The following is a 121,896-nucleotide window of genomic DNA, read 5'->3' as shown; positions in this document are numbered from 1 at the left end:
TAATGTATACAACTTTTGTAAACAACTAGAAAGTTCAGGCTATTTATACAAGAAAAATACAGGGATATTAGAGTTGTAGCTTTGAAATTAACTGCCCCAGAACATACCTAGTAATGAATAACTTGGGAAAAAGAAAGATGACTTAACTTTGTAAATATGCAACTAAATTTTATGACAGTAAATTTTAAAGAATTGAACAAAAATAAGATGTTTTAAAATATTTTTTCAATAGTCTCATTAATAGTGTAGATGAATCATGTGATATTGTTATTCTTTTTTAAAATATTTTATTTATTTATTCAACAGACAAGAGATCACAAGCAGGCAGAGAGGCAGGCAGAGAAAGAGAAAGGGAAGCAGGCTCCCCGCTGAGCAGAGAGCCTGACACACGGGGCTCAATCCCAGGACCCCGGGACCATGACACCAGCCAAAGGCAAAGGCCTCAACCCATTGAGCCACCCAGGTGCCCCAATATTGCTATTCTTTAGAGTTGGATATAACTATTGTGTTTGCAGTTTTCAATAACAGTTCACTTCATATTTCTACACACATAAAAGTGTGTGACAAAGATAACTTTACTTATTGTAAGTCAGTCAATACACAAGGATGTACAAAAAGCAAGTATTCTCTCTCACTGGATTCAGTATCACCACGTCAGTAATCTTGGCATATGGTGGGTGCTGACCAACTCATATATGCTGCACTTCTTTTTTTTTTTTCTCAAAAGTGAAAAAGTACACTTTATAATTGTTTTTACTTAGTTAATATTATAGATACCTCTTCTGATCCATACTTTTATATCACTTGAATAGCTTTGTAATAGATGTGTCCCGATTTTTTTCCCCTCTTGCTGGACATTCATAGTATTTGCATTTGTTACTATTATAATATTAAAATGAACTTCCTTTTCATATATCTTTACATATTGGCTATTTGTTCAATAGGATATATTCATAAAAGTGGAATTTCCTAGATCAAAAAGAATTCCTTCAATTATTATTATTATTGAATCGGTACATGAGCAATGTAAGAAAAAATTCAGAGAGGAAAAACGAACATAAAAATAGTATCTTCCATTACACATTGATTCATATGATGCTTAAAAAGAAAAGTTTGGAGAATCTGTCATCTAATATACATACCAGCTGAAGGGACTGGATTATGATAATCATTAATTAATATGTGGTTAGGTACACCTTTGAGTATCAATACCAGTATTCAATGGAGCTTTTGATTTCCCACACATACTGCATTAAAATGTGTGGCAGTTTTGTATTTTACAGGTATTTAAATTGGTCAATTCCATTGCTTAATAGATTTTATTCTGAAAATATGTATTACATATTTTCAATTGTATGGATTGCAAAAACTACCAGATTTTCAAAGGCTGTACAGACCATTTAGTCCACAAATTTTCAATTTTTACTGCTCTTCTTGTACAAAATAAGACTTTGAGAATCAAAACAAACCAGTGATAACGGTTTGGCTAACTAGTCTTATGACAAATGCTTAATGGAGCTGCTTAGAAAACAGAACAATATGTCCCCCTCCACCTCATCACAGTGTTAATGACAATGAATTATGAGACTGTATTATCACTAGAATGTATGCTCCTTGAAGGCATAAGTTTATTTTCTCTGATGTGTCACCAGTAGTGAGGGTAGAATTAGGTATAGGATAGGGAGGGACTCAATAAATACTAGCTGATCGCATATTATGCAAATTTAACTAAGAACTTAAGGACATGGGCTTTTAAATGATCTGATTCCAACATTTAAACATAGAGGTAAGAGACATTCACTGTACAGAGTATGCATATAAAACAATTGAAATCAAGTAACAGATTGAGAAGTAGTCAGATGGAAATCATGCCCCGCATTATCAAATTCATCAGATCACAAGTAGTCCTTTTCTACCACCTAGTTTTAGCTTTCATAGGGCTAGGTTGATTACTCTGATTCCAGGAGCATCTTTGCATGACATACTGTATTACAGGTACATAATACAACTCAACTTACACATAGACAGAAAAAAATAGGAACTGTTAAGAGACCCAGAGGAACATATATTCAATTTGTTTACATTTAATAAAAGTTTTGATGAGACTCTTTAGGAAAAGTAAAGATAGACCTTTGATGGTTTCTTTATTAAACTGTAAGCAGAAGTACTGACTGATTTTTTAAGGTCCTTTCTACCATTTTGATCCCAGGAATTATAGTTGAATATAAATTCATTAATTTTTTGTCAGACAGAAGTGAATAGGAGAAATATGTGCCCTCAAAACTATGTAAAACTACTTAAAGGCAAGACAATTGTCAACTTCTTTGCATTTTTTTCACCCCCAGTAGTGAATAATATAGCAAATCTTTGAAAAACCCAATAAAACATACTAAGTACAAATTAGGCCCTGGTCTTTCATAAATATTTCTAGAAGTAGAAAATTAAAATGTTTCCAAATAAAAGCACTTACTAGGTCAATATATCACGTATGTAGTTTTTAAGGAAAAGAGCTATTTGTAGCCATAATGTGTATCTGATTTGACAAAATACATGCTTTTACATTGGCCGTAAGGGCTAACAATCCTATAGAGGTATAAGTAGTAGAAAAATGAAAATTAGTGAAATTCTATTGATATTTTGGAATTACAAAACATGTTACTTTAAAAAATAAAATATAGATGTTTGGCTGGCTCAGTTGGTAGAGCATGTGACTCTTTATCTTGGGGTCATGAGTTTGAGCCCCACGTTGGGTGCAGAGATTACGTAATTAAAAAAATACAAATGTTACTGACTCACAAAATGTACTTTCAAAAACTTTAAACAATTTCTTTTTGAAATTTATTTCTGAAAGTCACAGAGACAAAACTTTAAAAGTGACACATTTATACTCAGGATACATGCGTGAGCAAAAAAAAAATAGGTAAGCACGGGAATACAAAAATAAACATAGTAAAATTTTAATGAATACAGTATTCTGGATACAAGTAGAATACCACTAGGTAAGAGTTCTATTTATCTTCGAAGTCTAGGATAGTATGGATTGAGATAAATGGTTTAGGGCAGCTACTTCGCTATTCACAAGTTAATTAGTGCTGACCAGGAACTAAAGCAATTTAAGATTTTCAATGAAATTATAGGATGGATCTTCTATTTAATGAATATGTTTTAAGGTGATCGGTACTCATTTAAAGGCAGTTGGGGCAAGTCAAACCACAGAGAGCCCTCACAAAGACTAAGCACCAAATGACGAAATGTTTGTGGCTTTCACTTTTGGGCCACTTTAAATTTTATTTTGTTTAAATGTGTTTTCCATTAACATTCACATACAAATTCTTTCAGGCAAAAGTTTTAACATGGAACTTTCTGCTTGGAGATCTTGCCAACTGTTACAATAGTTTTAAGCAAAGAATACTTCAGAACAATCCCAAGCCGATACTTCATTGGTTACAATTGTAAGATGCAGAGCTTTTTCTTTAAAGTTTTCTGGTCCCCCAAAATTCAGTAGGGCCAAATGCATTAACTGGAAGTAGCATTTGTTTAAAAAAAAAAAAAAAAGTCTTAAAGATGATAATGTATAAAATAACTATTTAGGCTCTCATACACAATCTTTCTAAATTTTCACCCTGTAAGAAATGATTACAATGTTCTTCAGGCTTGCTATATGCCCCACATTATTAAACAAAACAAACAAAACAAGGAATTTAACATTTCAACAAGCTAGTTAACTATTTACTGTAAGCATATAGTGAAATTCTGGAAGACATACTACCATACTTCAAGAAAACACTATTAACAGGTAAGCATGTGTTGAAGGCAGTTTATAAATGAAACATTACAAACCTTATGTTTATGCATACAACTTATAAAATAGAAAAAAACTGCTATTTTTCCAATAGTATAGCATCACACTAACACTATATAGTTAAGATCGAAAAGTTTCTGTACACACGTCCACTACAACTCCACAGCAGCATACGCCTTAGACAATTTCATTTGTTATCCAACATATGCCAACCATGGTTTCACGGATTTGTACCAGTTTGAGCAGGCTAAAACAATAATTCTGCCTTATCTATTTAACTATGAGACAAAGTTAACCAGTTTCAGGGAACAAAAAGTTTCATAATCAGTAAACAAACGTATTAAACCTCCACAACAGGATGGAAATGCTTCTAAGGACATGATATAATCCTAACAGGAGGATGGATTATGCCCCTAGATAAAGTGTATGTGGGAATAGTTAGGAGCCTGGAGAAATACATTAAGACATATGGAACCTAAATGATCATCAAATCAGTAATAACTACTAGAAACTCTATGTGTATTATTGGCTTTTCTTGTGCAACATCATCCAGTTTACTGGTTAGGACTACTCAAAACTGTTCTGCCACTACGTGTTTGTTGTTAGTGCAAATTAATATTGAAATAGGGAGCAGTCTGAATCACATGGAATTTTGAAAAATTAGAATGATTGTATATCTAACCTTACTTTCGTATTCTGAAAAATGCTATAAAACTCAATTATTTTCCTAGCTTCTTAGATCTTCTACCATCTTAGATAATTCAAATTAAACATGGTTGCCTGCAAATTCTTTACTAGGGGAAGTAAAAGCAAAGTACATTTCGGTTATATTTTGCTGCTGGTCTCATATATGTGCTTTAGCAATGACAGCACTACTCCAGGCATTTATTGTGCTACTTTACATGAGGGAAAACTCGTAGTTCAAATTTTGACAAGCAATTTTTTTTTTTTTTTGGGTGGCAGGCTTATTTTAAAATAAAAACAACAAAACCCACATAAAAATCTAAAAATCAGATGGGCATTTTAACAACCTGAACTAGGAACTTAAAAGTCTGTAAAAGAAACAGACATGGGAAACTGTTTCTAAAAAATATGACCTTTTCTTACTCACTTTGGCTTTTTTTTTTTTTTAAATGAAGATTTGTGGTAAAATGACCTCAAAGAAAATTCCAAGTCACATAGGGCATTCATGTCACTGCTTTGTAATAGAAATATATTTTATAAGTATTTTAAACTTGAATGTTTTCAAGGAATTTAAGATTCTTTTTTAAAGCTCTAGTCCAAATCTTCAGCTGTTTTGTTTTTAAAAATAGAATTTGGGTCTCCAATGGAGAGGACATAACTGGGCTAAGCTACTTTGATGACCTTACAGGACAGTGAGGTTCACACAGAGATCATTTCCTGAACATGGTTGACCTTTAACAGAACTGATTATTTCCTCACCCAAACAGTTATGCAGGATACTGCCAGATCTCCACTACAAAAATCTTGCCAGTCTTTCTAGACAATTGTTTACCATCCATGTTTCAAAACCTTGTACCACCAGAGGCAAAGCACATAAAAGTGAAAATAAGTAAACTTATTTCTAGTCTATTTACCTAAAGTCTTATAAATCATATGAAAAAATTAAATGCATAGAAAGTAATTTCCTTGTTATCTGATCTGTCAGCCAAAAAATAATTACTAGTTTTCTGTAAAAACAGGAAACTCAATCATAAAAAGTGTTTAAATTAAAATGCCAATCTTGAAATCTTTTAACATCAAGACATTTAAAAAAAAAAAAAAGCTTGCAAATTCAAGAGGATGCTTGAAAAAAGCTATGGTTCAAAATTTGTTTATATTAAGAGACTAAAATCATGTCACTGCAAAATTCCCCAGGGCTTTCGGCACTGACACTGAAAGAAAGATTTTAGTCTTTTGGTCACTTGAAGCTGCTACTAAATACAATAACCCTTAAAAAAGGTGAAAAAGACAGTGAGGAACTGAAGGATAGATAGGTAACTACATCATATACACGCATAGTTTGAAATAAAGACAGTCATTTCTTCAAGGGATCTGAAGATATAAGAACAGTTTCCCACCATCCCTTCCTTTTTGAAGAGGATCCTCTAATCAGAAATAATTCCTTTAAGTTACTGTGAGTGGTGTTGCCTGGCAGCAGCTTCAATTTCCTAGGCTAGTGTTCAATCCAAGTAATTAAGTAATCTCACAAGGAATAATCATATATGGCAACAGGGTAAAAAAGCAGGGCAGTTCTTCCATGCACAAACATTTCAGGAGAAAAACCATCAATTTTAAAGATAACCATCAGGTTTCAGGTATCCTAGCACACTCTAAACCCTAAGTTTTGCTTTACACCATTGGTGACTAAAATTAACAAGTTTTGCAGTGAGGTTTTTTTTTTCTTTTTTTTTTGTTTTTTGTTTTTTTTTGTTTGTTTGTTTTTTTTTGCCTGCAACTATATACACATTGCAAAACTATTCTGCATCACATGATTTTAAATGAAATAAATATAAAAATGAACCACACAATCAACACATAACTTTAATACTCCACATTTATCTTGATCACAATGGTGGTAACCTCCTTGTCAACAATCTTGTGAGTTGAGGAGTTGATTCTCATTCTCATATCCATCAGGCAGATATGCTCTCCTCAGCTGGTCTGACTTAGGTATGGAGCCTCCATTCTTTACGTGGCGAGACAGGAAAGCACGGACTGCTGGGTGGTCAGCCTTCTCAAGTGGGATATTGGCTTCCAGGCACATTTTCACAAAGTCCTGGATAACACTGACTTTCTCTGTTTGCGCAGTACTGTTGCACTGAAGGGATGCAGTTAGGGGCCTCTGCTTCTTTCTTACATTCTGCTCTTCAAATTCTGCCTTCCTCTTGGTGTGAGTCTTTGACTTAAGGTGGTCACTAATGGCAGACTTGCGAACATGATTCAGAACCACATTGCAAGAAGTGCAGAAGAGTTTGCCTCCATCTTCGTGCAGCTCACCTCCAAACTCAGTGACTCGATCCAGGGGAGTCACATACAAAGCAGTCTTAGAACGGTTTCGGGCAGGTGGTGCTGTCACTACAAATCTTTCCATTCTGACTCTGAATAAGGTTCTTTCAAGACAAGAGAAACAAAGTAAGTGCTACATCAACAGTTCATTTGGGAAGTGATTAAAAAAAAACCAAACAGGTATAAACATTTCAAGACTTAAAGACATCAGAAAACTTAATTCAAATTTTGTGTGTCCATTAAGTCTTAACTTACCTGAAATATGTAAGGTACTAGTTATTAGTACCAGCAACTACTTACTAGTAACAACTAGGTCCATTCCTTGAATTTGATGAAATTCAAATATATTATAACTATGAAAAATGAATTTCAACTAACTCCAATGTCACTATCTTTTAGGAAAACCTAATCTGATGTCAATATTTAGGGTATTAATTATATTATTCTCATCAACTTGGATGTGTATTGAAATTTAAAAGAGATTTTACCTTCACAGTTCTAGGGCAACTGATTTTAGGAACACAATTATAGGCAATTGTGTACAAAGTTAGTTCAAACAGGTGGGCCACTAAACTGGCCTAATTCTATATGAAGATTTGTTCTGAGAAGAAAAAAAGCAAAAACTGAAAAAGAACACAGACCAACTGCAATTAACAGCAGCAACAATGACATTAAATGTTAAAGCCAAGGTATAGAGTTCAAACTCATTTTTTAATGTATATATGCCTCCACTAAGTTTTCTTAAAGCATGATAATCAACATATGCAAAGTGCTTTTTCTAACTTTTCCCCTTTTTTCCAAAGACTAATACACTTGTTAATTATTTACTTCATTTATTAACTAGTAAATTAGAACAAATCTAAGAAGTTAACACAGTGCCTAGTATATATAATAGGTGCACAATCACAATTTGTTGATGGAATAAGTAAATGATTATGTTTACTATTTTCCCAAGTATTTAACTCAGAAGCAGCTTAATAATTTCTCAATTTACCCTAATAACAAATTTCTATGATCTCTGCCAAAATCATGATGTTACATTATGGACACTGAAAACTTGAGATACTCAACAAATGTTGTCAGTGACAACCATTTGTTCTCTGGAGGTGTGCCTTTGGGCTAAGCTCTCACATTAGCCTGTATATATGAAATTAAAATGAATTTGATACAATTCAAGATGGAATGCCGTTCTCTACAAATATGTTAGAGAAAAATTCCTAAGTACTTTCTCAACAACAATGCTTTAAAAGTGTCATCAGCCATAACGGTGTATACTCTCAACCCAAACTAGAGAATTCATAATTGGGTTACAGGAAATCTCTCTCAAAAGAACTCTAAATTGCCAATGTGTTAAGACACCTGTGGACGTAAATTCAGAGACAGACTTAATGTTTCACAGAAATTCTGCAAAGTATGATAAAGTTTGGTTTTAATACATTTCAATTGTATTTTCTTTTCATTAACAAATTGTTCAGTGCTTGACTCTCATGTGCCAAATACTGTATTAGGCTATAGGTTTTCCTCCTGTTGTTTTTTGTTTTTTTTTTAAGATTTTATTTGAGAGAGAGAGAGAGATCACAAGTAGGCAGAGAGGTAGGCAGAGAGAGTAAGAAGAGGAAGCAGGTTCCCTGCCAAGCAGAGCGCCCAATGCGGGACTCTATCCCAGGACCCTGAGATCATGACCTGAGCTGAAGGCAGAGGCTTAACCCACTGAGCCAACCAGACTATAGGTTTTCAACAGCAGACAACAGATATGATTCCTGCCCCACAAATCGTCAGCAATGAATTAACACTACCCATGCTTGTACTTTCAGTCAATGGTACGAATTTTTTACTCCTATACAAAATCAGTCAAAATTATGATTACTTTGTTCTAAGCTAGTTATGAGAAACATTAAATATCTGTACCCAGTAATACCTAAATCTTTCGATGTGAAAGTTGTCTCTCTTTAAATATTTAGATTTCAAACTTTAAAACAATAAACATGTTCATTATTCTCTGAAGCATAAAATGCTCAATCATTTGTGCTAATGTGAAAGGCCTATACATTCCAATGTCCTGCAGCTTTCAAAAATCTGTATTACTGCAGAGGCAAATATCCACCCAGTAGAGGATGCTCGACTTTACGGAGACACGAGTAACAAAAGTGTTTTCAACAGAAGGTAAAAATATTTTAAACGAGGAAGTTAAAAAGTTAAGAGCAGGAACTAGCCACCAAAAACGAAGCAGCAAATTATTTACTAGATCGAAATAAAATTCAGAAGTTTTCAAGTTTAAGTGTTTACCCGATCAGTTTCCAGTTTTCTTCGTCTTGATACTCAGTAGTGAAGCGTCTCCAGCGCAAAACCAAAGACGCTTGAAATCCTGGCACTTTCGTTTGTTCAAACCCGGAGATGCCTTCAAATCAGTTTTTCAACAAGTGGTGATGGGGAAATAGTTTCTGGGCTTGCACCCTATTTTCCCTGCGGTGCCGGGAAGTCATGCCTTTACTGGAAAACATGAAAAACAAATGGAAAGAAAAAATGGGGGAGGGGGAGGGAACGAAGGGTAGATAAAAAGACGAATAAGAACAACACAGCCACCACGGAGGTGTCTTTAAAACCGCTCCCTTTAGGTTAACTCCACACAACAAATCCGGATTCCGACGTTTACCTCAACACTCAACCCAGTCCTTTCTCAGTTGTCCGCCCCGCTTTGCACCTCTCGCGCGCCCCAGGCCCCAGGGTTCGGGAGAGGAAGGGAAAGGCGGGGCGCGGGACGTTCCCGGCGTCTAGACTCCCTCCTCCCGCGCCAAGCTCAGCACGCTGGCGCCCCACAACCTCTGCCCCGCTAGCTGGGCAGGGCCGAGACCCAGCTGCCGGCCGTGGGCCTGAGAACTCGACAGCAGAGTTAGCGGCAGTCTCAGGGGAGGAGGCGGCAGGCGCCTGGCGGAGGCGTCCGCTGTCAGGCTTCCCGTCTCCTCCCTCTTCCTCCCGCCGACAACGGCGCCCCGGCCCCGCCCCCGGCTCCCGCTTCAGGACGGAAGGCCCCGGGCCCAAAGCCCGCACCAACGGCCGGGCCCACCCTCGGCCTTCCTAGCTCCTCGGTACCGTAGGATCGGGGCCGCCGTTAGGGGAAGTGGACGAGACCCGGCCGGAAAGGAAAGGAGGAGGAAGAAAAAAAGGAGCAAGGGGGTGAGGGAGGAGGAAGACCCGTCGCCGCCGCCGCCGCCGCCGTCGTCGCCGTTGCCCGATCGAGCCCCGCGGCGGCCGCCGTGTCCCCCGCCGCGCCCCGTCCTCTTGCGCCGCCTACGGCAAAGCTCGTAGGCGGTCCCCAGCAACCGCCGAGCAGCATTGACCAACAGACCGCGAGTCTATCAAACAGACGGCTGATTTGGCCAATGGGAGTGGAAGGGTGGGCATGTGTATGATTGGCGGCTAGACTTCTCCAATGAAAACTGGGGGCGTGGGTGGGCGGAGCCGGAAGTAGGGCCAGCCGAGAGGCCCCTGTCCGGCTGGGGCGGAGGGAAGGGGGAGGGAACTAGAGGAGGAGGAGGTTAGCCGAGGCAGCTACAGCGGCGGCGGCGTAGGGGCTGGTACGCGCTGGGCGGCGAGAGCCTCATGGCGGAGGAAGAGAGCGATCAAGAGGCCGAACGCCTCGGAGAAGAGCTCGTGGCCATTGTGGAGTCCCCGCCAGGCCCTGTTGGGTTTAGAGCTGCGGGCGACGGCAGAGGTGGCGCTGGCGGCAGCAGCTGCGGTGTCGGCGGCTTTGGGATCAGCAGTCGGGATTACTGCCGACGCTTCTGTCAGGTGAGGCTCCCGTCGGCCGCCCGGACTTGTCACCCGGGTCCTGGGCCTCCCTGCGTCTCCTGCCCTTCTCGTTCTCGAATCAGGGCTGTGTCCGGTGTTCGCTCCCCCAGCCCAGCAAGGAGAGAGAGTGAAGCTCTCTTCTCCACCTATCCGGCTTGGGGTGGGGGGCAGGGAGCGGGACTGGGATGACCCGCGGGTTTAGGGTTGCTGAGAAAGTGAGAGTTTGTCAGGGGTGGAGGGACTAGAGGGAAGGAGGGTCAGCTGGCAGGAAGGCTGTGTACTGACATGCCTCCTCTGCTCCAGACAGACCCCAGTCTGCCCGAGGGTCCCGCCTTCTAGGGTTTCCTACCCTGTTCCTTCTCACCTCATTTGGAATCTCTGGCAACATTTCCTGCCTTCCCTTCTCCGCCCCCTGCCCCCCGTATTCTCCCCTTTTTCGGAGATGGGTGGCATGCCATCTCTCTACCGCCCCCTCTCCTGTCATCGCCACCCTTCCCCCTCTGCTAGGGTCTTCTGTCATCCCCTCACGAGATCCCAGTGGGCCAGTTCTCCAGTTGGTTTAGGTGCTGACCCACTGTTACTTTCTTGGGAGGTGGGGTTAAAGCTGTGTGGTTGTCATCTTACCTTGTCTTAACCCTGGTTCCCCGACACACGTACTCCCTTTTCTAATAAACAGCTGATAGAGAAAGTAGTTTTCCTTAAACTATTGCTCGGGTTACCTCACCACCCCCTTCCATGTTTTAAATTACAATGTATTTTATGTAGTCTGTAAAATACAGTGTCCGAACGGTGACGGTAAATTATTTACTTGGTCATCCGCCACTACGATTTGATATAGTTCGAAGTGTTTGACCATAATCAAATATTAGAGCAACAAAGTACTTGTCTAGGGGTAAAATTTGTGTAATTTACATTCACATCTACATGTATTTATAGTTTAAAAATTTCGTTCTCATTCACAACACTCTTGTTTTGCAAACTGTTTTGTAATTCTTTTTTAACACTCCTTTAATACTCCATTCCTTTTTAAATTTATTTGTTATCTTGGATGTATAGGGTTCAAATCATGGCTCCACCACTTCCTAGTTTTGTTACCCTGTAACCTAAGTAACCTGCAAGTTACTTAATCATTTTGTGCCTTAGTTTCCTCTTCTGCCAAAAAGGGAGAGTAATTAAATGAATGAATATGTAAGGGATTTGAATCTTTTACATATTAATTGAATTTAGCTTCATTTCATTGTGGTAACAAGTAGGAATAAAGTTAACAAGAAGTGGGCATTGTGTTTGCCGAAATTTGATTTTATGCCTTTACAAGCATTGAAAGAAAAAGGACGGAGTTGACATTTTCAGGTAAGTGTTTAACATTTTAGCTTAAATAAATTTTTTTTTTTTGGACTCCCTCCTCCCACATCCATAGATAAGTTGGTTTGAAGGTGGAAGTTGCCTTAGTATAAAGTGTGTCGATTTTCTTTGTTCTCTATTTAGTGCCTTTCTTGAAAAAAAATTTTTTTTTTTTGGTATTGACTTTCACTGGATTTAGAGATTCAGTGTCTTTACAGTACTTATTGTCTAACTGTAGAAACCATGTTACAGGTAGACTTTGTATCTATGGTATTTAAAATTCTGAAAATTAGGTTACATTTGATTTTTTTAATATATTCAATGGCAAAAAGTCTTCATTTTTTTCTGTTTTTCTTTTATATCATTAATGAGCAACTTGGTTTTGGTTACATTTAGCTTTGTTAATTTACTTGGTCCGATAACTGTTAATTTCTATAGAATTTGAAATTTTGAGGGCCAGACATTTTTGTAAAACTTTGAACTACTCTTCTATATCTTGAAATCAGTTTTAAGAACAAATTAGTAAATTTAGCCTGTGAAATATAGCATCTGAACAATGACAGTAAATTATTTTAAGAACAAATGAAGTTGATGGTTCTATAAAACTCCACTACCTCCTAAATATCCAAGAAGATAAACTGAATAGGAAATACTTAACAAACTTTTATTTTATATTGCTAAGTTACGAGTTAAGTTATATTGACATACTTTCATGTTACCAACTTTTACCTGAAACCTCATTACATATTTTATAGTACTCCAGATTACCAGTAGATCTGTTCTTAGGGTTCCTGCCCTAGTTTCACCTTGCAGGTGAGCTTTGTGAAATTCTTTTTTGTATTAAAACATTAAGATGGAATAAAGGATTATCTGTGTTAAGTTGAATTTTATCTGTTGATTAATATGATTCTAGTGTAGTAGTTCTGTTTTATTTGCCAGTAAGAGAAGCAGTGGATCATATAACTAATTCCCAAAGATCATTTCTTTTTAAGCATTTGGTTTCCTAATGTTTACTAAGAATAATATTAAGTAACATATATTCATTAGTAAATTACTTAATCATGGGTAATCTATGAAAGGATAATATACACTTGGGTGGGTGACAGTTAACTAAATACATGAATTATACCCAGAGCCTTGTGGTGTTGAGAAGAGAGGCTCCAATTTATCTTCCTTTCTGAGAGAAGTATGAATCAAAATGTCTTGGCAGTTAGTTGTGTGGGTAAAGGGAGAGAGGAAGGAACACTTAAAAAGAGAGCATCTTGTGTCTTTTACCACAAGGAGAAGTAAAACAGAAGACAGTAGGTAATGTATGTGATAAATTATGCCTATACTCAGTACTTTAATGATATACTTTTCTATTTGAAAAGCAATACCAGTAATTATAAAATCTTAAACTAAGGGAATAGCCCCGAGATTTCAGCTAATTTTGAGATGATGAATTTGAGATATTGAAAGTGCTGGTTGCCAAATAGTTACATGGTCTAATGCTGGACTGTTTCTGTCACATCTCCCTGGGCTCTTATCAGTAGACTCTGAAAAATGCTTAAATAGAATTGGCCCTTAACTGATACTTCATTTGCTTTAAGGAGGGAAGGAGGGGGAAATATAATTTTCATCAAGGACCCACTAACTATTAAAGCCTTCATATTGGTCTTATTATGCAAGTTACATAACAGAAATTGAGGCCTAAACAAGTTAACTTGTCTTCAGTTCCAGTAAGTGGTTAAGCTGGGATTTGAACCCAGCCTTCAATTTCTACTGAAGTGCAAACTGAAATTACAAATAAATCCTCAGGGGACGCCTGGGTGGCTCAGTATGTTGTGTCTGCCTTCGGTTCAGGTCATGATCCCAGGGTACTGGGATTGAGCCCCACATGGGGGTCCCTGCTCAGCTTCTCCCTTTCCCACTGCTGCTCCCCTTGCGGCTCCCCCTGCTTCTACTCTCTTTCTGTCAAGTAAGTAAATCTTTTAAAAAATCTTCAAATAATTATAAAATGAATTTTTTTGGGCAAGTTGTGTAAAGGGGAAAAGTAGTTACTGAAAGTATTCAGGGAATCATGGATGAAAAATTTTAAAAGTAGTCTTTCATTATGCCACAGTATAAAAAATATTTGAAGAAATAGGTAATTATTATTTCTCTGACTTCTTTGGTACTGTGAACTATTTCTCTAATATATGAAGGTTGTAATAATTCAACTTACCTTGTTGTAGGTATATTGAAATGTTTTCCTCCTAAATTTATATACTAGCAAGTTAAGGTACTTTGTTCTTAGTTTAGTGCCAGAAAGAATATAGTGAGTGATAAAGAAATATTTCTGGAAATACTTTGATATGTTGATTAAAATAGATTTAAAATTTTTTTTTACTACAATAGGGTTACTAGCCATCCCGTGAGGATGTCATGAGTAGAAAAGGAGAGAATGAACCTGAAGTGCTCAGTACTCTATGTAGCACGTAGATAAGATTAAATAGATAGAAGCTATTAATATTTCTGCAGTGCAAAATCCTCTGACGGTTTAAGAGGGACAGTAGAGATAATCTAATCTGTAGATCACTTATAGTTTGTATCCTACAATAAAATTTAGAGAAAATTTAGGAATGTTACATTTCTAAAATTCTGTTATTTAACTAGAAGACCCTGATGAAATACTAAATGATGTGCAAAAACAACTACATTTTCTCAGATTTTGTTTCCTTCAGGGGACCTTCTTTAAGTCTGGAGATATTTTTGATTGTCTTCATTGGGGGTTGCTATTGGCATAATGTGGGTAGGGGCCAGGGAGGCTGTTGAACATGCACAGGGCAGCCCCAACAATGAAGAATTATCCGACCCAAAATACCAATAGTGTCAATGTTGAGAAACCCCACTATAACCTTAATTTGAAACTCAGTGGATACTTCATGTCTGTAATACTGATACAAATGGCAAAAATATATTTTTAAAAATACATGCTAATGTCTCTTTAGAGAAATTAAAATTTAAGCTTTTTTTTTAAAAGTTTTATTTATTTAAGTAATCTCTGCACACAATGTGGGGCTTAAACTCATGACCCTGAGATCAAGGGTTATGTGCTCTTCCAACGGAACCAGCCAGGCACCCCTAGAGAAATTAAAATTTAATTGTTTTTGGAAAATATGGTCTTTATTTTTTAATCTTAACATAGAATTTACATAGTATTTATAGTTGAGTAGTTTCTTAGGGTATAAGAATACATTATTAACAATTCTTGCTATTAATTGGGGTTATTTTTTATTTTGAATTTTTATAAATGTTTTATATGTATTTATTTTAAAAGGTCCTGGTAGGACTTAAATATCAGGAATTGAATTTTGCTTCTAATAGAAACCTGACTTAAAGAGCTTAAACAGTTGTATACATTTATTTTTAATGTGAAAAGTCTTGAATCCATAGTATGGAAATAATTGGTGGTTTGATCATCATCGTGCCATCACTTGCTTTTTCTTATCAGTCATCGTTGTCTTATCTCAAGTTTGCCTCGTGACTCCAGATAATTGCTGGAGTTCCAGCCATCACCTCTGAGTTCTAAGTAGTAGGAACAGGGTGTGTTTGGGTAAGACATACATTTCCTAAATCCTACCCAGTGACTTCAGTTTCCACCTTGTTAGCTATCCCCATCTGAAAAAAAAAATTAGGACATTTTAATACTTTTTGTATTATTTTTCCTGATAAACACATGTCTATGATTCTGCTAGTAAGGGAGAAGAAAACAAGGATATTTGGATATTAGGCTACCAGTCGTGCCTCCCCCCCCCCATCATAAAAAGCTGCAGTTATACTCTGTCCCATTCTTAACCCACATATTCCCTGGAGGCAATCACTTAACAATTATTTTAGCTCTTAGGATTTTTACCTCCATGTTTATAATTTTTTTCCTCGTTAGGGATATGATCAGTTAGCCTAGTTGATGGAGGAGATAGGGAGTACCTTACGGACTCACTCTTCAGTTGTACACTTTGATTTTACCACCCCTCCCAACTTTCCTCTATATTGCTTCCCGTCCTTCTAACTCCTTCCTCCTCTGCCCATTTTCCGAGCCTCTTATAGTTCAGCCTCTTCAGAGAATCCTGAGTTTCCATTAATCTGGTAGGGGAAGGGATCTAGGGGAGACTTTGAACATACTGTTTTTCACTCTCAACTCCACTTTTGACGATACATGGTGTTTCAAATTCCTGAGATTTTCTGGTGTTCTTCAGTACAAATTAACTTGTTCCTGAATTCCCTCCCTCCTTTCTAAATAATAGCTATCTGAATGTTGTCATTTTTCTCTTTTCATTGTTTTCCTCCTTGTGGGTTTAGGTCTTTTGAAACAAAAGTATTTTTACTGTTATTTCAGTGGATTTTTCAAGTGGGAGCAGAAATAAATGTGTGTTCAATCTGCCATATTTAACTAGAAGTCTCAAATTCATTTTTCAGCTCAATAAAGAATAATAGAAATGAAAGATGATGAAAAGGAAAAGAACTGAAACTAATTCAAAGTGATTAACTTACTTTTGAAAAGGAGTATTCTACTTCCTGATGTACTTTGTAGTGAATATTCAGAGCTAGAAATAGTTTGATCACACAGATTTACTTTGTGCGTTCTTTTTGGCAAAATAATTTATATTACTAAATTGCAAATGAAAATTTTAGCTTTTTAAAAATGGTTTTCAAAATTTGACACATTTGGGACATTTCCAGTGTTCATAAAAGGTGAATTCCATGGAAACATATTAATTTATTATAATTAGGAAAAACAAAGCAAAGTGAACCCTAAATCTTGATGGCTATATTTGGGGAGCTAAATGCTTTGTTGCTGTTTTTGTTTAATGTGTTTTAAATTGACTTTCAGAATTGAATGGTACTTATTGTTCCTTATGACATTATTTATGATAGCAAATCCTTGACAATAACTATAATGACCAAAGTTAGGGGAATTGTTACATGTAGTAGAATCCTGTGTTCTCCTGAGAGACATATTTTTAAATGTTTATTCAAATGGGAAACTGTTCATGCTATAATATCTACTGAAAAGGCATAGGAACGGGTAATTCCATTTTTGTAAATACAAAAGACTGAAAAGAAATATATGAAATTGTTAATAAATGTATAACTTCTTCATGATAAATTTATAACTGAATTTGATTATTTTATTTACACTTATTAATTTTTTTATATTTTCTTGATTAAACCAACTATCTTTATAATCAGAGGAAAAAGTATAAAAAACGCTTTATTTTTTACTCTTCCTACCTTCCTGTCTTATTTTCTGTGAATAAATGCTATGAATGCCAGATTACTTGAGTATGATAAAATGTGAACTCCTTGTTTACTAAGAGTATGTAACTTTAAAAAAAATGAATTGGTTATGTGAACTTATAAAGATCATTTTAGATTAACCAGTGAAACTGTAAATTTAAATAACTTCGTTATACACAAGCTTATGTTAAAAATATGTCCATATTGTTTTTTAATTTTTTTTTTAAGATTTTATTTATTTATTTGACAGGCAGAGATCACAAGTAGGCAGAGAGGCAGGCAGAGAGAGGGGGAAGCAGGCTCCCTGCCAAGCAGAGAGCCAGATGCAGGGCTCGATCCCAGGTCCCTGAGATCATGACCTGAGCGGAAGGCAGAGGCTTAACCCGCTGAGCCACCCAGGTGCTCCTGTCCATATTGCTTTTTAATAACCACCCATCATACTGGCTTAAAAAAAGTCAATCTCAGTTTTAACTTTGTAGATGAAATGGTAGGAGAAAATATTTTTAAATGAAGTTCATTGCTTTTAAGTATTTTAATGATACCATCATTTGCAGTTCTGCCAAACAGAAGTGAGGCACCAGTTGTACTATTATTGTTGGCACTGAATCTTGATTTTTCTGCCAAAAAGTACTAAACTATACCTTAGTGATCACAAACAAAAAGAGAACTTTAAATTAAATTTAAGAAAGCTGTGGTAAAATCAGTGTCTGGTAAGTTATTTGAAAACATAAATAAGATCAGTAAACTATGGTTAATTGGTATACCATTTTAAGTGCATTAATATGCAGCGGTAAGAATAGTAGAACATTTAAAATCTAAACTAGTTTACTTAACTAAATATTAATTCTGGTTACATTGTAGTTATTTATAGTAGTACCTCGTCTAAATTAGAGAGTATTTTTAAGTTTTGTAATTTCCAGTAAATCTAATACTAGATAGGTAACCTTTAGCCTTCATATAATATATGTCACATTAATTTCTTAGCTCCCTATTTCTCTGACAGGTGAGCTCATTATTTCAGCAGTATACTCTATTCACCATGGGTCTGTTCCTAGTATGAGACCCAATCAGTGTCACCTGGTTAGAGCCGTGGTGGAATACCGCTGACAAACTCAACGTGAGAGGAGTTCTGTCCGTATAAGTTGTTACATACGATCCTAAAGTCTAGTACACTGCATTCTGTACTAAACACTGGGTACACTTGACTCTTCCAAGCAGAAGTGAGTATGAAAATAGCTGTAAGGCTTTCCATGTAGGCAGTAGGAATAAAAGTCATTGATATAGTTGAAGCTTGTCAGTTATATAAGGCACTGGGTCTGTAGAAGTAAGCAAACAGGCATCGTCTTTGTTTTTGTGTACAATTATAACTTTGATAAGTTCTTCGAAGAATAGGTATGTAATACAATAAAATAGGGCTTAATAAGATGCTTGCGTATTTTTGGATTCTTGGACAAGTTGAGGTCTGCTGGGAGTTTTTGGTTTAGTTTGAACATGTTGAATTTAAGATGCCTTTCCTCAGCCAAGAAGGGATCTTAAAGATAGCTGAATTTATAGAATCCAGAGTGCTGAAATGAGATCTGGTCATTCTAGCTATGTGGATGGCTGGTAGTTGAAGCCATGTGGATGAATGAGCTAATACGGGGAGACAATATGGAATGGGAAAAGGAGGACTTAGAAATGAACCTTCCTCAACTCCACAGTTAAATTTCCTGTTAGAAAAGATTGAGTCTTCAAATGAAATCTGAGAAGGATTAGTTAAAGAGGTTGGAGAATACCAAGTAACTATGGTGTCAGAGAAGTCAATGGAAGAGAATGTTTCAGGATGGAATGAATGGTACTTGACATTGAAAGCTCTTGAGATCCAGCCATTGAATTAACATGGAAAGGTCTTTGGTGATTTTAAGCAGAGCTGTTTTGATATAGTAATAAGAGCAGAAGTCAGGGTGGAGCAGTTTGAGGATGAGGTAAATCTACAAAAGAAAGAAGGGATAATCTATAAAATTTAAGATTCCAAAAAGGGAAGGAAGATTAAGATTCAGAGTACAAATGGAGGAGTTGCTTTATGTAGGAACTTTGGGGTAGCATGAAAAGTGTATCTGTTGAGTGTACGGGATGCTGGTTGGAGGTTTAAGGCAAATGGAGGTCTAAGATGGTAGCTTCTTAGAGAGGTAGGTTGAATTGACCTACAGAACCATTTGAATTTGCTGATAATTAATGTAGAGCATCACTAGTCTACACTTTTGTTCAGCAGTGCTTATCTGCATAGGTGAAGGCATGACTAGTTACATGATTAGTTATATTCATTTGGGGTTGAGTGTTGTAATTGATCAACTAATCAACTTGGAGAAAGAAGGGCACAAGCTCATTTTCTGGCTTCATTTGGGGGTAAAAAATGGTACAGAGAAGTGAAATGAGGAAAGAGAGAAGGTAGAGAAGCAGTTATGTCAGTATAGTAGCCGCTTTATCCATGGTTTCATTTTCTGTGTTTTCAGTTACCTGAGGTCAGCTGTGGTCCAGAAGCAGATGATCCTCCTTTTCACATATTGTCAAAAGGTCAGAGGTAGCCTAACAGTATGTCACATTGCCTTTGTCATTCATCTCACGTCATTTCATGACTTAGGCATTTTATTACCTCGCATCATCATAAGAATCCTTTCATGTATCTTATCACTTAATCCATTACCCTACAGGTTATGTGTCTCTGTTCCCATTTTACAGATCAGGAAACTTAAGACCAAGAGAGTTAATGGCTTGACTAAGGCACTATAGATAGTATGTGATTGTCTGGCCAGCCTGACTGTCCAGAGCCTGTATATTCTTAGCCATTTCAGTATACACTTACATTATACTGTACCTAGGAATATGCATTTGGTATCGTAACATCTGTGTATGTGTATTTGATAAAGCAGTTGTGGACTGAGTAGTAATAGTGATTAAAAAAGAGTCAAGGCAGCAGAAACTAAAGATGTTCATGAATGTAAAAGAGAAAAAAAAAATCAAACTTAAGCTATCAGAAGTTCACTTTAAGAAGTGATTCTCAACCCTTTTATTTCTTTTGTTTCTCTCAACCCACCTAAATGGGATATACTTCTCTCAGAAGCAGTGGCTCGCTATAGTATTTATTTTTAAAATGCAAGAGTTCTGATGCTTACATACCAGTAGAAGTTATTTTATGTTATTATGTTTTGTTGTTGTTGTTGTTTTTCTATTTGGATAATAGGGCATTTTATTTGTATAACAACTAATACATTTTTTAATTAACATATAATGTATTATTAGCCCCAGGGATACAGGTCTGTGAATTGTCAGGCTTACACAGTTCACAGCACTCACCATAGTACATAACCTCCCCAATGTCCATAACTCAACCACCCTCTCTTTACCCCCCCACCCCTCAGTTTGTTTTGTGAGATTGGGTCTCTTACAGTTTGTCTCCCTCCCAATCCCATCTTGTTTCATTTTTTTCCTTCCCTACCCCCCAAGCCCCCACTGTTGCCTCTTAAACTCCTCATATCAGGGAGATCATATAATAATTGTCTTTCTCTGATTGACTTACTTTGCTTGGCATAATGCCCTCTACTTCCATCCATGTCATTGCAAATTATGTTACTGTGTTTTGAAGGCAGGAGAGTATGGAATGTGTTTTAGATACTTATCTTCAATGATTAAAGTCTTTACATATTACTTAGCTATAACCTTGTGTAGATGTGGAATTCTTACTCATCTAGGATACAGTGGATATGCATTTTAGAACTTAATTATCTTTCCTTTTACCATGTTTTGAAGACTCTTGCCTAAAGGTCTCTCAGGTAAAAAGTTAAGTCTAAAATTTATATTCCATGCTTATGAGGGTTTAGTGAAATGGACAGCTCATTTTCAGCTGTGGGAGTAAATATCACCACAACCTTTCTGGGCCACTATTCATCAAAATATATTACAAACATTAAAAATAATTTTTACCTGTTGGCTTAGTATTTTTCCTTAAGCATTAACTTTTGAGGAAATATAAATTTGGATATAAGACTATTCATCATAACATTAATTGTAATTAATGAAAGGAATAAGTTGAAAATGCAAAAGCAGCCAGAACATCTAAAATAGCTGAAAACTTTTCAGCCCCCATAAACTATTATTTAGCATTAAAAAATGATGTTTCGATGACTATATAATGCCCGAGGAAAATACAATAATACAAAAAAAATTTAGGTAGAAAATTTGTAACAGGATTATATAGTTTGAACGTAGGCTGGTGCAGTCTCACTGTGCTCATATGTGGATTTTAGAGAAGGCAAGTGTGGTGAAGATAAATGAGCCACTTCATTAGAAATAGGATTTTTTTAAAAGATTTTATTTGACAGAGATAGATCACAAGTAGGCAGAGCAGCAGGCAGAGAGAGAGAGGAAAGCAGGCTCCCTGCTGAGCAGAGAGCCAGATGTGGGCCTCCATCCCAGGACCCTGAGATCATGACCTGAGCCAAAGCAGAGGCTTAACCCACTGAGTCACCCAGGCGCCCCTAGAAATAGGATTTTTTGATGATATAATATAGGAGCCATTCATATACTTCAGAAGGTCTGTGAACTCTCTGAAATTGTTTGCAAAAAGCTGTATTTGCCATTTCCTTGTTGAATAAGACTGAAGATATTTTTGGTCTGTTTTTTGTTTTTGTCAGATTCTCGTTAAGAATTTCCAAACTTGCTAAAAAAATACAACACATCCCAACAACAATCCCAAAACACCAAAAAGTTATGAGCTTTTGCTGTAAGCCATTGTGACATAAGCAGTATTGCACATTCATTTTTACATTTCCAATGACTGCTTTCATGATACAACAGCAGGGTTGAGTAGTTGCGATAGAGGATGTATGGTCCATAAGCTGCTTTTTGGTTCTTTAAGAAAAAGTGGGGCGCCTGGGTGGCTCAGTGGGTTAAGCCGCTGCCTTCGGCTCAGGTCATGATCTCAGGGTCCTGGGATCGAGTCCCACATCGGGCTCTCTCTCTCTCTGCCTGCCTCTCTATCTACTTGTGATCTCTCTCTATCAAATAAATAAATAAAATCTTTAAAAAAAAAAAAAAAAAAAAAAAAAAAAAAGAAAAAGTATGTCAGCCCATGTCCTAGATTCTCATTTATTCTTTGCAACAACCCTGTGAGATAGATACTATTTTTAATCTTCATTTTATGAATAGTGCAGGTGAGACCAGAGAGATTAAGCAACTAACCCCAAGTCACACAGCTTGAAAAGGGAAATATACCATGATGTAGTGGTTTTATGTGGATAGTACAATGATGGGTGATTTTGTTTTCATATATAATCCAAATTCCTCTAGAGAGGAGAAAGTTGTAAAAAAGTAGGTAGAACTAAGATATGAGGATCTTAAAATTCATTTATCCTTTTATTATTTTGATTTCCTGTGTCATCCTGTGCTTATATACTTAGAGTGGATATGCAATTTTTGCTTCTTGGCACTTAGCTCTAACTATGCTGCTCCTTAACTTTTCTTGATTTTATGAAAAAAAAAATTACTATATTTATAGTTTCTTAATTTTCTATATTAGCAGAAGTCGTTTTGTTCTTAAACTCTTTTTTTTTTTTTTTTTTTTTTAAATTTTATTTTATTTGACAGATAGAGATCACAAGTAGGGAGAGAGGCAGGCAGAGAGAGAGAGAAGAGGAAGCAGGCTCCCTGCCAAGCAGAGAGCCCGATGCGGGGCTCGATTCCAGGACCCCGGGACCACGACCTGAGCAAAAGGCAGAGGCTTTAACCCACTGAGCCACCCAGGCGCCCCCCTGTTCTTAAACTCTTGAGATTCTTTTTTTTCTCTTTTATTACTCCCACAAAGTCCCTATACTTTGTTTACAACTGATCTGCAGTTTCACTGTAGGTCACTGATCTGTTTTCTGTTTTTCTAAATTTGTCTTTTCTGGACATTTCATACGAATGGGGTTATCAGATATGTGGTCTTTTGGTCTGTCTTGTTTGACTTAGAATTTTTTTTTAAAGATTTATTTATTTTTATTTTTATTTATTTGACAGACAGAGATCACAAGTAGGCACATAGAGAGGCAGGCAGAGAGAGAGGGGGGAAACAGGCTCCCTGCTTAGCAGAGAGCCCGATGTGGGGCTTGATCCCAAGACCTTGGGATCATGATCTGAGCCAAAGGCAGAGGCTTTAACCCACTGAGCCACCCAAGCGCCCCATGTTTTCTCTTTTATACTTTGAATTTACCTTCAAGTATTAAGTACTCATAACTTAATAGTTGCTTTTAAAATGCTGCATGTAACTTACTTTTTCTTAATACCAGTAGAATTATCCTTAATTATTTTAGGCATAGATCTAGATGAATAAAGTACCGTTGAAGTGTTATAGAAAGTATTCCTAAAAGAAAAAAATTGTCTATAAACTATGTGAAAAGCTTCATTTTAATGGTTATAGGGGATTTAAGAAGGAAAAAAGTCACAACCTCTGCCTTTAAGGAACTGAAACATCTGATAAGGGAGAAAAGACATATCTGACATGCACTGTTATGACCTTGATCCAAACCACAGTTATCTTTTCTCTGGATTATTTTATCTCCTGCTTCCAGTTTTTTTTTTTGTTTATTTTCCCTACAACCAAAGTGATCCCTTTAAAGATACGGGAGATCTCTTCTAAACCTTCCATGCTTTTCTGTCTCAGAAAGCCAAAATTCTTATAGTGGACTATTGTGCTTCATGATCAGGCTCTTGTCTGTCTCTTTGACTAGTCTCATAATACTCTTTGCCTCCACTAATTACCTTCAACTACACTAGCATTTTTGCCCTTCCTTTAACTTGAATAAGGATGCCCCTGCCCTTGGCCTTCTTACTTGTTTTTTCTGTCAGAAACAATTTTCGTTTGGGTTTCTATATGTTTTGCTCTAGGACCCTGCTCAAATACCCTTTTATAAGAGATGGAAGCCTTCCTTGAACACCCCACATAAAGTATAAGGTAGCATCCTATCTCTAGCATTCTCTTTTCCGTTTACGTAGAGTTTTGTTTTCCAAGGTGCTTAACACCAAGTAATATATATTTGTGTACCAGTTTTCCTTCTGTTAAAAATGAAAGCATGAGAGTACTTGGTACACAGTAAGTACTCAATAAGTTTAGAATAAATGAATGAGTAAATATAAATAAACCTAAAACAGCGAAATGGTGGCTAGTCCCACTAACACAATGTATATTAAGTCCTTTTCAAGTTCAGCTGGAGAGACTATTTCTAATAGTCATAGTTTGGGAAAGTTTTGGTGGACGAGATAACATTTGAATTGAGTCTTAAAAAATTGTTAGTATTAAAATGTAGACATGAAAAAGGAAGTGGTATGAGTAGCAGGAAAGTATAAGTAGAGGAGATAATTTGTTAAAAAGTAGATGACAATGATATATTTATGAATGGGGGTAGTTAATTGTGTAGGGCTGTGGTTTTTGAAAGTGTGATTCCCTAGACCTGCAATACAGTGTGAAGACTATTAGCAACGCAAATTCTTGGCCCCACCCCAGACTTAACAGAATCTTGAAACTTGGGCTAGGGCCCAGCAGTCTGTTTTTTTCAGGAGCCTCCCCATAATTCTGATGCATACTAAAGTTTGAGAACCACTGGACTAAAACACATGTTCAGAAAAGTATTGGTACATATTAAGATTAAAGAAAAAATGGGTTGGTCTAGATCTTGGCTTAGGAATTTGAATTTTAGGTTTAAGGGCACAATGTTACCATTATTACTCATAAAATGTTGTTTTAAAACAAACTTGATGAAGTAATGAATGAAAGCCTAGACAAAAGGAAGCTTTTGGAGTATTTCAGAAAAGGAGTGATTGAGGGCCTGATGTGGCAGTGAAAATGGAGAGACAATTTCAGGAAATATGGAAACAGTTTCAGGAAATATGGAAATGAAGTATTTAGCATCTGGTTAAATGTGGAGACAGGAACAAAAAATTTTATGAACTTGCATTGGGTTTCTAGTTGAAGTGTCTAGGAATATGGTGGTAATATTAATAGTAAATGGTAGAAGGACCAATTAAGGATCTAAATGATCCTTTAATTTTACAGTTTGACTACTCTGAAGAGTTAGTGCATTCTTAAAAGAAAAAAAAAAAAGGAACAGAATTGTTAGTCACTAGCCAAAACAGACTTTTTTTTTTTTTTTTTTAAGATTTTATTTATTTGACAGAGAGAGATCACAAGTAGATAGAGAGGCAGGCAGAGAGAGAGAGAGAGAGGGAAGCAGGCCCCTGCCGAGCAGAGAGCCCGATGCGGGACTCGATCCCAGGAGCCCGAGATCATGACCCGAGCCGAAGGCAGCGGCTTAACCCACTGAGCCACCCAGGTGCCCCCAGACATTTTTTTTTTTAATGTTGAGGATACGCATTCCCATTTAAGAACAAGGTATTTTCAGGTAACCGATGATGAAGTTTATGGAAATACAGAACTCATAATTTCTTTTCTTTTTTTTAGTAATACTTTAGTATTTGGAGTAAAGGCTTTTTAGTAGAGGAGCCTTCTGTGTTTGAGAGTTAACTTACTTGTAGTCGTTTTTAAGTTTAAAATTTCTTTCCAGGTTTTAATTTGGGGATAGGGGACCAAATGTTAACTGATAATGTATCAAATTTGATAAAATGAATTGTCTCCCATTATCCGGTTTACAAAGAATCCGAAAAGGGTAAGATCCCAAATTTGTTCCTTTGAAAATATTGCTTAATCAGAGTCAGTGGTCTTTCATGTGCCCCTACAGTTAGAAGTGGGGATTTTTCAAGAACTGTAGCTTGGGTGGTTTTTCTCTGATTGGGAGTAGCTTTTTTGACTTCTCTAAAAGAGGCTAATTTAATTCCCGATTTCTTTTGTGTCTTAATTTTTTAAAGATTCCAGAAGGTCAGTAGGGCAAAATGTATTACTCTACTCAGTCCAGTACTCATTAAATTTAAAACAGTAATTCCTTCAACTTAGTTCATAGTCCAGTTGACATGCATTACTTTTTTTTTTTTTTTTTTAAGATTTTGTTTTTTTATTTGACAGAGATCACAAGTAGGCAGAGAGGCAGGTGGGGATGGCTGGGAAGCAGGCTCCCTGCTGAGCGGAGAGCCCAGTGCCAGGATTCTGAGATCATGACCTGAGCCAAAGGCAGAGGTTTAACCCACTGAGCCACGCAGGCACTCCGACATGCATTACTTTGCCAGTAGACTTCAGTGATATCACAGGAACAGAAAACAGGATATCAAATCAATTTTGGTTTCAGCCTTACTAGGGTGCCAGTCAGTTATGCCAGCTACTGGGGCCTAGAACTTATACCTAAATTTTACTGGGAAAATTCATCATTTGAATGTGTTTGAATGTGCCATTTTATGTTTATCATATTTGGGGGGGGGCATGGGAACACTTTAATCTGAACATTTCTACTTCTGTGAAAGTATTTGAATTTCTGCCTTGCAAAGTTTGCAAGTTTCTGTGGAAGGCAGCCTAGAGTATGTTTGTTGTTTCTGGAGTATGTTTGATGTTTCCTCCTTTAAATTTTTTTCATATTAAAAGCTTTTAATTTCCATTTCTTTTGTGTAGTCCTGGTATTCCTGTGCTGTAGTAAGTGTGCATTCTGTTTAGTGGCACAGCTTCTATACTATCTTTTGTAAATAGTGTATAACTTACTTTAGTGTGTAAAGTTCAAGGCACAATCTCCACAGGACTCCAGCCCTGCAATTTCCAAAGCCCAAGTGTTCTGTCCTTATCTCTGGATTTCTTTGTTCCCAGGCTTGTGCCAAGACATTTTTAGTCCTGGACTACCTTGGCTATTGCCATCTTCCCTGAAATTCTCAGACCTATTGAGTTAGAACCTTTATGAATCTCTCCTGATGTGCCCCACATTTTTATTAATTGGGTAATAACCATAAACAGGTACCAGAAATGAAGCTGCTTTTGATGTTTCTGATATCTGTGCTTGAAAGAGCCAGGTGAAAACAATCTCTTTTGCCATTTGCTCCTCCAGACCTTTTCTTTACCCTGCTTTTAACTGTTCTGGGCCTTGCATCATTTGTTCTGTTTCATTGACAGTATAAACATTCCTTTTTGTCACATTTCCTTTCAGCAATAGTACGTTACACTTTTTCAGATAAACATACCTGGTTTTTGTTTTTGTTTACATTTTAGCCTGTTCTTCAGTTGGCTTCTCTTGTCTACCTTTTCCTTTCTCTTTGCATTTGGGCTCAGGTTTGAATGTTCTACAATGACCTCTTTCAAGATCTCCCATAACATCATAGATGAAAGTCAAGGAATTCTGAGTTCATTAAAAAATTGAACAAATTTTGCCCACTCTCATCTCCCTCACTTAAAGAAAATTTTATCAGCGCAACCTCAGACCTAGGACTGACTTCCTGTTTTTCTTCAGTGTTGCTTTTCCTTATTCACTCTCTTGATACCTAACTTTGAGTTCCTTGGGCCCTTTCCATTGTGGCACCATGCCATACCATATATTACCCTCCATAATAACTAGTAATTTGAAATGTCCATGAAATGTTTCTGATATTTTAAGGTAATTTTCCAGGTTGGTTGGTTGGTTGTTTTGTTTTGTTTTACCTTCAGATCTGTGCAGATTTTATGTTAACCTTATAAATGGCCTTCAGGGTGTGGTTTTTCACTTGCTCTTATTATGGACTTTCTATTTCTTTAAAAGAACGTCTTTCCATAGTTGAAGTTCTAGTCTGGTTCACTTAGATTTCCATCCAGAGTTACTTTCCATTCCTCTGTTACATACCTTTGGAACTAGTCACCCTTCCTTTCTAATGAGGAACAACTAAAATATCCTTTTCCGTTTAATTCCACTTTTAAGAGCACATAGTTCTGGTATATACGTATTTTCTTTTCCTTTTTTCCTGTCTATCTAGTCATCTTTTTTTTTTTTTTTTTTAAGATTTATTTATTTGAGAAAGAGAGAGGGAGCAAGGGAATGGGCAGAGGGACAAGGGGAGGGAGAGAATTTCAAGCAGACTCTCCGTTGCAGGGCTTCATCTCATGACTTTGAGATCATGACCTGAGCAGAAATCAAGAGTCAGACTGCTTAACTGACTGAACCATGCAGGTGCCCTGTCTAGCCTTAATTCTTTTTATTTTATTTATTTATTTATTTTTAAAAATATTTTATTTATTTGACAGAGAGAAATCACAACTAGGCAGAGAGAGAGAGAGAGGAGGAAGCAGGCTCCCTGCGGAGCAGAGAGTGGGACGCGGGGCTCCTTCCCAGGACCCTGGGATCATGACCTGAGCGGAAGGCAGAGGCTTTAACCCACTGAGCCACCCAGGTGCCCCCTAGCCTTAATTCTAAGTGTGAACTTATTCTTAAGGTAGTACCTCTCTTTCATCTTTATCAACACGACCTACCTCCTTTTATTGTTTTAACTCTACCACTGTTGTTTTAATTGTATTATTTTAAGCATATTTAGTTCTTGAGAGTAAGCAAACCTGGTACCTAAAGTTACTGTTTGATGCATTTACCTTTTTTGTTTGTTTGTTTATTTTCAGCGTAACAGTGTTCTTTGTTTTTTTTTTTTTTTTTTTTTTTTAAAGATTTTATTTTATTTATTTGACAGTGAGAGAGAGAGATCACAAGCAGGCAGAGAGGCAGGCAGAGAAAGAGGAGGAAGCAGGCTCCCTGCAGAGCAGAGAGCCCGACGTGGGGCTCGATCCCAGGACCCCGAGACCACGACCCGAGCGGAAGGCAGCGGCCCAATCCACTGAGCCACCCAGGCGCCCGTGTTCTTTGTTTTTGCACCACACCCAGTGCTCCATGCAGTACGTGCCCTCCCTATTACCCACCACCTGGTTCCTCAACCCCACCTCCCCCCAAAACCCTCTGGTTGTTTTTCAGAGTCCATTGTCTCTTAAGTTTCTCTTTTGGCCTTTGAATTTATAATAATTCCATTGAATTTTTCTTCTGTCCCAGTCTAAGAAAGTGATTTATGCCCTATGTAATAAGGAATCTGACTCTTCTTCATCTGTTCACTTGATAAAATGTATTGGCCGTCTTTGTTGAACTCAGATAAAATCTTCATATCTGTATCCTTGATTAGATTTATCTACTTATCAATTCCAGAAGCTACTTGAGACCATATTGTGACACTGAGTTTAGAAGCCTTTGGACAAGTTACATGAATCTAAGAGCTGCTCTTCGAGAACAAAATTAAGAAGGAAAGGGACAGAGTTATTAGTTCAGCTGATCTAGGACCATTTATTTTTCAGGTTTTATCAAATTAAGAAAATTTTTTTTTAACATACCATGTTATATTAGTTCCGGATGTACAATATATGTGATTTGACAGTTCTATAACTTACCTCGTGCTCATCACAGCAAGGGCATGCTTTAATTTCCATTACCTGTTTACCTTATCCTTCCAACCCTCTCCTTTTTGGTAACCATCATTTTGCTCTTTATAATTAAGAGTCTCTTTCTTGATTTTTTTTTCTTTCTCTTTTTTCCCTTTGTGCATCTTTTTTGTTTCTTAATTCCACATATGAGTGAAATCATACAGTTTTTGTCTTTCTCTGACTGACTTATTTTGCTTGGCTTATTACTCTAGCTCCATCCACCTCATTGCAAATAGCAAGATTTCATTCTTTTTTCTGGATCAGTAATATTCTACAGGCGAAAAATTTAAATTTACACACTAGTGTTTTAAGATGTGTATGGAATTTAACCAGCTTCTCAGTTTAATCCTCTGGCTTGTAGTTGTTTGAGAAACCAGACAGAAAGAACAAAAAATTTTCCACCTATTAATGTCTAAAACCCCTGTATAACTAAAGGGCATTTTTAAAAAATGCAATAATAAAATCACTGCCTCAGCCATACCTGCTAGGGCATGCTGAATTGAAATCAGATGTAGAGCTCTGCTTAGCCCAAGACAGTTAAGTCATTATTATGTGCAAACATAATCTGTGTATACCACTGGCATCCTACATTCTGATTTGATGTTCATATGCATTTGCTTATGCATATATTTTGGGGTTCACTTGTTTATTTGCCAGTTTTAATGTTTACGAAGGAAGCATTTAATATATTATTCATCCTAGTGAGTTTGGAAGCAAATGAAAAATTGACAGGGATCAAAGTTTGTCTAAAATATTTAAAATGAGGGACACCTGAGTGGTTCATTCAGTTAAATGTCTGCCTTTAGCTTGGGTCATGATTCCAGGGTCCTGGGACTGAGTCCCACATCAGATTCCTTGCTCAGCAAGGAGCCTGTTTCTCCCTCTGCCTGCCATTCATCCTCCCTGCTTGCTTGCTTTCTCTGACAAATAAATAAAATCTTAAAAAAAAAAAACAAAACAGTGGTGTAATAATCACTAAATTACAGACCTTATTAGAAATTTAAGTTTTTCCACTGATGATTTTTCTGTTCCAGGATGTTATTTCTGGATCTCATATTGTGTTTATTTAGTTGTTAGTTACCCTTAGTCTCTTGGAGTGTGTAACAGTTCTTCGATTTTTTATCTTTCATGACCTTGACACAGAAGAATACTGATTAGTTTTTTTGTAAAACATCTCTCAGTTTGGGTTTGTCTGACGGTTTTTCATGATTGGGATGAGGTTAGGCATTTTTGGCAAAAGTACCACAAAAATGCCATTGTTTCTTTCTTGGTATGCCATCTGAAGAGATTGATGATAATGATATGTTATGTTACTTACTGGTGATATTTATTTTGATGATTTGGTTAAGTTTGTGTCTGGGGGGGTTCTGTGCTCTCATAAGTTAGTGTCTTTTTATTTTTAGTTGATGAATGTCTTGGGGGAGATAACTTGAGACTGCAAATCCTGCATTGCCTCAAACTTTTTTTTTCCCTAAGATTTTATTTATTTATCTGAGAGAGAGAGTGAGCAAGAATGAGAGAGAACACATGAGCCTGGGGGAGGAAGGAGCAGAGGGAGAGAAAGCCGACTCCCTGCTGAGCAGGGAGCCCAACCTGGGGCTCCATCCCAGGACTCTGGGATCATAAACTGAGCCAAAGGCAGCTGCTTAACCAACTGAGCCACCCAGATGGCCTTGCCTGAAACTACCCACAAATACTAGCATTGCTCTGTGGCTCTTGTCTGCAGCATTCATTACTGTGTATTTGCCTAATGCTGATTCTCTATATCTCTTTTCTTCTCTGTTTATTAATTGGGACTTTTCTGTGAGGAAGTGCTGTCTCATCTCTAACATTTACTTAACTGATTTATTTTTATCACTGTGGACTCCTGGATATTTATCTTGTTCTATGGGTTTAAGTCCAATACTGTCCTTTATTTTGTTGCTTAAATTGTTCCAGCTATAGCACTTAGGAGCTCCTTCAGGTTGACTCCTGTGTTTTTATACTCCATCATTTTTCAGAATTTCATTACTTCGGCACCACAAAACGTTCTAGTCTTATCTTGTGTTTTCCCTGCTTCAGGCCTCCTGGTGGAGACTTTGAGGAGTCCAAGTTTCTTTTATGGAGAATGGCGTTCAGAAACCAAGATTTGGGGCGCCTGGTTGGCTCAGTGGGTTAAGCCTCTGCCTATAGCTCAGGTCATGATCTCAGGGTCCTGGGATCCAGCCCCGAGTTGGACTCTCTGCTCAGCAGGGAGCCTGATTCCTCCCTTTCTCTCTCTGCCTGCCTCTCTGCCTACTTATGATCTCTCTGTCAAATAAATAAATAAAATCTTAAAAAAAAAAAAAAAAACCAAGATTTGGTCCCTAAGTGTATATATTGCTACTGGGGTGTTACTGCTCTTATGCCCTCTCAGTAGAAAGAGTTAGGGGATTATTTACATATATAGTAGCTATATTACAAATGAATAACATAATCATAATGAAGGGATGGGGGAAAAGACAATGTCTATTGCAGTGTTTACGTCAGGTATTTTGAAAGTTAGCAAATTCATTCAATGCATAGATTGCATATGAATTTAAGGGGGATGCTTTTCAGTCCATAGTGATTTGGATGATGTATTTTAATGTTCTTAAATAATGAATGTAATTTTAATTGAATGGGTTTACACTAAGTCTGTCTTTTCGCAATTTTGCTGAAGAATGAATCTGTTCATTCTCACAATAATTTGCCTTTGTAAATTAAGATATTGCAGTGTATAGTATATACTGTATCCCTCTTAGGTCAGGATATATGCTTCTTTACATACATTTTACAGGTAAAGGGGAGGGGATATAGAGAAACTATTTTCCTGCTGCTAGAACAGAAACGAAGGGAAAAGCCTATGACAAATCATCCATCCAGTACTCTTGTCTTAAATTCTTTACATACATTTTACAGGTAAAGGGGAGGGGATATAGAGAAACTATTTTCCTGCTGCTAGAACAGAAACGAAGGGAAAAGCCTATGACAAATCATCCATAGGATATATGCTTCTGTAAATGAGAGTGCTGAGAAAGTGCTGTAGGATCGTAGCACTATTCCAGCATCTTTCTTTGGCAGTAGCTGTGCCCTTTTCTTCAACTCCCCTTGTACCACGGCATGCTTTTGGCCTTAGCTGTAACTTCTTTCAGCAGTATTTATATAGTTTCTATAAATTATAGTAAATTGCATTGCAGTATGTTTGTTATGCCCTTCAAAATAAAAAAAAGGGGGGGGGGCGCCTGGGTGGCTCAGTGGGTTAAAGCCTCTGCCTATGGCTCAGGTCATGATCTCAGGGTCCTCGGATCCAGTGCCGAGTTGGGCTCTCTGCTCAGCAGGGAGCCTGATTCCTCCCTTTCTCTCTCTGCCTGCCTCTCTGCCTACTTATGATTTCTCTGTCAAATAAATAAATAAAATCTTTAAAAAAATAATAAAAAAGTTTTTACGAATCTCTAATGGACAGTTGATCTTGATCCTGTTTCTTAGACCACTTTCTTGAAGAATTTAGAACTGTTGCAGTGGTTGATTTTAAAGATCCAGGTAAATACTTTCCCTTTGTTTGCAGCAACTTGAACATTATTCTGGTCATTATGTTAAGACTATTACTTACTAGAATGCAAAAGAAAAAGGAAAATGGAAGATGTGGTGTTTGCTGTACTTTGGCATATCAGATTATGATATCATGGTATGCACTCTCATTAGCTGGTGCTTATGATAGCACAGGAGAAAAACTTCAAATTAAAGGGCAATGTAATTTGCAATGTCACATGTTTTAAGGAAAATATTTAGAAGAGAAATAATGTTATAGTGAGTCTTAAAGTGTTAGGTTCATGTTACAGTGTATTAGCAGTGTCTGGTATGATGTTGAATAGTATAAGAAGATATGTAAGTTTCAGTAATTTTGTTTCTGTCCCATCATAGGTATTCTAACAAACCTATTGGAGATGTCCCCCACAAGGACTTTTATTGTGTTAGGTTTGTTAGGTGTGTTTGTTAGGTGTGTTAGGTTTATTTGTTAGGTTTTATTGTGTTAGGTCAGCTAGATCAGGCAGAATATTAGTAGCAGAATCTTGTTGAATGAGGGAGGCTATAAGAAGAACAGAAGCTGAGAAAATAGTTTCTCTTCTAAGGAGAGAAACTCATCCCATAAATAGGAAGTGAATAAGGTTATAAGTAGATAGGGATTAGGGCAGACTGTTTGGGATGGAGGACAGGAAAGTGGGAGACTGTCAGGTGCCTATATTTTAGGTGTCATCAGAATGGTGTTATGGTGGCCAAAAAGAGATTAGTAAAGCTGATCAAGCACTCTAGTAAAGAGAAAATTTAAAGGCAGGTAACCACAGTTTATCCAACCTTTTTTTTTTTTTTTCTTTTTGCCTTTGGTAGTTTAGAAAAGTGTGTCCTATTTGGGGTCATCATAGCAGTAATTTTTACTTCCCAGTTAACTTTCTGGTAATGCAATTTGGAATTATAAGAGAACCGTGAAAGGTGTAAGATTTTATCTAAGTTAGCCTGCCACAGTTTCATAGATACTAGCAGAAAACATGAAACTCCTGGGTCAGAAATAATGACCTTTATTACTCATGGCACAACAAGCATCATGACCTTCATGCTCATGGTGGATCCCTTTGCCCCTGAAGACGTAAGTGGCATAGGTGGATCCTGCACTCACAGTGAGTTTTCATCATAGCCGAGGAACCCCAAGCTTAGGGAACCCTAATCTTTTATAACGGTCTACAAGTGTAGATGTCTGCCTGTAATTTCTTACAGAGGGAGATGACATTGTGATTATGCTAAACAGTAAACAGGTTCACTGCTGTAGAGGGAGACATCATCTCTACTTTTCAAGGCTTTTGCCTATGAATATCTTTGAAAAGATGAAGGTAGTCAGGCCTTTTTTTTTTTTTTTTTTTAAAAACTGTAGAAGTACAAGAGACCCATGCAAAATTGTCTCCTAAGAGGAAGTGATGAGCATGAAAAGTCCTTGAGCTCTGAGTGTTCTTGGCTTTTGTACTCTGTTCTATTTTTTTCCAGCTTTTAAAACAGAGTTGGCAAACTTTCTCTGTAGTGGGGCCGATATTAAATATTTTAGGCTTTGTGAGCCATATGATTTCTGTCATAACTGTGTAACTGGTTGTTATAGCAGGAAAGCAGCCATAGATAGTAAGTAAATGGATGAATCTGGTTATGTTCCAGTAAAGCTCTATGGACATTGAAATTTGAATTTCATATGATTTTTAGGCATCACAAAATACTTTTTTTCAACCATTTAAAAATGTAACATACATTCTTAGCTTGTGGGCTATACAGAAACAGGTGTCAGGCCAGATTTGGCCTGCAGGCCATAGTTTGTCAACCTGTATAATATGAGGTATTTTAGAAATATAATACATTGTTTTATTATAGCAGTCTTGTATATGAGAAATCATAAGTAACATTTTATAGCAATTGATGGTTCTAAAATGCTTACTCCTAAATTATTCTAATTCAGCTTCACAGTAAACCTGGAAGATAAGCATTATTATCTCTATTTATAGTGAGGAAACTAATGCATAGAGAAGGAAGATGACCTGTCCAAATTCATAAAGCTAGTAAAGTGTCAGAGCAAAGACGAATTATATTCTGGACTCTTTAGTCCATCATATTGTGCAGTTTAAACTTTTATAATCGGAGCATCATGCCACTATATCTTTTTTTTTTTTTAAGATTTTATTTTATTTATTTGACAGATAGAGATCACAAGTAAGGAGAGAGGCAGGCAGAGAGAGAGAGAGGAGGAAGCAGGCTGCCTGCCAAGCAGAGAGCCCGATGCGGGGCTCGATCCCAGGACCCTGGGATCATGACCTGAGCGAAAGGCAGAGGCTTTAACCCACTGAGCCACCCAGGCGCCCCGCCACTATATCTTTTTAATACCCATTGGTGCCAGAATGCTTAGAATTTATTCTATAATAAATAGTAGTGATAATAATCATGTTCATTTCTAATTTTCTTTATTACTGTATTCTACTGCTTAGCTATTTTAATCTTTGATAATTGATGTTTTGACAAAGGCTGGATAGGGGAGGTGAAGGACATTTGTTACAGTTTATTAAAGATTTGGACAGTTGGACAGTATAATTATTCATATCCTATATTTTTCTCTACATTTTCAAAGGTAATAGTTAATTTTATTTTCAGATGTACACTAGGAAAATAAACAATAAGGTTTTTTCCCCTAAATCATTTGTATTCACACTAAACTAACGCTTTATTTAGTAGTGTCATCATAATTTTTAAACTCAAGATGTTGAGAACATTTTCTGTAATAATGTACTTCTTGGATTATTTCCTTACCAGGTGGTGGAAGATTATGCTGGAAGATGGCAGGTCCCTTTGCCACAGCTTCAGGTTCTTCAGACTGCACTCTGCTGTTTTACATCAGCCAGTGCGTCATTCCCAGATGAATGTGAGCACGTACAGTATGTTTTGAGTAGCCTTGCTTTGTAAGTACTCTTTACTTTTTATGAGAATTGGGTTTTGATTATTTTCTCTGTGAAAGGAGCCTTTCCTAAAGTCTTCCCTCAGAAAGAAGAAAAAAAAAGAGAAGCGAAAAAAGAAATTTCCATTTTTTCATTTAAGTATTTAGGTTTAACTTTGAACATATAGCCATAATTTACTTTTAATTTTAGAGTTAATTGGCATTTTTGCATAGATTCTTATGGTCACTACCATCACTTTCCTTTTTTAATTCCCTAGCTCTAATGGTAAGTCCCAAAATACAGCAATTCAGGCCATCAGAGTTAGCAGAGGGATCTTAAATCAGGCCAGAAAGAGCTTAGGAAACTCCTGGTTTTTTAAAATACTTTAGAAGAATTCAAAAACCAGGAGTTTCCAGGTTTTTTTTTCCCTGAGCACTTGTTTTTTTTTTTTTTTTTTTTGCTCTGGCAGAGCCTACTAAAGTTATAGTAAAGACATAAAAGAGAGGAATACAGTGAAAATAAAGTAGAGAAGAGCCACCAGTGAATGAAAGATTTCAAAAATTTTGTAGGGCACAGAACACAGAAGAGTGAGTGGTCACAAACATGACAGAACAAGTCACAACTTCACTTTTTGTTTTGTGCATGTGCGCATGCCTCAGATCACACATCACAATAACATGTAAAAACATTTATCGGCATTAGAAAATACAATAGAAAATATCAGAGAATGTCTTACAGGATCAGTATTATTTAGTGAACTTCTTGTTTTATGTGTTTGTTTTTATGTTTGTATGTATGCTTGATTATTTGTAAAACATTTAAAAAACCTGTAGCAGTTAAAACAGAGTTATCCTCTTCCTTATACAATAGAAGGTCTAGTTTGTCCTACCCCCCCCCCCCATCCTAGAGAGGTGTAGAATTTGAATGTGCAAGGCATGAAATAGAGAGCAGGGAATTAGATACTTTGGGATAATGGAGATAAAGGAGTTAATTACAGTTTTTTCCATTCAGGCCAATCACCAAACCCTAGGGCCAAGTTGGGGTAGGGAACCAGAGTTGCTCCCCCCACCCCCCCATAAAGAATTAAATGACTTTGGAGCAATGACCTTTGCATTCTGGCAGTTAAAATTTCCTCTTTGAGACAGCTAGTTAATCACTTAACTACTCTAAAGAAAAACTTGTCATTCACCAAAGTCTAGACATGCTACTAGACCTCCCAATTAATTTGTTTATGACCTTATTCGTACATATTAGTGGGGATTCGGGAATTCCTGAGACAGTTGAGGAATGCCTTCAACATGAAAAAAAGTACAGTGAAAAATTTGGAAGAATATAAAAGAATAAAAGAAAATTAAAAAATTAAAAATATAAAATCTATAACATATAGTTTCAGGGAGAGTTAAGATGATATGTGTAACATTAAAACACCAATATACCATACTGTGTGAATGGAATAATGAGATACCAAATATGAGTTTGTGTAAATTAAAGAAATCTGATGATGGTTAAAATTTAAAGTTCTGTAGGAGGAAATTTGGAGGGTAAAGTTGGAGAAATAATCCAGGATGTAAAACAGAACCAAAGAGAAGGAATGTGTCAGAGAAAAAAAAGTGATTTGGTGACTTTATGTAGGAGGTTCATTATCTCACTAGTTGGAGTTCCAGAAAAAGAACTTAAAATATATTGGTGGAAAATTTAAAGAAAAAAATGAAAGAATTTTCTAGAACTGAAAGTCATGAACTTCCAGACTGAAAGAGCTCAAGAAGTGCTTAAGACAGTAAATATAAAAGTTTTTCAGCTAAATACATCATTTTGTGATTTCAAAATACCAAGAATGAAAAAAACAGATACGAACACCTTATAGCAAGGAAAAACTAGGTTACCTACAAGGGAACAAACATCAAATTGGTATCAGTCTTCATATAACTCATACAACTAACTGTGGGTGGTAGAATATAATGAATCAGTGTCTTGAAAGATTGGAGGAGAAATTATTTTCAATGTAGGATTTTATACTTACCCAAATTGTAAGTGAAGTGTGAGAGTTAGAAAGAACATTTCCAGGTATGTAAGGATATAGAATATTGACTTGTTGACATACCCTTTCTTTTAGGAAGTTATTAGAGAATGTGGATCTAGAAAATAGTGGCTTTTTTACATGAGGTAGAGGGAAGAGAAGACCTAGGATCACTGTTAAGTAGTAGGTCTTACCTGATATATCACTTTGAAGAGGGAAATATTCAGTAAAATGGAGATTTGAGAGTAACCTTGAGAATTTAGAACCATTTAAGGTAGGGATAAAAGGCAAAGAAAATAAAATGGAAATTAAATACTCCAGGAAAATTAAAAATAATATGAACAGGAAAGAACACAGAATTAATAAGCAAACTACTTTAATATGAAATGAGTGTTGTTTACATAGTTTTCTTAATGTAAATGATGTTTACTGGCTTTAAACTTTTAGTAGAGTACAAAAATAATTACAGTTACAGAACAGAAAAATTATTAACCATTCAATATAAGATTATTTGATGGAAGTTACAAGTTGAAAGTAAAGAATAAGGTCACTAAAAAATATCCTTTGATTCTTATTTTACAAAATGGAGTATCAGTAGTACATGAAACCATAAATAAATGTGTAAGTAAAGTTACAAAGATCAATAATAGAGGAAATAATAACTAATGTGAATGTGGAATTGGTTGTGTGAGGAGTTAAATTCTCTTCTCCCACAGTAGGAAGTTAAGAGGTAATATTTAAAACTGGTAAATAAGGAAGTACTGACAAAGCTTATTATCAACAGCTATTAAAAATTTTGAAAGCTGTTAATTCTAGGGCGTTGGACTAGTGAGAGAGAAGACTGAATTCTTTCTGTACAATTAGCATTTTTAAATCTTGAAGATGTATTAATTTCATATATATGAACTAATTTAAAAGAGTGCATGTACATTGTGTTTTTTTACACACTGTGTTTTTTTAAGTATTTGTAGATACTTAAAATTGTAGGTGAGAACTGTGTGAGGTGATGGATATGTTAACTAGTTTGATTATAGTGATAATTTCACTGTTACTTGTATATCAAAACATGAAGTTAATATATACAATTTCTGTTTGTCAGTTACACCCCAATGAAGCTGAAAAAAAAAATTGGAGGAGGAAGGAGAGTTTAGAATATAACCTTATAGAATAGATTTGTAAGAGCAATGCAGTATAAAGAAAACTGTATTATTTGAAAATATATATTTCTTTTATTTTTTTATGATACCCAAGTGAATATGGGAGATGTATTTGTCAATTTTAATCAAAAAGCCCTAATACATAAAATTGACAAACTTAGTCAAGCTAGGTTAAGCAAAAAAAGAAGGGTATGGGGGATTTATTAGATGACTACACCATGGAACAGCAAGGACTAGAACTAGTTTCAGGATTTTCTGAATCCAGAGAATAAAATATCACCTAGAACCATTCTCCCCCTTTCTTATCCTCATTCACTCAGGGCTCCTGACAGTTCTACAGTTAAGCTTAGTTAAAACCAAGAGGTTTGTCCCTACCCAATTTGTAAGCCTCAAAATATTTTTGGGAACCTGAGCCCAGCCAACGTTATGTGCCTCCTGCTTTGACTAATAGCTGTGTTAAGGAGAGTATAGTAAGATTTTTGGCTCAGTCTGATGATCAGCTCACCCCACGGCTGGGGGGAATAAGGATACTAAATCGACAGCCCAATGAGAACCATAGAAATGTTGGAGGGGTAAGGGGTTCCCTCAAGAAGTAAATGGGGTAGTGTGAAACAGAGCTGCTAGGTAAACAAACATAACAGATATCCACTACAAATAATAATTTTATGTGTTATTTTGAAAACTACCAGAACAGTTTTATTTTCTAATGATTTCTGAGGAAAATAAAATAAGTATTAAAAGAAGTACATTATTTGTAAACAAGATGTATTAATCTTGTTTCAGTGCCTGTTTCATTTTCCCCCCACCTTTCACCTATATAAGCTTTGTTCACATTTGTGTTATAATGGGAAATGCTTTTAAGGTTTTCAGAAGCACTTTATTATTTTTTTAATTTAACTAATTTGTTAGTTTCTGTTTCATTGCCTCCTGTCTTTTTTACTACTGCTAATGAAAAAATAATGTATTAAGCAGAAGCAAATCTTATCTTGAGATGGACAGTGTTGGGGGAAAAAAGTAAACTATCTTAGTAGTTTGTCAAAGAATAATGTTTCTAGTAAGGAAAACTTCCTGCATTATTAGAGTTTACTTTAACAGAAAAGTTAATCATATTTGTAATACCAGAAGAAAAATGAGGAAATAAAAATATGGTGATACTAGTAAGAGAATAGTCTGTAGCAGTGTTCACCTTACTTAAATAAATATATAAACTGGAAAATTCTAATTCCATAATCATTCATTCATTCAGTAAATCTCTTGTGCTTGGTTCTAGGCTGAACATTTTAGAAAATAAGAGAGATAGACCTTACAAAGCTAAAAAATATTAAACAAGCAGTCACACTATTATGTAATTGTAATTATGAAGGATTTACAGGGTACCATGAGATAGTATAACAGGGGCTTGACTTGGTCTGGGAGGTCAGGGAAAATTTGCTGGGTGAGCTAACAACTCGAGGTGAACTCCGAACGAATGATAACAATCAGATGAAGGAGCAGAAGAGCCTCCCAGGGATGGCAAATAGAATGTATAAGGTGACTGGACAAGATGTCAGGATATTAATGGATTTCATTATAATTCATAGCTGTTTGTTGAAATTTGTTGTTTGTGATCTGTATCATGTACTTAACGTTTTTTATTCCCTTGACATACTAAAAAGTTAAAGGTGAGCTAAAGAGTTAACTTAAGTAATACCTACGAGATTTTGTTTTATATAAATATATATACGTAAGAGTGTGTGTGTGTGTGTATAAAACATGTTAAACATGTAAGTTACTATATTCTGTGGCAGTATTATCTGGTCCATATATCTATCTTCATAAAGGCCTGTTCTGTCTTATAAATTATACATATGTGAAGATGTGCCTTCTATAAACTGGGCGACCACAAAAACTACAGTTTTATGAAGGTCTTCTTTACAGGGAAGGAAGATGGATTCTGTTTTTATTTATACTTGAGTTGGTTTTTTTTTAAATTTTGTGGCAATGACTATAGTCACGGAGAGAACGGTCTTAAGTTGGCTAATTATGATTTTACCTAGGTTGACTCTTTTTATAAGCATATTTTCTAAAGAAATGAAGATTTAGCTGTGTGTGTATGTATTTGCACTAAAAAGGACCTCAGGTTAAACCTCTTTTATAGATAAGAAAACTTAGGCCTGAGCTGGTGTAAGGCACTTTCGTAAGTCTGAGTTAAGTTTTCCCCCCCCTGTTGTTTTCTTATTTTAAGTTGGTTAAACACTGGTTTCTGTTTTACTGGTAAAACTGAGCCAAACACCCTGAAACTAAGTGGATCTTTAGGCAGAGAACTTAGACATTACCAGTTTTATATAAAATAAAAGCAAACTTCAGTGCTGCCTTCTCAGTCACCTTTAGCCCAATAGAAAGTAAATGTTCATAGATTTTAGCATTCCACACAGAGTTCCGTGATGGAAAGTGCATATTTGCCTGGGAGCCATTAGGTCCACAAACATCTGTATGATCCACTGGAGAGGGAACTAGTTCAGCTAGTAGTGTTTATTATGTGTAGTGTCAAATACTAAAAATGTGTACCCTAATATGCCAAGTTGCCTGTAAGAGAAGACCAAAAAGCCTTCTCTTTCATGGAATTAAATGGATATAATCAGCGTCTTATTTAGAGTGGCTACACATTCATATGTTAGGCCACACATGCAATGATAGATCAGTAACCCTTTCTGACTATATTGCTGAATTGGATTATATTTGAAACATAGAATTTGTGCCTATCTTCTATTCAACCAAGTTTAATTGGTTGTATATAACTTAGGTCTAGGCCTCAACTAACTTAGGAAATAGAAATAGACTAGAAATTAAAGGAAGAAAGGATAATTATAAAGGGCCGATTTTTGGGGTGGGGCCAGGCCCCACCAAATGTGTTTATCTTATGGCCCCATCCATATATTCTTTGTCTGCAACATGTAGCACTCTTTTTGCTTCTTGACTTTTTATTTATTATTTTGACCAACACTTACTCAAAACCTTCTCCAATTTTATATCTGTTATCTTTACTAATCATTTGTGGCAGGTGATCTCATTTATTTTATAGAGAAATCTAGGCTGTCTAACCTGTTTCCTTGTTTTCTCTCTTTAAAGAAATGATTTCTGGAGCACCTGGCTGGCTCAGTTGGTAGAGCATGTGACTCAGTCTCAGGGTCATGAGTTCAAGTCCCACACTGGGCATGGAGCCTATTTAAAAATTAATTAAATAACTAAAAAAAGAAATGATTTCCTTTTTGCGGCAATTGGCGGTCTTAATTTAATTCCCATACTAAATTCCCTCAGTATTGCTTTGTTTTTCTTTACCTTTACATTAGAATGTTTTGTTTTCAGGATTTGTTGTAGCTAAAGTCAGCATTAGACAAACCTGCATGCATTTGTTTATACTGGCTCTGTTTAGAAACTCAACATTTCATTTGGTGCTAGTAGTGCCTAGAATCTTTTTTCCTTATAATTTTGGCCTGTATTGCTCCATTTGTTAATTTGGGGATGAAGCAGTTGAGATTTGGCAGAGATAGAGAGGGATTATTAACTGGTATATTTATGTTGACAGAGATGAAAAGTGATCAGGTGATGACATTCCCTATTCCCATCTGTGTTGGTATATATCAGAACTTAGAGGTATATATAGGTATAGTTTTATAGCATGGTATTTACGGCTTTTTGAATATAACTGAAGGAAGGCTTGGTAATTCTTGGTCAGTTGAGATACACAAAAACTAAAGAGAAAAAGCAGTGACTAAAAGCTGTTACTATTTCACTGCTATTAGGAAAGATTATTTATTCTTTAGAAGAAGATGTATATAGTCATTATGAATGGTGTAAATACATGTTTGAGTTTTTCTGAATTTGAATGTCTTTATTTTGGGCTAAGCCGGATTCCTGAAAAACTATAGATTTGAACCTTTCAACTTTTCCTCCCTTCCTTCTGATAGCTTTGGTCTGTAGAACTGGATCATAATAGTGGAATAAAACAAGAAGAAGAAGAAGGAAAAAGAAATGCTTCTGAAATTGTTGAAAAAATGACAAAGTTTTGCCCATTGCTCCTTACACAGAAATCTTAAGAACATTCCTTTAGATGCACCTAAATTACATAAAAGCAAAATATTAAGAGATCTAAAGGGAGAAATAGACAGCAATATAATAATAGTAGGAAACTTTAATATCCCACTTTCGTCAGTAGTTAAGATCATGCAGATAAAAACTAAGGAAACATTGGCCTTAACACATTAGACCTGATGGACTAAACAGACCTATACAGAATATTCTATCCAAAAGAAACAGAATATACATTCTTTTCATTTGCACAGGATAGATCATTTATTAGGTCACAAAAAGGTCTTAATACGTTTAAGAAGATTGAAATAATATTAAGCATCTTTTCTGACCATAGAGGCATAAAAATAAATCAATTACAACAAGAAAACTAGAAAAACTACCAATATGTGAAGATTAAACAGCATTCTATTGAACAAATGGGTCAAAAGAAGTCAAAGAGAAACCAAAAAAACCTTGAGCCAAAGAAAATATATATACAACATACCAAAACTTACAGGATTCAGCAAAGGCAGTGCTAAAAGGAAAGTTCATGAGGATAAATGCCTACTTAAGAAGCAGGAAAGAGCTCAAATAAATAACCTAACTTTACATTCCAAAGGAACTAGGAAAAAAAGAACAAATGAAGCCCAAAGTTAATAGAAGGAAATAAAGATCAGAATGGAAATAAACGACTAACCAAAAGAAAAGATCGATAAAACTAAGAACTGGTTCTTTGGAAAGAGAAGCAAAATTGAGAAACCTTTATCTAGATTCATCAACAGAAAAAGAAGACTCGGGGCGCCTGGGTGGCTCAGTGGTTTAGGCCGCTGCCTTCGGCTCAGGTCATGATCTCAGGGTCCTGGGATCGAGTCCCGCATCGGGCTCTCTGCTCGGCAGGGAGCCTGCTTCCCTCTCACTCTCTCTGCCTGCCTCTCTGCCTACTTGTATCTCTCTCTGTCAAATAAATAAATAAAATCTTTAAAAAAAAAAAAAGAAAAAGAAGACTCAAAATCAGAAATAGAAGATGGTACAACTCTGATACCACAGAAACACAAAAGGTAAGAGACTACTATGTACACCATCAAATTTGACAACCTAAAAGAAACATCAAATTCCTAGAAGCACACAATCTACCAAGACTGCATCATGAAGAAATAGAAACCTGAACAGACTAATTACTAGAAAGGAGATTGACTCAGTAGTCAGAAATCTCCCAACAAACAAAAGTCCAGGACCAGACGACTTCACCTGTGAATTCCAGCCCATATTCAAAGAAGAATTAATATTAATCCTTTTCAAACTCTTTCAAAAAATTGAAGAGGTGGGAGTACTTCCGAACTCATTTTACAAGGCCAGCATTACTTGGATACCAAAACCAGACAGGGACACCACAATAAAAGAAAAATTACAGGTCAGTATCCCTGAAGAGCATAGTTAGAAAAATAGTCAACAAAATCTCAGTAAACTGAATACAATACCCCATTAAAAGGATCATACACTGTAATTAAGTGGGGTTTTTCAGCGGATGCAAAAAATGGTTTAGGCATTCACAAATCAATGTGATATACTGCATTAACAAAATAAAGGATAAAAATCATTATGATTCTCTCAATAGATGCAGGAAATCATTTAAGACAGTTGAATATCCATTTATGATAAAAACTCTTAACGAAGTGGGTATAGAGGGAACATTCATCAACATCATAAACGCCATATTTTATCACAGGCCCACAGCTAACTTACACTCGGTGGTGAAAAGCTGAAAGTTTTCCCTCTAAGGATGCTCATTCTTGCCAGTTTTATTCATATAGTAATGGAAGTCCTTGCCAGAGCAATCATGCAAAAAAAAAAAAAAAAAGTCTTCCAAATCAGAAAAGAATTAAAACTGTTTCTATTGGCAGATGATATGATATTTTGCATAGGAAACTGTAAAGAAACCTGTTAGAACTAGTTAAAAAAAAAAAAGTCAATAAATTTGCAAGACCCAAAATCAGTGTATAAAAATGTTACATTTCTGTGTGCTAATAATGCACTGCCAGAGAAATTAAGAAAACAGTCCTATTTACAGCTGTATCAAAAAGAATAAAATATCTAGAAGTTTGTTTCACCAAGGAAATGAAAGATCTGTACACTGAAAACTACATGGCACTAATGAGTCAAATTGAAGAAGACAAATAAATGGAAAGATATTCCATGCTCATGGATTGGAAGAATTAATGTTGTTAAAATGTCCGTTACCACCCAAAGCAGTCTACAGATTTAGTGCAATCTCTATCAAAAATCCAATGGCATTTTTCACAGAAATAGAACAGATAATTCCCAAGATTTGAATCTAACCACAGAAGATCCCAAATAGCCAAGGTAATCTCGAGAAGGAAGAAAAAAGCTGGAGGCATCATATGACCTGAATTCAAACTATATTACAAAGCTGTAGTAATCAAAACATTATGATATTTATTCTTTTTTTTTTTTTTAATATTTTATAAGTAGGCAGAGAGAGAGAGAGAAGAAGAAGAAGCAGGCCCCTGGCTGAGCAAAGAGCCCGGTGCGGGACTCGATCCCAGGACCCTGAGATCATGACCTGAGCCGAAGGCAGAGGCTTTAACCCACTGAGCCACCCAGGTGCCCCAAAACATTATGGTATTTAAAACAACAACAACAACAGTATGGTATTGATATAAAACCAAATACATAGATTAACATAACAGAGAGCCCCAAAATAAATTCATGCATATGTGGTCAGTTAATTTACATCAAAGGAGCCAAGATTATATATTGGGGAGTGGACTGGCTCTTCAATAAATGGTCCTGCGAAAACTGGATAGCCACATGCAAAGGAATGGAACTAGTAGACCCCTGTCTTACACCATACACAAAAATCAACTCAAAATGGGTTGAAGACTTGACCTTAAGACTTAAAGCATAAAACTCCCAGTAGAAAATGTAGGTGCTAAGGTCCTTGACATTAGGCTTGGCAGTGATAGTTTTGGATTTGACACCAAAACCAAAGGCATCAAAAGCACAGTAAACAAGGGGGTTTACATCAGACTAAAAAGCTTACAAAGGAAACCATCAACAAAATGAAAAGCAGCCTATTAAATGGGAGAAAATATTTGCAAATCATGTATCTGATGAGGTGGTTAATACCCCAAAGATACAAAGAATTCATATAATTCAATAGTTTAAAAAAAAAAGTCTAACTAAAAGATGGGCAGAGAATCTGAATAGACATTTTCCCAAAGAAGATAATACATTTGGCTAGCAGGTATATGAAAAGATGCTCATCACTAATCATCTGGGAAATGTAAATCAAATCACAGTGAGTCACCACCTCACACTTGTTAGAATGGCTAGTATCAAAAATACAAGAAATAATAAGTGTTGGTAGGGATGTGAGAAAATGGAACTCTTGTGCCCTGTTGGTGGGAATGTAAATTGTTGCAGCCACTATGAAAAAAGGTGTGTTGTACCTCAGAGAACTGAGAGTAGAACTACTATATGATCTAGCAGTTCTTCTGAGTATTTATCCAAAGAAAGTAAAACCAATATCTTGCAAAGATATTGTTACCCAAGTTCATTATAGTATTACTTACAATAGCTGAGACATGGAAAGAACCTCAGCACCCATAGATGGATAAATGGGTAAAGAATATGTGATACATATATATATCTCTTACATAAAATGTATGTATCTTATATATATACCACAAAAAAAGAAGGTATCATTTTATTTGTGACAACATGGACGGACCTTGAAGGCATTTTGCTAACTGAAAGAAGTTAGAGAAAGGGTGTGGAGTTTGATAAGTTCTTTATGGATTTTAGATACTAGCCCTTTATCTGATAAGACATTTGCAGATATTTTCTCCCATTCTGTAGGTTGTCTTTTGGTTTCATTAACTGTTTCTTTTGCTGCCAGCAGTTTAACAGTACCTTTTCCCTTATACCTTTGTCAATATGTGGTTTAAAATTTTTTTAAATTATGACAATTGCCAAACCTATTAACAAGTAGAAGGAATATTACAATGAACTGTCCTGCCCATCACCAGTTTCAACATTTATCAGCATATCATCAGTCTTGTTTTCTCTGTACATCCCCACTCCTTACCCATTTCTAGGTATCTGATCTTTTTTTTTTAATTACAGCTTTATTGAGATAAAAATTTCATATTATTCATACTTTGTAGGTATATAATTTGATAATTTTTAGTAAATGTATAGAGTTGTGCAGTTATCATCACAATCCAGTTTTACATTTTCATCACACCAGAAAGTTCCCTCTTGCTCATTTACAGCCAATCCCCAGTCCCCTCCTCAGCCCAAGGCAACCCCTGATCTATTTTCTATCTCAATAGAGTTGTTATTTCTGGACATTTCATAAAAACAATATGACACAATATATAGGCTTTTAGATATGATTTCTTTCACTTAGAATAATGTTTTTGAGGTTCATCTATGTTCTGACACTTACCAGGAGCTCATTCCTTTTTGTGCTGAATACTATTCCACTGTATGGATATAGTACATTTTGTTTATGCATTCAGCAGTTGATGGATATTTGGATTGTTTCCAATTTTTGGCTTTGAACATTTGTGTATTATTAAGTCTTGTGTGGACAGATGTTTTTATTTCTCTTGAGTAGCTACCTAGGAATGGATGTTACAAGTTATGTTCAACATAGAACTGTCAAACTGTGTCCAAAGTGATTATACCATTTGAAGTTCTAACCAGCTGTCTGGGGGCAGTTTCAGTTTTCTCCACATCACTAACACTTTTTATATTATTAGTCTTTTTTATTATAGCCATTCTAATAGTTGTGGTGGTATCTCAGTTTGACTTTAATTTTCATTTCCTCAGTGCTGTTGATGGCAACCATCTTTTTGTGTACTTACTTAACTTGCTATTGTTTATCTTCTTTGGTAATGTGTCTATTCGAATGTTCTGCCCATTTTTCAGTTGGATTTTTTGCCTTATTGAGTTGTAGGGTTTTTTTTTTTTTTAAATTCTGTTTATACATTCGTGTCAGATATGTGATAGTAAATACTTCCACTCTGTGGCCTGTCTTCATTTTCTTACTGGTACCTTTTGAAATTTATTCCTGGTTTTAAGAAATTTGATTGTAATTTGCCTTGTGTAGTTTCCTTCATGTTTATTGACCTTAAGCTTCTTGGTTCTTTGGATTCATGATTTTAAGCAAATTTGGGAAATTTCTTTATAAAAATAAAAAGATTTTTATTTTTGAGTAATCTTTATACCAAATGTGGGGTTCAGACCACAATCCTGAGATCAAGAATTGCATGTTCTACCGACTGAGACAGCCAAGCACCCTCAAAAATTATTTTAGAAAGCATCATTATGTTTTCTCTTATTTTTTAATTTTTTTTAAAGATTTTATTTATTTGACAGACAGACAGACACAGTGAAAGAGGGAACACAAGTGGGGGGAGTGAGAGAGAGAGAAGCAGGGAGCCTGATGCAGGGCTCTATCCCAGGACCCTGGGATCATGACCTGAGCCGAAGGCAGACACTTAATGACTGTGCCACCAAGGCACTCCACATCATTATATTTTCTTAAGAGATGACACTTGAAGAGAATCCGCAATTGACTCACAGTTTACTGACGATTCTGCTCATTTTTATCAGTCCCTTCCTTTTCTTTTGGTGTGTGTGTTTTTTTTTTTTTTTAATAATGCCCTGTCTCGTTTTCACCGGTGTTATCTTCTGCAGTATCTGATTTGACTTTAATCTCATGTAATGTATTTTTCATCTCAGGTATAGTATTTTTTGATCTATAAAAGTTTTATTTGGGTCATTTATATCTTAACCTGGTTATTTTTTTACCTTAGGAGTTGGCAAAATATGACCCATGGGTCAAATGATGCCTATACCCACCCCGCCCTTTTTAATATGGCTTCGAAGCTAAGAATAGTCTGTATTTTTTAAAAAGATTTTATTTATTTATTTGACAGAGAGTTCACAAGTAGGCAGAGAGGTAGACAGAGAAAGAGGGGGAAGCAGGCTCCCTGCTGAGCAGAGAGCCCCATGTGGGACTGGATCCCAGGACTCTGAGATCATGACCTGAGCCAAAGGCAGAGGCTTTAACCCACTGAGCCACACAGGCGCCCCTGGTCTTTGTATTTTTAAAGATTTGTTTATTTTATTTGAGAGAGAGAGCATCAGGAAGGAGGGGTTGAAGGAGAGGGAGAAAGAGAATCTAAAGCAGACTCCCTGCTGGCCATGGAGCCTGACTTGGGGCTTGATTTCATGACCCTGAGATCATGACATGAGCAAAAATCAAGAGTCAGGTGCTCAACCAGCTGTACCTCCCAGGCTTCCCAATCTTGGCTTTTTTTTTTTTTTTTAATTTTAAACATTTTTATTTATTTATTTGACAGAGATCACAAGTAGGCAGAGAGGCAGGCAGGGAGAAAGAGGAGGAAGCAGGCTCTCCACAGAGCGGGGCTGGATCCCAGGACCCTGGGATCATGACCCGAGCAGAAGGCAGAGGCTTTAACCCACTGAGCCACCCAGGGGCCCCCAGTCTTGGCATTTTTAAACAGTGGTGTTAAAAATGTGATGAAGATCTTAGTGGCCTCTCAAACCTAAAATATCAGGCAATCTAGCCTCTACCCTAAACAAAATATAACAGTAGACACCTTGGTGGCTCAGTCATTTAACTGTCTGGCTTCCACTCACATCATGATCCCATGGTCCTGTTGTTGAACCCCATGTCATGCTCCCTGCTCAGTGGGGAGCCAGCTTCTCCCCTCTGCTGCTCACCCCTCCTTGTGCTCTCTCTCAAATAAGTGAATAAAACCTTAAAAAAAAAAAAGACAGTAGAGGAATTTGGTGGTACACTGAAGGTCATGATAGCAACAACAGAACACAAAACCACTTAATTCATGACAAGATTTACTTAAATTTCCATAATAAAGGCCTAATGGAAGAAAAGGCACTTCTGTCCCTAGGTATAAATACTATTAATATCAGTCTGCGCTGTTGTATACCATGAAGTCCAGCTTTCAGCTAAAAATTATAGACACATAAAGAGCAAGAAGAAAAGGCACCATCAAGAGAAAATCAGTTAGAAGAACTAAATTCAGATATACGTGGTTTAGTGGAAAAGGTTGATAACATGGTTAAACATATTGGGGATTTTAGCAGAGAGATGGAACACTTTAAGAGAGATTCAAATGGAAATGGAGGAAATGAAAAACACAGTAATAGATGATGAATGCCTTTGATGGGCACATCAATAAAGTTGACACAGTTGAAGAAAGAATGAACGAACTTAAATAAGTCAATAGAAACTACCCAGACTAAAAGCAAAAGAGAAAAAGAAAGAAGAAAACAGAGTGACATTTAAGAGCTTTGGGGAAATATGAAACTGTATAATATATGTCTACTAGAATCCTAGAAGGAGAAGAAAAGTGAGGCTGAAGACATCCAAGTACAGATTTGAGAAACTGAGAAGCAGGATAATCTTAAAGATTTATTTTTATTTTTATTTATTTATTCGACAGAGATCACAAGTAGGCAGAGAGGAAGGGAAGCAGGCTTCCTGCTGAGCAGAGCACCTGATGCGGGGCTCCATCCCAGAGGCTTTAACCCACTGAGCCACCCTGGAGCCCCAGGATAATTTTAAACATATACACCTTGGCCTACCACCTAGATCACCTAGATACATCAAATTCAAACTCTGGAAATCAGAGAGGAAATTTTGAAGGCCACCAGAGTAAGGCATTACCTGATTTAGAAGACTAAAGAAATACAACAGACATCTCAGAAACTGTGCTAGTCAGAACACAATAAAGTGACATCTTTAAAGTGCTGAAAGAAAAAATAACTCTCCAATCAAGAAGGAAAAATTAAAGATGTTTTCAGGGAAGCAGAAGTTGAAATTACTCATTCTCCGAAGACCTGAACTATCAAAAGATAATAGTACTGATATGATGCCAGACAGAAAAATCTACCCCCCAAAATGAAGAGAGCTGTTAATGATAAAAACTGAAGATAAATATAAAACTGAATTTTCTTACTTTTAATGACTGTAAAACATAACCATCTAAAGCAGAGGTTGGCAAATACTGTTTTAAAGGGCTGTTTTTGTTTTTTTTTTAAGATTTTATTTATTTACCTGACAGATCACAAGTAGGCAGAGAGGCAAGCAGAGAGAGAGGGAAGCAGGCTCCCCGCCGAGCAGAGAGCCCCATGCTGGGCTCCATCCCAGGACCCCAAGACCATGACCCGAGTGGAAGGCAGTGGCCCCAACCCACTGAGCCACCCAGGTGCCCCAGGGCTGGGCTTTTTTTTTAAGATCTGCAGACTGTAGGGTGTGGTAACTACTCAACTCTGCTCTTAAAGTACCAAGGCAGCCATAGACAGTACATGAAAGAATGCGTGTAGCTATGTCTCAGTCAGACTTACAGAAACTGGCAGCCAGTTTCTAAATGCCATTTTCTCAATGCCGAGACTTAAAACAAGAGCTGTAGTGAAGCACTGTTGGTTTATAGCATATTTAAAATGAAAATGAATGACAAGAATAGCACAAAGATTATTATATCATACCTAAAGCAGCATAATATTTGAAGGCATGCCGGGATTTGTTAAAGATACATATTGTAAATTCTAGGGTAATCATGAAAAATACTGAATATAGCATGGATATATTAAGCCTAAGTGGAGATAAAATGGAATTAAAATTCACTCAGTCCAAAAATAGGTGGAAGAAGAGGTCACTGCAACAGTGAACCAGACAGAACAAGTAGAAAACAATTTTGAAGAGAAGAGGTTTTAATCCAAGCACATCAAAAATCATATTACATGTAAATGGTCTAAATCTATTAAAAAGACAGAAGTTAGTTGGTTGAATAGAAAAACAAGATTCACTAATAGATACATAACCATACCCCTATGCCCTTTTAATGTACACTTTATTTACTCTTTACACACTTTACCTTTTTTTTTTTTTTAACTTAAAGAGATTACTCTTTGGAGATAAAGATTTAGTTCAAGGGGAGCCTGGTGATTCAGTTGGGTAAGCTGCTGCTTTCTGCTCAGGTCATGATCCCAGGGTCCTGGGATTGAGCCCCATATTGGGCTCCCTGTTCAGCAGGGAACCTGCTTCTCCTTCTCCCTCTGCCTGCTGCTTTGCCTGCTTGTACTCTCTATCTCTGTGTCAAATAAATAAAAACCTTAAAAAAAAAGATTTAATTCAAGTCCCTGTTTATACCTCCTAGTATTTTATTGGGTAGATGTACCAATTTATTGAATCATATCTTCTAATATATATTTGGATTGTTTCCATTATTTTCCTGTTATAAATAGTGCTATCATTAATATCCTTTTGCATGCATTTTTTTGTTTGTTTTTGCTGGTAGATTTTTGGGGTGGATTCCTAGAATCTGTGTCAAAGAATAAATAGGTGAGGTAAATAGTAGTTCGTTCTATAACAAAGTTCGTTCTATAACAGCTCATACCATTTTGCATTTGCACCCACAAAATTAGTCCTTGTTTACATTCGACCTCACCAATATTATGTTATCAATATTGTGTGAAATTTTCGCTAATCTAACAAAGGAGAAATGGCAATTTAGTATATTTTTTAAAAAGATTTATTTATTTTAGAAAGAGAGAGCACAGCGGAAGGGGCAGAGAGGAAGAGAGAGACTCCTTAGCAAACTCCGTGCTGAGTGCAGAGCCCAATGCAGGGCTTGATCTTATGACCTGAGATCAGGACCTGAGCCAAAATCAAGAGTTGGACGCTCAACCAGCTGCATCACCCAGGCATCCTTCAGTGTAGTTTTAATTTGTATTTTTAACATGTATTTTTCTTTTCTTTTCCTTCCTTCCTTTCTTTCTTTCAAGATTTTTCATTTATTTGAGAGAGCAAGAGAGCAAGAGCAGAGGGAGGGACAGAGGGAGAGGGACAAGCATACTCCACACTGAGCAGAGCCCGACATGGGGCTCAGTCTCACAACCCTGAGATCATGAACCGAGTGGAAACCAAGAGTCGGATGCTTAACTGACTGAGCCACCCACGTGCCCCTTAATTTGGATTTTTCTTATTGTGAGTGAAGTTGAACATCTGTTTGCATATCCTTACAAACCATTATTTTTTCATTTATCTTTCGATTTTGCTTATGTTGTTGTATTGTTAGACATTCAAAAATGTAATTATAATTTGTCAGTATTCTGTTGCTCTTGCATCTTGAATCATAGTTAAGAATAATTTAAAGGAAAATGATTTGTCTATAATCAGTCTATATGGGATTTTTTTCCTGATATTTGTAATGTTTAATTTTTTATATTTAAGTTTTGATCCACTTTGAATTTTTTCTTAATTTGGAAGCAAGAGAGAATCAATTTTGTCTTAATAACATTTGACTGTCCAGTTCAAAGAAATCAATTTTTTCCCTACTAATTTGAGATGCTGCTTTTGTCCTGTACGTGCTTTTCACATGCAATTTGTCTGTTTTTGGATTTTTCATTTCATTAGGCTATTTGTTCATGTTGTTAATACAGTGATGGTTCAGTTATAGAGGCCTTACAAAATGTTTTCATATTGGCTAGCTCCTTTTCATTGCTCTTGCTGTTTCATGGTTTTTCTAGATACTCAACTTTCTAGATAGTAAACTCACCTACCTCCACAAAAACTTGCAAGAACTTTTATTGTATGTAAATTTTTAAATTACTTAAGGAGAATTCAGTGCTTAACTTCTTGAAGTATATACTTTATGTGTTCTTTACCTTCCTCCAGTCCAAGGACACTGAACAGTAATGCTAAAATTTCTCTTTCCAACTTAAGTGCTGTGTATGTCATATATTTTTGCTGTATTTTAAAGCCCAGATGAGATTATTTCTTCATAGTGTCAAAATTTGTAGCCTATATATTTACTAATTTTCATCTTGATCCTTCTTGCTAATTTAATTTCCTGTCTATCTGAAAGCAGTTTCTATTTTTCTGTGGTTGTTTATACATTTTTTTTTTTTTTTGTATTTGATGGTTTATAGTTTACTGTGATTGGCTAGGTATAGACTTATTTTTATTAATCCTTATGGGATTTCCTCAGTTTTCTAGATCTGAAGGTTGGTATTTTTCATCAGTTTGAAAAAGTCTTATCTTGTTTTTGTCTTTATTCCATTTCTCTCTTTTTTTGTGTGCAAGTATAATTAGACATGTACACTCCTTTCCCTGTATCTCCAGTTCTTGCTTTTGTTTTCTATTTCTTTGTCTTTCTACATTGTATTCTATATTAGTAAGTGGATTTCTTGCATTTGGATAGTTAAGCATCATATTTAAGTGGAATTTTCCTGTGGTAGATAAACACACAAATCCACATTCGTGTATTGCAGGATGAAAATTATGTACACGCTTCAGAGACCCAAAAAAGAACAGTAATTCTTTGTTATAACTCCCAGATAATCTACTATATATATCTTATTTTCAGGAAACCTGGTATCTTCTTATTACTGTTTGTAATAGATGAGAAAATATAGTCTGACTTCCAAGCATCTTGATGGCAGAATGTAGTTTGTTTCATAAATAGGGACTGTACCAGTACACTAGTTATTTAAACTTGCATAACTCATAACAGTATACTGATTGATGTAAGTCAAGTAAGTATGAGTATATATGGTATAATTTTTTAAATTCAGAGGCATGCTATTTTTCATGTATTTGTCCCACTATAATTTATGTTTTGTTTTGTTTTTAAGATTTTATTTATTTATTTGACAGAGAGATCACAAGTAGGCAGAGAGGCAGGCAGAGAGAGAGGATGAAGCAGGCTCCCTGTGGAGCAGAGAGCCCGATGTGGGGCTCCATCCCAGGACCCTGAGATCATGACCTGAGCTGAAGGCAGCAGCTTAATCTACTGAGCCACCCAGGCGCCCCTATAATTTATGTTTTTATAGAAACCATTTCATTTAAGTGATTCTGTGTTGAATAATAATTTCAGTTTATGTAAATGAACTTTAGTTAACTCATAACTTGGACTAAGGTTAATTATAAATTGATGAATATATAGACTGGTAATATTAAGTATTATTAAATATACAAACATTAAACATTATATTAAACATACTCAAAATTAAAAACGGATATAGACATACAATGATAAATTTTTAGAAACCCTTCAATGAATTTAGCCAGATATCTTGAAAATCTGCATAATCTAAGTGAAGAAAAATTAATGTCTTATGTTTCAGCAAAATTGACAGTACATACCAGAGAAGAACATATCTATGAAGATCTTGTGTTTGCTCTTAGGTTATTACTATTTTTTAAAGATTTTATTTATTTATGACAGAGAGAAATAGCGAGAGAGGGAACAAAGAACAAAAGCTCAGGAGAGCTGGAGAGGGAGAAGCAGGCTTCCCGCTGAGCAGGGAGCCTGATACAGGGCTTTATCCCAGAACACTGGGATCATGACCTGATGAGCCACCCAGGTGCCCCTCCTCTTAGATTATTGAAGGAAGAACTTTGATGGCAGTCTTAATAATAAAAATTAACAGTATTATTAGCAAGCATCAGTAGCACTACCAGGGATTGTTCTAAGTGCTTTCCAAAAGGTAGTTATTGTTTCTGTTTTACAAACAAATAAATTGAGGCACAGAGCCATTAAGTGACTTTCCCAGGGTTACATATCAAGAAAGTGGTGGAACTGAGATTGAAATCCAAACACTGTGGCTGTAGACCATGGGCAAGTAAAGGGCCAGACAGCAAATACTTCAGGCTTAGCTCATAAGGTTTCTATTACTACTACTCAGTTTTGTCATTGTAGTGTGCAAGCAGCCACAGCCAATATGTAAATGGATGGGTATGGTTGTTTTCTTGAATACCTTATTTATTGACAGGATATTTGAATTTCATATAATTTTTAGTAGTCACAAAGTTATTCCAGATTTTTCTTTTCTTCTTTCCCTTCCTCCTCTTCCTCCTCCTCCTCTTCTTCTTCTTCAACAATTTAAATATGGCTAACTATTCTTTTTTTTTTTTTTTTTTTTTTAGATTTTTTATTTTTATTTATTTATTTGACAGAGAGAGACCACAAGCAGACAGAGAGGCAGGCAGAGAGAGAGAGAGGGAAGCAGGCTCGCTGCCGAGCAGAGAGCCCGATGTGGGACTCGATCCCAGGACCCTGAGATCATGACCTGAGCCGAAGGCAGCGGCTTAACCCACTGAGCCACCCAGGCTAACTATTCTTATCATGCATTATTCAGTAGGCTGTCACTGGGTCAGATTTAGCCTGTGGGTGGACAGTCGTCTGCCAGCCCTCCTCTAGACTGCCACGTATATTTTGGGGTCCTACTTTGTTCTATTCGGGATACCCCTCCACCATACAGTTTTCTTCCATGAGGGTTAGGTAACTTGATCTCTAAACATTTAGTTGATCCTTTATTCCAGTCAATGGGAAATACAACAGATTTAAAACTTGAAGCTTCTACTTCTATGTATAATCTAGATTTTTCCCCTAGTGATTTCACTACCACATAAATACTTGTTTACTTCCCTGAAGCCCTAAGGCAGAGCTAGCTAGATTTGTTTTTATTTACTCTTACTTTGCATGTAATTTTAACATTTTAATATCATTATCATGGAGGTGGGCGTTGTTATTGAGGTAGATGATAGTGGGGCATGCGCAGATCTCTCTTTTGTAATGTTGGCTCCTCTTTCATGTTCACATAATTCAGACATATAATTCTGCATATTTTTTTGGATTCTGTACAAGGTCATATTGCGTTTGCATACTGATATCTAAATATATTTCATAGCACATTTTATTTCTGCTGAAAGCCTTTATTATCTCTCTCCCTCTTTTAATACGACTAATTGCCCTACTAGTCAATACTCTTCTACTCAACATAATGATACAATCCCTTTCCCTTCTATTTAGTGCAAATTTAACGCCTCTGTTTCAACAGGTTATAATATATATGTAAAGTACAATACTATGATAGTACAGAATTAGCTATATATTTGGAAAGAAGGAAGGGCATTTTAGACCAGATTCTTAGGTGAAATTGTGTCAATAGGTCTGGAGGAAGCAACAGATCCAAAGACCTTAAGAGCATAGGAGTTAAGGAAATGGGAAGAAGCTTGCTGTGATTGGAGAGCACGAAATTTCTGATAAAAGCTATGTGTGTAAGTATAGTTTTGAATCAGACATACAAGTTCTTATATTATGACAAGGAATTTGTACTTCCTGCTCTAGATTAACAATCTCAAATACATAAATGGAATGGGAAGGGAATGATAGTAAAAAAAAAAATAAGCAGCTAGTATGTGGGAGAGGTGGATGGAGACTTGCGAGTTGGAAAGGAGGTTCGTGTTCTGTGTAAAGGCAGTAAATGCTCAGCTTATTTTATAGAGAGATGCAAACCCTGTGGTATAGGGGTTCCTGTTTTTTTTTAGGAGCCCAGAGAAGTCTAGATTTAATCTGAAGTAGCAGAGTTTTTAAATATTTGCAACTGATTAAAATATTTTTTTAAAATATCTTATCCATACAAAGTAAGTGTGTCAGCTGAAGGTCTTCACTTTAGATGACACAATTCAAACAGCAGTTTGTAAAGTCTGTTAAGTAGTCAAATCATTCTGTGTTTTAGGATGTAACAATGGCAGCTGTATTAAACATGTACTTTTAAGTAAGTGTGGAATAGCAAGACTGGAGATAGGAAGAGTCTGTTAGAAGTTTAAAGATGATGTAGATGTGAATTAATGGCTTAATGGGGATGGAGAAGATTCCAGAGGTACATTGATGGGGTTTTTTCATATTCATTGATAGTAAAATAAATAATTGCAGAAGGGTTAAAAATGACAAATAATTCTTTACATTCTTGGCCCCCAAATTCTGTTTTACTAATGTGGACTCAACTGCTTTTACCAGTTTATTGCATATCTGTCTGGATAGCTTGACAATATGCATTGGTATTCTTGTGCCCTCTATCCTCTCCATCCCATCACACAAATGATAATGTAATTAATGTGCTTCTGCGGTTTTTCTTAACAGTATATCTTAGAATTTTCCCATTATCTATTCATATAGATTTAAGTGTATTTTCTCTAATACTCTCACTAACATTTGCATTATTTTACATTTCATTGTCTGGGTGTATTATAATTTATTTTCCCAGTCCCCTGTGGTAGACAATTAGCATGTTTCTATTCTTTTGCTATTACAGATCATTTGTGGATGTATGTCCCTCAATGTCTTTGAGGTGATGTGTGTATATGTGGCTGATTTGCTTTTGTAAGTGGAATTGCTAAGTCAAATGATTATGTGCGTATTGTAAATTTTCTGATGACTACTACTGGGTTGCCCTTTTAGAGAGGTAGTACCTCTTACCATCCCTCCAACAAGATATCAGAGCCTATTTCTCTACATCAGAACCATTGTAAAATATGTCAATATTTTCATTTTTGTCAATATGATAGAAAAGGTATTTCATCACTTTCTTGAGTAAAGTAGAACATCTTTTCATATTTGAAAAAAAAATTCACTTGTTTTTTGTGTGTGTGTGAGGTAGTCCTCTCTTAGTGTTTTACCAGGTGGTTAACTTTTTAAAAAATTAATTCTTCAGGGGTGTCTGGGTGGCTCATTGGGTTGTGTCCAACTCTTGATCTTAGTGACTGTTGATCTTTAGCTCAGGTCTTTTTATCAGAGTCATGAGTTCAAGCCCTGCATTGGGCTCCATGCCTCGTGTAGATCCTATTACTTGTTTAAGCTTTTTAACAGAGATTCTCAGTGTGTCATTTTGCTTTGACTGCTTTTGTATTTTTTGGTCTGTTAACACTTAAAAATTTTAAGTAAAGTTTTATAAAATATGGGGCATGGTTATTATGTTATATTTAGAAGTCTTTGTAATTACTGTGTAATACTTGGGGCTTTTACTTAATTTTTAAAAACTATATAGTCTCATAGTATGTTTGCATTCTAAAAAACTTCATTCTTAGAGATTAGTTTGGATTAAAGGCAAAAAGTGAGTAAAAAAAATACAACTTTAGGTGTTCCTAGTTGAAGATCTTGTAGGTGAATTAAAATCTAAAGATTCTGAGTTATTTGTCACTTGCTCTACTTTAGGACTGCTAAGTAATACTAAATAATTTTCATAGTTTTTCATGCTCGTCGTTAGGAAATAAGTCATATATCTTCCTATATGAAGTATAAATTATTAAAAACACAAAGTATTTAGTAACAGTGTTTTCCAAAAACAATTATTTAAAAAGGAGACCCACAGATTTTTGGGCAGTCTGTCATGAGTGGGATAATCAAGGTAAGCCCAGAGTTTGAGAACCCATGTGTTGTTTATTAGATAACCTAATTGGTGATACTACTATAATATAAATGTTGCCTGAGAGTTTCATAGTGACTCTCTAATATCCTTATACTTTCATGTTAATTTTCCATCCTTTATATCCATCTGAAGAAAATTAGATTTTGAATTTTCTAAGGGGCCCATTGTACCAGGGTGAAGCTGGACCCATTTTAAATCATCTTGACATGTGTAGCAACATTTTTGCCACCTGATATAACATTGAATTTTTTTTTTTTTTTTTTTTTTTTGCGTTGTGAACACTGGTAGGCATGAGTCATGTAATTGTTCATTTTATCGTTCTAGAATTTCAGTATATTTCTTTTGTTATTTTCTTTGAGGACACTTAAAAGTTTACTGAAAACTTAAACATGAATCTTAAATGATCAGTGTAATGATTCCAAATCTGGCTATTTTAAAACTAAGTGTCTGATATTACATAGTTTTTATCTCTTGAGAATATTTTAAATTGGAGCAAAAAAAAAAAAAACCTAAAGAAACAACGGAAGTTACTATTCACTTGTTCTTTCTAGGAGCTTCTTTGAGTTGCTGCTGTTCTTTGGAAGAGATGAGTTTTATGAAGAGCCCTTAAAGGATATTCTTGGATCATTCCAGGTAAAACAACTTAGTCCTTTGCATTTTGTGTACATTTAACACATGCCTTATTCTTCCCCTAAAAATGGTATATTGATTATTTATTGCTTTTAAGTTTTTATACTTATACTAAGATGGCAATTGTTAGGATCCTATATATTTTACTAGCAGAAAAAGAAGGTTCTTAAAATTAACTTTTAGCTGTATTTTTAAAAGCAGTTCAAATTCACATTCCAGTTCCACGTTTGCTAGACCAGAGCTTGCTGCTACCACCCTTGTAGATTCCTAAGCACATCTTGCACATACACTCACACATTTTATTGCTATATAGGCTTTGGTTTCAGAGCCCCATGTAGAACTCAGCCCTAGTAATAAAGGACTCTTCTTGCCTAGCCTCAAAGCAGGCTGCCTGTCCCATGTCCCTTTGGATGTATCCTGATTTTCTCATATATATATTTGTTTTCTCAATAGCCTTCCCAAGATAGGAAGCAGTTTTTTTTGTGTGTTTTTTTTTTTGTTGTTGTTGTTGTTGTTGTTTTTGCACATACTATATGAGAGGAGAAAGTAAATCTGGAAGAGCATGACAAAGACCCAAAGACCTGTAGATGCAAAAAACCAAAAACAAACAAACAAAACGAAGACCTGTAGATGCAAGAACATTTGATATTTGATCTTCTTTTTTTATTTATTTATTTATTTATTTATTTTTTTTGAAAGACAGAGATCACAAGTAGGCATAGAGGCAGGCTGAGAGAGGGGGGGGAAGCAGGTTCCCTGCCGAGCAGAGAGCCCTGTGTGGGACTCCATCCCAGGACCCTGAGATCATGACCTGAGCCATAGGCAGAGGCTTTAACCCACTGAGCCACTCAGGCACCCTGATGATTTGATCTTTTTACCATACACTTGGGAAGCAGTATCTAGTACTCTGGCTAACTAATATGTCCTTGTAATCTCATCATCATTCTCTGGGGTGGAATAAAGGAAGATGTACTTTGAGCTCCCTCTAGGGGTGAAGTCTTTAGACATTTTAAATTTATTCCTGTGATGCGTTAATAAGAGAGGCTTTAGGTCAACTAGGAGTATGGTCCATCTTTAGGAAGGACATCAGCATAGTAACAGAAAAGTCATGCAGTGCTTTCTCTCACCTAGAATATTTATTTTGTATTTATTGAAATAAATCTTTTAGGCTGAATTAAAATAGATTTTTATGATTGCTCACTCTGGTGCATACATAGACATAGGAAAATTAGAAGCAGACTTAATTGGCTAAGATATCTAAACTTCTTCATATTCAGAATCTGACTCTAGATTTGTTTTTTCCACTCAGTCACTCTGTTTTTCTCTACCATTTTGTCTTCAGTGGCATCAAAGTGTTGATAAGGTAGCATTTCCTAAAATAGTTGATAAACGAGCTAAAAGCCATTGGCACTGGGCTTTTAAAAACTTAAGCTGGTTTTATGGTTCTGTTTAACCAGCCAGCTTTTGACTTCTGCTTCAGAGTATTGTTAAGTTGTATTAATTGCTCTATACACTTCCCATACCATTTGCTTCCCACAAATTCAAAGAGTGCTAGTCTCTTGGATTTTACTGAGTTACCAGTATACCTTTTTGCCAGTTTTTATGCTGTCTCTTTGAATGTCCATGGATACAGAATGACAACCAAATTACGATCACTACCAGGCTGACTTGGATTCTAAGACAGCATTGACTATAAAACATATTCTGATTTTAGAGTTGTAGAAATAGGAAAAAATGTATCTTAGAATCAGTAAAACAAAGTATATTATATTAAACATTATACTTTATCCATTCTTATACTTAGCAAAAGAAGTAAAAATACCTATTTTCATGGAGCTTCTTTTTTTTAAGTTTATTTATTTATTTTTTTTAGTAATCTTTATACTCTGTGTGGGGCTTGAACTCATGACCTTAAGATCAAGAGTCCTGTGCTTTTCCAACTGAACCAACCAGGTGCCCCATTAGGAAGTTTACACTGTAAAGTCTATATTCAGTATTTAAAACTTTGGTAATTTTCCATTCCACTTTTCCTTGACACTTGTGCTTTTGGCATTCCATTCTTGAATTTTTACTAGGCAAATACTTACTTGGTCACCAGTATATGCTAGGCACTAAGCCCTGAGAAAAACAGTAGTAAGCAAAACCAGAAAAAAACCCTCCTATTGTGGAATTTTATTCTAGTATAAAGACAAAGACAATAAATCAAATCTTCATATATTTGAGAATATTTTGAAAGTGACAAATGACTCGTAGGAAAATGAAGCAGGCCAGGGAGATAGGGAATGCTGGCATGGTGGTATTGGGGAAGGGAATTTCAGTTTTAAATGAGATAGTCAAGAAATGGCTCGTGAAGATGTTAACTGAGCACTGATAATGGGAACTGCTGAAGTGTTTGTAAAGTAGATGAAAGACAATATTTAAATTATGTTTTAAATGTGTGAAATCATAACATCTGTGAAGGAATTATTTTTATTTTTTTTTTTTTTTTGAGCAGGGTTTTCAATTCATTTTCAAAATAATCCTCAGGGAAGAGTTCTTGTTTTTGTACTGTTTCCTGTCTCCTACTCAGTTGCTAAACCCACCCCTCCTTTTGTTCTCTTTTAAAATCTCTGTGCCACTTCTGCTACTTTTGTTGCTATGACTTCTTTCTTCCACCTTCTTTTTTCCTACTCTGAATTTTCTTAAGCCTCTAACGCCTGCCTCCCAGGAGAGATTGCACCATCTTTCATCTTCCATTTTCTGAACTGAGCTGTGGCTACTTGGTGTTTTCCGGCCTGTGCCTTTAGCGATGCACAAAGGGCCAACATGTAAAGTTCATCAGGTATACTTACTGAAACTTTTGCTTTGGCTAAGCTCTGTAAATTCCCCAGGCTTTTGACTTATCTCTGGTAGTCCAGTGATAATCCCAATGTCACTTTTTGGAATGTTTTTATATTTTCTAATGCAAACCCTATTTCCCCAAGTGGTTCATTACTATCCATCTTTCATAAAGATTTGTACAAGCTTAAGAGCTTGCGCTTTCTCCTCTACTGTAAGTAGGACAAAATAATGGTGCTCATACTTTAATATACCTGGGGATCTTGCTAAAATGCAGGTATTGATTGTGTAGTTCTGGAGTGGGGAGCCTGAGAGTCTGCATTTCTATCACGCTCATAAGTGATGGCTGTGGTGCTTGTCCCCGCACCACAATTTTGAGTTAACAAGGGATTAACATTCTTTGCTGGATTTGAGTTAATTATCCCTCCTGTCAGGGTGTGGGCTCTGAAGTCATACTACCTGGATTTCTGTTTTCACAGTAAGACCAAAACCTGGCCCTTAGGTTTATTCTTAAGATACTCTTTTCTTTAATGAATTTCTGATCTCCTAAAATCTGAGTTGCTCAAGTAGAAATTTTAAATCTTGTTACTGACTGACTGTAATTTTTCCTCTACCTTATTCCAAGAGAAAGTTTCATTCTTAGAGCCAGGTGTTCCACTTGCTGAATTCTAAAAGCTTGATTTTTTAATTTTTGTCTTCCAGTAGTTTTTCTTTACCTCAAAGATGATGATATATTTCTTACATGGTGAGCCTATCAGCTTATTATTTTTAATCTGTTCATTGGTGAGCTTTGCATAGGCTTGTGATTGAATTCATACACTGGGTCTCCAAAACCCATTAATGTAATTAAATTTAGATTCCCAATGAAATGATAAAAATAACATGAGAACAGAATTCCTAATGAATGTTGGAAACTAGGATCAGGATCTGTATCAAGCCCTCAGGGATGAATCCATCTCAAGTGATAAGCCAAACAATACTTGCTTAACTGAATGTGATTAAATAGCGGAGAAGGGAGGCCTTCTGAATGCTTTCCAATAATGCTCCATACCCCATCAGCTTGTAACAGTGGAAACTGGAAGAAATATCAGATGGTGGGCCATTAGGTATGTGGCCAATCTCATTCTTGTCGGTCCTTCCTGAAAGTGCACCAGGTATGCAGTAGAGCCACACGACAGGAATACTGATATGACTAAGCTATCAATATTCAAAATAGGATGTATGGCTCTCCATGAAAGCATTCCTTCCATTGAGAAAATGACCCAAACTAAATGCAGCCTGCCCCAATACCCAGAGGTTAGAAAGTTTTTCAAAGAGCTATGGTTGTCTCCCATTGTAGCTTCCTCTTTACTGCCTGATGGGCCATTAATCTAATAAAGTAAACTTAACCTTTTATCTTCTGTCTTGATTGAGCTTAAAGAAGTCAGAGAGACCTATTTACCCATTAGTAAAACAGCTCTCTGTTCTAGATATTCTAGGTAAAGATGAATAAAGAGATTAATGCCAATTGCCATCAGTACATGGTTTAGGTAATAAGACCATTAAAGGATCAGTTTTGTTCTTTCTGTGGTTGAGTTCAGGGTATCCTCCATGAAACTGGAAGTGAAATTGTAAAGGGACCATCCCAGAGAATGTATGGAGTTAAAATATTGTATGGGATGAAACTTCTAAATTAAAAGTAGATGATCAACAGCAGATTAGCTCCAGAAAAAACTCAATCAGTGAAGGAAACATCTCTAAAAATACATTTTCATTTCATAGTTACATGCAGCCATATCTTACTGTATAGTGTCTTCAATTTTCAGGATAAAGGAAAGTTCCTACAAATGGAGGACTCATGTAAAACAGGATTCTCACAAGGGAAAAAATAAAATGAGGCTGGCAGTGAACTTCTCCACTGTAACAAACATTGGAATAAATAAATAATGTCTATGGAGTTTTTCAAGGGAAAAATATTACATAATAATAAGCTGCCAAGCCCTATAGCTTATGAGAGAGCTTATTAGAGAAAGAAATAGCCCAAATACTAGAAAAACAAAGGAACTGTAAGACTTTTATCAGAAAAAAAAAAAAGTATGCCAGCTGATTTAGAAATGGTCAAAACAAAGAATTTATAAATACATTGGTTATAGAAATAAAAAATAGGACTGATGTGAGGAAACTAAAATTAGTAGATTATTGTTAATATGGTTGTAATGAAAATTCTTTAATGTTAGAAATGATTCTGGAAAAAGAATATACAAGCACACACATGGTAACAGAACCAAAATCTCAGATTATGATACTGATTGGATGGAGGTAAGGAAGGTAGGAAGAATCAGGTATATTTTGGGGGCACTTAAGCTAATATAACCATATAGAGTAGTGCCATACACTAAGTGGGCAGTGATTATAGGGGGAAGGGCAGGATATAGAAAGAAGATAACTTTCATTCTAGACAGAGTTTTAACTATCTTTGGAACATCTAAGTACTAATGCCCAATGATGGTCAGATTGCTTGGTCTATATTTGCATCTTTCTTGCCTTTTTTTTTTAAACCAAGAACATGTATTACTTTCATAAATCAAGAGAAAAATAGATGTTATAAAGCCTCCCACCCCCACTGTGGGGGGAAAAAAATAGACCCTGGAGTAATCAGCAAAATGCTAACCAGTAATCTAAAAGCCTTACTGCTAGAGCTCTGCAGTTTTAGTAAGCCTGCCCTGACCTCAGTGAAAACTCTGTCCTTATCCCTTGGGATCAGTGTATAAGTCACAAAGAACTTTCTCGTTCAGAATAGAAGTAGGCCTTAGTTAAGCTTTCCTTCCTGAGACTCCACCCTATTTTTCAATCTTCTTATCCTTCTCTGGGTAATTGGGGGAAGCAGATGCGAGGAGATACGGGATACAATCTCCTAAGCAGGAGAACATCTGACGTTATTTTATTGTAATAGCATCATAAAAGAAGAGCAAAAAGAATCAAAAGTAGAAGAATGAGCCATAAGAAAGGAATTTAAATAAATTGTTATGCCCATCCTTTTTCACTGGGGCAAGTATTGATCTTCCATAATTCATTGGCTTCCCAGATTTTATTTTCTGCTAATACGAAGTTTAAAAGATTTATTTAATTTGAGAGAGAAAGAGCACGTGTGTGAGAGAGTGTTCATAGGAGAGAGGAGCAGTGGGAGAGGGAGAGAAAGAATCTCAGGCAGACTCCGTGCTGAGCACTGAGTATGGAGCCAGTGATGGGCCTCGATCTCACAACTGTGAGATCATGACGTGAGCTGAAATCAACAAGAGTTGGACATTTACCCGACTGAGCCACCCACGCACCACTAATATGAAGAACCTACTTTCTACTGAAACCTTCTGGACTACGTTCTCTTCCTAGACTACTTGGAATAAACTGCCCAAAGACTTAATTTGGTTAAGTCCTAATCTTGGTATTTAAACCATCTTTGTAGTAGTACTGGTTAAAATGCTTTTAGAGAATATGATCATAACAACTTAATAATATCAAGACATTTTGAAGAGCAGTTTCAGAATTGTGTTCACATATTCTTTTCTTCTCTAATAGAAGTTCTCTCCTGTCTCTGCTTAATTCCATTTTGACTGCATGTCATGCCACCCTACTCCCCCCACCACAAGCTTTTCTACTGTTACTGAAACACTAATCCCTCTCAGTTCTGTTTTGGTTTGATAAGTCTCTCCAACTATGCTGTTAGAGCTCATGGGCAGGGGCTACTTTCACCCCTGTGTCTCCAGCATTTAGTAGTCTTAGCCCTTAGTATGAATATGTTTGCCAATACAAATGAAGGATAAATAAGTCCATAGGCATTTCTTTCTTTAAAAAAAAATCCCTCCTAGAGATGTATCATCATTGCTGAACTCTGAAAAACAAGAAACAATGAGGTGTATTTTCTGAAATTCACTCCATGGTCTATTGGTTACTACTATACAGTAAGATGGGGGACAGATCAACAAATGCATTCATGAGATGAAACCACTGAATATTTATTTGTGGATTCTACTTTGACAGTGTGTAGAAAAAAGAAACTGAAGTCTGCTTAAGTATGAGAAAGGTATAAGGGAAGAGATTTCACTATCTGTGAAAGAAACATGCTTGACAAGTATTCCACATATTTAACACTGGGAATGAAAAAGACTGGTGTTAAAATTGAAGTTTCAGATTCTGAAATCATTTTATAAAAACTGTATTCCTTAGATAAATTTTTTGTTGAAATGGGTAAAGCATTGATATTTTTTATGTTTGAAATTATTACTCCTATTAATAATTCATATGTATTACCACCTCAGAAATATTTTCACTTTTTCTATAATTTTTTTAATAATCTGAGACGGAAACACTTTATATCAACTATTAAAGTTCTGTGATCACTTTGAAGAGATTTAAGAGCCAGAGTTATTTCAAGCATAATATAATAAATAAACTTGAGACAGTTAAGCTCAAGGGATCAAGAGCAAGCCTCCAAAAGATAAGGCTGCCAGCATACATAAGTTGTATATCTCAGGAAAGGCCAGTATACCCTGACACATGGAATGACAGTCATCTCAAAAGCAGGAACTAGACACTGCATTGATAAGTTATTCATACCACAGTATGCAACTATACACAAAGATCTTATAACATGAGCATCTTAAAATTTTGTGTTGTCAGGAGCAGGCATGTAAGTGCCTTCAAAATCAGTGATAAGATTAACAGTTTGAAAATAGCTCTGAAAGTGCATTAGGGTCATTGAAGCATTCATTGATCAGTGAAAGATGATTCTGTAGTGTCCTAATACATAACTAGAATTATGAGCATATTAGTGGTTGAAGTACAAATTTTATGTTTTCCCAGATAAAATACCAGATCATAGAAAATTTAGCTGTAAAGAACTGTTAAAGGTCATTAAATCCAGTCTAACTTTAACACATGATGAAACGAAGGACACACAGATTCATTCATTCATTCGTCCATTCAGTAATGTTTATTGGAGATTAACTTGCCCAATTTGTAGCATTTCCAGTATTGTGACCTGTTCTCTTGACTAAGTCTGTTGGCTCTTTTCTGCTGAAAGATTTTATATTTATCTCTTTGTGTGGGAACCTGTACTCAAGTAAATCTTGCATATACCTTAATTCTGTGTCAGGGTCTATCTTACAGGTTAGAATCATTACAATAGCACTTCTCTGTTGGCCATATTATTTCCTTGCCAATTTAAAAATGTTAATAGTAGTGTTGTGCTTTTATAGCATGGCAGTCACTGTTTCTGAAATTTGGTTATGTTCTCAGTTAAAGGTTGTGCTGTACTTACTATTGGCTTCCCCTTCAGGTGAAACTCCCAATTGCTAATTTAAGTAACATTTACAATTACTACTTAAGATTTTTAAAATGTATAAAAATGTAATCATGTATTAAACAGGGAACAATTACTAACATTTAAATATCCATTTAAATTGAATTGATATAATCATGTATTTGCAGCAATGTAGATGTCAAAACGATAGGTTTAAAGAAATTTCTTTAAAAGTTTTATTTATTTAAGTAATCTCTGGACCCAACATGGGGCTTGAACTCATGACCCTGAGATCAAGGGTTATATGATCTTCCAACTGTGCCAGCCATGTGCCCCTAAAGAAATGTTTTATTTATACTGCTATCTTAATAAAATGCTTTGTGATCAACATTTTGAGAACTTCCAAAGATTTATTGAGGAGAGAGAAGAAGAAATTAATATGGTTATCTAAATGATAGCAGATGAAGGTCTACACTCGGATATAAACAGTAGAAATAACAGGAAGAAGCACATCAGATAATAAAGAAAATTGACATAATATTAGGATCAGTAGAAGACAGTGAGTTTTATATTAGATTCCAAACCCAGTGTAAGAACAAACAATATGTAAAACCAGGACTCTCTAGACTTCTGATAGGACAGCTATCTAGGTTTTAAAAATATATATACATATCAATACACGTACATTTTTTTGCGTACATTTACTAACATTCTATACATTATGAAACATAAAAAACATTTTAAAAAGATAAAAGTAAAATAATGTTTTAACAGTGTAAAAACTAATGACAGAAGTGTGACTGAATATGTTTTTTTTTTAAGATTTTATTTATTTATTCGACAGACAGAGATCACAAGTAGACAGAGGCAGGCAGAGAGAGGAGGAAGCAGGCTGCTGAGCAGAGAGTCCGATGTGGGGCTCCATCCCAGGACCCTGGGATCACAACCTGAGCCGAAGACAGAGGCTTTAACCCACTGAGCCACCCAGGCGCCCCTGAATATGTTTTATTTTGAAAAATTTTGACACTTGGTCATATAATAATTCAATCTGATTTTGGTTCAGTTTACTCTGATTGGTTTTAATAGCTGTCATAGGTGAAAAAGACACCTTTTGGTAGATCTAAACAAAATCTTGTAAACTATGATACTCAGTTTTAAATTCCTTCCACCAAATTTAGAGTTGTTGAAATGTGACTAGTAAATTTCTGTTGTTATGGAAATCAGTGTTTTCTTGATACCATTTTTAAAATATGAATTGAAAACCTATTAAAATGCTGCAGTTGAAAGGTTTTTTAATTAAAAATTCTAGTGTAAGTTTTTTAAAGTCACATACAAACATAGGTGACATGCTGATTTTTGGTAACAGCAAACATGTAAAAATGCAGACAACTTCCAAACATTCATTTAAAATCATTTTCTCCATGACCTCTCTCTGTCAAATAAATAAATAAAATATTAAAAAAAAAAAGAACTTTCTTTCAAAAAGCAGTAACCTTTCCACTGTTACACTGTCTTCTTTATATGGGCAAACTCAGAATGATTATTTTTTTTAAAAATATGTAAATATTCCTTAGGAACTTATCACAGAAAAGAACACCACATGTGTGATATTGTCTTTTGCTGAAAGAAAACTATAACATCTTTAAATTTTGCAGCTTTTTGAAATGCTTTGCCATAAGATAACCAATGACAGTGTGATAAATAAAAGATGATCACATCTTATTTCCAAGTATTGTAAAGATTTTACTTTATTTTAAAAGCTCTGTTTCTACAACATTGACTACATTGAAGACCTTTTTAAAATATTTTTGCTTTGATTTGCTATAATAGCTTATTTTATGAATGAATTTGACATGGTATTCTATAATTTACTCTGGAACCTGCATTTCATTCAAAATAAGATAAATACTGCATAGTGCTTCTGATTCCATGGATTCCATAAAACCCTATTTTAATTAAAAAGTTAATTATTGAGAATATATCTTCTCTGGTATACCTTTCCTTTCTTGGCTCTGTTTGAAGAAGCTTTTAATTACCTAAGAAGTGAGATGACAACCTTTCATAATTCAGGGCCTCCTTTTACATGATAAATACTAGACGAGTGGACTGGTACTCATTTTCAGTACTGCAAGAGAAGGAATTAAGTTTATTATGGATTGAGGTAGCTAGTAGAGGCTTCTCAGGGAAAAGTAGGACTATGAGAGGATAGGAAAGGATTTAGAATGGTTTATGGGAAGGTTTAGATACGGTTTATAGGAAGTTGAAGGAGAAAGAGAATGATAATGAGAAAAAGTGTAAGCAAGATAGTGCATGATGAATCTAAGAGACATGGATGAGATGAAGCTGGAGGAAAGGATTAATATACACTATGTGAATGAGTTAGGAAGGTACATCCAGAGTTCCTTAATTATGAAGTTGGGGCATTAAGAATTTTATGCTATTAAAAAAAAAAAAAAGAATTTAATCACCATAAACTGCCAGAGAAGAGTTCAGATCAGGTATATGGTATGGCCAGACAACTGGTGCCAGTTCTAAAGAGGCAAAAAGTTCAGGTAAGAAAATTCTTCTGAACAAAACATTAAGCCCATACATTAAGCAATAGATTCTGAAAAGAGTCAGGGAAGGAGTTGTGTTTTCTCTCTACCTTTGGCAAAAACACAAAGTTGAAAGGAAGTTTCTGAGGGAATTACGTTTAGCACTTTGTGGTGGATATCAACAATAGAAGGCTAAATAAAGGATTAGGTTAATACATAGGTGCAAGTTTTTAATTAAACATTCTAAAAAATATATAATATGTATATATAGGAAAGATAAGTTATGAATTCTACAGTGATTTAAGTGCTTCCTTTTTTTACTTTCAAGGCTTTTAAATTACATTTCATCCATAGAAGCCACCATATTATTTAAGGATTGTGGAGCCAAAAGATAGATACAGACTTACTTGTTCTCTTTTATTCCATGTCTTTTTAAATACACCAAAATGAAATCTTCATTTCATCCCTCTTTCCTATCCAGAGCTATTTCTTATAAAAGTGGTCTCCAAAATATGGTGCACTTGACTTATGGTGCACGTACACAAAGAAACAAAACTCTACCTTATAATCTTTATCTTAGAAAAATGAACTTAAGCTAATTGACCGATTTTTAATAGAAGGGTTGATAGGAGTACAAGTGTATAATTTCTAGTATTAGCATTTATGAAAATATACTCTAAATGTAGGTACAAAAAGTATGCCAAAGTTGACTATGGGGTGGGGCTTATTAAATACACAGTTTATCAGGGCTTTCCTCTAGAAATTTTGATTTAGAATGTTTGAATTGGTGCCTGGTAATCTGTTTTTTTTAACAAGACCTCCAAGTATTTCTTACTTTTCAGCCATATTTAGGAAATTAGCAATAGATCTATTGTACCATATCTTGATGTAGCCCAAGTCCAGGTATAGGTCCCACAGTGCTAATGGTTGTATGACTGGTACCTTACCTACTGTAAGACAGCTAGAAAGATGGGTTGTCCAAGAGCTCAGAAGCAAAGCTAAAGCTCAGCAGTGATACAGGGCTAGCATCCCGCTCAACTTATCTCTTGTGCTTTTATTGGACCCAAAACCAGCTTAACAGTAGTTGAATTTTAGGGTAGCAGTATGTGTGTCTAGAGTAATTTAGAAGTTTGTTTACCTTTAGGTTTGAAATTGATGATTATTTTAAATTATAAATTGTTACCACAGATTTTTACTATGTTCCATGTGTTTAAAACATATCATTGCTGCTCAAAAACTTTACACCTTATTTTTATGAATACTATAATGTGCTGACACATGGAAATGCAGAAAATAATTTTATGCTAAGGCATTTGGGAATGCTGAGATAAATTATTCATCCAAGTTGTTAAAAAATACTAGAAGAAATACTATTAAGTGCTTACTATGTGCCAGGCACTGTACTAAGCACTTTTCAGTACTTTATATTTAAACCTCACAACAATCCTGTGAAGTAGGTGTTTCTAGTATATGTTCTGCAGATGAGTTAACTGAAGGAGCACAGAGAGGTTAAGTAACTTGCCCATTACTTACACAGTTTTTGTTTGCTTGCTTGCTTGCTCATTTTAATTTGGAAATACTCTAGAAGATAAACTTTTAGAAGATAAACTTACTTTCATGTTATGACTTAATGATCCTTTGACTTCTTTGACTAAATGATTCTTTATCTTGAAACTTGTTATTTCTTCTACTGCCTTATTGTCTTATAAAACAAATAAAAGCTCTTCTTGTGTAGTTTAACAAGGAATAAAAAGTGGCATGTAGGTACCACTTTGTAACATTCAAATGATGAAAGAACATGACATATAAAAGCAAAGTGTTTATGCCACTTCGAATATGTAGCCTGATTATTTATGTTATAAGTAAGATTTGTAATGTTTTATTGTTTTATACTGAAGCTTTGCTTTGTAACTGTTACTATGTTTTTAGCATCTGAGGGATTTTTTGAGCACAGAAATTTTGGCAATTGTGTTGTAATGTGCAATTTATTCAAATTTTAACATTGCCAATTTCAATATCTAATTCTTTTCTAAGGCTATAAGCCCAGTTTATGCATTTAAAAAAAATAAATGTAGTCATACCATCACTAGGTTTTCAGTTAATCTTTTAAAATTAGCGAATTAAATTTCCTGAAACATTTTCAAAAACAACAACCAAGGTGTATAATGAATTTTAAAAGCATAATCAAACAATTAAATTTTATAAATCTAAATCTAATAAGTCATATTTTTAAATTCAGTTGGCCAAGTTCTCCTAAATATTAAGATTTGTTTACAAATTAAACTTGTTACATAATTTATAATATAATCACGAATCTAATATAATGGATTCTCTAAAAATATTTCAAACATCTTTTAAAAAAATCCCAGAAAATGTATAGACAAATTATCAGTCAATGCCCAATTTATCAGTGCATCTTTATCATAAAATGAATGCAAAGTTTTGTATTATAGGTTGGATTCATTCCTTCAGTCTGCCATTTGTTCATCCCAAGACTACAAATCTGCTAACACAACAAAATGCAATAGACTTTCCATCTTCCAGTCTTCCAGCATAACTTAAGAGTATACATTTGCGATCAGAGCAGGGGACCTGTGTCTACGTGCCAGCCATAGTCTGTATTGCACAGGGACCCTCTACCTCCTTTTTATAGTCAGGCTCTTGCTTGCCATTGTTAACAGACGTTTTAAGAGCCCTCACATAAGTTTAACTCAACATTTCAGTTTTACGTTTTTGCAACCTGGTTCTTTTCCTAGAAATGATGCATCCTCTAAGTTTTTTTCCCTTACATTTCGCAACCTGATTCTTTTCCTAGAAATGATGCATCCCTTAAGTTTTTCCCTTGGGTTACACTTCATCCCTATTATAATTGGATTTTCTAAGTCCAATTATGTAAAAACTCTGTAACCTTTGGCATTAAAGCCTATTTGTGTACTGATGGGGTTTTGACACCCTACTTAGGTTACTATAGCAACCCTTTCTCTTTTATAATTTAATAGCTGCCTCATTGACCATCAGTCATTTTATTGACAAGGATGATCAAGTTTAGTTTTTAACCCCTTAAATTCACAAAGCCAAAATGATTTTTCTCTCCTAGGAATGCCAGAATCACCTCCGCAGATATGGAAATGTGAATCTGGAACTGGTGACTCGAATCATTAGAGATGGTGGCCCATGGGAAGATCCAGTGTTGCAAGCTGTTCTTAAAGCCCAGCCAGCATCTCAGGAGATAGGTACTTCAGGAGACTCAAAATCCAAACCAACATTTGTGAGAAGCAAGCGCAACTTATTTCTAATTAGAGCAGTAATAGTGATTTTTCTTTATCTTCTAATAGTGAATAATGTATTTTCACATGAAGTGTGTTTAAATTGTTATACTAACCTGGCCCAAGAATGACTTTGACACCAGATTAGGTACATTTATTTCCAGTAGTTTCCCGTTTATTCTAATGGGAATTCAGAGTGTTAACACTTTTACTATCCAGATGTTACTTATAATTTGTTTTTGCCACTTGTTATATTTTAAAAATTATTTAAGTAGGAACAAACACCCTTAAAAAATCACCCTGCTTAAGCACATGGAATCTTCCTTATACAGGAAACTCTGTGAGGGCTGAATTCTGCCAGTTTTTATCACCACTACTGCATATCCTCTACCCAGCCCAGAGTAGGTGGGACAGAGTAGGTGCTCAATATAAGTATTTGTTAACTGAATGAATGACCACATGATGAGTGCATTAAATGAATGCTTGACTATTTGAATGAATAAGTAAATTTCAATTCCAAACACTCTGGAGCAGTATTTCCCAAACTTCATCCATTAATGGAAGTTCCCCTTAATGCCCTGCGTACTTCTTTGACATTACCTCCTCTTCAACCTAGATCCTCAGTATTTTCTGTGGGCCAAAATTTCCTTTGAGACAATAGGCTCTGTCAATTACTTCTAGTTTATTCTTTTTAAAAATGTTTGCCATATTATTCCTGAGCCCCAGAACATTTTGGTCACCAAACTTAGAATGTAAACTCAGCAGTAGTATAAGCAAAAAAGTATGGAGAACATTTGAAGGCGTGGAGAGCCCATGAAGTGCAATTATAAGATGGCCAGAGGGAAAAGACAAGACCCTAGCCTTGGAACCATTCAGACCTTGGTCTGGACCTTACTCTACATCACATTTTATGCTAAGCAGGTTAGGATCTTTCCATTTGTCTCAGGTTAAGGGTTGGGGGGGGTAGGGGTCTTTGAATACAGCTGAGTGGAGAAGGGGCTATGCTTGTGCAGCTTAAGAGCAAGCCAACCCCAGATACAAATGTGGAGGACTGTGACAGAAACATGGGAGAAGAAGAAGAAAGAGAGAAGACCAGAAGTAGTGCAAAGTGGTGGGATAAGGAGGCTACGGTAGATATGATACTGGTTTAGTGGTAAATATCCAGGGGATACAAAGGAGACTGGAACATGATGTGAGGGTTTCTGAAAGGAATAAAAACCTGAGGAGGGAGGAAGTTGGAACTGAAGAGAAAGAGTTGGACCATTGAGGAAAAGTATTAAGAGTCCATATAGGGAAGGCAAGGGTAACAGACTGAGGAAAACTATGAGGAGACTGGGAAATGTGGCCAGAGCAGACAGGAGCGAGACAGAGTTTCAAAAGGAGTGAGAACAGAGGAGAAGAAGTTTGGACTTCTGGGGTAGCTTTGAGGTTTCTCTGACAGAGCCGGAACATTTCTGTTGTTGGTTGGTATAAGGGCTTTTGACATCTCTCTCTTTCTAGTCCTTATGTACATACTTTCATACTTGTACATACCTTATGTACATACTTTCATACTTCACTAACATACTTCACTTTGGGAAAAGCTGCTCTAGAGTCTGATAAATATGGATGACTCTCCTCTAGTTGGTGACTTTTAGGGTAAAGACCAGTCCAAAGTTTATCTTTGCATTAATTATACAAATCACTATCTGCTTATATCATGTATAGTAAACAGAACTGCACGGCAAATGTTGAAGCCCAAATAAAACATTACTCATAGGCATTTTAGGAGCTAATGATTAAACATCACAACTAATAAAAACACTTTAGATTTGAAATTTGGATCCCTGTTCCTGTTCTACCACTTATTCTTTGTCCTTGGGCAAGTCATTTGACCTCTCTGAGACTCAGTTTTGTGATCTGTTAAAGAAGTACTACGATATGATACCTGTCATAGGTTGTTGTTAGGTCTAAATAAACTTAGTTTATAGATTATAGATAAAAGGTGTTTATAGATTTTTAAATTGTGTAAAAGAAAAAGTATTAATTAGTAATTTTTCTTAGTGACATATGAGCATATATTAATAAGCAGTTCTATTTGGCACTACTTTTGACCTAATTTTTTGTTAAAAAGTAATAAAATATATTACATTTTCATTAATTCAAATTACTTTTCTCTGTAATTAATTTAAATCAATGTGGTTTTAATGATAGGAGTCAGCCTTTTAATCTTAGAGTCGTGAAAATATTAGGCAGTAAAAAAAAAGTACATAATAGACTTGAAATTCCAGACCCCATGTTATCTGAAACATTTTAACATATTAGTGAACTGAAAAGAGAATATTTCATTTTATTTTCTTTTTAAATTTTTTTCACTTTTTAGACTGAAAAGAAGTTAATAGTTCTTAAGCACTGTTTTGGTGTTCCTCTTATTTCTGTTTTTCCAATTATATAACTGAGTATTCTTGTCACAAATAAACTCCTACTAAGCAATATGCTATTTAATTAAATAACTACTTAATCTACTTAGATACCACATGTTAGTGGTAAAGTTTCAGACAACTTTGAGAATCTTAAGAGTAATAAAGACTCTGTTTTCTTTTTAATATAGTGAACAAATATTTAAGTTCTGAAAATCCACTGTTCTTTGAACTACGTGCCAGATACCTAATTGCTTGTGAACGCATACCTGAAGCAATGGCTCTTATTAAATCTTGTATAAATCACCCAGAAATCAGCAAAGACTTGTACTTCCATCAAGCACTCTTCACATGTCTGTTTATGTCACCTGTAGAAGATCAGCTATTCCGGGAGGTAATGTTTGAGATTATGTTTGCCTATTACTATTTTAACCTTATCAAAAATAAGAAAAGTAGCCCTTTCTTGTTAAATTTCTTTTGCAGTAACACCAGAGATTTTAAGATTACATTATCTAGACGTGTTCTCATTGGCACCATTCTTTAAGCTCCTATTGAATTAGATAATCTGATATTAACAAATGATGCAATTAACAAAACATTCATCAATAAGCATTATTCATGGTGAGCTTCTTGTGATAAGAGGTTAAATAAAAACTGAGAAGGATTTTTAATAAAAATTTCAGTTAATTTTCAGCACTTTTTTTTCAGCACTTTTTAAGATACATTTTTATGCCTTTTAAATACTAAGAAATTAAATGCTCCTGTCTGTATTTTGTTTTTTTTTTTTAAGATGAAAGAATTAATCTTTTCCTAATAATAGAACTTACTTATCTACAAGCTGTGGACATTAATGAGATTAAAAATAGTCATAAAACTGTAGGTTCTCTAATGAAACTATGAAAATATTTCTGTGTAATTCATCATTGTCTTTGTAGAAGAAAACCAGAAATTTAATTTTTTTCCTGAATGTTAACTCTACACATTTAATGCAGTTAGCTTTTTAGATATTTTTAATGATATGAACTTCTTTTTCTTTTCCTTTTATAGCATTTATTGAAAACTGATTGTAAAAGTGGGATTGATATCATCTGTAACACTGAAAAAGAAGGCAAGACTGTGTTAGCCTTGCAACTCTGTGAATCCTTTCTTATTCCACAACTCCAGAATGGAGATATGTACTGTATCTGGTAAGTGTTCCCAATACAGAAACTGAGATGGGGAACAGAAGGAGAATGGTTAGCCGAGTCTTGACTTTGTTTTTCAAAAAGTTATGTGAAAATGTAAAGTCGCTTTTTAAAAATTTACTGTGCTTGAAACAACAGTTCGTTGTAAGACCTAAAAAAGACAATGACCATGTACCAGTAAATGACAGTGTAAATGTTTAAAGTATGTATTATAATGAAAGAATTGTATTTTAAATTAAATGTGAAGTGTTAGTTTTTTAAGACATTTTTTTAGAGCTGTTTTAGGTTCACAGCAAGATCGAGAGGGAAGTACTGACATTTCTCATTATATCCCCATCCCCATCCATGCATAGTTCCCCCATTATCAGCATTACTCAAAAAACAAAACAAAAAACGATACTCACCAGAATAATATTTTACTTTTTTTTTAAATCAAGGATGAACCTACAGTGGTATATCATAACCACCCAAAGTCCATAGTTTATCTTCGAGTTCACCATTCGTGTTATATAATCTGTGGGTTTGGATAAATGTATAATAAAATACATCATTTTAATATACAGAGTATTTTCATTGTCCCAAAATTCCTCTGTGCTTGACCTATTCATTTCTCATCTCCCTTCCCCTCCCTCACCTCTGGAAACCACTGATCTTTTTACTATTGTCATTGTTTTGCCTTTTCCACAGTATCATATAGTTGGAATAATACAGTATATAGCCTTCACGGGATTGACTTTTTTCATTTAGTAATATGCATTTAAGGTTCCACCATGTCTTTTCATAGCTTGATAGCTCATTTCTTTTTAGCCCTGAATAATACTCCATTGTCTGGATGTGCCACAGTTTATGCATACATTCAGCTACTGAAGGACATCTTGGTTGCTGCCAAGTTTTGGCAACTACAAACAAATAAAGCCGCTATAAATATCCTTGTGCGGGTTTTTGTGTGGACATAAGTTTTCAGATCCTTCGGGTAAATACCAAGGAGCATGATTACTGAAATGTGTGATAAGAGCAGGTTTAGTTTTGTAAGAAAAAGCCTAACTTGTCTTCCAAAGTGGCTGTACTGTTTTGTATTCCCACCAGCAATGTATGAGTTTTCTGTTGTTCATCCTGTTGCCAGTGTTCCAGCATTTGGCCATTCTGATAGGTGTGTAGTGGCGTCCTGTTTTAATCTGTATTTCCCTGATGATACACAATATGGAGCATCTTTTCATATGCTTGTTTTTTATTATCTGTATATCTTCTTTGGTGAGGTGTTGAGTTTTTTTGGCCCATTTTAAATCAGATTATTAATAAATTTTCTTTTCGCTGAGTTTTGAAATGTCTTTTTCTCTATTATGGATAGTAGCCCTTTATCAGATACGTCTTTTGCAAACATTTTCTCCCAATCTGTGGCCTGTTTTTAATTCTCTTTTTAATTTTTGAACAGAGTCTAGATTATCAATTATTTCTTTAGTGGATCATGACTGTGATGTTTTAAAAAGGCTTCCATACCCAGGGTCATCTAGGTGTTCTCTTACATTATCTTCTGGGAGTTTGATAGTTTTGCATTTTATTTTTAGGTCTGTGATCCATTTTGACTTAATCTTTGTGAAAGGGATAAAGTGTGTGTCCAGATTCCTTTTTTTTTTTTGTATGTAGATGTCCAGTTGTTCCAGCACCATTTGTTGATGAGACTGTGGTCAACTTCTATTGTATTCCCTTTGCTCATTTATCAAAGATCAGTTGACTCTATTTATGTGGGCCTGTTTCTGGGCTCTCTGTTCTGTTCCCTTGATATATTAGTCTTTTCTTTCACCAATACAACATTGTCTTTATTATTTTGGCTTTTTAAAAAAAGTGGGGTATCATCAGTCCTCCTGCTTTGTTCTTCAATATTCTTCAACATTGAGTTTCCTACCCATGGAAACATGGAATAGCTATCCATTTATTTAGTTCTTTGATTTCATTTATTACTTTTGTAGTTTTCATCTGAGATCATGACCTGAGCCAAAATCAAGAGTCGGACCTTAGTCAGTCACCCAGGCACCCCAGCTATGGGCATTTTTTTGATCAGTACTTTTGAATTTTAAATTCTGAAATACATATTTTTCATTAACCTTCTCTTTAATAGGTAAGCTTAATATTAGTGGCAAATTTTAATAGCGTACAAAGCCTTCATTAGATATTGTCTATATCTAAAGTTTATTTTTCTGAAGAGAGAAATTCCAGTACTAATGTCACTGAAGATAAGAAATTTAAGAAATAAAATAAACCGCTAGTTTATTTAAATTGTTTAACCTGATGGTTACAGCTTGTTAAGTTAAAGTTATAGACTGGTTTGAGAGTGATTGGTAGTGATAAAAATTACCCAGAATAGTGAGTCAAGAGATACTTGGGCTTTAAAAGGATACTATACTCCTAAAAACAGCAATTTTTGTCTTTCAGGAATCAGTCAAATTTAAATACATTTTGCATTTTATGCTTCAGTCTAGTTTATTTCTTACAATAGTTTTTGAAAACTATCACCATAACAAGGTTTACTTCACAGAGTTAGTGAACCACAGTCACCAAGCACCATTAACAAGAAGACATTTCAGTTACCAGTGCTTGTTTATATAGCTTCCCTCTACTCTCCTGATAGCCACACTCTCTACCTCAAGAAAATTTGTCATTTTCATAACTAGTTCCCAGACTACCAGGTCTGTCATACGTTAGCACTCTTTGACCCCATCCATTGCTCCTCAACCCCACCATTTATACAAACAGTCATAAATAGGTACATGTACTAAGCAACCTTAAGGAATTTAAAATCTGTCATACTAGTATCAAGTAGCTCTTTAAAAACTTTAGTAAACATAAAGTCACACAGAGGGCTTGTTATTTAAAGCAGGTTTTCTTGCCTATTCTCAGAGCTTTTAATTGCATGGTTCTGGGTAAGGAACTGTACTTTTTTATCTTCCTCTTTGACATTTTAATTATTATGTGTAGTGGTGTGGACCTTCTTGGGTTCGTCGTTTCATACTCTGTGCCTCCTGAACCTGGATGTTGTTAGCTATTATTTCTTCATGTAAGTTCTCTGCCCCTTTCTCTCCTCCTTCTAGGACTCCTAAAATGTAAATGTTTGCTTGGTGTTATCTAAGACATCCCTTATCTTTGTTTTTCAAAACTCTTCTTTTTGCTATTCAGCTTGGGTGCTTTCTATTATCCTGTCTTTCAGACTGCTGCTCTGTTCTGCATTCACTAATCTGTTGATTCCCTCTAATGTATTTTACACTTCAGTTTTTGTACTTTTTAACACTGATTGGTTCTTCTTTTATATTTTCTATTTCTTTGATGAAATTCTCACTGAGTTCATCCACTCCTCTCTCCAGTCTGGTGAGCATATTTATACTATTACTTTGAACTCTTTATCAGTCAGATCACTTATCTGTTTCATTTAGTTTTTTCTCTGAGGTTTTTTTTTTTCCCTTGGTCTTTCATTTGGAGCATATTCCTCTGTCTCCTTATTTGCTTGACATTCTGTTTTTGTTTCTATGAATTAGGTGGAACAGCTGCTTCTACACTTGAAGGAATGATCTGGTGTCTGGTCATCTTTTGTATAGATTGTGTGTGTCTGGTGTCTTTGGCTAGCTAGCTAGAGCTGTGGCTGACCCCCTGTGTACTGGGGTCATGTTGGTGGGAAGGGCGGAGCTGAAGTGGCTATAGACTGGGGTGATGCTGGGTTCTCTGCACAGAAGGTACACTGGCAGAACAGCTGAAGCTGAAGTGCAGGGTGCAGGGTAGTCCCAGGGCTCTCCTGTGTTGAGGGTGATAGCAGATGGTAAAGTGGGTACAGGCTGAGGTGTCCTGGGATACTCTGTGTAGGGGGTTGCCCTCCTGGGGCAGCTGGAGCAGAAGCAGGTTGGACTATGGTGCCCTGGGATGCTGTGCTCCAGGGGTGCCCTGGCAAATTGTCTGGAGCTGTAGTGGTGTGGGCCTGGAGTATTTCCTTTGTGCTTTGTGCCTGTGTTACCTTGTCAAGTAGTCTGGAGCTATAGTGAACACTGACTACAGGTGTGCTGGTGGGCACTACACTGGAGCTGCCAGTGGGACAGTTGGGGCTGGTATGGGTACAGGTGGTAGAGTGCCTGGACCATGTACCTATCCATGCTATCAAGGTGGTTGGGGAATGTAAACTGTGGTGCTTGACAGCCTCACTGACCTAGAGAGAGTGTTCCAGCCATCTCCTGTTTGGCAGAGTTCTAGGGATAGATCCCTTATATTCTACTTACCCTTTTAAACTGCAGCTGTGTGTGTGCGTGGGTGCACGTGCATGCAAATGAATCCGTTCACAGACCCTCAGTACTACTCCCCACTGCAGTGCACAGTGTTGGGAGTGGTAGTTCCCTTTGTTAAATGTCTCTCTTTTTCTTGATAATCTCTATGTGGTCTCCCTATCTTTTGTTGTGCAGAAGTTGTCCAGTCACTCCTCAGTTCTTCAGGAGGAATTGCTCTATAAGTGGGTATAGATTTGGTGTGTCCCTGGAGAAGCTGAGTTCAGGGTCTCCCTACATCGCCACCTAAATTCTTAAATATTTAAAACAGTAGCTTGAAGATGGATTTAAATGATAAACACATTTAATATACTTACTTCATAGATTAAAATATTCAGACTCAGAAATACAGGGTCTAGAAACTAGTGGGCTTATCTTCTAGGGGAGTATATTTTTAATTGATTATGCAAATTAGTATTAAAAAGTTTACCATATCAAGTAGAATTCCAAATAGAGGGGATCAGGAGACAGTGGTAGGACATATAATTTGAAATAGTTTTTAAAGTCTTACTCTTCCTTTCCTTCCTTCCTTCCTTCCTATCTATTAGAGAGGGGGAGGTAGAAGGGGGGAGAGGGAGAGATAGAATCTTAAGCAGGCTCCACACCAACCCATGTTTCAGTCTCACAACCCTGAGATCACGACCTGGGCCAAAATCAAGAGTCAGAGCACTTAATCAACTGAGCCACCCAGGCGCCCCTAAAGTATTATCATTTTTTGATATGTAGTTATAAACAGAATATAGTCATGACTATTATAGTAGATCTTTTCCTATGGGGAAAGGAGGAAAGGAATGTTCTGATTCTGGCTATATTAAGCTATTTAAATGGGCTATCTTTAGCCTTTTCATTTTAAAAAACTCGTAAGTAAATTGGAATCTCAAGTATATAAAACAAACAGACCAAGAAGATACTCTATTTTCTTCTCTTGGCTAACCATTTTACTCTGTAAAAATAGAAAAGTGCCTAACTTTCCTGCCACTGGCACCCTTTAAGAATAGAAGCTGGGTATGCAACTCCCAGCTGCCTAACTGTTCCTTTATCCTTCCTTCTGAGTAGGCAGAGTTCTGATTCCTAGCTCTCTTATTTCTTCTACCTCTCCTCTGTATTTCTGAATTGTTAGGGTCCTTTTTTCATGCTTCTAAAAATTGATTTCTTACTATAATTGAAGAGCAGGATTCTTTCCAGCCTATAAGGTCTGTGTGGTCTATTTCATTTTGGCCTTCCCTACAAACCAGCTTAACCTCATCTCCCCTCTCTGTGGACAGAACCTGATCCACAGCTCAGTTTTGCTCTATATGAAGCCAGTGGAGCAAGTTACCAACCCCATTTCTCTCACCACTGCTGACAGCAACTACTAGTAATAATAACAGCAGCTACTCATATGTACTGAGTGCTTACTATAGTCTATACTTTGTATATGCATTCCTTCTTTATTCCAGTAATCTTATGGAGTAAATACTATTATGTCCAAACCATGCAACTAGTAAATAATGAAGCCAGGATTCATACCCAGGCAGCCTAACTCACAGCTTCTTCTATTAAATACTACTTACTACACACAGATCAAATATATATATATAAAAGCATCTATGTTTTAAGAGTGACTGGAGGTCCTGTTATACCCTGCATTCTCTGCAACTTGTCGATGATTTTATTAGTAGTTAGCTACCTGGGAAATGTGTTTGTACACTATATAAGTGCTGTGTTTTCTAAAGGACCCTCTGTTTGAAAAGAAAATATAAGCTTCATAAACAGTGTTTGCTCATAAGCAAAGAAGACTATCACTAGTTTTCAGGATGTTTATTTTCCTTCAGAATCTACTGTATAAGTAAAACCTGAGAACCCTTTGTAAATTCAGTCAAAATGGAGCTTCATAACCAAATCCTGAGATACCTGCTTTGCTTGCTAGAAAGCTAAAATCCATATTGGTAGCCCTTTCCTGGTAAATTTACTAGGATCTTGAGATTACATTTTATTCACCAAGTTTCATCTGAATTAACAGAAACAAGGGGAAATAACATCTCCCTCTTCAAAAAAGAAAACTAATAATAATATTGTACCCTAAAGATGTCTATTAGGAGTCTCCAGCTTATTTTTTGGAGCAAGTTGGAGAATAAATATATACATTTCTAATATGTTAAATATCTATCTATGTAAAACTGAATGCAGTGGAATACTCTCCCATAACTTCCAACTATCATTTTTTATTTTTTCTCTTTAAATCAGTTGCAGAGATATGGCATGTCTTTTTTTTTTTTTTTTTTAAAGATTTTATTTATTTGACAGAGATCACAAGTAGGCAGAGAGGCAGGCAGAGGGCAGAGGGAAGCAGGCTCCCCGCTGAGCAGAGCGCCCAATGCGGGGCTCGATTCCAGGACCCCGAGATCATGACCTGAGCCGAAGACAGAGGCTTAACCCACTGAGCCACCCAGGCACCCCTGGCATGTCTTCTTAAACAGTTAATGTGCTTGCCTTCTATCTCTTCCCTTTGCTTATAAAATACCCCTTATTTAGAGTGTCCACCATCATCTCATTCTATGTCTCCAATTTCCCTTAATATAATTTCTTAAGAGACGCCCTCTAAATGCTCTTAGGATTTAGGAATACATTTTTTTTTACCAGTTTCTTAACTACCAAATACTTATTGCATAAATCTCACAGCCTGGTACTAAGACTATAAAAATAAGGAAAGAATATAGGAAATTAGTCATTTATTAAACATTAAACATATATACTAGACATTTAGACATTTTATCTAGGTGTTTTCACTTACCTCTCTCAATTCTTTTTATGTATAAGAAAACTATGGATAAAAGAGATAAAAGCCACATAGGTAGTAACAAAATGGAGTTGGGATATATACTAGTCAGTTTGCAAGTGATAGCATCCTATGTCTAATTAGTTTAGGGAATAGGTATAGTGCATGGAAAAAATACTGGGGTATGACCAAAAAAAGGCGGGCAGGGATATAGTAGGTCCCCAAATATAACTGCTAGCAGGGACACTGATTTTTCTTCTCTGCGACTGACTTCTCTTCTGTTGCAGATCAGAAGGAAAGTCAGCAGTCTCCAGGCTTCATAGTTTAGAGCTGAGAACATTCCAGGGACTCTGGCCTAACTGGGGTCAGTTTCCTACCCCTGACTTAGTATCTTAAGGATGGTGAGGAGGTTCATATAGGAAGCATGGCTACTGGAATTCCAACCTTGTTTAGTAGGACTACTTCCAGAGAAAGGTGGCTCACTGTGAACTGGGTAGTATCACACTGGTTAGGATATAATGTTCTCTTAAGAACTCTTTTATTCCCAGTCTTATGTTCTTGCCACTACTTCCCCTATATAATGTGTTACTGAGATTTATAATGAGTAATAGTTGGGGGAATAGGACCTACAAAATAGCAATGAGAAACTATAAGAAAGGTATGAAATCAACAAGAGAGATAAGATCTGTTTTGAAGTAGTTACCACTTCAGTTTGGGGTATTCATGAAGGCATTCATGAAGAAGTTACGTGATCAGGACTTTGAAAGATAAGCTCATCTTAGAAATGAGGTACTTTCCAAGTACAGTAAATTATCATAAACAAAATGAGAATAAACAGAGCACATTAACTAATTAACCTCGAAGAGTGCACAGGATTAAAATCCTATCCTTCTACCCCAAAACCCATGTTTTTGTTGCTGTTAATAGTACGTGACATATGGAATACACTGAATGAAAGCATTTGAAAGTCCATTTAGCAACCCCTGCAGAAGTCCATACGTAAGATTAGAGGAGCTAAGGTAGTAGCACTGAGAAAGCATGGTATGGTTGTGGGCAAAAATATAACTGAAATACATAGGCTGTGGGAAATAAATAGATTAGAAACAAACAGGTTTGAGTAACCTTCAGTGTCATTGACTGACCTAGGAAAAGATAATCTGTTTTGCGGGAGTATTATTTATTCCTAGTGGATTCTGGTGATAGACAGCAATTTGAATTGAAATACCCAGGCATGTAAATTGGGAGAGAAGCCAGAGCTAGACATTTGAGAGCAAGGTGTGAAAACTGGTGAGATTTTATGTATGCAAAAAAAAGTGGGGTTGTGGACTGAAACTCAAGAACACCCACATAACCAGAAGGAAATGGAAGTAGAATTTTGGTTTCGTCTTCTGTGTTCCTTGCTATCATTTTCTCTTTTGTGTTTTCTGTATTGTCTAAGTAGACAATGTGCACCTTCATGATAGTAGTCAAGCTATCCTTAGACTTAATAGCTATATGTGTTAGGCTCAAAGTACACTACTCAGTAAATCACTTAAAAAATTTTCATCAGTTATTTTAATACTTTTTAGATTATGATGCTTTATGTCACTTAATACATTTTAAAGATTTATAATTTACTAGCATATGATATCTAAATATACCAGTTATATCTTATGACTTCCTTTGTCCCAAACTCCTGCCTTGTCTATGTAATAGTGGCCATATTTTAGAAAAGAATCTACCTGTGAAATACTTTAAACATAAAATTTCAGAGTCCACACTATAATACCTTACAATTTAACCTATAGTACTTTGGGTATCTTCATAGATTGAAAATGAAAAATAATGACATTTCTTTGCAGAAAGTGTATAAAACTGATCTCTAAATTTACAAGTAGGTATTAAAGACCAAAGTTTATTTTTTTAAAGTAGTGTCATTAATACTGGTTCACAGGGATTAGAATTTATCATGTACTAGAGATGCAGGTTTGTCAGCATATGATGAGGATTCATTCCTTACACTGTGTTACAGTTTCTGATCTCTCTTTTCTTCCCAGCTTCTACTAGTCCCACCCAGGCAACAGAAGTAGCTTGGAGATTAACATAATATCCATTTACACCCACTTTGTATACACTCCAGCCAGGGTACTTACTAGAACTAGCAAAAGATACCTAATATCTGTATTTGAATAAACTGTGTTTTTGATATTTCTCTTTTTTTCTCATTTACAGGGAGTTGATTTTCATATGGAGTAAACTTCAGCTTAAGTCTAATCCTTCAAAACAAGTTTTTGTAGATCAGTGCTACCAGCTTTTAAGAACAGCAACTAATGTGAGAGTCATATTTCCTTTCATGAAAATCATTAAAGATGAGGTAAATAGGATATATTTATCCCTTAATTTTAAATGAATTTTAAATGACGGTTCACCAAAACTTGAATCTTTTATGATAAAATTTATTTGAAGGGAAGGAGGATTTTAAGGCCACATTCTCCATGTATTACATCTTTCCCTTCCCCCAACCTCAAACTTCCAACACGGTACTACGGGTATACATAAGTGAAAATAACTGAAAAAAAAAAGACAGAAAAACTGCCAGTTTGGTGTTACTTAAAATTTAATATGGGAACAACTGTTTCCATAAGAAGCTGTTACCTCTTTTCTTAAATAAGTTTATCACTTTTAAAACTATCCTAAGTCCTGTTTGCAGACTCTTATTTGCAAATTATTACCATAGGTAATACCTGCTCACTTTCACAGAAAAATATAGTTCATAGTTTTAAGTCTGGTGTTCAGATAAAAAGGAACAGTGAATTTTGAGGCGTTTCTGAAGCCTGACACATTTTTAGAGTATTTGTTTAAAGTAATCGTGAAATCCATTACCTGTTTTTAAGAATAGTTCTGAAGTAAGTTCTTCATGGTTCACTTAAAAGTGGGTACAGTTGGCTTTTCCGCGCGGCTACCGAAGGGTGAGGGTTCCTGAGGCTCCGTCGGCCAAGCGGGGCTGGGCGGCAGCGTCTCAAGGCCAGTTGCAGGGCTCTTCGAAGTGCAGCAGAGCCTATGAGGTGAAGGTGAATGAAGGTCATCCTGATGTTTCCCAGAAACTGCTCATAGAATGGCTGTGATAAAACCACAAGGAGCACAACTGCACATAATGAGCGTATAGGTAGCTGCAGATGAATATTCAAGTCCAGAACTGTCATGGTTAAAATTCATTGCCTCAAAGGTGTGCAGTTGGAAGGAAAAATGAAGAATTGGTCAAGAAGACATGAATTGAAACAGATGATAAGATTAATATTTTATTTAACATTGATCACCTCACAATAAATGATGTAGAAAAAAAAAAAGTGGGTACAGTTGTACATAAGACTCTTACATAAACATGAAATGGGATCCTGCAGATCTTTTAACTTTTTTCCCCTCAAATATTAACAGAACTTTGAATACAAAGATAAGAAAGATAAAGCTACCCTACACTTTAGGTAGCTCCATTTAGCTGAATCTCTATGTGGGTTACTTTTAAATATTTAAGAGGAATCCATTAAATAATATATTTATTAAGTTTTTTTATCTATTTATGCATTTATCACATTATCATGTCACTCATTAGGTGTATGACCATGTAGTGATTATATTCCTTTCATATAAGGTTAGCAGCATTGTATTCAAAGTTTTATACATTTCCTATTTACTAACTGGATTCATAGCTTCATTACCAAATAGTAGAATGTCATTCAAATGCATTGTCAAAGTTAACCTCTACCCCCCTCAAAAAGGGAAAAAAAAAGTATGCCATAGAATCCTTTTCAACAGTTGAAGTGCATCAGGATCACCTGTAAAACTTTAAAAAAAAAGTATATTTTTACATAGGATTCTGATTTGCAGCACAAGTTGAAAGATTCTTGTTATAAAAAGTTTACAATATAGGTGAAGTTCATAGCCACCATAAAGCTTTCTTACCTTCATGTCTAGTCAACCTGAGAATATAAGAGGAAAAATTCAAAGATGAAGTAAATATTGAAAAGGTGCTTAACTATACTAAAAACATCTCTACTCATGGAATAAATCATTTACGTGCTCCAGTACTGTGAAAAGAGGCACAAACGATGTGTGAGTTCAGAAGAATGAGACATTACAGATGGTGTATCTGAAAAGGCTTCACAGAGGAAGATGCTTTAAACTGGGTTTTGAATGATAGAGAAGGGTAATACTAACGTGTAGAGGATTTTGTAGTTTACAGAGCATTTTTGCCTCTTTGTATTACTTGTTTTTCTCACAACTCTCCATCGGCATTAATGTGGGGAGGTGTGTGGGAGATGAGGCTACTCAGACTGGAGGAAGTTGCGGAGTGGCAAGTGGTTGGTAGAAATCCTTAAAGGGCTTGCATGCTGCACTGAAAATTAGAACTTAACTCTATAAATATCCTGGAATTGTTGAAGGATTTCAGGTAAGAAAGTAGTCTGTTGTTTGTGATCTTAAAATTTTAGACTTGGGCAATTGAGTACATGATAATTCATGAGTTACGACAGAGGATATGGATAGAACTTAGAAGATAAGGAATTTTGTTTTGAAGCAGACCAGAATTCCCTATATCTGGAAAATCTAGATGGAAATATCTAATTGTAACAGATAATCAGAAATAAGAAATCTGAATTCAGAAAAGGGTTCCAATAGGAGGAAGCCAAAGTCAGTATAACAGATCTGATCCCATTTACATTTGCAAACATTTATTCAGAGGTCACTATAAGCCAGCTTCTATGCTAATGATAGGAATATAAAAAAATGAGATACTATCCCTGTGGTTTAAGAATTCAAAGTCAGGAGGTAGGAGTATACACAGTTACAAAACAATTATGTATGTGCTTTTTATAAATAAGTATAAACTATTCTTAGTGGAAAGAATAGGGTATGTTTAACTCTGTGGGGCCAGAATGAATGGGGAGAAAAACATTCAGAGTAAAACTGATTCTCAAAGAATGAACAGGAAATAGATAGGAATTTACTAGCTAGATAAAGTGGGATTATGGTGTGCAAAATTAAGGTCTGCTTATAGAACTGAAGTAATTATAAGTAGGGTTAGACAGCATGTAAGGGACGATGAAGGCATGAGGCTGGTGGCAGGGTAGTGTTCCTCCCTGTCATCTATATTATACCAGATGCAGGCAGTACACACACACACACACACACACACACACACACACACACACACACTTTTAAAGTCATACTATTATTGTTCTTTTCTATTCACAGAAGTATTTATGTCATTCCAAATCTATTTATCATTTGAGTTGGCAATAAATTCAAGTATAGTTATCTTTGAGTCATCAGTATAAGTTTCAAAGCTTGAATAATTTTCAGATCATTTTCAAGTAGGTTCATTATTCTGATTTTTATTAGATTTTTAAAGATCGTAATTGCCCTGTTCATACACTTTTCCTCTTATGTGGTAAATAATATTATTTAATAAGTAATATTTTTAATGCAGACTTACAAGTTTCTGTAAGCAATTATTTAAAAAATATAGTTCTTTTTAACATTGACAAATGTTAAAATTGATAAATGCTTTAAATACATTTAATTTAGCCTTCTGCCTCAGAATATGAGATGGGTACCTAAAATAAATGGGGCTGGATCTGTTATGAGGCATTTTGTATTATGGTTAGTTAGAATTGTCAAATTTGAAAATTAAATAAATTGGAAGTTAAAATGCTGTCTCTTTCAGATTATTCTCAAGTTAAAAAAGACTTACTTAAATATTAAAAATTGTACATTTGTAATACAATGTTTATTCAGCTTTCATTTCAGAGTTGTATTTTATTTTATTTTTTAAAAAGATTTTATGTATTTATTTGTCAGAGAGAGAGCACAAGCAGGGGGAGCTGTTGGCAGAGGGAGAAGCAGGCTACCTGCTGAGCTAGGAGCCCAATGTGAAACTCTTCCCAGGACCATCAAAACGTAACCTGAGCTGAAGGCAGACACTTAACCGACTGAGCCACCCAGATGTCCCAGATAGTTGTATTTTAAAAGGATAAAAGTATAATAGTTTTGTTTTTTTTTCTTTTTTTACAAAGGTACTTAGTAATATTTTTCCTTTTTTAGGTTGAAGAAGATGGCCTACAGATCTGTGTGGAAATATGTGGTTGTGCTCTACAACTAGATCTTCATGATGATCCCAAAACTAAATGTTTAATATATAAAACAATTGCACATTTTTTGCCAAATGATTTGGAGATCCTCAGGATTTGTGCACTCTCAATATTTTTTCTTGAGCGCTCCTTGGAAGCTTATCAGACTGTTGAAGAGCTTTACAAACGTCCAGATGAGGAATATAATGAAGGCACAAGTAGTGTTCAAAATCGTGTTCGTTTTGAATTGCTTCCAATTTTGAAAAAGGGATTGTTTTTTGATCCCGAATTCTGGAACTTCGTAATGATTAAGAAAAACTGTGTAGCATTATTGAGTGATAAATCAGCAGTTAGATTTCTAAATGAAAGTACACTGGAAAACTCTATGGGTAATAATCTAAAGAAGGCAGTGGAACGGCAAGGTTTAGATGAAGGGCTGGACTTTCTTACAGACCAGAGCACTGGAGAGCTTGATCCTGATGATATACCTAGAGTGCAACCTAAGGGTCACATTAATACAAAGAAAAATCTTATGGCTCTTAATGTTTCCAAAGTAGATCACAATGTCCCAAGGCATCGGTGTATGTTATGTAACAAAGAATTTCTAGGTGGTCACATTGTAAGACATGCCCAGGCTCATCAGAAAAAGGGCAGTTTTTCATGTGTAATATGTGGTAGGAAATTTAGAAACAGAGGACTTATGCAGAAGCATTTAAAGAATCATGTTAAGAAAATACAAAGACAGCAAATTGCTGCAGCTCAACAAGAGGATCAGGAAATCCCTGCTTTGGAAGAAGTAAATTGTTCAGATACTTTCATTTCACTTGAAAATGGGAATTCTGGTAGTAAAGATTTGGAAATAGAGACAGTTACTGCTTCCAGTGATGGAAACAAAGAAGTCATTCCTGCACATGTGGCTGAGTTCATTGAAATTCCCGTAAGTGTCTCGGAAGAGGTTATTGAAAACATGATTGAGAATGGAAGTCCTGAGACTTCTTTAAATAACGTCTCAGAGCCTTTGCCTGTATGTGAGGATGACTATGAGGAGGAAGAGGATGAAGAAGGTGATTACGAAGATGATGATTATGACCTGAATCAAGAAACTTCAGTACTCCATAAAATCAATGGAACTGTGTGCCATCCAAAAGACATATATGCTACAGATCAAGAAGGAAACTTTAAGTGCCCTGCTCTTGGTTGTGTCAGGATATTTAAAAGAATTGGCTTTCTAAATAAACATGCAAGGACTGTACATCCAACGGATTTAAATGTGCGGCAAACAGTAATGAAGTGGAGCAAAGGGAAATGCAAATTCTGTCAGAGGCAATTTGAAGATTCTCAACATTTTATCGATCACCTTAATCGACACAGCTATCCAAATGTATACTTTTGTTTGCATTTTAATTGCAATGAGTCATTTAAGTTGCCAGTCCAGCTTGCTCAGCACACAAAAAGTCACAGGATATTTCAAGCTCAGTGTAGTTTTCCAGAATGCCATGAGCTTTTTGAAGATCTTCCTCTCCTGTATGAACATGAGGCTCAGCACTATTTAAGTAAAACACCAGAATCATCTGCACAACCAAGTGAAACAATTCTTTGGGATGTTCTTACAGACTCAAATCCTAATCATCAAGAAAAAGACTCATCTAGTAATGAGAAACAAACTATTAGTCTGCCAGTTTCTACTAGCAAATCAAGGAAAGATTCCACAGAACCAAAGACATGTACAGAAAGTATGGAAAAGAAAACAGATGGTTTAGTTCAGAATGGAAATGAACATTCTGATGACACTGTTTCTGATATAAGCTTGACAGACCAAAAGATGCCTGACAGAGAGCCAAATTCTGAAAATAATTGTAGTATTAGTGATTTAGTCAATGGACACAGTGGAATAGAGCAGACACCTTTAGTTTCGTCAGATCCTGCTTTGAAAATGGATACAAACAGAATCAGGACAGAAAACGGTTCCATTTTACCCAGTGTTGTACCACAAGAACATAATACCCCGCCAGTATCTCAGGCACCTTCCAAACCAAATCTGACGAGTGAACATACTTCATATGGCTTAATTTTAACAAAGCCGTATGTCAGACCACTGCCTCCCAGTTACCTTGATGAACGGTACCTTAGTATGCCAAAACGCAGAAAATTTCTGACTGATAGAGTCGATGCCTGTTCTGATCAAGATAACGTTTGTAAAAAATCCGTGAAAAGATTAAGATGTGGCAAATGCCTGACCACCTACTGTAATGCAGAAGCACTTGAGGCTCACCTTGCACAAAAGAAATGTCAGACACTCTTTGGATTTGATTCAGATGATGAAAGTAAGTCTTCTATCTTCTCAATAGGTCTATCTGTAGAATTAGAAAATGCCATAGATCTTTATGAGGTTAAGAAGTTAACATTTGTATTGCACAGATGATAAAGCACCACCCCATACATCATTTCTTTTAATTCATATAGACACTATTAGGTGATGTTACTACTCCTGTTTTATAGATCAAGCAACTGACATTTCACAAGTTAAGTAATTTGATAGGTATAGTCTATGAACTTGCGGAAGTCAGAACTTGGACACAGTTTTTCATACCTTCTGGTCATACTCATTCACTGTGTCTAAGGCATTTCTTCATTCCTAGTTTCATGTGGTAAAAGTTTTAGAAACAGAGTAATTGTGATGGACATCTTTTCATTTGCATGCCAGAATATAAACCAGGTGAAGTTGAGCTGCTTTACGGAAACAAGTGAAAAAGAACCAGAAAATAATTGAAAGACAAAACTGAGCAAAACAAGATTTTGCCTTTCTACTACTATCAGTATTTTTTTTGAACAAGAGTAAGAGCATAAAGAGAAATCTGACTTAGAATTCCAGTTGAACTATAAAATTTTAATTAACAGACATGTTCTGTTTTACAGGTGCCTGATAAAAATGTTTCAGGAAGATCTGTCAATCAAGCAGTAGTGTGAAAAAAGCACTGCAAGAAATTGCATCATCAGTTTGCTATTTTCCTGATGGCCTTAATTTTCAAGCGGTCTTGGATTACTAAAGATAAAGACAAAAGCACATTTTCTAGAATGAACTCAGAGAGGAGATGTGCTGGTTTAGACTCCAAAAGGGTTATTACAAAACTCCCAAAGTACCAGTTATCCAGAAAACCACATTTTTTAAAAAAGCTGATGACTATTACTGCAGCATGTTCGGTTTCACTTATATGAGAAACGTGTTCAGGCAACCAGTCAGAAAGAAATACCAGCTATGGCCTTACAGAAAGGGAAAAGTTAATCCATTATTAAAAAAGAAGGGGGGAGGGGTTGGTTTACAATAAACAACTTAAAAGTACTCTACAAATGAGATTTGTTTTCTTGTCATGCATAATCAGATTATGTCCTCCCTTCTTTTCAAACATGGTTTAAAGAACTATTGCTATTTGGTTTATTATAATTTAGAAACTGATACACGAAAATAAAACTTGATTTACCACCATGCTATCCATAGAAGATTGTAACTTGTTTCCAAGTTGGTTGATCAGACAGGACAGAGTTCAATGAATGTTATGCCAGCATTGAAAATTTAAAACAAAACAACACTTTGCTAATAAGCTCTTAATAGAACCTTCCACTTTCCATTTTTGTAATACCAATGAATTGTTTTTAAAGGCAGCAGTGTCAGTTAAATGGAAAAAGTACAGTACCATCAGTAACTTTGGGGAGAGATGGGAGGAATCTAAGACCATAAAGGCTATCTAATTGAAGAAAAACACTGAATTGCAAATAACTCAATGTGAATAATGGTATAAGCACACTGGGATATTTCTATTTGTATATAGAGTAGTTTAGGACATTGCTTGATGATTCATAGTAAGGTCCTTTTAGACATTAATGTGAGTTATCTAAGTACAGTCCTATAAAAATAACTGGCTGTAAAAAAAAAATGTCAGCTAAAATCAGGTCAAGAATTCATTGGTTTTATTCAGTTAGGAGAGTTAATTCTAAAATAAGCCATACTACTCATGCTTTCTTATTTATTAGTGATGAATTTGGTCTGAATAGTAATTTTTATATATAAAAGGAAATATTTACACAAAAATTTGCACAGCAGGAACACAGTTAAGATATATTGATGCTTTTATTTTCCTTGATGACCAGTGATTTTCCTAAGGAAGATTTTTAACTTACTAGGCAATGAATTGTTAAAACACAAAATGTTTTTTAAAACACCCTCTAAGATGTGTTCCACTTTTACATTCTCTAGAAGAGGAAGCTTAAAAGGACCCTTCTTTTACCTGTTAGTGTGTTAATCTATAGCAGGGATAAAATGAACAAAAATGCAAAGGCAGATTCTTAAAAAATGGAGCTACTAATGCACCATGGTCAACCACATATCCCAGTTTTTCCAACTCATAACTTTTTGTTCAAAGCAGATAATCTTACTGGATTCTACTATTAAAATTTTTGGATATTAAGCTTCTTGAATGAAGTCAGTAAGGAAGGGGATATTTTTTCCAACATAGCATCCAGACTTTATTAAATTGGGATTTCCAGGTCATGAAAGATCTCAAAAAAAAAACCCAAAAACCCAATTTTATTATTTATTCATTCACTACTATGCAATTGATAGTCATGGGTCCATTTCAATCACATTAAGGTTTTTGTTCTGTTTGTGTGGCCTACATTAGGCTGTGGAATTTACATTTAAATAACAGTAAACACAACTCAATCAGTTTTTTTAATCCTTTAGGGTCAGTTCTAAGAAAAAAAAAAAAAAAAAAAAAAAAAAACAGTTTCTGTACTTCCTGATCCTGAAAATAGAATACTTGAGTTCTATTCCACTTCAGTATAAAATTCATCATGTAATAAAGAGTCTGTTTGGAAACTACTTCATTTGGACAATGATGTTTTTTTGAAATATAATTTCTGCTTTGTACATTTTCCAGAAGTTTAAAATTTACAACTTAATATTTTATCACATTTTTTAACTTTTTATTTTTTATAAGTTGTATCTATTGACAAATCCATTGCAAATTATTTTCACTCATTCTGGAGTTCATACCAAGATGTTTTAAACATATTCCACTTGTTAATTTTGTCTTTAATTTGAGGATTTAGTTCTACTTTTGTGTTGCTAAGGGAAAACTGTTTCTGAAATACTTAGATCAAATCGGTTTATACATAATTAAATCAAGGAATGTTTTATAAAAATCTATTTGGCCATGCTGTTCTAAATCTCTATATATACTTCTCAAATAATTGCTATTCAAAGTATGTGTACATTTCATTATTTATGTCTTATAAAGCATAAGCTTACATCATTTTGCTTTTGTGGGGTGCATAAACTTCCAACAGTTCTAATTTGGGATTCAGAAGAAAAGGAAGCTTTCTTATTCCTCAGATTCTTTTACTTTCTATGCCTTCTGTTTTGAGGATATGCTTATCTCACATGGACCAAGTTTCAATCATTTTTTTTAATAAAAATTTCCTTCAAATCATTAACTATAAACTTTCTGCTGTTTCAGTAAGGTCAACAAAAGAGCAAATCTGAATTTTTGCTGCTCAGATATTACAGAAAAGCGGGATCTCCGTGGACAAGGACACTGGTACTTTGGGCTTTAGCCATATTCATTTTTTTAAACCATCGATTATATAATGAGTGGATAACTTATAACATTGAACTTGTGATTCTTTTCAAATCACACTTGAAGGTTCAGCCGTACTCCTTTCATGTTTGGTTTAAACTGTTGTATGGATGAAAAACCTAAAAGGGATGATAGTGTTTATCTTTTAATTTATTTGGTACTGTAAAAACACCTTTTCAGAATGCCTAAATGCTGCATATGCATTTTGGAATTGTTAATATGTGAAAGATATTACAGATTCAGCAAGAAAGGAAATTTGTGCTTCCTTGTTGAACATTAAATTATTTTACTTTGCATTTTATAAGAGTACAAATTAAAACTGAGCCATTGAACTGCAATAATACAACAATAGCGTCTCATTTCAAGAAATTTTTTGTACTGTACATAGTCTTGTTCAATAAAACATTGTCCTTGTTGGTAATGAAGTGTTCAGTTTTATGTAGCATACTGCTTCAAAAGGAATTAGGCTTAAGGTATGCAGTAAATAAGACAATTTCTATTATGTCTCATAAGAATAAATTATTTCAATTCATATTACCATACTCAGATGATTTTCAAAAACATTTCTAAAATAGAAACATCTAGAAGTTTACATAAAACATTTTAGACATTATTTTAACTAATGTCCACATGCGGAACTACAAGTTTACAATGCTGGTTATTAACGTTTTTGGGTACCCTCTGCAAACGTATTAGGTACATAAATAGCAGAACTCTCTAAATGAAAGACAGTGGACGGATTTATCTGTGTTGGTAAATCAAAGATGAAGTGGATCTGGTGGAACTCAAAATAGAGAAGTCACTTTGAAACAAGGAGTGAATATTGATGAAAATGACTTCCTAAAAACATTTCAGTGGGAAAATGTGTAAACCAATTAATCTGTACTTAAAAGTGAGGTCTTGGGCATGAGGGCTCCTATTTTTTTGGTTGAGAAACAAAGAAAAAACCCCCTACACCCTTTGCTACACCTTGAAACTAGAAAAAAATGAGGGCTTAAGTAGAAAAAGACCTGTTTGATAGGATGATAGCAATGCAAATGAAAGGATGGTGCTACGTCCAGTGATTTGCACATATTGCAAACCTGCTTTGAAAAACACTGCAAAAGTTACTGAAGCATTCTAGAGCTGAGATCTGGAATTCTCAATCTATGCTTTTGGTCATATGATTTTAGACTATTAAATGTATTGAGGTATTTAGATAAAGGTATTGGAGTTAATGTAGACTTTTCATTTTTCTTTTCTGAGATATGAGGAATTCTGGAAAATAACTGAATACTACTAAGTATGCTTCCAAGATAAATGAGGTTGCTTTTCAGAGCTTAATATAAATTCCATACCAGTTTCAAGAATCAACTAATAAAAGGTCAGAAGTGTTGGATATATATGAAGATGTCAAATGGAGCAGCAATCTAATACTACATGGAATTAAAATTTATGAGTGCTACACACTGGAGAAGAAATGTCCCCTGTTTTACTAAGTTATTACATACTAGCTAATTTATTTATGTTACCCCTAACTGTTAAAAGACATGAACACTGTATTTTAAAAACCAAGGCTCAAAAACAAGTAAGTTGACCAAAGTCACACAGGAGAGGTGGGATTGAAAAATCAGATGTGTCCTCCTAAAACCATAAGGCCATGAGTTTTCATTCTGCCATGCAGTTTTTCCTGCAAATACAGAGCATGAGTGGCTGGCTCTAACACATTCAAACAGAGTGTCAGACTTGCCCAAGGATCAGTGACTTCAGAGACAAAGGATGAAGTCTTAGGTGGCTGAAGTTTCATTTTCTTCCATTAGCAGTGATTGTTAAAGTGTGGTCCCTAGAGCAGCAAAATAAACATCACCCAAGAACTTGTTAGAAATGCTAACTTGGGTCAGGGTAGGTGCCTGGATGGTTCACAGTTAAAAAGTGTCTGCCTTTGGCTCAGGGTATGATCCTAGGGTCCTGGGATGGAGCCTCTGGTTCTTGGGCTCCCTGCTCATAGAGGAGTCTGAGTCTGCTTCTCCCTCTCCCTCTGCCCTTTCCTCAGCCCCATGATCTCTCTCTTGCTTGCTCTCTCTTAAGTAAATAAAAGCAAGAGGCAAGTTTAAGGAACAAATAGCAAGGGGCCCACTGTGGCTAGTCTGGAGTAAGGGACAGAGAGAATAACAGAAAATGAAGACAGGAGGTAAAAAAGCGAAAGTCTTCACAATGGCCTGCAAGGGCCTAGATGTGCAATGTTTTTTTAAACCCAGTTATTTCACTTAATTTGCTAGCTTCAGGGAAGACGTGGTAAGTGCTCCTGGCATCTAGTGGGTAGAGGCAAGGGATGCTGTTAAACATCCTACAATGCATACAGTCCCCAAACAAGGAGTTATCCTGCCCAAAATGTTAATAGTGCCTCCCCTGAGAAATCCTGCTCTAGATCAATCTTGATGGCAACCCTAACCTCACTGCCTTCTCCTCGAGCAGGCTGCTCTGGCCTCCTTCCTGCATGCCAAGCACTCTGCTTCTTCCTTGAAACCTCTACTGTTGTTTGTTCCTACAACACTCTTCTGTGCTTCACTCACTTTCATCAGGTCTTTCTTTCAATATTACTTAGAGGAGAAGTCTTTCTTGACAGTCTGTATAAAATAGTAACATCGGCTCCATCCCCCTGCTTCTGATTTATTTTTCTTCATAGCATTTCCTGGCACAGTATATAGTTTCTTATATGTTTATTGTCTGTGTCCTCTCACTAGACTGAAAGCTCCAAAGAAACTGTTATGTGTTCCCAACACAGCAATGTCTGGCAAATAGGTGCTCAATAAATACTCCCCTCACCTTTGTAAATGAAAGAATGAATGAGAGAAAAGGTTGGGTATACCTTCCATATAGTCCACACCAGCATGATGAGCACTTGCCATCTCTTTACTTGCAGCCCTCTCAAAACGTTCTTGAAAGGAGGGTCTGTGTCATTTCTCTGAATCTTCAATACCTAGCATAGTAGGCACTCATTAATACTTAATGGAAAATGCAGGATTTTAATCTGGTGAGCAAATGATACCCCAAATAACATCCACTGGCAAATTAGTAATAACCATGCTTTGAATGCCTACGCTACATTTACAGTTTATTTTATAGCTCATATTTAGCTGTGGTATTTTTTTAAAAGTTAAATTTGCTCACCTGTATCTGAAGATATGTACATTTTAACTAGAAAATGGCAATACCCTAATTAAATGTTAGCAAATCTAAAATATGTCTAAAATGTGAAAGAGGCCAGAGGCAAGTAATAAGTTTGATTCCTTCATCGGTTTCGGTCGAGCAGAGCATGACTTTCCCATTGGTGCGTATGAGTTGCTGCCACACTAACAGTAGCAGCTAACATGCACCGAGTTCTTTCTTGGTGCCAGGCACTATGACCCGTATCGCCATCCCCCGCAACTCTATGAGGTAGCTAACTCTACCAAGTCCATTTCGAGATAGGAAACTGAGGGATAAAAAGGGTAAGAGTCATGTCCACGATCACAGTTAGTGAATGGCAGAGTTAAACCCTGGTATTTTGGCTTCAGGAGTCCCCAACCCTAAATTGCTCACGATACAGCATTGTCTAAAACCTAGCCCGCCAGGACTGGAATGCAAGCAACAGCCGATCCTAAATTAAGAAATGAAAGCAAGAAGGCAGGGCATAGGTGACTTTTTTTTTTTTTTTTTAACTTTTCATAGTCTAATGCTAAACAAAACCAAATTATTTGAAAACTGTACTACGTAATTTAAGAATACCAAACTACAGGTGCACCCAACTTTGAACTGGCCGCAGAGGACGTTCAAGCGCTCCCGGGGGTCAGGCCCACGGGCGGGGAACAGGCGCCTCCATTGGCCGGCCCCACGGCATCACGGGAGCTCGCCGTGCGCAGGGACCGCCACCCGCTCTCCACGCACCTGCATCTGCGCAACCCTCCCAGGCGCGTTTTTGGAGGCCGGACTCCCGAGAGTTCAGGGCTTCATTTTCCGCAACCAGGTCCCTTGTGGGAGATCGCTGTTCTCGTTGCAAACGCAGTACTTCCCAAAAGTGAGATCAGTTGGATTCCCCTCCGTCCTGTCCCGCCCGGAACTACAAGCCGGAGCACCGCGTTTCCAGATTGACCTTGTTGGCAATCACTTCCGCCCAGGGGTTTGGAATACCCGAGGCCCTTTGGCGGCGAACAACAGGAAAGGCACTTCCGGTGTATGTTGCCTAGGCGCCGGCTTGGTGGGCCAGCGGGGCGACGTTAGTGGGTCGTCCTCTTCCCCCCACCCCCCTTTTGGGGGTCGAGATGTCGGGGCTCAGCTATCCAGAGACGGAGGGCTGTCGTAACCTGCTCGGCCTACTAAACAACGATGATATCATGGCCCTGTGCGACACCATCACCAACCGCCTGGTGCAGCCTGAGGACCGCCAAGGTAAGTGTTGACTTTTCTCTCCAAGGGCGGACGCTCCTCCCAAGGCCTCACTCAGGCCCCAGGTTGCCAGGACGTGGGAGTAGAGGAGGTGCAAGAGGTCGCCCCGCTAAGGCGCCCGGCGGTGCTGGGGCGGAACTCTGGAGAGGGACAAACTGTCAAGAGGGCAGCTTCTCCGCGGCCTGGAAACCACCGCGCACCTTCAGGCGGCACTGAAGCGTCACGTCCTCGGGGGGATGGTGACCCTGGAAACGGCGCGGCTTCCAGGTATCTGGAATGTGGATGTGGGGGCAAATGCTAGTGTTTTCGGCAGTTTAGAGTACGTGAATAGTGATTTCAGAATTTCCCGGAAGCCAGGGTGTTTCTTGTTTTCAGTTTCGTCTGAGCCGAGGAGTCAGCTGCTGCTCAGGACTTTTTCTTCAAGCTTCGAGGAGGATACCATAAACACTTTGAAGCCTCGCAGATAAAACAACTACCGTAATGAAAGAGCAGATAGTTTGAATCCATGTTTCTTTTTGGATCCAGTTTTTTTTCTGAGATGATTTTGTGTAGGAGGAATATGTTACTTTCAGAGCCAAATAAACATTTCGGTAGAGTAGATTTAAAGGGTTACCAATATTTAGCGTGGTTGTAGCTACTCCATAAAACCCCTCTGTGTTTATTTCACTTGGCATATCATCTGCAGTCTTACTTTAAATTTGCTGAATTTTACTTTAAAATAGGGAAACTCCAGACTTCTATGTTAGTGTGACTTAAATAACTACGAAAGTATAATCTGTTTCTCTGCTTTTAAATTGAATTTACGTTTTTGCCATTTAAGAAAATCATTTGAAACTTCAAATTTAATGTTTCTTCAGACATTAAAAGAAGAAATTCCTAAGAATTTAGAATGCAGATAGTTTTAGACTTAATAGAGTTCTTAAGCTTTTATGTATTTCGCATGCCGGTTACCACCTAACAGTCCTTGAGTTTGAGTTTAAAAGTATAATAGATAAAAATGTTGCATTTAATTGATGGTGGTTCTAAAAGCAAATGAAAAGAAACTTCCCAGTACAGAAATGTTAAATGATTTGGAGAGATAATTCTCAGAGGAAGAAAATCATCATCTATAAGAATATAAAAAGGTAACTATTTATTTATTTTGGAAAGATAATCTCTTTGAAAAGCAATGAAATGAAAACCAAAAGTGTCTTTCCTTTCTACCAGATTGGCAAAAAACTAAGCGTGGCGATCATGCAAAGCAGCTCTTTGACAATTTTTGAAGGAGTGTAAATTAGAACTTATGAAAACAGGTTTGACATCATCTCCTAAATGGAATTATTTGCTTTCTTCGGGGCTCATATTCTGCACCTGAGCTTCTCAAGCTTGAATGTGCTTGTGAATCAGTCCCTCAGGATTCTTGTGAAAAATGCAGATTCTAACTCAGTAGTTTTGTTTGTTTTAAGATATTTATTTATTTGTCAGAAAGAAGAGGAAAGAGAGGCAGAGGGAGAAGCAGGCTCTCAGCTAAGCAAGGAGCCTGATGCGGGACTCCATCGGGGATTATGGCAGACGCTTAACTGACTGAGCCACCCAGGCGTCCCTGATTCAGTAGTTTCGAAGTGAGCCCAGAAATTCAGTGTTTCTAGCAAGTTCCCAGATGATCCTTGTGCTGCCTGCCTCTCTGTGCCCTAGGAGACATTTATGAAAATGTTCAAAGTGATGGTGTTTGTAATTGAACATACCCAGTAAAAATCTATGACCGAGGGCGCCTGGGTGTCTCAGTCAGCTGGGCGTCTGCCTTCTGCTCAGGTCATGATCCTGGAGTCCTGGGGTCGAGCTCCGCATTGGACTCCTGCTCGGTGGGGAGCCTGCTTTTCCCTCTCCTTCTGCCTGCAGCTGCCCTGCTTGTGGGTGCATGGACGAGCTCTCTCACTCTGTTTCTCTGTCAAATAAATAAATAAAAATCTTGAAAAAAAAATTTTGACCAGAAGGATAGATGCCTTGTGATGTAGTCATATAATTTACTGTAGTACAGCTAAATGAATTAATTAAAAAATTAGAGCTACATACATCTACAGATTTATGTCAGAAACAACATTAAGTGAAAAGCGGAGTGTGAAAGACCATCTGTATACATATATATATGGATTGGATTTATAGTGTTCCAAAAATACCAGACTGTATTGTTGAGGAGTTCATAGTTACGCTGTACAACAAAAAGAAAAGCAAGGGAATGATACACAGCATTTAGGATAGCAGCTACCTCTAAGGTGGGTGAGTAGAGAAGGGAATAGTGTTAAGTAGGGAGGGTTAAAATGAAGGCCTCAAAGATACTAGTAACATCTTATGTCTTAAGCTATGTGATATATACATGGGAGTTCATTTTTTTTTTTTTTAAGATTTTATTTATTTATTAGAGAGAGAGAACACAAGTAGGCAGAGAGGCAGGTAGAGAGACAGGAGGAAGTAAGCTCCCTGCTGAGCAGAGAGCCCCATGCAGGGGCTCGATCCCAGGACCCTGAGATCATGACCTGAGCTGAAGGCAGAGGCTTAACCCCTGAGCCACCCAGGCGCCCCGGGAGTTCATTTTTTTTGATATTCTGTATTCTTCATGTTAAAAAAAAAACTTTGATCTGTTGTTTAATAAAACACTTTCTTTAAAAAATATATTTATTTATTTAACAGAGAGAGCACAAATAGGCAGAGAGGCAGGTAGAGAGAGAGGAAGGGAAAGCAGGCTCCCGCTGAGCAGAGAGCCCGACGTGGGGCTCGATCCCAGGACCCTGAGATCATGCCCTGAGCAGAAGGCAGAGGTTTAACCCACTGAGCCACCCAGGTGCCCCAATAAAACACTTTTTAATTAAAAAAGAATACAAATCTTAGTTCTTCCACTTCTTAGAAGCATGATTGTTGATACCTTGTATATCCTCAACTTTTATTGTCTATAGAGTAAGAAGTTTAAAATCCTTGCAGATCTAAAATACTGTAATTTTACCTATGTTAGGGGTCATAAATGAATTTAGGTCCATTGGCCTTCTTAGAAAAGATTTTTTTCTCTGGCTCAAATTTTTTTCTTAAAACATGTCATTGTTTAAAAAAAAAATGTAAAACTTCTACTATTGTAAGAGAAGTGAAAGGAAGAGGTAAGTATAGGTAGGGAAGTTTAAATCATAAAGAAAAATTTTTTTAAACCCCAAATCTGACAGCCCACTTCCTGGTTTTTAAAAATTACCATCTTGTGCAAAAGGAGTAATACCATGACAGGAATTTGTAAATACTATTTGATAGGGTTTCTGCTGACCCTGAACAGATTTACAGGTGACTTGCGATTTTCTACTAATATTTATAATTTCCTTCTAGATGCTGTTCGTGCAATATTAGTGTACAGTCAAAACGTAGAAGAACTTTTGAGGCGTAAGAAAGTCCACCGAGAAGTCATATTTAAGTACTTGGCAATGCAGGGGGTTATTGTACCTCCAGCTACTGAAAAGCACAATCTTATTCAGCATGCAAAGGATTATTGGAAAAAGCAGTCACATCTGAAATTGAAGGAGACACCAGAGCCAGTTAAGACAGAGGACATTAGACTATTTCAACAGGTAAAATAGCTATTATAGTTAAACCTTAAATTTTAGTTCTGTCTAAACTCTTCAGATAATCCTAAATCTGTGGGGACATGGTAATAATATTTTCGCTTTTATAATTTAGCTTCACTCCATATCCTTTGCATTCTAAAGGAAGACCAGTAAAGCACCTAAAAGAAAGGAAATATCTCTGACATTTAATAATGTATATAAAATGCTATATTGATTTTTGAGGGAAAAAAATGTTTTATCATTTTATCAAACGAGTACTATTGGATTTGTAAAGAGAATGGATAGACTGCAGGATCAATTTAATTTAAGTTAGCTTCATGTTCTCTGTAATATTCTTGTCTGCTTAAAAAAGAATGCTGTCGTAAGCCCTTTCTCATTTTGAAGACTTCTTTGGTATTAAATTGTAAAAATTCCATGAGAGAAACTTATTTTTTAACATTTGATTTTTTTTTTTAAGTTAGAAAAAATTCTCTTGTAATAATTTCTTCCAGCTGACATTGTCTGTTCCTATTTCTTTGTATCCACTGGACATTTTAGATGCTGTGGGAATATTTAAATGTTGATTTTATGAACTCTAGGTAATTTGCAAATTTTATTTTTTTTAAACAAAGCACAAAAAGACAACCCCCTTTCCAAATCAAATATATAGCTTAATAAGTGTCCGTAAAGCAGAAACATTTGTAATGACCATGCTGGCCAGGAAATAGAAATTTGCCACCCACTCCAGAAGCCCCTTCCATGAATTTGCAAATTTTAAACTACATACTTTGAATTATCAAGGTTTTACAGTAAGAGGCATTTGCTTTCACATTAGGAAAGAACCTTCTAAGGGCTTTCTTAGTATGCTAAAGAGAATGTTTACTCTGAAATCATACAGATGTGACTTCAAATAGAGTCTGCATTGTGCTAGGTGTGAACTTGAGCAAGTAACTTGACTTTCCTGAGTCTTTTTTTACTTTATCTGTAAAGCTGGTATAATAATGATAGTATCTATGTAATTAGGCTTGTGAAGATAAAAGGAAAGAGTCCTTAAGTGCCAAGCACAGAGCCAAACATATTCAGTCATGGGTGCTCTGTCAGTTAAAGATTTCTTACCATCGCAATGAAATACTGTGTTCTGGAATATTCTCATCTACTCACATAGATAATAAAATCAAGCTTATTGGGTATATTTTTGCAATAACATTACCCTTTGTAAAAAAGAGAAATAACAGTATAAAATTAATCCCGATCATAAAAAGTAATGTATTTCAGTTGTATTAGAACTCTGTTTAAAGATAGTTAAATGCTTATTTGTTGCCAACTTATTTTAGTATAGTTTATATTCAGCAAATCAACAAACCGTATCCATTTAAAGCATACAGTTTGAAGGTTTTGACAGACTTTGAAATCACTGCCACAATCAAGAGAAAATACTTAATGTAAGTTATTGTTGACTCTTCATGCTGATTTTTTGAGAGGCTTTGTTAAACCTTAATTTCTTAGCTGAATTTTCAGATGTTTAAGCTGGTAAACTCTAAGATGATTTTTCCCCTTTTTGGAAAAACAGTTTATTGTGCATGATGGGTTCGATGAGTTCACTTGTAGTTCATTTAGCTTCTGCTGTACTCAACATATGACAACTTGGCTCTAAAAGAGACTAGATAGAAAAAAGATATGAGAACTGACCTTGGTTATATTTTATATTTTATTTATCTTAATCAGCAGGAAAAAGAAGATAAAAAAACTGAAAAAGTTGATTTTCGTCGATTAGGAGAAGAATTTTGTCACTGGTTCTTTGAACTTCTTAATTCTCAGAATCCTTTTCTGGGTCCACCTCAAGATGAATGGGGGCCACAGCACTTCTGGCACGATGTCAAGCTTAGGTTTTATTACAGCACCTCTGAACAAAACGTGATAGACTACTATGGAGCAGAAATTGTGAGCCTTCGTCTGCTGTCACTAGTGAAAGAAGAATATCTTTTTCTCAGTCCCAACCTAGATTCCCATGGACTGAAATGTGCTTCTTCTCCCCATGGTCTGGTTATGGTTGGAGTTGCTGGGACTGTCCACCGAGGGAACACTTGTTTGGGCATTTTTGAACAAATTTTTGGACTCATACGCTGCCCTTTTGTGGAAAATACATGGAAAATCAAATTTATCAACTTGAGAATTATTGGAGAGGGTTCTCTTGCTCCTGGAACATCAATGAAACCAGCTATTACATTTGAACCTAGTGATCTAGAGGCCTTTTATAACGTAATTAGTTTATGTAGTACAAACGAAATACAACTTAATGTAAGGCAGACGTTGGATAGTGGAACTGGAGACCAAGCTTTATGCAGTGGAGATGAGGCATTGTTGAACAAAAGAGAATACCCAACCCTCTAAAGCACTGAATATTGTATGTCAGTCTCAAAAACTTTCTATACAAAAACTCTAAATACCCCCATCAGTAATGTCTAAGTGATTTCAGGTGCGAGGATTGACATTTTAGTTGAAATATATGTCTTGATAACAGACTGACATACTATGTGAATACTTGCCTCTTTCTACCTAGTTGCAGCAGATGTTCTAAGAGCTAATGCAGTTCTTCAAATTCCCACTTTAGATGGTAAAACTAACGGTGTGCCTTAGAAACCAGGTAATACTTTCATTTTACTTAGTGAATATTCTGCTAATATTTGTACTTTTCATGTGGGAAAGGTTTAATGTAAACTCAACCATTTTAGAAAACTTGAGTGACATTCACACGTAAAATGTCCAATAATTTAGCAGGTGGAGAAAAATGTACATTGCCTTTTTAAAATATGAGGAACATTTTTCAGTTATCTATTAGTAGACAAAGCTAAATATCTTAAAATCTGCAACATTTTCTGAACTCTTGGGCAATGATAAATGCTGTTCTCTAAACAGACCTAATTCTTATCTAAGGCTTCAGCTAACATTTTTATAGAACATTTATTGTAATACCATATAAATGAAACATACCATTGAAAATTTTTAAAAGGTATGCCCAGTTCTAACTTAAATGAATTACTATTTTCCTCTTGATTGATCTTGGAAGAGGTGACCAAAACCACCTCCCACCCAAAACAAAAAACACACACAAATTTATAATGTGGGCATATCTATATACAGATATAGATATACTCCGACGTCATAAATTAAAATTATTAGGATTTTTTGCCTCTAAATTGTTCTACTAGGTTTGACTTAAAAGGTTAAGTTGCTTTAGGGTTTAGATTCTTCATCACTTGGCAACTACTTGCTGATCTGGGACTTAGTAATTTTAATTTACAAAAATGCCATATGGAAAAAATCCAGCGGGGAATTGTGATGATGTGTTGTACACGTTATTTTACCTTTAACTCTTCTCGTGATCATCTAGGATAACAAGAATTTTGAAAGCAGGGGGGAAAAAACCCATCATTTTTGGTTTTTTTAATGCCATATCTTTTACGAGGAGTACAAATTGATACATCCTAAAATAAGAACTTAATAAAGGGGGGAAATTCCTACTGTCTGCTATAAGAATAGTATATTTAGATTTTAAGCCAGATTATCATTTTTGCCTTTAAGTAGAGTATCATTATAACATGTACTCAATAAATATCAGTAAAGGATAAAATTAAAAACTATTCCCATCTGTATTCTTTGTGGTATTAATGACAAGTACTACAGAAATATTGCTACAGATAGATGCTCAGGGTGGGCAGAAGTTGCCTCTAGCTATCTTCAGTATGGACTTTTTGAATTCGTGTAATGCTCAAGTAAGGCTGCAATCTTCACATGTTCTTTTAATCAACATTAGACATTTGAAATCTTACTGATAGAACCTCTCGGGAGTTGGAACTATGTTTTACTTTCTGTAAATCCCCACAGCTGGACAACACAGTAGGACCTAATGTTTAACTGGATGAAAGAATGAGCAAAAGAAATTTACATACTGTATAAAAGACTTTACTGCATCTCGATTTTGTCTTTGGTTCTTACCAGTGATGGGTTTGTTTGTTTGATCATTTCATCCGTTTGAATTTCATATGTGGATACACAGAAACTTTTAGGCTCCAAGCCAACAGATAACAACCTTCTTTTAAAACTTTACTAAATTTAAAAAGCCCTTGGGTCAGAATGGGATAAACTGAAAGGCTATAAATTGTAGGAGAAGTATATATTTTTATGTTCAGAGAAAGAAGACCTGGAGGAATTGAAATTTATTCATGAAGTTTAAAGCTTGTTCAAGCCTTTGAGAAGGTCCAGAAGCACACTGCAGATTGAACTCTGCTTTCCTACCATCCCTTGGTTTTTTATATGTTAGAGAATGGCAAAGACCCCAGCTTTAGGTCCCTTTAGCTTCATTTCACCCTCAACTGATATTTTGAAAGTTGTTGGAGTCAAGTAGTAGAGAGTACAACACTATATATAGTGTTTGAATATCATATCATAGTGATTGAATGGTCAAACCGGGGGGGGAGCTGGGCTTTATTTACTATAGACTGCTTTGCAATAGCCTAATAGGGCATACATGAAGTATCTGTTCTTGTTAAAATAAAAAATCTTAAAGTAATAGTTACATTGGGATGACTTATTAGTATCTAGAATGCCAAAAACAAATTTCATGAGTCTTATTAACTAAATACCAAGTAATGGGAAAAAAGCCATCTCTGTTTTATGAAATCAACTTGCAAATGGCCAACACAGGAAAACTTCATTCCTATGTTTTCAGAAAGATAATATTCTTAAGCTAAAGGAAGGCTAAGTACCCACTGCCGTAAGAAATTATAATAGCACCAGAAAAGGGTTTAAAGAATAGTGGCTTAATTTAAAAAATCAGCAGTTTTGTTTTTCAACAAAATGGCTCTTATGGCCAAGTAAATGATAAACAGAATAAAATATAATAACATAAAAAAAAATAAAAACATGCTCTAATGTTTTTATTAGTATCTGTACTTACAAATTTAGATGCCCTTTTCTTCACTGGTTCTTAATTTGGGCTGTGGGGAGTGATCATGGATTTTTTGAAAAATGAGAGCTGTGTTCTTTCTCCCCAGAAAAAGTGTTTGCATTTAGTATTACAATTTTTGCATTATTTCACTGAGTTTATGGACTTCCCTAAAGCACATCTGTGACTCCTATAAGCATCCTTATACTTCTCATGTTAAAATCCTGTCATAATAGTTAACATTTCCTCCAAACTACTCCTCAATATTAAAATTATTTTTAAGAAAATTTTGTGCCCTTGCTGGAGTCCATAAGCTAGAGGACTAAATCTTACTTATGAATGAAGGGATAATCTCTAGGAAATATATTAGTTTATGATAGTTGTTAATTTGTGGATTTTGTTTTTCAAGACATGCTAAGATAAAACCTACTGAAATAGCTACGTGAAACAAAAATGTTCAGAATTCATTTTATTTTGGCAAGATAAGTTTATGAACAATAACATTCGTTAGAGAAAGTGTGACAGAAAAATCTGAAGAAAAGTATTAAAAAAAATTCTCAGGGTACCTGGGTGGCTCAGTAGGTTAAGTGTCTGCCTTCTGCCCAGGCCACGATCTCAGGACTCTGGGAAAGTCCTGGGAACTAGCCCTACCGGTGGATCCTGTCCTGTCCTATCTCTCCCTCTCCCTCTGCCCCTCCTCTGCTCTCCTGCTTGGTCCCTTACTCTCTCAGTAAGTAAAATCTTAAAGATTTCTCTAGATCTTTACAAAAACTTTATCTTGAGATGTTTATTTAATTATATACTGCTAATTTTGATGAAGGATTTTAAACAGAATCATTTCCTCTGAAGGCTTGTGTATGTGACCTCACAACATTCCTTCTCACCTCCCCTCACCTATGCTCTTTATAATGTTTGTATATACTCAAGTTTGAATGCAGAGAGCACAAATCCAAGTGCTGGGAAAATAGGACTTTTCTGCATCTGGGTTCTCTTCAAGTTTATTTGGCATTTATTAATGGAGCATCTACAGTTTAAGTCACTGAATCAAGCACAAGATAAAATAATACTCAATAGGTTGTTTACCTAAATTTCCTATATTAAGTTTCAGTTTCCTAGTTTAGATGTCTTAAGATGAGAACTGCTTTAGGCCCCCCCCCTTTTTTTTTAGGGTGTGGTTATGCCTTTTTTGTATGGGTCAGGAAAGAAGAACACTTAATTGAAATTTTAGATAACTGTGTGGCCCTAGCTATGCCATGTTGATTGTATCAATGCAGAGTGTAAGATATTTTGACAGACTATTTAGAGTTGGAAGGAAAATAATTTCAGAACTGTATTAGAGTGCACTAAATCTTTTTAACTTTATTTTTTTCTAGTTTAAAACTTCCAGTAGTCCTTCAGTAAAACATTAATATTAAAGTGGAGTATTATTTACTGTGAGATAGAATGCACTCTAAAATATGAAATCATAGACTCCAGAAATGTGTTACTCATGAAATGTTAATAAAATCACTGGCCTCAAATTTGATACCTCCTAATTTCTATTGCTAGTACTGCCCAGTATTTCCCTTCATAGTCATTTAGTGAGGATTCTTTGGTTAGCAGTTTTCATCTTCAGTTTTTAGACACCCTAAATTTCAAGTATGAAATTTAGTTACATTTGAATTAATGAATTTAAGGATCGAAGGCTCCTCTGCTGCACAGTGCCAACTGTGTTCCTTAATCCGTTTTCTGAACAAAAGTTAAAATCAGTAACTGTTTAGGAAAGCCTTTTTTCTTGAAGCATTTAGTTTCACAAATTTGCATTAATCTTTTCCATCTCTTAAAATACTGATAGTATTTATTTAATTGTTCTCAAATTGTTACATGTAAGTTACTATTGCCTCCCTAAATGATGGTAAATTACTAGAACTGGTGACTCTTTTCTTTTTTTTTTTTAAGGTATTTATTTATTTATTTGACAGCGAGAGAGAGAGAGATCACAAGTAGGCAGAGAGGCAGGCAGAGAGAGTGAGAGGGAAGCAGGCTCCCTGCCGAGCAGAGAGCCCGATGCGGGACTCGATCCCAGGACCCTGAGATCATGACCTGAGCCGAAGGCAGCGGCTTAAACCACTGAGCCACCCAGGCGCCCCCTGGTGACTCTTTTCTAAAAAAGATTTTTTTAAATTGTAGTATAATTAACATACGGTGTTATGTTAGCTTCAGGGGTCCAATATAGTGGTTCGAGAGTTCTGTATATATTACTTGGTGCTCATCCTGATAACTGTATTCTTGACCCCTTTCAGCTATTTTGCCCATCAGTTTTTTTTTTTTTTTTTTTTTTTTTTTTTAAAGATTTTATTCATTTATTTGACAGAGAGAGAGGTCACAAGTAGGCAGAGAGGCAGGCAGAGAGAGAGGAGGAAGCAGGCTCCCCGCAGAGCAGAGAGCCCGATGCGGGGCTCGATCCCAGGACCCCGAGACCATGACCCGAGCCGAAGGCAGCGGCCCAATCCACTGAGCCACCCAGGCGCCCCTGCCCATCAGTTTTTGATGAATCCTTCTGTCTTCAGTATGAAAGGTCATTTGCTAGCTCTGATTTCCAAAGCAAAGGTGCCTTTAGTCTCTGTTGTTTATCTAAGTACAGTCTAGGAGTGTTAGTGCATGCCATATGCTTGGAATTATACTTCTTAAATTGCTTGGTGATTTAAAACCACCTGAAAAGATAGAGAATGCTCATGTATGATATTATAAAAAGGGCTAGAGATAATTGGGTTATATACAAATATATGTAAACATTTACATGAAATTTCTTGAACTTAGTGTGTCATCACAGTCTAGTCCTCCTCCCTTCCTGTTGCACTTTCAGTGTCAGAAATAGTCTGTTTCACACATTTAATTTCTTGCCATGTCTGGATGCAGTGTATCTACAATATTGCTTTTTATTTCAGCTGCTACTATAATTAGAATTTCTTTACCTAAACATTGACTTATTTTTTTGCTTTAATATTTTTTACATATTTATAACATTAAAATTTCCTTAAAGTATAGCTTTTATTTCTTCCATGCTCAGAACTTTCAGTGTGTATTGCATTACCTCCAAAATAAAATCCAGATTTTAGGGCGCCTGGGTGGCTCAGTGGGTTGAGTCTCTGCCTTTGGCTTGGGTCATGATCTCAGGGTCCTGGGACCGAGTCCCGCATCAGGCTTTCTGCTTGGCAGGGAGCCTGCTTTTTCCTCACTCTCTCTGCCTGCCTCTCTCCCTACTTGTGATTTTTCTCTGTCAAATAAATAAATAAAATCTTAAAAAAAAATAAAATCCAGATTTTATCATCTGGTTTTCATCGCCATCTAGGTTTGATTTCCCTCATTTTCATGCATTGTTTGGTTCAGCCAACATTTGCTATTAAGTAGTCTTAGTATTTATCCTGTGCTTACTTAGCCCCCTGCTTTTATTGGGAAGTATAGACAGCCCCTGATTTATAGTGGTTCGATTTAGGATTTTTCAGTGTTACAAAGGTGTAAAATTGAAATGCATTCAGTAGGAATCATACTTTTGTTGTTGTTTTATTTAAGTAATCTCTACACCCCATGTGGGGCTTGGACTCGCGACCCGAAGATCAGGAGTCACATGCTCAGCCAGGCGCCTCAGTAGAAACTGTACTTTGAATGAATTTTGGTCTTTTCCCAGGCTAAAGAAGGGATACAGTACTCTCGGTGCTGAGCAGCAGCAAGTTGCACCATGTCCCAGTCAGCCATGCAGTCACAAGGGTGACCAACCAGTACACTTAAAATAATATTGTATCAACACGGTCATTCTGTTTTTCAATTTCTTTACAGTATTCAGTATGTTACAGGAGATATTCAGCACCTTATTTATCATAAAATAAGTTTTGTATTAAATGATTTTGTCCTACTGTAGGTTAATATAAGTGTTCTGAACACATTTAAAGTAGGCTAGGCAGAGATCAGGTATTCAGTTAGGTCCTAACCTATTAAATATGTTATCAACCTAATGATATTTTCATTGGGTTCATTTCAATGGTATTCTGTTGGGTTTATTGGGATGTAACCCATTGTAAGTCAAAGTAGGTCTGTATACAAAATAGTGAAAGTTAATTTTTTTGTTGTTGCAGATAGTCTGATAATATAAAATTAAAAGGGCTGTGATTGAAACGGTTTAAAAACTAGAAATGTCTTTAAGTGAAGGATTTTTTTCTCTTCAAGTGTTTTGTGTCTGTTATCTGTCCAAAATTTTCCTAGCTTTTTGCATGGCTGCTTAATTTTTATCTTTTAGGATTTGTCTTAAATGTTTTCTCTTCTGTACGTAGACCAGTTCCTGTTTATTTCAGTCCTAGGATTTTAAATGTTAATTTACCAATTTGTTAATCTCCCCCACTAGATTTTAAACTGAGAGCTGAGGCTATAGCTGTTTGTCTTTTATTTTTTTCCATTGTCTTGTGCAGACTGAGTATTCAAATTGATATTTATTAAAGTTATAAATAAGGGAACAAATGATACTTTTTCAGAGCCTTTTATATTCCTAGCCCTTTGCCTGTCTGCTAAAGACAATGCCTAGCATATGTATTAGGTCCTCAGTAAATATCTGTTTAATGAATAAAGTCAAAGTTATCTTCCTGAATAATGAAATGTGAGCTCTAATACAATCAACAATAATTTGGTAATTAGAAGTATTAAAGTTTTATTATGCTTTTCTGAAAGATGAAGAAATTGAAGCCCCAAAAGTTAAGTAATGTTCTGAAGTTTACATACTTTTGTTATGGGTATTTTTTTCCTGTTGTTTCTTGTTTTGGTTTGGTTTTTGTTTTGTGTGGGGCGCAGGTGGAGCTATGATTTAATTTTTAAACAACAGAGCCTGTTTTTTTTCTTGCACTTTATTTCTAGTCTGACTACTGCTACTACCTTATTGTGAAAGAATTTAAACTCTAATTCTCATTTTCTTCATATGTAAAAATAAACAGATGATTTCTGAACTGTTTTGAAGTTACATGATTTTGTGAGTGTATGCTTTCTTACCAACTCAATATTTTAAAGAAATTTGTAGTTCATTGAAGTTGAAGAAATTGTTTTGCTTCCTCATAAATTTTGCTCATTGAAAAACACTTTTTATTCTTTTTTTTCTAACATATACATTTATAAATACATATGTGTAGTATGTGTATTTCTGTTTACAGAGGAAAAAACAAGAAGATGAAATGTTACACATCATTTCTAGAAAAAAGTATGAAGCCTTTAAAATGGTTTTCTATTTTCTATCACTAGAAATGCTGAAGTTGTTTTGAACTACTCTTGTGTAGAACTTTTTTGCTTTTTTATTATATGTGTTCAAAATATATCTTCATGTTTTATTTGGTAAGTGCAATTTGTTGACAGAAGGTCAAATTATAGATTGCAATTAACCTACAGTAAAAATTCAGATGTTAATAAAATAATCAAGTACTGGATAGTTGATTCCTTCAAAGAGACTGAGTAATAGGAGTTGACATGCATTTAAGAGTGACATCGGAGGGTGCCTGGGTGGCTCAGTGGTTTAAGCTGCTGCCTTCGGCTCAGGTCATGATCTCAGGGTCCTGGGATCGAGTCCCGCATCGGGCTCTCTGTTCGGTAGGGAGCCTGCTTCCCTCTCACTCTCTCTGCCTGCCTCTCTGCCTACTTGTGATCTCTCTCTGTCATAAATAAATAAAATCTTTAAAAAAAAAAAAAAGAGTGATGACATTGGAGATGAGCGGCAGATTTGGATGGGATTTTTCTGTAGGAAATATGGCCCTGGATGGGTGTGCTTATGAGGTCATTACAAGTCATTCTAGGAAGTTTAACGGAATATACTTGTCTGGCAAAGACAGGAGGTTTTGCTGCCCGGACTGCACTGATTGGAGTAGATTAGCTTTACAATAGAATGAGCTTAGAGTACAGAAGCAAGATAGCTATAAAAAAATTAAGCATGTCAGGGGCTTAATGCTGGAATAGTAGTAGAACAATCAAAATTGAATTCATAGGAACTAAGAGAACTGCAGAATAAGCCATAATTTTAACTCTAAATCAACCTTAAGCTAGAGCAACAGTTTAGGACTAAGAAAAAAGTTGATTTTAAATAATATATCAGTGTTTTCCCTTAAACAGTCTTCTCTCAGCTTGGCAAACCATTTATCAAGCACTTACTAATACCAGGTACCTTAATAGAATACACTTGGTACTTAAAATATTTGTTCTAGTTTCTCAATGGGTTTCTCACTTTAACTTACATCAAGTAGCATTTACTGTGTAATAAAAGTTTATTTTAGGGGCGCCTGGATGGCTCAGTGGGTTAAAGCCTCTGCCTTCGGCCCAGGTCCTGATCCCAGGGTCTTGGGATTGAGTCCCCCATCGGGCTCACTGCTCAGCAGGGAGCCTGCTTCCCCCCCACCCTCTCTCTCTGCCTGCCTCTCTGCCTACTTGTGATCTCTGTCAAATAAATTTAAAAAAAAAAAAGAAATCTTTAAAAAAAAGACTTAAAAAGTTTATTAGAAAGTGCATCTCTCTAAACTCTCATTGATGCCTCACTTACTACATTAACCATTGTCATCTTTTGGTCCTTACTGTGAATTGTAGGTAAATCCCTACCTTTGGATTAGAACAATGTCCCAAAAGGATGATGATCCTTGATAACTAGTTTGGCAGTTTCAGAGGGGAAAAAATGGGCTGAAACATTTTTTTCCATATCACATATATTTTGGAAATTTTATGCAGGAAATTCACATATTTAGCAGGTTTTATAGGTAAATTAAAATCTCATGTAATTTTCAATACTGTTATGTCCTTAGTGTACAATCATTAGAGGCATATGTAATAACACGGACTATGTTGGTCAGTTTAGCACAGCCAACATGAAGTCAACAGTGTTTAGTTTTACTAATGTACCTCCCTGTGAATTTTAATGCTTGTTAAATTTGCATTTTATGGTTGATACTCTTATCTCTTATCTCCAATTCACAAAATGATCATTTATGGTTGATACTCTTATCTCCAATTCACAAAATGAAAAGTGATGAAAGTAGTAGCAAATACTGTAATGGCATAATGGGAATGCAGAATTAGAATCTATGTGCTGTCCAAGAGTTTCTGTGAGTATGATGTTTTAAAAATTTCAGCTGCACTATATATAAGGAAGGACAGGTATGAATATCTGAAATGTGGCCTACAGTCCATTCACCACTGGTAAATAGTACATGGCCAGATATTTGCATCACCATCAAAAGTATCACAACATTTATTTTGAAGCACATTGGTTTCTCTCGTAAATGAATTTGGGTAATTTTATTTTTCCTCAACAAGTGTAAAATACCATCCCAGTTTAAAATCTGTCATTCAAGATGAAGAGTTGAGAATTACAAAAGTATCATTCAGAATTGCATTTCTTAAAATGAAAGCAAGTTTTTGTCCCAGACACTTGGCACACATTTAAGCCACTCTGTTTGGTGGCAGAAAGCCAGCTCACTTTAGATTGTTGCTAGAGTTCCTCCCTTTGTAGGGTCCTGCCTTAGATCTATCACTTGGACACTAAACCATATTTTAGCATCTCATGTCTTAATGATTATACCCATTTTTCCAATTGTTTTCTGCATCATGTCTTTGGATATAATCCTCAGAAATAGTGCTTGCTAGCCTCTGACAACCATAAAACAGTCGTCACCTGTGGGTTTGAATTTTGGAGTTTCAGTTCAAATATCAAATCTAACAGGAAGTAATTTAAAAAAAAGCATTGCTGAGTAGCTAGTAAAAACTGCCTTAACATTAATGAAATCAGATTACAGAAGAGCTATCGGAAAGATTCTGTCCGAAAATCTCAATTCAGGAACACCATGGAAGAGCAATTTCTGTCATGTGTTCAGAGGATATTGTATTTTGCAGGCAGAACCACTGATGTGCAGTGTCTGAGTCATTTGGCATATGTGGGTGTTACATATAAGAGTGAAGTCCCTAGCAATTTCTTGTTCTGTTCAACCCTGAAGACTCTTCAATATAGAGAACAAGATTACCCTGGGCAATAAGCTTTGGTGAGGATTAGACAGGTGTATTACAATCTTTAATGGTGGAACATACACTAGCTATTTGGGAAGCAATGTAGGTGTTAGGTGAATAAAAGGGTTATTAAAAAGCCAATCAACTCCTCCCTTTCTTAAGAGAGCAGTTATCAACAATCAACGATCAATATGCTGAAATTTGAACACTTGAGTCTGTACTGTTTTTATAATACTGTATAAAGAACTTCAGCGGGGAGCCTGCTTCCCCCACCCTCAGGAGGAAGTTGCAAATTTTTTTCTTCCGATACTTCCTATGTGGAGGAAAAGTGTTCACATGAGATTTTGAGATAAGAACGGAAATATAAAACATTTCTTTGAGACATTGTTAATATCAGAAAAGGGCATTTCTTTGATTTTAGGTGCCTTCCCTAAGTGGCATATCAACCAGTCTGCCCACTGTCTGGGAAAGACATCCCTCCAGATTCATAATGTGAATTGTAATGGCAAGGAAATCAGATTATGTTACGATTACACAACTTGGGCAAATGGCTCAGTTCTGAAGAGCTTCATCCCCACCCCCACCAGAATCTTACTTTCCTGGCTTACTGCAGAAGCGTGTTTGGGTACATATTTAAAACCATGTCCAACTACTGCAACATAACATGAAAGAACACTTTTCCTGAGCTGAATGCAAAGGACAGATGAGAAACCCCTTTAACACCATCTGCAGGTAGATATTTCTTTTGGTGACTCTAGGTGAGAAGATTATTTTGATAGTGTATGACTAAAAAAGAATTTTATTTTACGTGGATCAGTAAGAAAAACAAGTTTTTTAAGTCGCATACCTATTCTTAGAATACTAGACTAGTGACAAGCTTCCTCTTTCTGTATGACCACAGGAATGTAGAACAGAATTGTGGGAAAAAATTAAAATGCTAGAATATATGTCATTGTTACAGAGTGTACAAATGTAGTGTACACATTGTACACTAAAAGTTTGTGCTGATCTGACTTTACTGTGTTTTGCTTTTAAGCAGTAATTGACTTTTCACCCAAAAATTTTAACTGATATCATCACCATGATTTTTTTTTTTTTTTTTTAGCAGCCATTCAATGTTCTTGCTTTCTGTCCTTTCCTAATCCTGGTATTCTGGCAATTTGTTAGAGATCATTCCACTATCTCCCTTCACTCTTCACCCAAATAAGGCTTAGCTGGAAACATTTTTAGTACTGGAGTGAAAAAACTTGAAACATTTTCAGTACTGGAGTGAAAAAACTTGAAACAATTTTCTTTTGTTCACATTCTTTAAATTTCAAAAAGACATGTCATTTATCAGTAGGCTTTCAGAAGCATGTAAAGCATGGACGTGTTTTTGCACAATATATTGGAGGGAGGTGAGATTTTTATCAAATGATTTTTATATTCTTATTTCTAGCCAAAATAAAGCTTTTATTTATTATCATAATTATTAAATGGGTAAATATGTCTTATTTCTATACTTAAATTGAGATGGCTTGCTGTGATGTCTTTATTTTATAGGTTAGTCTTTGTAAAACTGTGACTTTCAAAGTTCTTGGATTTGCACATTAGGGAAGATCCCAAGAGTTGTACACAGGTGCCTTTAAAAACTGCTTAACTTTACATAATGTTGTTTTTAACTTTTACCTATAATAAATGTAGCATGCCAATAAACAAGTTCTCAAGATACATAAAATATAGTGAGTACTCTAAATATATTCTCTTTAAAAAAAAATCACTCTTGAATAACTAAGCAATAGCTGATTTTTTCAAGACTAAGTGAATTTGAATTATAAAAAGTTTAAAGCCTACATAGAACTATGTAGATGAATGAACAGGTATATTTTTGGGGGTACATTTCATTTTCTAAAGTAAATTTTTTTCAGTCACAAAATGTGTTTTCCAAGGACGTTAATCAAGTGTTTTTTATAAGTTATCCCACTTTAGTGTACCTACTTTAAATGACTGTTATTTCCATTTAAACATATTTATCGGGTTACATTTTGCTAGAAACAAATTTGTGAAGGCCCAGATAACATCTGATAATATTCCCAAACTACCTTGCCTTTCTTCATCATCCTTTCTTTCCCCCATCACATTTTTTCTTTTAAAATTAAGGAATCAAAGACACTTTATCCTTCTTTTGTTTAGATCTCAAATGCTGCTGCTGATTTTTTAGATGGAAAGAAGCTTGCAATAGCGTCTTAAAGTGTAACATAGAATTTCAGTGACATCTGGTGGCTAAGGCTTTTCTCCAAGTCTGTCTATGTCATAGAACTGGCTTTGTACTCGTAGACTCCCAACTGGAAAACATGTTCTCTGAACACACCTGAAGACTCAGAAAAACTTAAGCTGACTTGCAGACTTTGAAGGCAGTTTATTTCCTTATCCTCAATCTCCTGCCCTCTCTCCACTAACTTGACTGTGGCTGTGAGTCTGAACATTATACCACTTCCCTTTTTTCAACTTTTTTTTTTAAGTTACCATTCTTTCACTTCACAAAAGAAAGATCTATTTCTCAGCCCTCCCGAGCCTCATTATGTTGCACTGCCCTATGGTATCAAAACTTCTAGGTGCTAAACACAGAGAATTTTGAATTACTCACATAAGGAATAGGTGTCGGAAAAGGGAATCACCACAACGGTTCTTCAACAAAAGTTTTGGAAGTCAGATGGCGCAAAAGCGGAGAGAAAAGACCCAGCTGGAGGCACTGTGGAATTCAGGACTGCTGGACAGTTTTCAGTTTGCTCAGAGGTAGTTGGGTAATCAACGATGTCTAATCAGATTCAATGTGGACCATAAAGATCTTTACGACCGAGAGTCAGAAAAACTTTTTTAATGCTGTTTGATATCATTACTTGCCACCTTTTGAGCCTGGAAAAGAGTTCTGGATTGACTCAATGGCCACAATAAACTTGCCATTTGAATTTGATCATTTGCTGATTATATCAAGATCCTTGTCTGTGTCAAACCTGTGGCCATGCTATATGCGTGTTGTTTATTTACTCTTTGTACCAATAAATATACTAGAGACTCCAAAAAGTTTTGCAGGTCAGGTGGCTGTTAAACTTTCCTTAAAATTGTTTGGTTTCAACAAAATTAAAAGGAAAACCGAATTAAGTTTTTATGTGATCATTTAGTAAAAATAAATGTTGTCAATAAATCACTATCTGATTTTTTTTCCATTTGCTTTAAAATTTACATACACTAAAATGTATAAATCTCACTTAGGAATATGTTCAAAATATTGGTTGATGTTATGATTTCATTCTTCTCTACCTGTTAATATATTCATGATTTCTCATGCTTATATACTAAAAACAACAACAACAAAAAAGAAATAAAATTGAGGTTGAACTCTGACTTATACAAGCAGTAAACCCATCTCATTAAATTGTGGATCTCCAGTAAAATGTATGAGTTGTGTTGTTTTGATCAATTTTATAATACTAAAAATTATGGCAATCCAACCCAGAAGAAATGTTAGCACTTAAAACATAAGGAAATTAAAAAAAAAATAAGATCATGTTTTTGTCGCGTAGAAGTGCTGTACAGTGATCAATAAGTCTTTGAAGCAGAAAATACATCACATTGGGGTAAAATGCTGTGAGACAACTGGACAGATCAGAGGAGTACAAGTAAAGTCTCTAACTATAAACAGGAGCTTCTTTGTAAATATTTAAGTAGATAACCGTGGGTATAAAATTCAATGAAGTTGCTTACATTTTATTTTTTATTTTTTTTTTTTTAAAGATTTTATTTATTTATTTGACAGAGAGAGATCACAAGTAGGCAAAGAGGCAGGCAGAGAGAGAGAGGGAAGCAGGCTCCCCGCTGAGCAGAGAGCCCGATGTGGGACTCGATCCCAGGACCCTGAGATCATGACCTGAGCCGAAGGCAGCGGCTTAATCCACTGAGCCATCCAGGCGCCCCTTGCTTACATTTTAAAGAGTTATTTAATGTTTTTATTTTAAAAAAATGGAGATTACTTGTGTGTGTGTTTATTTAAATTCAGTTAGCCAGCATATACATCATTAGTCTCAGATGCAGAGTTCAGTAATTCCTTGCCTGCGTATAACACCCAGTGTTACATGGGTCACATCACCCAGTTACCCCCTCCCCTGACCCGAGATTATTTCTTTTCAACTATTTAATAACACAGTGCAACATTTCAGGTGTGTTGACTCAACATTTGTGAAGGCATATAGTTTGTAAAAATCCGTTTATGGAATATATGAGCGAAACAAGTTTGAAACGCAGGACTTTGTATCGTTTAACTTGGCCTTCAGTTCTTTGAACCATATAGATGTTTAGGAGGAAAATCACTTTTACTTGTGCTTTAGGTACATGATAATATTTTCTAAAATTATTCCATTGGTTATAGAGTGCACCATTGATTGAATTACTTTTTGGTGCTAAAAATTTGCATCACATTCAGTGGATGTATACAGGTAAAGAAAACAAAACCAATGCCAGAAATGTTAAAATAAGAGTATGTGGGGTACGCTGAGTGTCTGTTATTGCATGACCTTGT

At 35.9% G+C, this 121,896-nt stretch overlaps 3 protein-coding genes and 1 long non-coding RNA gene across 7 annotated transcripts; 2 read left to right on the top strand and 2 right to left on the bottom strand.

Moving 5' to 3' along the window:
* Positions 1-3,262: 3,262 nt before the first annotated feature.
* Positions 3,263-10,159, bottom strand: CGGBP1 (CGG triplet repeat binding protein 1). Of its 3 annotated transcripts, none has more exons than XM_046003160.1 (3): positions 9,902-10,159; positions 9,098-9,301; positions 3,263-6,915 (listed from the first exon to the last, which is right to left on the bottom strand). In XM_046003160.1, exon 3 carries the CDS (start codon positions 6,894-6,896, stop codon positions 6,393-6,395), a length of 504 nt encoding a protein of 167 aa, XP_045859116.1. In that variant the 5' UTR covers positions 6,897-6,915; positions 9,098-9,301; positions 9,902-10,159; the 3' UTR covers positions 3,263-6,392. The 3 variants fall into 3 exon arrangements, with proteins under 3 accessions (XP_045859116.1, XP_045859118.1, XP_045859117.1); XM_046003162.1 differs by having other exon boundaries at positions 10,004-10,148; XM_046003161.1 differs by lacking the exon at positions 9,902-10,159 and adding an exon at positions 9,465-9,895.
* Positions 10,160-10,332: 173 nt separating this feature from the next.
* On the top strand, positions 10,333-96,845 carry ZNF654 (zinc finger protein 654). Its single transcript, XM_046001624.1, has 9 exons — positions 10,333-10,600; positions 35,898-36,043; positions 60,091-60,172; positions 73,896-74,031; positions 76,655-76,857; positions 77,511-77,650; positions 86,915-87,056; positions 90,782-93,131; positions 93,724-96,845. Exons 1-9 carry the CDS (start codon positions 10,412-10,414, stop codon positions 93,729-93,731), a joined length of 3,396 nt encoding a protein of 1,131 aa, XP_045857580.1. The 5' UTR covers positions 10,333-10,411; the 3' UTR covers positions 93,732-96,845.
* LOC123939784 lies at positions 93,032-100,483 on the bottom strand. Its single transcript, XR_006817974.1, has 3 exons — positions 100,347-100,483; positions 99,289-99,399; positions 93,032-93,161 (listed from the first exon to the last, which is right to left on the bottom strand). It is a non-coding gene; the product is annotated as an uncharacterized LOC123939784 (long non-coding RNA).
* Positions 100,375-110,866, top strand: C4H3orf38 (chromosome 4 C3orf38 homolog). Of its 2 annotated transcripts, none has more exons than XM_046001626.1 (3): positions 100,375-100,847; positions 104,187-104,425; positions 106,130-110,866. In XM_046001626.1, exons 1-3 carry the CDS (start codon positions 100,721-100,723, stop codon positions 106,790-106,792), a joined length of 1,029 nt encoding a protein of 342 aa, XP_045857582.1. In that variant the 5' UTR covers positions 100,375-100,720; the 3' UTR covers positions 106,793-110,866. The 2 variants fall into 2 exon arrangements, with proteins under 2 accessions (XP_045857582.1, XP_045857581.1); XM_046001625.1 differs by having other exon boundaries at positions 106,127-110,866.
* The last annotated feature ends 11,030 nt before the right edge of the window (positions 110,867-121,896 follow it).

The sequence above is a fragment of the Meles meles genome, chromosome 4, assembly GCF_922984935.1.
Source record: "Meles meles chromosome 4, mMelMel3.1 paternal haplotype, whole genome shotgun sequence".
Lineage (NCBI taxonomy): Eukaryota > Metazoa > Chordata > Mammalia > Carnivora > Mustelidae > Meles > Meles meles.
Note: the sequence above shows the minus strand (reverse complement) of the source record. Positions and strands in the feature narration are given on the sequence as shown.

Bases quoted from the DNA above. Each gene is read 5' to 3' on its own strand.
- CGGBP1 (XM_046003160.1), bottom strand. From the start codon at position 6,896: ATGGAAAGATTTGTAGTGACAGCACCACCTGCCCGAAACCGTTCTAAG.
- ZNF654 (XM_046001624.1), top strand. From the start codon at position 10,412: ATGGCGGAGGAAGAGAGCGATCAAGAGGCCGAACGCCTCGGAGAAGAG. The intron at 10,601-35,897 runs GTGAGGCTCCCG...TTTCCTTACCAG, and splicing joins ACTGCCGACGCTTCTGTCAG to GTGGTGGAAGATTATGCTGG. The intron at 74,032-76,654 runs GTACTTCAGGAG...TTTTTAATATAG, and splicing joins GCCAGCATCTCAGGAGATAG to TGAACAAATATTTAAGTTCT.
- C4H3orf38 (XM_046001625.1), top strand. From the start codon at position 100,721: ATGTCGGGGCTCAGCTATCCAGAGACGGAGGGCTGTCGTAACCTGCTC. The intron at 100,848-104,186 runs GTAAGTGTTGAC...ATTTCCTTCTAG, and splicing joins GCAGCCTGAGGACCGCCAAG to ATGCTGTTCGTGCAATATTA. The intron at 104,426-106,126 runs GTAAAATAGCTA...TATCTTAATCAG, and splicing joins ACATTAGACTATTTCAACAG to CAGGAAAAAGAAGATAAAAA.